General features: G+C 40.0%; 4 protein-coding genes and 2 long non-coding RNA genes across 13 annotated transcripts in view; 2 read left to right on the top strand and 4 right to left on the bottom strand.

Moving 5' to 3' along the window:
* Positions 1-32,326, top strand: part of slc5a6a (solute carrier family 5 member 6a) — a 33,337-nt gene extending 1,011 nt beyond the window's left edge. The window contains exons 1-18 of one of the 6 annotated variants that reach the window (XM_030405602.1): position 1; positions 8,382-8,481; positions 10,057-10,282; positions 10,445-10,666; positions 11,119-11,184; positions 13,051-13,102; positions 13,278-13,345; positions 13,677-13,831; positions 13,958-14,098; positions 14,787-14,916; positions 15,019-15,107; positions 17,485-17,597; positions 17,732-17,799; positions 17,999-18,085; positions 18,228-18,403; positions 18,533-18,636; positions 25,564-25,685; positions 26,917-32,326. The exon at position 1 is cut by the window's left edge and continues 646 nt beyond it. In XM_030405602.1, the coding sequence (XP_030261462.1) occupies positions 10,157-10,282; positions 10,445-10,666; positions 11,119-11,184; positions 13,051-13,102; positions 13,278-13,345; positions 13,677-13,831; positions 13,958-14,098; positions 14,787-14,916; positions 15,019-15,107; positions 17,485-17,597; positions 17,732-17,799; positions 17,999-18,085; positions 18,228-18,403; positions 18,533-18,636; positions 25,564-25,685; positions 26,917-27,111 (1,914 nt within the window). In that variant the 5' untranslated portion in view covers position 1; positions 8,382-8,481; positions 10,057-10,156 and the 3' untranslated portion in view covers positions 27,112-32,326. The remainder of the gene's footprint in view (positions 2-8,381; positions 8,482-10,056; positions 10,283-10,444; positions 10,667-11,118; positions 11,185-13,050; positions 13,103-13,277; positions 13,346-13,676; positions 13,832-13,957; positions 14,099-14,786; positions 14,917-15,018; positions 15,108-17,484; positions 17,598-17,731; positions 17,800-17,998; positions 18,086-18,227; positions 18,404-18,532; positions 18,637-25,563; positions 25,686-26,916) is intronic. The other 5 variants (XM_030405599.1, XM_030405598.1, XM_030405600.1 and 2 more) reach the window with 5 other exon arrangements.
* A 10,923-nt stretch (positions 32,327-43,249) lies between these two features.
* tcf23 (transcription factor 23) lies at positions 43,250-55,082 on the bottom strand. Its single transcript, XM_030405607.1, has 4 exons — positions 54,913-55,082; positions 52,745-52,888; positions 52,271-52,435; positions 43,250-45,290 (listed from the first exon to the last, which is right to left on the bottom strand). The coding sequence occupies exons 1-4, from the start codon at positions 55,060-55,062 to the stop codon at positions 45,153-45,155; spliced, it is 597 nt and encodes a 198-aa protein (XP_030261467.1). The 5' UTR covers positions 55,063-55,082; the 3' UTR covers positions 43,250-45,152.
* LOC115574222 (uncharacterized) lies at positions 48,964-57,459 on the top strand. 2 transcript variants are annotated; one of them, XR_003982448.1, is made up of 3 exons: positions 48,964-49,155; positions 49,765-50,349; positions 54,888-57,459. It is a non-coding gene; the product is annotated as an uncharacterized LOC115574222 (long non-coding RNA). The 2 variants fall into 2 exon arrangements; XR_003982447.1 differs by lacking the exon at positions 48,964-49,155 and having other exon boundaries at positions 49,430-50,349.
* Positions 56,856-108,757, bottom strand: ephx1 (epoxide hydrolase 1, microsomal (xenobiotic)). Of its 2 annotated transcripts, none has more exons than XM_030405605.1 (9): positions 108,475-108,755; positions 92,044-92,243; positions 91,722-91,902; positions 91,421-91,639; positions 85,824-85,953; positions 81,003-81,217; positions 80,599-80,707; positions 79,893-80,015; positions 56,856-58,581 (listed from the first exon to the last, which is right to left on the bottom strand). In XM_030405605.1, exons 2-9 carry the CDS (start codon positions 92,224-92,226, stop codon positions 58,374-58,376), a joined length of 1,368 nt encoding a protein of 455 aa, XP_030261465.1. In that variant the 5' UTR covers positions 92,227-92,243; positions 108,475-108,755; the 3' UTR covers positions 56,856-58,373. The 2 variants fall into 2 exon arrangements, with proteins under 2 accessions (XP_030261465.1, XP_030261466.1); XM_030405606.1 differs by lacking the exon at positions 56,856-58,581 and adding an exon at positions 78,397-78,800 and having other exon boundaries at positions 108,475-108,757.
* An 809-nt stretch (positions 108,758-109,566) lies between these two features.
* LOC115573764 (uncharacterized) lies at positions 109,567-112,303 on the bottom strand. The gene is made up of 2 exons (XR_003982348.1): positions 112,022-112,303; positions 109,567-110,830 (listed from the first exon to the last, which is right to left on the bottom strand). It is a non-coding gene; the product is annotated as an uncharacterized LOC115573764 (long non-coding RNA).
* Positions 112,304-113,980: 1,677 nt separating this feature from the next.
* On the bottom strand, positions 113,981-132,764 carry srp9 (signal recognition particle 9). The gene is made up of 3 exons (XM_030406297.1): positions 132,542-132,764; positions 132,334-132,402; positions 113,981-114,859 (listed from the first exon to the last, which is right to left on the bottom strand). The coding sequence occupies exons 1-3, from the start codon at positions 132,611-132,613 to the stop codon at positions 114,740-114,742; spliced, it is 261 nt and encodes an 86-aa protein (XP_030262157.1). The 5' UTR covers positions 132,614-132,764; the 3' UTR covers positions 113,981-114,739.
* Positions 132,765-144,179: the final 11,415 nt, after the last annotated feature.

The raw sequence follows: 144,179 nt of genomic DNA, 5'->3' as shown, positions 1-144,179 counted from the left end.
GGTAAGCCCTCAGCTAGGTACTCAATTCAAACGACAACAACGTGTAAGATGACGCTTTGTATGCGTGTCGTTGTCAGCTAGGGTGTAAGTTTGACATTGGTGCTCGCGGTAGCAGGATAAAGTTTTTTGTTACTGGTCAAACAGGACCATGTGGGTGCAGAGGGAAGTATCAGACTAGATTATGTGCCTGCCGGTTCTCTCAGGTTGCTGGTTCTTTAGGCTGTGATAAATAACGCCGATGCAGTGGTACAGAATAGTTGGCTAGTGTGTCGCCGTGTTGCGTTCACTGCAACAAGCTGTCCAGCCACATTAGCAAATGTAAGCCGGTTTGGCTAGCTCACTCAGCCGGCAGCTGACATTAATGACTCGTCGTAGCGCGTGAGAACTAATTGGCCGAATTGGTAGCACGTCTGTCTGTGTTCACTGCATGTTGGGACACAAGTTTGATTTGAAACTATACACAGTTATTTATCAGCGCACACAACTTGGGAGGACCGTGGTCGAGACTCATTTTGAGGCTGAACTAAGCAAATATTCGGTTTGGATGGACGAGCCCTCACCCTGTCCCGTGTCAACCAACACTTACAGCTATGAAACCTCCTGGCCCTGTGAAGGTGCACTGTGTTGTTTTGGGGGAGACAATTTCACCAGAAGAGAAAGATCAAAAGTGACATTTTATTTGTTTGTTTTTTTCAGGCATTTAAAAAAATAATAATAATGAAAGTCTCAGTACACAAGCTGAACATAAAGGACAACACAATTTGTACTGTGTTGCATTCTTTATATGTGGCGGACCCTGCCACCTTTCTAGCTTCAAACAGTGTTCTGGGACCTTATTTCAAATTTTAAGTGTACTTGTAGTTAAAGTGAGGAATCCATTTCAGGGAGCATGGTTTCATTTGAACCTTACTGGTGTGCATAAAAGTCAGTTCATTTTACACCATATTTAGATGAGCAAATGTACTGGTACTGACTTGGTATCCATTTCTCCTGGCCTCAATGTGGTTTGTGTTAATTTTCTCAGATTATCTTGAGATGTCTACAATGACCTTCCAGTTATCTGCTATGAGCAAGTATCAGATCCTCTGCAGGCTAATGATTACCCACAAGCTTTAAACAGATGCTGTTCCCTTAGTGTTATCAGATGTTGTGTTAACAATTGTTTCAAAAGACTAACCATGTTTGTCACATTTTGTTCAGCATTATTAGTCTCCAATGCAACAGCCCATGCATTCTTTTGTCAGTTAGCTCTGTATCTTTGCTGCATATGAAAACAAATTGTGATGCCAGATCTTATACCTCTTGTCTAACAGTCTGTGGTGTTGGTAGTTATTTCAAAGAGCAGGCCAGGGTTCAGCTGAAGGTTTAATGATTACTCAAATTATTGGCCTTTTGGTTGCTGAGCTACAAGCAGAGCTGGATCCCATGGGTGCACAACATCCAAAGATGGTGACCGTAAACAAGACAAGAGCTGTGCCTGTGAGGAAGCATGCAGGGTGCATTATGTATTGTTTTTTTTATTGTAATTGGTAAAATACATGGGGCTATAGGATTTGTTTCAATCTGACAAATCAGCTTCTTTTTTTTTTAAGCCAACAAGCTTCAGGTCAAAATGAAGTTTAAAGCAAAACCCCTTATTTCATATGTATCTTGGCTAAAAATATTATGGTACATTATCTTACTGTTATTGAATGCCTTTAACTGTAGGGGCCCTATAAAATCAGTTTTATATTTTCCCCAAGTTCCGTTTTATTTTTTCCCAAATTCCTTTTTTTCCATTTAAATTTTCGCAAATTCCGTTTTTTCAATTTTAATTTTTGGGAATCCGATTTTTTTTTTTTTACCTTTTACTCTTATTATACTACCAAAAACACTGTTTTTAATGTAAATGACTAAAATGTAAAAAAAAAAAGGAATAAAAATTACCATAAATGTATTGAGGCGACGAACTCATTTCCTCTGTACTGTACCGTACACTACATTGAATTGCATCAAAAACATTTTGACTTCATCATGTCTTCAAACAGTAGTATATTTTGTGTTTTTATGGGTTTCATTTGGGTTTCATTGAATAAAAACATGGTCAGCTCTCAGGCAGATCCAGTAAATGTTTGCATACCAAAATTGTTCTGAAAATTTAAGTTGTAAATATTAAAAAAAGATGACGACAAAATTAGAAATTATACTTGTGACGTTATGTCAACTTAGCATACTAACCAGCTAGCAGTGAAAACAACATACGTTCCTCTTCCGCACGAAAACAGCAATTCGGTGAAATTATGTCAAATTCCGCGATATTCTGCATTAAAAAATGGATTCCGTTTTAATCAGCCAATGCGTATGTCGTACATTCAAAAACCTTGTATCCCCAGATTCCCTGAATGGAGCTGAATCACTTTGCGAATGGCTACGCCCACTTCTGGTTAGAAAGTTTTTTAGCAAAATCGCAAAAACTGGAAAACCTACTTTTTTGAAGTCCTCCTTGGGATTTTGTCCGATCTGCGTGAAACTTGGCACATACACTCTTCAGCTCGATCTGATCTAAAGTTATCAAAAGAATTTTGCTCGGTCAAAAAATGTGCAAATTATTCATGAACAAATTTCTGTAGCTAGCTATACAAATGTAAACTGTTTGATATCTCGGTCAAACTAAATGCTGTGAACACAAAATTTGAGATCCTTGGTTGCCATGAGCCAGTCATCCTTTGGGGCCAACTTCCGTGGGCTCTGCGGTGCGTGGGGTCCGAGTCGTGCGCAGTTCTATTTATTATTATTATTATTATTATTATTATTATTATTATTATTATTATTATTATTATACAAGCCAACCTATTGTAAAATAAATAATTTTTTACAGTTGTCAGAGCTAACAATATTTATATATAATACAGTGATCTATGATCAACCGCATAGGTTTCCTAAGTTTGCTTTGATTGCCATTAGGTCTTAAAGAAGTCTTTCTACTGCAGAGACTGCACAGTTTTAACTTTCCAGTAGTGAAAGACGGTATTATATTTGAAATTGGTGAAGAGAAAGGGATGTTGTATTCTCTCTTGGTAAAAAAAGTATAAAACTTACAACACCCAAAATGTATTGAGCAGTATGAGACCAATAAACACTCCCACTGGTGGGTGTTTTTTGCTTACTCACACTGTGGTGTGACAGACCTGGTAATAAAATAAGCAAAAGTTTCTGTTGAAATGGTGGTGGACATTTGAAATGGGTAAACTTTATATTTGCCATTGGTTTGGTTTTTCATTGTCATGTAGACTATAGAGCAGCAATATTTTTTTCCTCATAAGTTGCCCAAGACATCTACAGTTACTACGTTACTTTTGTTTGGTCATGTAACGTTGCTTTGAGGGAAATTTCTCTGTTTTAAGTTGAGTGGAGGACCCGTGTAGTCCGATCGACAAACCCCCAATACGCAAAGCTGGCTTATCCGTTCACACTAGCCCCATTCACACTGGCTTTTGGGTGAGGCTTTAGTACGGCAATTCTCCGCCTCCGTCTCAGTGTGAATCTCTCAGAGGCGGCGAGGGGAGAAATTTTGCTCCGGCCCTGATCCGCCTCTGAAGGTAGTATCAGGGCCGTATTATTGGAGAACCAAACCAATGTGAACGGATAAGCCGGCTTTGCGCATCGGGGGGGGGGGGTCGATCGGACCGTCGTTAACTACGTGGGTCCTTCATTCATCTTACAGGGAAATGTCCCACAAGGCAATGTTACATGACTAAACAAAAGTAATGTAGTAACTTTAACTGTCTTTGGCAACTTGTATGAAGGAAAAAAATACCACAGATATACGTGGAGAGGCGTCTGTCCTCCTGTCTGTCCTCCCGCCTGTCTTACCAACTCTTCGTCACATTGCTGCACGTCTGTCATGTCAAACAGCGTCTGTCACCGGCAAAAAATTTTAACTCACAAAGTGTTGATGACAATAAATCACCGCGACGGTCAGCCCTCCCGATCGAGACTTCAGTAAACTTTCCCCCATTGAACAGCCCCGTCCCACGAGTGAGGGAGTCAGATTGACAGGGGGACACGGGGAAACACCTTGACCGTCAACGCCATGTTGGTACCGTCACGCCTCTCTAGGAGCCGCAGCACCGGCTTTCTGTGTGAATTCATGGTGGTTCATCTTTAAGGTGGAGCTGCTTTGCTCTGTGTGAATCACCATTGGGGGAGAATTGGCGAACTGTGGCTGCGGCTTTAATGCGTCTTCTGTGTGAATGGGGCTACTGTCATCATTCTGCAGTCTGTCCAGTGCAGCTGCAGATATTCCCGTGCACCACCTGGTCTGTCACCATCAAACAGCAGCTTTTTTTATTTTCCACCATTTACACACTAGACTGGGGTGTGGGAAAGACTGATGCCAGCAGCTCTGCTCAGACAACCTCATGTAATGTATAATTATTTTCCCTGTGTTGCCAGGCAACCGGGGCCCCCAACCCCCTTGTGTGTTTTGTGATGCTCATGTCACCACCACCATCAGGGGTCCTGGTTTTATTTATTTTTTTTTTATTTTTCCCTTTTTGTAGTTGGAGAGAAGACCAGAGTCAGAGATGAGTAACATAAATGAACATTAACCCACTTCAACTGATGAAGCATTGATTACATTTTCGAGTCGGGGACATTGTGATTAGGCCTGTCACGATTATATGTTTATCCACTTATCATATATACGTTATATATTAACTTTTGCTGACCTCAATATTGCAGATATTCGTGTTTGTTTACAGAAGAATCTCACCAATGTTTTAGCTAACATGGTGTCTGAATAACCAGCAGGGTTTTTCCACTCTGCTTATGATCTCAGTCATGCCTCCACCAGAGTTAAAGAATAATGTTTTAAACTGGTTTATAATGCCTAACTGAATGATTACACATGATATTACAATCCGTTGTGGTTTCAGTCATTCATGCTGTGAGTCTGACCACCAGCCGGGGCACAGCAATGTCAGGCTGTCCTTCTCCAAAATTTGAGTCAGTTCCAACTGAAAAAGTTGGCCAAATGCAATACCCTTATTAAAAAGTATGAGAAGACCTGTGTTTTTTACAGCACCACCTGAGTTGATCTGAATGTAGCCCAAGACTTTCATGCGACACCTTCTTTTTATGTATTGTTTCTTTGAGTTGCTGTTATTTTCATTTTGTCTATGTAAGATAATCTAAATATTTTTTCACATTCCAATTCCAATGTGTAAATATTAACAATTCAAAGTGAAATCCTCTTTGAAAAGATGTGCTTGCATTATTAAGCTGTTACATCATCATTACATCAGTGCCATTAAATGGTCTTTAAATTATCATTGATCGCAGTTATTCCCAGGACAATAGAATGTCCAACAAAAAAGTAATTTTCATGACAGTTCTACTTTTGATAACATTGGATGTGAGTAATAAATGTGTTGCCTGTTTTGTACACTGTTGCAATGGAAGTGCATAGCTCAAGTGAAATGGGCCTCGGCCAACTGGTGCAGAAGCAAATTGCTTGCTGTGAGTCATGTTTCTTACTGTTGAATATTCCTAAAGTATTGTCTATTGCAGCAGCAATAGTCTATTGTAGTAGCCTTTGGGTTTACTGTTGATCCTGTTAACATGGAGTGTTCTCACGCAGCATTACACCAGATGGCCAAGCTGAATACTTTTTTTAAATGTAAATGCAGTTTTGATTGTCCTTTACACTATACCTTGTCATGTAGTATGGGAATGGTCTATATTTTAGAAGACTGTCAGCCTGTTAAGGCTATACCATTACATTGTCCGTGCTGTGAAGGTCAGTTCAGTTGGGCTGAGTTGCTCTGAGGTCTGGTTGTGAGAGAGGGCAGCACATGGTTAAAGGGGGATATCCATTTTGCATTTCATAATGTAAATCTCATTCCTTTCAAACTGCTTTCCATGCCAGGATTTCTGTCAGTGGGGGACAGATTTGAAACTCTGAATTTTGAAACTAAAGGAGAAACATAACAACACAGCCCAAACCAACCTGGGCAGGAACAGTCAGCCAATTGCGTGCTCTGCCAAATACAACAGGTGGAGTTATTAAAGACCAGGCACAGATGGCAGTCTCTGATTTCACTGAGAAAGAATTATACAACTTATTATTATTATTATTATTATTATTATTATTATTATTTACAAGCCAACCTACTGTAAAATAATTTTTACAGTTGTCAGAGCTAACAATATTTATATATAGGCTAATACAGTGATTTATGTTCAACTGAATAGGTTTCCTAAGTTTGCTTTGATTGCCATTAGGTCTTAAATAGAATAGAATAGAATGACTTTAATGATCCCAGACTGGGAAATTATTTTTGTTACAGCAGTAGTGGGTCAGCAAATAAAACACTTAAAACACATAAATAGAATCCAATATATGCATAGTGTATATATACAGTGCACAGTGTGCTATAAACAATAAACAATAATAATATATACAACAAAGCAAAATATACTATAACAATAATAATATATACAACAAAACAGTAGAGAGACCAGAGTTCTCTGTCAGGCAGAGGTGAGAGAGAGGAGAAAGAAGTCTTTCTACTGCAGAGACTGCACAGTTTTATCCAAGGGCCATCTTTCCAGTATTTAAAGACAGTATTATATTTGAAATTGGTGAAGAGAAAGGGATGTGGTATTCTCTCTTGGTAAAAAAAGTATAAAACTTGCAACACCCAAAATGCATTGAGCAGTATGAGACCAATAAACACTACCACTGGTGGGTGGTTTTTGCTACATTACCAACACTGTGGTGTGACAGACCTGGTAATAAAATAAGCACAAGTTTCTGTTGAAATGGTGGTGGACATTTGAAATGGGTAAACTTTATATTTGCCATTGGTTTGGTTTTTCATTGTCATGTAGACTATAGAGCAGCTTTTAAAAACACTTTGCTGCATTCTCAAGGTGTACTGTAGTGACAGGGAGTGTCCCACACCTTAACTGCACAGGCAGAAGTCAGTATGGCATTTTAAGGAGATGTACCTTGAACATTTTCTGTGGACCATGCACTGTGAAACTGCCTCGCTTCTATTTATAAACCCTGGGGGGATATTATTCCAGTGCACTTATTTATTTAATTTAGTTGTCTTGCATTGATTCTGCCCATTTAAGAATGGCAAGAGTGGAGGTGTTATCATTGCTGCCAAGCAGTGCAACAAAGGGCTGTTGGCAAAAGTTTCTGTGAAACCGCAGACCAATGTAGGTAGACTTTAAATTTTGATTTAGTGATGGATATTTATAATGAATGAGTGAGCCTTCAAATTGAAACTCTGTATCCTAACTTCAGTAAGCACTGCTTTTGAATTGAACCAGTTGCTTCTGTTCACAACCAGTCATCCTCAGGTACATTAGAGGCAGTAATGAGTTGGATTTCATATGGTCATATGTCTCTGCAAGTCCTTGATCAAACCAACAGTAGTATCACAGAGACAGGCCTGTCTGTACAGAACACTGCTGAACACAAGAGCATAATCCCAGTCTCGCATATGAAAGTCCTAGCAGATTTGTTCTTTGGTTGCTACAGAGACAAAGTTTTCTGACACGTAGGTGTTGCTTAAATGAGAACTCCAAAAGCTGCACTCAGTGATGGTGCAGAGAACTTAGTACTTAGTGAAGAACAGCTCAACAATTATGCTTGTGTGAGAGCATAGCTTAATCAACAATGTTGCTACTCAGATTTTCTTGGCATTCCAACAAAAACCTCTAATCTCTCCTTGTTTAGGTTATGACACTGAGCACTGACTGCAAAGTCCCGGCTTGCATCTGTATTGGACCTTTTGTTGTGTTTATTTCCTGTCCATATAGCTATTGTTTGTAGTGTATGTATGTATTATGTATGTATGTATGTATGTATGTATAATTTGCTGATGCTACCTCATCAGCTGGAAAGGGAAAAAAAAGGGTTTTTTTTTTCTCATCATTCCATTTGCCCATCTTTTCATTTTAGCATTTATTTTATCATTTCACTCTCAGCTCACCTCTCTGCAGTCAGCTTCTCCTTTGCTCCTCCTACTCGTGAGTTGAGTTGGAGACTGCAGTGCAAACACACTGTGAAATAGAATATGGTCTTGTGTGTAGTAGAATGGGAGCATTTCATAAGAACACAGCAAGGAGCTGAAAACAAAAACCTGTGCCCTGAAGTGAAAAAGGCAAAGAACAGGCTTATGTATCTACTGTAAAAACATACCTTAGGATTGGGTGTTGTTTGGCGAAAATTATCTGAACCCAAAAGAAAAGAAACGGCAGTGTTTGGAAAAACATTGCATCGCAGGTATTGAATCATTTGTAACAATATTGTGATGGGTTATTTTTCTCAGGCATGTCATACATATGGTAAATGATGTTGCCAAATTTCTCCTTTGCCTCCACAGTGACTGTGATTGGAGGTTGTGATAGAGATACTCCTCTCCAGTGAGGCTTAAGTCTGAGTGGCCAGTATGTGTGAGCCAGCCAACAGCCTGATCTAAGTAGGTACAGTAAGTTCTTTACAGTTTTTTCTTTTTGTAGCTTTTTCTGTCATATTCAGTTGTGGGCAGTGTTGTTCAACTTAGAAATTGCATTGAGTAATTATGAGATTTTCTGTACAGTTATTCTGACACACATCTAAAGTGGTCCTTAATTATACCAGTTGAGAGTAGATTGTGATTGTAAAGTGTGTTTCTGTGAAGGAAGAGGTAAATGTGTACTTCTATTTCTCATTTAGATTGCTTCTCAAATTGAATCTCTTGAATACAGTAAAGAAACATGTTGTTCAGCTTCGGTTTTACTGTTAGTGGTGTCCAAAGTCCAAAATGGTACATTCAGTGACTTTTTTAAAAATCTTTGGCAAAAATGTTTCTGTTTAAAACAATTGTTGTAATGTTTTAAAGTTGATTTGGGGATTTATTTACATAGTAAACCAGTTTTGTTTTTTTTTAACTTGAGACTTTGGGGTCATTCTGCCCTGATACACATCTTTTCCTTGCACATGAATCAGCCCTGTACTGTGTGTGTACTTAGAATATTAAATGACATTTTATAGACAAGACAAATACCATGGTGGCTTTGTTACAGTTAAATCACTTGTTTCAGATAAGATTACCTTTGTACAAAGTGTTTTGTACAATGTCACTCTTTTACTTCCTCACAGTCTTTGAGCCTTTCATGAAGCTGTTCAGTCACACATACTGACATAGTTTCTTGTTGACGATTCCTGCTTGAACTCCTCAGTCTTTCTTGCTCTCTTTGTCTCATCTCTTATGCAACTTTGTTTTATCTGACTTAATGAGGGTTTTTCATGGTGTTTATAAAAGAAGACAGTTAAATAGTTTATAAGCTAGTGTGTGAGGCAGGGGTTTTCCACACGGTAATTATTGTAATCAAACGTGGTGATTTGTTCTATAGCATTCTGTTCAAAAAACAAGTTAGTCACATTTGTTGGTGTTAAGGGTACTTGGCACTCATTTGACAGGGGCTGTGGGGCAACATCAGAGCAATCCAACAACTGATGTTTTTAAATGGGGAAAAAGTCTCTGATAGCAATACCTTATGTAATTCATTACAAGAACCCATTTTAGTGATGTGATACTCATGTAGATCTTTGCATAAAATGTTCAATGAAAAATCGGAAGACTATTCTATTCATAATACCTTTTTTGTCCTTCTGTAGCTGTAGCCTAGACTGTTTGAAAGCTTAGCTAATCTTATAGTAATTAAATTCCCGTCTGTAAGATATCCAGCATATAATTCCCACGTTCCACCTAACCACCACCCTGGTGTAATCCTGCTATTGCAATTACAAGTGGAAGTCTTGCATTTAAAACAAAGCTCTTAAATTCGGTTTTATTTCTAAAAAAAAAAAAAAAAAGGTTTTTGTCTAGAGAAGAACATATTTCTTCTCTCCTACGTGGTGTTTTGAACATTTTTGTTACAAAATGGAAAGAAATATAGAAATATTTCTTTGTCTTTAGAATGAGATGGAGAGATTCTGCTGCGATTCCGTGTCATGGCACAGTCCTGCATTTCCCCCTCCTCACTTACTTTCTCTGCTTGTTCTTCTTCCTCCAGCTTTATGAGTCTCCCTATGGGTGAAGAACTTATTTTGACGTTGTGATCAGGCCCAGAGTCCGTGCTTCCAACAGCCTTTATCCCCCTGTCCAGTATTATAATGGGGGAGGTAGTCCAAATGCACTTCACCACGGTGGACTACATCATCTTTGCCTTGCTGTTGGTGGCCTCAGCTGGCATTGGCCTCTTTTATGCCTTCTCCGGTGGGCGCCAGCGCACAACACAGGTAGACTCTGGGGTTTAGACAAAATATAGATTTAATTTCAATATAATTCCTGAGAGTACTTATCTTGGATTCATTCTTAAGGGTCAATTTCAAACTCAATTTTTTTTTTAAAAAGAAAAGACTTCTGTCCCTCAAATGTTTGACACCAATTATATGTTATAGGAGTTCCTGATGGCCGACCGCTCCATGAGCTGCCTGCCAGTGTCCCTGTCGCTGCTGGCCACTTTCCAGTCGGCTGTTGCCATCCTGGGTGCTCCGTCTGAGGTGTACACCTTTGGGACTCAGTACTGGTTCTTGGGCTGCTCCTACTTTTTGGGCCTTCTCATCCCAGCTCATGTTTTCATACCAGTCTTCTACAGACTGCGGCTGTCTAGCGCGTATGAGGTACACACAGCATGCACACATAGTTTGATGTGACTGTACCATTACGGTGGATTGTTGATTTAACTCAACTGTAATATCCTTTTTTCTGTTTTTCACCCAGTCAACACTGTTGCCTTTCTCAAGTATGATCTCGGAGCTTAACGTTCTTATCTGTCCCCTTATCTGCGTGTCCTGTTAATGTTCAACAGAAATAAGTGTTCTTTTCTCAGGACTGGGCATCTTTAAAGGGTCTTAATCTGCAGTCAGACTAGTCATGAACCTCTATGACGGTGCTGTAGTACTGTACTGTTAACAAACAATGAGTTGAGTTAATAATGTGAACCTAGACTGCTCATGAGAATAAACATACTCAGCACTGTATATTTGAGATTGACTCTGAGACTATATTTTAATCAGCCTTTTGATTTTCTTTTTTCTTTTTCTTCCCCTTGGACATTCCCTCCCCTCAACAGTATTTGGAGCTGCGCTTCAACAAGACGGTTCGCATATGCGGAACAGTGACATTCATCTTTCAGATGGTATCTTTTATTATACTTTCTTTGTACATTAGTGTTTATTATTAGTTAACAGCTCAGCCAAGTCCTTAAGTGTTTACACACCTTGCTTTCAAGAGCATGGCTCCTCCTCCATGTGTAGATACACACTTCTTTCTGCGCAGTTAGCTGGTGTAGCTTGGTAGAAAGAAAGTGGTTCCTTTCTGAAACTGCTGCCAGCAAGTTCTATAGATGATCTTGAGTAACCAGGTCATAAATTATGTTTTTTAAGCACTTTGAAGAAGCCAAGAGCCATCTAGTTCCATTATATTGAAGAGAAGGCAGACATCTCTACAGCCAATATCTCCAAAGTTACTTCAATAACTCACACCAAACAATCTATATGGATAAATGGCACTACAAGTAGGAGGAAATACGTGTACTTCTGGGCTTCCTTTAATTGACAGAGAAATGCATCTTTATTGCAAGTAGTCTGCAACTCGAGTCACTGGTGAGACAGTAATGCATTAAGCAAGAAAGGTAATCATCTACAATTATTGCAATAACAAGCCAATGAAACAAGTTTATTGGAAAGCAGTGCTTATGAGGTTAACGCCTTCTATACTTTATCCAAAAAAGCAGTCTGTGTTAAGTAATGTCATCAACTCATTACTTCAATACAATAACAGATCAGTACAACAGTGAATTCTGAATGATGGTGGATACCTGAAAATGGCTGACACCCATACTGGAGTGTAAAAAAAAATCTGATAACTGATATATCAGATTGAATTTTGAATACAAAAAAAATTAAGTTTTACTAATATGTCTAAAGTTATATGGGGCATTTTGAAACTCTGACATTAAGTATTTTTGCAAGCCATGTCTACATGAATTTAGCTTATATTGTACAAATAAAGAATTTATTGTAATCTTTTATATTTAGGTAATTGCTAGGTGTTTAAGCAGCATTATAAGTAAATTCACTGGAAAAACATGATTTGAAATGCACCTCTCTGATGCCCTCTTAATGTTAACTCATAACATTATCAAAAAATGTTGCTTTCGTAATATTTTTTTTTTGTTTATAATGGGCACAAACAGTCAAAAGCTGACTAATGCATCTGCTATACTGAACGTAATGTAGGTAAATCCAATGAAAAAATGCCTGGTGTGCTGCTGTGAGTATAGCCTTCATTTACTTCAAGGTCAGCAATGCATTTCACTAAGCACTATTCCCTAATATCCCACACTTCAACCCACAAAGCAACATTACAGGACTAGACAACAGTAATGTGGTAACTTGTAGTGACTTTGGCAACTTTTCGTGAGGGAAAAAAACATTGAAAAGTGTCTGCTATCCTGTCTGTCCCGGTAGCAAAGCCAGGTGGCTCCAGCAGTTGAATAGCGGTGATGCAATTCAAAGCAGAAATCTTGAACTCACTCTGTGTTTGTCTCCTTCCACTATCATGTTGTTGGTCTTGAAAAAATAACCGCGGCAGTCAGCAGTCAGACCAAGAATTCAATGAACTTTCCCCCAGAAAACAGCATCCCTCCCCGCGAGTGACAGTCACACATCATTTCTATATAAAACCAAGTCATATTCCCTGCACTTTATTAGGAAAAATAAAAGTGTTAACATTAGCATCGATATGCCACATTTTTGCCAATAATGATTATTCTCAGAATGGCTGTAATCAGTCGATTATATCACTGGAAGATTAATTGGTCGGGTCCTAATACTAGGGTCAACCCTATTTTTCTGAAAACGTTGATGCTTCTGAAGTCACAGAAGGTTTTACAGGTGAGTATAATCTGACACGTGTTAGCCTGTTATCTCCAAACCGTGACCTGAGTTCAGTTATGCTTTGGTGAGTCAGCCTGTCCTGCAATATTTTTTCTCTTCTGCAGGTCATTTATATGGGGGTGGTCCTGTATGCTCCAGCCTTAGCACTCAATGCAGGTAAGAGTAGCATATTTTACAACAGGTCCCCATTACACCACATCTTACACCAACAGGACCCCATAGTTGATCATTGTATTGAATACAGGGCCAATTGTAGGTACATATAGTTGACCTGCGAAACTGAGTAACCTGTTTCATTGTTTATTAACCCTTTCGCTCCATTGACTTGCAGTGACAGGTTTTGACCTATGGGGAGCAGTGCTGGCCATGGGATTGGTGAGCACTTTATACACTGCTCTGGTGAGTCCCTTTTCTTCATCCAAACTAAATGATAATATCAGGAAATAAAAGGGGAACTTTACAGCACTCAGGAGGTTCTGTAAGTAGACAACAAAACATCAACCCTGGACAACAAAACTTCCACCTGAACTTGACTGGAAATATTCCCCAAAACCTTTTTATCACTTTTTTTTCTTTCATCCTCATCTCAGGTATTTGTAGGAACAATAAATGTTACTCATTTGATATGTTGTCAGTATGTGAAGGCACTTATTTATGCACAACTTTACAGAAATGTTTTAATGTTGAATACGATGAAACTGAAAATTAATCCCTTACACCTATGTTCCAGGGGGGTCTGAAGGCAGTGATCTGGACTGATGTGTTCCAGACGGTGGTGATGTTTGCAGGCCAGACCGCAGTCATCGTGGTTGGGGCCAGCCAGGCAGGAGGCATGGGAGCGGTGTGGAAGAAAGCAGTCAATGGCAGCCGCATTGCTGGTCTAGAGTAAGTAGTAGTAATAATTGACACTTTTACATGTTGTAATTGGTATTGGCAGAGAATGTTGCTAAGAATTCCTTTTTGAAATCAGTACTTAATTGTTCATATTGTTTTCATTTTTTGCCTGTGTAGCCTGAACCCCAACCCTCTGGAGCGTCACACCTTCTGGACGCTCGGTGTAGGGGGAGTCTTCCTGATGCTGGCTCTGTATGGGGTCAACCAGGCCCAGGTCCAGAGATACCTCAGTTCTCGTACAGAGAAAGAGGCCATCATGTGAGTACCACCGATGTCTCACAACATGCTTGGCTAAGCATAGCTGTTTTTAAAAGAACATGGTGCAGTGATTGTACTGTTAATGATGACCCTTATTAAAGGCCCCATGTTGTTGCAAGGGAGATTATCTTTGATTAAAGAGATGTTTTCTATACTATGGAAGTATCAAAATGCTCAGAAATGCAGAGAAATGCACACAGCCTGTATTCACCACTCTTAGCCATGACAGCAACATGGTTACAAAAAACCTTGAGCGCTGATGCAGAAACACAGTGGGCAGTGCCTGCTTGGGTCAGTGTGAGCTGACCAACCAGAGCACACTGAATGCTCCATTTTAGTTCCTGTGTCTTAAAACACCCTCCAGAAAAGACCAGACAGAGGGTGAATAGAAGCACTGAAGCAATGGACAGTTTAAAAAAACTATGTTTTTTTGAACATGAAGCGTGTGAAAATATTTCAGGTTAATCTGCAGTTGTAATCCTAAACACTTTTTAATAGGCTTTTAATTTTATTTACAAAAACTGTCATAGTTCTTCAGTATTCTACAACATTGATATTGTTTTCTTTGTTTGTTACTTGTCATTTTTTCCTTTTATAATGCTGGCCATCTTTGTGCCCATTGTTGACAGTGTTTGTAGCCGTGGAAACTTTATAACCATGTTTATCTTCACATCTCATGTCCCTACAGGTCCTGTTACGTAGTTTTCCCGTGCCAGCAGATAGTCTTGTGTTTGGGCTGTTTGATGGGTCTGGTCATGTTTGCTCGCTATGGAGAGGACAGCCCTTTGGACAAGGGCTACGTCCAAACTAATGATCAGGCAAACACTAATTTGCTTTCATGATTCTTCAGATTGTAGTAAATTTACAGTGTTTTGTTATTCTTTGGTCTGGAGGTGCAAACGTTTGGTTTGTTCGTGCAGATGGTGCTATACTTTGTGATGGATGTGTTTAGGGATCTGCCCGGGCTTCCAGGACTGTTTGTGGCCTGTCTCTTCAGTGGAGCTCTCAGGTAAAGAGCAGAGTTGGGAGTAAATACTGTTGAATACTTGCTTGTGGTTGGTTCACTGTCAGTCAATATGTAGTTGGTTACAACCCTGGATGATATAACAGTGAAGCTAATACAGAGCTTGTCCAACTTCTATGAGGTATTTCATAGGATATTGCTTGAGTATTTTATAATCCCTGGCTTCACCCAAGTAAATCCTAAAAGAATAAAACCTGACAATAACATACCTGGTTGACAGGCTAGATTATTTTATGTGGTACTGTTTAAACTTGTCAGGGTAGACAGCAAATTGTAATTTTGTACAGATATGTTGTAGTGATTTTGTTTTATGCATTTTAATTGATTATAAGTGATTATTTTACCTCAAAAATGATTTCCATAGAACCCACTCAATACTTCAGAAATGCAGGTAGTGCACTCTGCAATCTCACAAGCAAGTCTTTACTTGATATAGCCCTTTTACTTTAGCTTTCAAACAGTAATTGTGCTGAATCAGTCCCATAGCACACTGGTGACCAAACCAGGGTGTAATTACAACTAAAGTGCCAAAGTGTACTTGCTGTGTGTTACTTTGCAAATTTCACAACTGTTACAGAAATAAACACACCACAAAGACACCAGCCAGCTTGCTAACTATCTTTTACACTATGTGCCTGCATGAGAGGAAATGTTCATAACACAAGGTGGTGGCAGTTTTTATTTGTCATTTTAAAAAGAAACCAGAAGGCTCAGGAATGCGAATATAGAAACTGCTACGGTAAAGCGGCATTTTATGGCATCAGTCTTGCTAATATAGCCACTTATAAAGAGAACACAAGAACGCGTCTGATAAAAGTTGCAAATGGCACTGGTGAAGAGGTGGAGGCAAAAAATGAGGAAAAAACAAAAAAAACATTAGATGGGTGATGTTATGGGGCCAGTTGTTCAAAACATTTAATCTGGATCAAAATGATCCGTATTTGGAAATCCCATTTTTTGCTATCCAGGATCAGGTAATCTGTCTTACTTTTATGCCGGTTTTTCAAAGAAACATTGGATTGGATCACCTTGATCCAGATACACAGTTTCAAGATTACCAAATCCGGATTACCAGTGCTCTAAACCAACCGATCGGATGGCATAATATTAGGAGACAGTGCCTATCCACTCCTACCATGGCTGATGACTCCTTTTCTTGCAGCAAACACACCTGCGCGGGCACGCTTAAACACTGCTCATTGCAAAACAAGATGCGCAATTGAGCGTTTTTAAATTGAGTTCTGAAGAGATGCTTTGCATGCCTTAACTACTTGCGAGTGGAACCACAGGGAGCATGCAACATAATACTTGCGTGTATTGTCCTGCACAACATAGCTACCAGGTGCAATGTCCCTCTCTGTGATGGCGTTTATGATGCACCTGAGCCTGTTGAAGAAGCCAGACCAACCTCTGGCGTTCTGTCAGAATGAGAGATTGACTGGACGTGTAGTAAGGGATGCCATTGTTAGACATTATTTTTGACAGTTTCATCTCTGATGATTGTTTCTTTGAAATGTATATACAGTGATGAATGACAGAAAAATGTTATATATTATTTTTGTTATTAAAATCTGTTTGGGGGAATTGTTTTATGGGGACAAGATTATTTTGATTCTTACTTTACTATACTGAAAGACTTATTTGGTAGCCTATGTCTACTTTATCTACTTTATCACTGTAACGGTTAAACAAGTCAAGTGCAAAATATAAGTAAAAGTATTATACACTAAATGATTAAATTTATTATTTGACCAATTTTAAAGTTTTACTACATTTTCTTCCTGAACCTTAAAATCCTACCTCCAGTTGGGGTCAGGATAATCCAGTTTTTTTGGATCAAAGTTATCCAAATCCTACTGAAATGTTTTGAACAACACAAACTGAAGGTTTGATCCAGATTCAAACTAGGATTGGATTCCGTGATCTAATCCGATTTCAGAATCCTTCTTTCCCTTTTGAACAACCCATTTTCAAGATTTGATCCAATCCAATAACCAAAATCCGATCGGATTACCTTTGAACAACTGGCCCATGGATACAACATGGAACCGGGCTCAGGAGGCTTTCCATTTCCTTTCTCTATCTCTTAATAATCTTGGACTGATTTGCTTAGCTGAACAGCCAATAAGAAGGATTTCTCTCACTGTTGGACTCACTGCTGTAGATCCATCCAGCCTTGTCAACTGTAATGCCAACAACTTCTGGCCTACTAGTGCCAACAGTGCGGGAAACGCGTCAAGAACTAGGTCCACAGTTGCTCACTGCCGGCCCATTGTTAGCCACTGACTGACCATCAGCCTGGTGTGTCAGGGCCCCTACAGATCTGTTATTCACTCAATCCAGCTTTTCTGTCTTCATCCAGCACCATCTCCTCAGCCTTTAACTCCCTTGCAACAGTTACCATGGAAGACCTGATTAAACCATATTTTCCAAACATGACTGAAGCTAAAGCCACACTACTGTCCAAGGGACTTGGTAAGCCAACTGCTTTAATTGTTTTCCCTTTTCAATGCATTTTATATATTTGGGGGGTGTATGTAACAGTCAGTTGGCAGTAAGTTGTTCAGATGACCTCTAAATATTTCTTTGTCATCTGCTTGGTCACACAGCTTTGGTCTATGGCCTGGTGTGTCTGGCTATGGCCTACATCGCCTCTCGAATGGGATCTGTGCTGCAGGTAAGGAACTAGTTGCTCATGCTCAAAAAGTGTTTTTTTAATTGCAGCAGTGACACATAAAATATTCTTATGATGATCTGCATAGTAAAAAATGTCTATTTTACTTGTTACTTTAGAAAATCAATTTCATCAGTTCAGCACAGTTGACTAGCCCTCATGTTATAAGCACCTGAAGATCATGCTCTGTCTGTATCCTCAGGCAGCCTTCAGTATCTTTGGTATGGTGGGGGGTCCTCTGCTGGGCGTCTTCTGTCTTGGGATGTTCTTTCCCTGGGCAAACCCTACAGTGAGTCTTTTCAGTTTATTCTGTCTCCATATTCATTTTGGTTTTGTTTTTTTTGTTTTTTCAAAAGCATAGAGGACTACATATCTGTTGTGAGTTGAGGCTTAAACAAACCCGCCTGTTCTCTCTTCTGTCGCCTCCTCAGGGTGCAGTGGTTGGATTGGTAGCAGGCCTAGTCATGGCCTTCTGGATCGGCATTGGCAGCTTTGTGATGCGTATGCCTGGTCCCACCCCTTTGCCACCACTCAACACCACTGCTTCACCCTTGTTTGATAACATGACCACTAGTGTCATGACTACATTGGTCACAGCCAAGCCAAGGTAATACATGATCTGAAGAACAACTATCATAGATACTGTCTGTGTTGGCTCCATTACTTTAAGTGGACACTTTTGTCATCACATCAGCCCTAAGTCATCTTTGTCTTGAATCTACCCTCTTTTCTTCAGGCCAACGGGTGTGGAGGCGCTCTACTCGTTGTCCTACTTGTGGTACAGTGCTCACAACTCAACCACTGTAGTGGTGGTGGGACTGATAGTCAGCCTGCTAACAGGTACACACAATTATACTAGTCACAACAGCTTCTAAATCAACAATGTCACCCTTACAGTGACCTTTTTTTATTAATTTTTTTTAACTATCTTTTTTTAACTTTTATTTGTGACAACAGAACAAGTCATTCATCATTCATTAAGGAAACAAAATATGACCACAGCTTTCTGCTGTAACAAAGTGATAACATATATAACAAAATCGTATATAAAGAACAAAACAAACAAACAAGACACTAAGCATAAAGACAAACAAAAAACACTGAATATCTTAAAGAGAAAAAAAAGGGGGGGGGGTGTGTGTGGGGGGGGGGGGTTCGCTATATCAGTGATTGTTTATGCTTAGTCCTAATTTACTCCAATACTTATTATTGCTGGCCAGTCACTGCTAAAGAATCTGCTAAGGGGGGACCACTCTTTAACAAAATCCTCCGGGGTTGCTTGAAGTACATGAGATAACCATTCATATGGAAGAAATTATAGTAATTTATCATACCATATAGATATTGTAGGAGGATGTACATCAAGCCAAACCTGCAGGATCGAAAGACGTGCAGCATACAACATAATATTTAACAATTTTACATTTTGACCAGACAAGGAAAAAGGGCTGATGCCAAAAATACACTGTTTAGGATCCATTGCTATTCTGATGCCAAGGAGGTTCTCTATCTCTGTTTGAACAGTAGACCAGAATATTTTAATCGATGGGCATGACCATATTAAATGAAAGTAAGTGCCTGGTTGTTTTTGACACTTCCTGCATGTTGCAGAACATGAGTTGTCATATTTACTACATATTTCAGGAGTCACATGCAGTTTATTGATTATCTTAAATTGTGTTTCATGCGATTTGTCTGATCTAGTAATTCTTTTGGCATTATACACAACTTTACGCCAGGTCTGGTCATCTAGGTGAATACCCAAGTCTCTTTCCCAGCTATTTTTAATATTTATTGTAGTCTCATCATTCATAAGCAGCTGGTTATCTATCTATCTATCTATCTATCTATCTATCTATCTATCTATCTATCTATCTATCTATCTATCGTCACTTTCTTATTAATAGTTGCTGCTTTTGTGATAAGACTATCAAGAATATTCAGCTTTCTGCCACTTTTGTAATGTGGAATAGAGTTTAGATAACTCCTGATTTGTAAGTAACGATAAAAATGTATTTGAGAGAGATTGAACTCTTCCTGTAGTTGCTGAAACGACTTTAGTGCATCGCCCAGATACAGATAATCCATCCATATTTAGGCTGAATATCGATATACGATATATATCCCGATATTTTTATGCAAAGTGAGAGCAAATGTTCAGTCAAAGCCAAATATGACATGTGGGTGGGAATTTCGTCATTTCAGGGGCAAGTCCATTTGGCCTTCACTTTTTTTTTTGTCAGGGGCACCAAGGCCACATGACAGGGCACAAAGGCCACTGAGTAAAATGTGTTGATTTACCTTTCAGACTGATACCACAACATCCTAATTTATAATAAGACATGGAATATGTATTAAAACATTTTTTAAATACCAATATCAAGTTAATGTTACATTACAAAACAGTTTTTTTAAGTAGGGTTAGGGTGAGGTGAGTTTTGTGACACTACACTGAATATTAGTGTTATTGAATATTTCTCCCAAAATGGAAATTCCCCAAAATTATGGCAAAGCACATTTTTTCCAAACAAAACATTGTAGAATAACCAGCAGGAGACCACTGATGTGTGGAGTGATTTTGGTGACACTACACTCTGAATAATAGTGAAGTTACTGAATATTTTTTGTAGTTTCTCTTTTCAGTGTGGTACTTTGTAGACGGTCCCTGCGCCCTCGTCTCACAGCTGGCTGACCATACAGACCAGAGTTAATGTCCAGCCGCTCGTTTTGATTAACATACAGTTGTAGCTCGTTGTCTTCCTTACTACGGTAGAAAAGAGCCGTCAGTTGTGTTTTAACAAGGTTTCACTTATGAGTTATTGATCCGGGAAGTTCGAATCTGTGAATATATTTCCAACTTTACCGGACTAAATCCTACCACATAAGTCAGTTACGTATCATGTCAAAACCGGCTGAGCTCGCTCGCTGTGCTGTAAGTTTCGTTCTTCTGTTTTGAGACGCTGCTGCTGTTTGAGAGGCTTTCACGTGAGATCATCGTGATGATGAGACTCCACCTGCGTGAACCGCGGACTCACTGAAGTTACTGTGAGTGACCACTGTGCACTCGGGTGGCTGTAATTCAAGACAAGCCCGCTACGCTGTCCGATGGCCGTGCGATGATAATTTTCCACGGGGCATCACGGCCAAAGTGCGGGGCAACGGCGGCCACCAAAGTGTTTGTTGAAGAGTACCGGAGTGTCTGTTCCAGCCCCTCCCCTCTCTGTGCATCAAGGAGGAGGGGCGGGGGGAGCAGTGCAGAGAGCTCCGGGTCAGCGGCTTACCCGGAGCAAGGATCACAGCGCAAATTTGAACTATATTGATGTATGCGATATGGTCTAATTCCATATCACATTTAAAAAATATATCGATATAAGTTTTATATTGATATATCGCCCAGCCCTATACACAAGTATATTCAAAGTCGGGGTTTTTTGCAACGGGTGCTAAAAATGAATATTGACTTAGTCCAAAATGTTTACGTATACTGTTCAAAGACTTGCATATATTTGTAGCTATGAAATTATCCTTCATTTTAATTTGTAGGTTACTAAAACGAACAAAAGAAAGGTCTGACATTGAAACATTATCTAGACCTATACTTTCCAGATCTGTAAATGAAAACTCACTGTCTTTTACGGAGTCTGCGACAAATCTCAGTTGTTAGGCCCAGTGATAATAAATAAGATTAGGTAAGGCTAACCCACCCTTTTCTTATAGGAGATTGGAGCTTCTGCAATTTCATCCTGGGGCGCCTATTTTTCCAGACAAATCTACAAAATGCACTATGTATTAATTTGAATAGCTTTAATGGGATATAGGTAGGTAGCATCTGAATTGGATACAGTAGGCGTGGCAAAACATTCATTTTAATAATTGCAATCCTGCCTAATAAAGACACTGATAAATTAATCCATGTTTGAAGATCCAATCTGATTTTAGTAACTGTAGGTAAAACATTTTTGTTAAATCAGAGAGCTTGGCTGGGAAAAAAAATGCCAAGATATTTTAACCCATTGTAAGTCACCTTAAAAGGCAAGTATTCTGAAACATCCTCACTACTGATTTTCCCAGGGGAAAGGCCATGGACTTATCATAATTGATTTTGTATCCAGAAAAAGTACTAAAATCATCAATTAGGTTAATCAAAGCTGGAATGGATGTAGATGGTTCCTTCATAAATAAGAGAAGATCATCAGCGTATAATGAAATTTTATGTGTTCTGGCATTTGTTTGAATGCCCTTCACCTGGTCACTCACTCTTATAATTTCAGCTAAAGGCTCTATTATCAAAGCAAAAAGTAAAGGAGACAGGGGACAGCCTTGTTTTGTGCCCCTCTCTAAGGAAAATATCTGTGAAGTCGAACCATTAACCGATACAGCTGCTTTTGGAGATGCATACAGCAATTTAACCCAATCAATAAAAATATCACCAAAAGAAAATACATAAAGTGTTCTGAATAAATAATTCCATTCTACTCTATCAAATGCTTTTTCAGCGTTGAGTGAAACTATTACTGCATTATTCTTATTAAATCTTGCATATTGCATAATGCCCAGTAGTCGTCGGATATTTGAGTATGAATGGCGATTTCGAACAAACCCAGTTTGATCTGCGGTCGCTAACTTAGGCAACATTAAATTTAGACGTGTCGCCAAAATGTTGGCTAGTATTTTGGAATCTATATTTTGAATTGATAAAGGTCTATATGAGGATGGACTCTCCGGATCTTTCTGTTCTTTTGGTATTACCTTGATAGTGGCTAACTGCATTGTTTTAGGTAGTTGCCCAACCTGTAAAGAGTGTTGGAACATATTAGTTAATAATGGTACAAAAATTGATTTAAAAGTCTTGTATACTTCAGATGGAAAGCCATCTGGTCCACATGCCTTACCATTTTTTTAAATTAATGATAGCTATTTCAACCTCTTTGGATGTAATTTTGGCATCGAGAAGATTCCTATCAACATCATTGACCTTAGGTAACTTAAGTTTTTGAAAGAAAGTATTCATGCCATTCTCTTTTCCTAAATTTCCTGATTTATATAGTGAACAAAAAAAATCCTTAAACATTTGAAATTTCAGAGGAAGTATATACTGATTTACCATCTTTATCTTTCAGTGTTGTGATTGCATTGCTAGGTTTGTTGTTATGAATTAAATTGGCTAAATAATGTCCTGATTTATTTCCATATTCATACCTTTTATGTTTCTGTAGGAATAGAGCCTTTTCTGACTTTTGAGATTGCATTGTGTTAAGTGCTGATTGAGCGATTAATACTTTGTCCCAGCTTTCCTTAGACAAAGTTAGTTTATGCTCTGATTCAGCACCTTGCAGCTTTAATTCTAGTCTTCTCTGTTCTTTAATTATTTTCTTCTGTCTGGCAGCACAGTAGGATATCATCATACCCCTCAAATAGGCTTTTGTGGTTTCCCATAGGTTTGATGGATCAGTTCCCCGTTATCGTTTATTTCTAAGAATTCCACAAGTTTAATTTTTGCCATGCGATAAAATTCAGGGTCCGACAATATTGACCTATTACACTGCCACGAATGTTGATATTTATGTAGCTTCGTAATAGAAATCTCAATTGTAATCGGAGCATGATCCGATATATGAATGTTCCCAATACTGGTACTTGATACAAGCTCTGTAGATACTTTAGATATCAAGAAGAAATCGATTCTAGAATAGGTTTTATGTGGATTGGAGAAAAATTTGTAATCTTTATCTTGTGGGTGCATTATCCTCCATATATCTACAACATCAACCTCATCCAGCATTTGATACAGGGCTCGTTGTCTAGGATTCCTCTTAGTTATCTTCAGACCTGGGTTTCTATCAAATGTGTTGTCCAATACACAGTTCCAATCACCACCCAAAATCATAAATGAACAGCTATATTTAAGTAATAAATCAGTCATGTTTGTAAAAATGGATGGATGAATATCCGGAGCAGCGTATACATTAAAAATGGTAATTTTTTTCACCATATAAAAATCCATGAATCAACACATAGCATCCATTTGAATCAGCCTCAAAGTGATCAACGATGAGTGGTAATTTTTTATGTATTAGTATTGCCACTCCTCTACTTTTACCATTTAATGAATAAAAATACACTTTTCCTAGCCAATCTTTTTTAAGCTTTTTATGTTCCTCATCTATTAGGTGGGTCTCTTGTAACATTGCGACAGAAGCATTTTCTTTCTTAAAAAAGGATAATAACCTATTTCGCTTAACTGGATTTTTACAGCCCTTAATATTCAGGGAGCAGATTTTAATAGAAGATTGGGACATTATCATGGCACACTGAATGCCAAATATTCATTTGACCAACAGGCCTTTTGCAGACCATCTGGTACCAGTGATCCCAAAATGGATCCCCCCACAAGAAAAAAAAAAAAAAAAAAGAGTGTGTGACCTTTATTGCCACTGCAACCATCACACAGAAAATTGTGAAAATAACCACTAATTGATGCAGAGGAATGATCATTCACAAATCCCTTTGTAAGTCAGAATATCACAGTATCATTTTGATGTCTGTTATGTGTGTTGGCAGCTGGCCAGACTTGTTCATTGGACACGCAATATGGTCCATGGGTAAGAATGTTTTCACTTAAATGAAAGGGCCGTCCTGTTTGAACTACAGTTGTTCCAATTTTACAACACCCGAATTGGAAAAGCTGCCGAAAATGCAGGTATCAGCTTATGTGAGTCTGTGCACCCATCTGATGATACATAATCCTTGTACTTCCCAGCTAGCTGCATTAGCGCTGCTTAACGTTAGACACAGGAAATCAGTTCTTCTTTGCTGCGAACACAGGCCCAGGTTGTTTCGATAGTGGCCTTCAGCTCGTCTGTATTGTTGGATCTGGTGGTTCTCATCTTGTTCTTAACAATACCCCATAAATCGCCTATGGAAATGGAAATCAGCATCTCAAAACGTTCTGGAAATGCTGGTTTCGTTTTCCAGCAGGACTAACTAACAGGAGTAACTGGTTTGCTGATTAGGGTATTACTGTGACTGACAAGTCAGCCAAGTTGCCTGCCAAGTAAGATGAGAGACACCAGGCCCAACAATACAGACGAGCTGAATATCAAAGCAACCTGAGCTTCCATAACACCTCAGCATTGATATAGGCAGATGGCCTCCATGCCATGCCACACTGATGCAATTATTCATGAAAAAGGAGCCCCGACCAATTACTGAGTGCATAAATGAACATAATTTTCGGAAGGTCGACATTTCTGTATTATAAATCCTTTTTTTGATTGGTTCTATGTAATATTCTAATATTTTGAGATAGTAGATTTTGGGATTTTCATGGGGTGTAAGCTGTAAAAAAAGGCTTGAAATGTATACATTTATGTGTAATGAATCTAGAATATATAGTTTCACTTTTTTTTTCTGCAACAGCAATTTAATGAGGGGGGGGGGAGTCGAGGGCAAAACCTCTGTACATGGGAAGCCAGACTGGGCACCCCATGATAAACAACAAATTTGAACTTGGCTTTATCCAAAGTTCAGATTTATGTTCTGGAAGTCTATGCAAATAAGTACATTTTTAATTAGATAATGCTCATTTGCATAATTAAATATTTTAACATGGAAAATGTCTTAATGTAAGTCATCAACTAGAGAAATTTCATGGTGATATTTAATCGTTCAAAATGTTACCCTATTCACATGTAGTGTCTAGAAAGAAATTATCAGATGAAGATCACAAGAAGTGAAATACTATTCATGTATCTGTCAACATGTCAGGCCCTATGAAGGAGAAGGAGCTGACTCCCGGCACAGTGTTCCCAGTCCTGGGCACGCTACTCTTCTTTCTGCCTGAGCGCTACAGAGAGAAGCTCTGCTGCATCACTCCTCTGGGCCAGAAGGTAACCTCATATTTGGTTGTGAATGCAGGAGGCATTCACAACATATGTTCTTCGTTTCACGGAATTCTTTAATTTTCTTCAACTTATTATATCTTCCCGGTCAGAAAGTTTGGCCCTAAACTCCTTCAACATTCTTCAATGGATTCACTCCATTCAAACACAGAATATTCATCTCAATTGGGAATCGATCGCGTCCATTTCTCTAATTGGTGTCATTCATAATTTCAGAGATATTTTACGTTTTTCAGCCATTTTTTCCCATTCAAGCAGATGAACAGAATCTTCAAAAATTTTCAATTTTCACACTTTTCCAAGCATTTTCGAGGCTCATCTAGTCATTCACACTTCCAGATAGAAATTCCATTCAAACTGTCAAACGTTCACAAAGATTAGGACTTTCTCACCTGAATTCAACTACTTTTTCACAGCATTCATACTTTTTGCACAGTCGCAGATCAAACACTGGTAACTTTTCAGCCACTTTGAGATTTTTGCATTGGTGTGTATGGGGTGGAATGCTGACAGCCAGAGTGGAGGAGCTAACTGACAGAGTAGGGATGAGCTCAGAAAAATTCAGAAAACCTCGTCTTCAGCTTGCCCTCCCTTCCACAATTTTCACTCCAACAGAAATATAACGACATCAGCTTGTTGGTACACTCGTGCTGGTGTTGCAGTGAATTGCTGGAGGCAATCGGACAAAAGCTTTTGGCTCGGTGGGTGTTTTACTGACAGGAACACCGACCAACTGCTACATTGAGTCCCATTAAACTGAGAGGAAAAGTATCTGGAGGCAGGCAAACGCATCCACTTTTCTAAACTGCTCCACAAGACACATTTTTGACCATACACACACAAAAATTTCACAAAATGCTCAAAATACTCTTGTAGTTCTACCATATCATTATTTGGGTGATAGCAGTTACTGTTTTGCAGAGAGGAGCATGATAATGTGAGGTGAGCCTCAGCTAAAATCACTATTAAATGAACTCTCACAGTCCGTTACCAGGAGTTTTTCAACATATCCTACATTATTTCACAGTTCTTATATATTCTGGACATTATTCAAATTGTTCACAGCCAGCAATCCGCATTTGGCTTCAGCTGGTCAACAGGGAGCATTCACAACAGGAAGTTCTTCAGAACTTGCCTTCTCTAGTTATCCTCTGTACTCACTTGTTTTCCACTTTTGTTCACCATAACCTGAGCTCTCAATATTGTTCTTGTTGACCAGCCCAAAGAAAACACCCAGCCTTATCAGATGGCCACGAAAGACAGCAATGGAGCAGCTTTCTGCAAAGAGGACACAGTCACAGAGGACAAAGAGATGGAGAGTGACAGAGCACTAACAGAGGATGAAGACTTGGAAGCAAGGGTTGTTCCTTCATGCCAACTTAGAGCTCACACAGTCCAGGAGACGGCCATGTGATCCTTTTTTCTCCTACTCCTACTAACACACACAAGACCAACACATACACACTTTGACCCCCAGCTACTGTACTGTCCAGTTCTTTGTGGGGAGGGTTGTTAATGATTATAATGTCATAGTCAGTTGAATCTGATTATGGAGAAAGGCTTATGGCCTTGAGCATCTGTGTGGGAAAAATTGTGTTTTAGTGTTACCTGCTCACACTTTTCTCAAGACACCAAAAAATAACTGGAAGTTTTGCCAGGCTGGAACTGAGCACTGAGCACCCACATGGCAGCAATTGAAGAAGAAGCTAGTCAGTTTATCTTCATTGATAACACACAGGCCTTATGTCTGTTGAGATGTGTGCAGTTTGAAGATAATACAGTGGAGAATTCTCATGCACAATGAGCTATACCATACACAACTGGATCCAGTCCTGTTTGACAAAGAATCAGGTAAAGAGAAATAAGATGTAAATGTAATATTTTTATAGAGAAGACGGAACCTCAGAATCCTAGAATATGTATAAGAGAATATATTATAAAAGAAAAGAGACTGACTTGCAGTGGAGGGTATGACAGGTCTGTGGTATTGTAATAGTGTAGTGTCTTTACATTGCCTTGATCTAATACTTAATGTCTTCTAGCTGCTACAACAGATGTCTAAATACAGAGTCCACAAAAGCAAAGCGATGTGTTGAGATGAGAGCAGAGATGGCGTCTCACAGCGACAGTTAAATTAGTTGGAGCATATTAAAGTTAACTGCCATCACCATGTTTCTACCAATAGTGCAGAACTGCTGAGACCCCATGTGTGATCTAGTGTTTTCCTCAGGGAGTTAATATCATCCACTGGTTTCACGACAGCTCCCCCGCAAATAACCATCATTCTCTTCTCCCAATATAATACACACATTAGTTTACTTTATGGTGAGCAATGAATCATCAGATTTTGGACATGTAGTAATCGTCATTTCACATCATTACCGATGTGTTGTGACAAACAACTGTGTCCCAGGTATCGCACTGTGGGATTGTTGGCATGAAGTGCTTTTTTTTTGTTCTATTGATGTTTTTGAGTGAATTGAAAGGCACATTGATCCAGAAATCAATAAGAAATGAGTTCGAATTTTTGCACTTCCAGTTGCCTCTTCTCAAAGTCAGCGGGGTTTTTGTAAGACGCCTAAGATAAGGTCTGTGATTTACATAAGCTTAAGAGATTTTCACTTTTTTTTTCTCCAGTAAATACCCCTCAAGTGAACTTTAACTTTAACAACAACTTGTAGATTTAAGTGTGTATAATATAGTTTAGTGGTGGTGATGTTGAAGTTATTCGACTGCAGTGTAGTTTGTTTCCAAGTTATCGTTTAATTTTTTTTACTTCTAGCAATTTCATTTATTCTTCAAAAGTTGCAAATGTTGAGTTCATCTGTGAAGATTATCTTGATGAACAAAACGTGTATTATAAACTTGTGATTGCCACAGAGCTTTTCTGCAATGATGCCAGTTCCAATAGAAAAATTGCATTGGCTTTTGGGGAACCAGTGATGCTATCTTCATCCCTGCAGCACTCCATTTTACACTCAAGAACACTTCAGTATAATGGCAAAAAATAATTCTAGTGCACTCTACCGTAATGGGTTGTGATTTCTGAACGCATCCTCTGTGTTCTGTGCAACTGCACAATGGTACAAAGAGACTAAACTTGGTGTCCTCTCAGAGGCCCTGAAGAAGATGGTAACTAAAGTAAAGTTTCATTCCATTTAGGCTGTTATAGTTAGTTGTTCCTTCCTGGCCAGTATGAAGATAATGGTAACTCCTAATACACACAAGACCAACACATACACACTTTGACCCCCAGCTACTGTACTGTCCAGTTCTTTGGGGGAGGGCGCTTAATGATTATAATGTCATAGTCAGTTGAATCTGATTATGGAGAAAGGCTTATGGCCTTGAGCATCTGTGTGGGAAAACTGTGTTTTAGTGTTACCTGCACACACATTTTTCTCAAGACAACAAAAAATAACTGGAAGTTTTGCCAGGCTGGAACTGAACACTGAGCACCCAAATGGCAGCAATCGAAGAAGAAGCTAGTCAGTTGATCTTCATTAATAACAAACAGGCCTTATGTCTGTCGAGATGTGTGCAGTTTGAAGATAATACCGTGAAGAACTCTCATGCACAATGAGCTATACCATACACAACTGGATACAGTCCTTTTTGACAAAGAATCCGGTAAAGAGAAATGGGATGTAAATGTAATATTTTTATAGAGAAGACAGAACCTCAGAATCCTAGAATATGCATAAGAGAATATATTATAAAAGAAAAGAGACTGACTTACAGTCGAGGGTATGACGGGTCAAATAATTCTAGTGCACTCTACAGTAATGGGTTGTGATTTCTGAACGCGTCCTCTGTGTTCTGTGGAATTACAAAATGGTACAAAGAGACTAAACTTGGTGTCCTCTCAGAGGCCCTGAAGAAGATGGTTACATAAGAAAAGTTTCATTCCATTTAGGCCATTATAGTTGGTTGTTCCTTCCTGGCCAGTATGAAGATAATGATAACAGCGACCAAAGACTTTTTAAAGACAGATCTTAATTCAGTCCAGTGCTGTCATGTGCATTGAAGAAGGCATGATGGAAGTAAAACAATGAACCTGGGTGAGGGGAGTTTGTCTTTGGGCATTTAGTGTAATTGACAGTACTCTAAAAGATCAATATGCTGCATTTAAATGAAATGTCATAGACTAAGATTTTTCCTACGTACAATCTTTAAAAAATGGAATGTGTAGTTTTCCATCATGTGGCATGTTGGTCACACAAAGCCCATAAAGTTATAAAGTGCCTCACTGATGAATAGATCTTTTGCTTGCTGGTATCATGTGAAGTATGTTGCCACTGCTCAGACCTTTGTAAGGTGTCTGGTTTTCATTAGCTTTATGTTTTACAGCACAGGGTTTCGGTTGGTTCTATTACATCAACGTGGAAAGCCACATTTCTATGTGTGTGTACCCCTATTCCCATCTCATGACTGCCCTGAATAAAGCACAGTGTGGCTCTGAAGTAGATAGAGAAGCGCTGTTGGACCTTTGAGATGGACCCATGTGAGGTCCATTAGGGAGGAACTTGATATACATGAAAGTAAAGATGATCAGTCTCTAGTAATTTTGTACTTAAAACATCTCTGTAAGTGCCCATCTTATTTTATAATTGAGGTCATAATCTGTGCCAGTATGTGACTGATTTGCGTAATAGTGTGTTGTTTAAATATTATTGTCATTGTCATGATTTTTGGAATCACTGAATTCTTGATCATCACCATTTAAGCAATTTGAATGATTTCCCATTGTCATTGTGTAAGAAGAGAGGTGTTGTGTGTACAATGTCTGTGCTCTGGTCATATGTTGTCATGTGAATTGTTCAGCATTATTGAACTTGGAAAGGCCAAACCAGACTGACATGTTTCCCAGAAACAGAAGTTACTTGCATGTCTTTGTGACAGTCAGTAAATTTCCTTTTTTAGCAAAACAGACAGCTAGTTCTCAGATGCCTTACTGTTTAAATCAATTTGCTGGAGTTGTATTTTATGTACATGCCAGACATGACCCAGTTTGGCAGCAGAAAAGAAGCCACTTAGTATGTCTCATTTGTTTGAAAAGGATTATGGACCCTCGAGAACACTAGATCCCCTGTTTGATGGAATGTTGAGCTCTTTCAGACTCATGTAAGTCCGTAACAAAACCAGCATGTTTTTACCATCAACCTGATGCTCAAGAAATACCTCGATTTTATCCAAAGCATATAGAATATGAAATTCTTTCATATTTAGTTTTTTTTTTTTTTTTACCAACAGAAGACGTGTTTGAGATCATATTTGTATATTTTTGTAATTTCATGTCAAGTCTGGGCACATTTCAAGAGCTGAAATGTGGAATTCTATATGCAAGAACCATAAAATGGTTTTGTCAGGCAGAATTGGGAATGTAGCGGTCCACTCCTAAGATGTGATAGCATTTTTAGCATCCTATGCCTTTAGATAAACAGCTCCTGGTGAAGTGCTACATCCTATATACTGCCTCCACAGTTGCAAAATATTTTAATGGTTGCTAGAGTTTTTTAAACTACTATTAAATCACATGTGACATTGTTTATTTTATGTATGATTGCATAGTATTTGATCCTCCTCCTTCATACCTGAAATTACTTGAAGTGTGTGCCTGTTATGTTTCCTCATTGATGCACAGAAAAACCCCTTTAGCATTTGAGGTAATGTATAATCTAAGTGCAGAGACAGTATTGATGTTATTGCTGTCATAGTAACAGTTCACCTAAAAATGACTGAAAAAAGTGTCTAATTTTAAATTAACTACTTACCCAAGCCAGTCAGGTTTTTTAGTCCAGAACTGTTTTGTGGACTACAAGACTTCACCTGACTGTCCCTCGACATGGTGAGTAGATGATAACAAATGTGTATTTTTTTGGTGAACTGCTCCTTTTAAAGATGTTCTTTATAAATACAGACTGGGTGACCAGTGTGATGCTAAGGAGCACTAACACACTTAATAAAGCACAAAGATGTCAGTCCTCAGTTGTCCTTCTGTTGACAGAATCTGACTGAAGCCATAGTCGGTGTAGAGCTGCTCAGATACAGTTTTCATGAGTCATGTTGATTTTTATGTATGTATGTACACTCTAAAGTGTAATACATGCTAATGCTATTAAGTTGCCTGTAACAGTGAATCAGTTTGGACCGCACAATGTTACAGTTTGTGAAAGAAAAGCATGGCACTTAGTAATTTCCACCAACAATAAATATTGTTTTGAACAATATTTATTATCCTTGTTCTCCCATCCACAAGAATTCTTTCTAGTATGCATTCCAAAATAACCCAGAAGCACTGGAGTCGAGATGATTCCTCTGCTTTGGCTGTGCCTTCATTTTGTGATTTATTTATTTTATAAACTGTATCCTGATGTAGTGTTTTCATATATAGTCTAGGATATTGCCGTGAAGCTCAGCCCCAAACATCTGTCTACGAATGCACCAAACCAGAATATCTGAAGAAATGAATCCTGTGTGACATGATCTGATGGTGAGGCGCTGTCCTGCTGATGGATTGTGAAACAGACTTTTCAAAAAAAACACACTTCATTCAGTGAAAAGCTCAAGTGACTGCTAAGTTCAATGTACTTGATGGGAGATATTAAAAATGATGACAAATTCAGGAACATGTGCACTGTTTTGTGTATTTACTTTAGTGTAAAGAAAAAGATAAAGAATGTGGTCTGCTTTAGTGCCACCTAGTGGGAAAGATGTTCATGTCCCCTCCTACTGGTTAGGTTTTGAATAATACTTTATTGAATTAACTTACAGGGAGGTGTGGTAATGTACAGTATGTCATTGTTGTTTCTTATATTTATGAATGATGTAATAACTCCATTTATTTGATTCCAATTCGCTGACCGAGTTTAATTTACACATCTCTTCTCAAGATTCAAGATACATTTAATAGTCTATGCAATTTAAGAGTGTATGAAGAAAAATGATTGTTACATGCACACAAAAAGCTATACAGACTAATTAATAAATAACAATCAAGTCAGAAAATTAAATATTGGTGGTGGAATGTTGAAGATGAGTTCAGTCTCACAGCCTGATGAAAGAAGCTGCTCTGTTGACTGATGTCACTGATGCGCTGTAGATGGTACCTGTGATGTTCCGGTGGTTCTAGTCATCTGCTGTCGAGCCTACCCAAAGAAAATAGGGTGAGTTTTCATCATTGCAGTTGGAAAGTGTTGCCTGATTGGAGTTTTTCAGTTCCTGAAACTACAACTGTATTTCTCTAAATCTCTGAACATGAAACATAACATTTGACGATTTCGTCAAGATTCCTTCTTTTTCAAAACACTGTTTACATTTTTTGGCTCCATGAGGCCTACATATCCAATACAATCCAATCTAACTTTATTTGTTAAGCACTTTAAAAACAACCAGTTGACCAAAGTGCTGTACAGAAAAAAAATAAATAAGACATCACAAACAGAAAGACATAATTGCTCACATAAAGCGCAAAATACAACAATACATTAAAAGGCATAACATGAGTAAAAAAATGCAATATAGTCATTTTGCATTTGCATATAGTCAAAGTAATCAAAGGAATAAAATCAAGAAGATCAAGTAGACCTCTTACTAGGTGTCAAAAGCTATGGAGAAGAGATGGGTTTTAAGAAGTGATTTAAAAACCGACAAAGAAGAGGCCTGTTTAACGTGCAGAGGCAGATCATTCCATAATTTAGGAGCCGACACAGCAAAAGCACGGTCCCCTCTGAGCGTCCACTTAGATGTAGGCACACTCAGGAGCAGCTGATCATCTGACCTGAGAGAGCGGGCGGGTATATAAGGGTGTAGAAGCTCAGAGAGGTAGGGCGGGGCAAGACCATTCAGGGATTTAAAAGCAAATAAAATAATTTTAAAATGGATCCGAAATTGAATAGGCAGCCAATGCAGTGAGGCTAAAAAAAAATGGGGAAAATGTGCTCATATTTACGGGGGGGGGGGGAATGGGGGGCGGTGTCCCAGAGGCGCTACCAAAAACCATCACTTCTGTCTTTTTATCGTTAAAATTAAAAAAGTTCAGAGCCATCCAGGCCTTTATGTCGTCAAGACACGTAAATAACCGTCTGACAGAGTGTTCATCTTTCTTTTTAAGAGGCAGATAAATCTGACTGTTGTCTGCATAACAGTGGAATGAAACGCTGTGCTTCCTAAGTATGGAACCAAGTGGGATGATGCCTACCCACTGCTTCAAGTGTGTGATTAAAATTTCATGATCCACTGTGTCAAATGCAGCAGTTAAATCTAAAAGCACAAGGATCACACAGTCACCAGAGTCAGTAGTTAAAAATATATCATTAAAGAGCTGATTCGGTGCTGTGCAGGGTTTTAAAACCGGATTGGAAAACCTCTAGGATATTATGTTCCTCCAGAAAGGCCAGTAATTGACTGTGCACAACCTTCTCCAGGATTTTCGAAAGAAAAGGCAGTTTGGAGATAGGCCTGAAATTGGCAAGAACTGCAGGATCTAGAGCAGGTTTTTTAATCAGAGGTTGTACTACTGCATTTTTAAATTTTCAGGGAACACACCTGAGGACAGACTGCTATTAATTAGCGCAATAACAGATGGTCCCACAGTGGGGAAAACCTCTTTAAATAGTCGAGGTGGGACAGCATCATTTGGAGAACCTGATGGCTTCAAATGACCAACAATCTCCTGTAAAAAGGAAAGAGTCACAGGCTCAAACTGGTTGAAGACAGCAGAGCAGGGGACAGAGACTGAGGGGTCATAAGCAGAAGGTGAGATTTGAGCCCGAATTGAAGCAACCTTACCAATAAAAAAGTGAAGGAAGTTTTCACACACAGCAGGGGATGCCTCCATACAGGCAGTAGGCGGGCCATTAAGAAGAAAGTCAATAGTGTTAAACAAAACACAAGGCTTGTGATGGTTTGACAGAATAATATCAGAGAAATGTTTTCTTTTGGCATCTTTAACAGTTTTCTGATAATGACGCCAGCAGTCCCTTAACACTTGAAGAGACATCTTCAGTTTGTCCTTCCTCCACTTGCGCTCAGCTCTACGGCACTCACGTCTGACAGCATGAGTCGTGTCATTTAACTAGGGCTCAGATTTAGTTTTAGGCTGCCTGAATTTTAATGGAGCCACAGTGTCCAAAACAGTTTGGCAGGTGAAGTGAAACTATGAACCCAGCTCCTCTGTATTGCACACAGAATCAGGAAATACAGAGTTCTGATTGAAAGTGACCGAGAACTGAACCGCAGTGGAAGTGTTAATAATGCGACAGCGCCGAGCAGCAGCGCGAGGTTTAAATGTATCAGGGGCAAGAGCAGCCTCAAATAATACAGGCATATGGTCAGAAAAAACAGCGTCACAAGTCTCTAAATTAAAAACGGGACAACCATATGATAAAACAAGATCAAGTGTGTGTCCTTGTTCTTGTGTAGGTCCAGACACAGACTGTACAAGATTAAAAGAATCAATGAGGCTTAGAAAGCCCTTTGCCATTGGCTTATCAGGACAACACACATGAACATTAAAATCCCCAACAATAAGAACATGGTCATATTTAGGCATGATTTCAAATGTGTTGAAGTTCTTTCCCTTTCCCCCCCATTTCAGGGGTTTTATTTGTCCCATAATAGGTTGTAGTGTTATGGTACATACAGATTTCAAGCTGTTGCCGTATTTTGATACTTAACTTTGAATTTATCATATAAATATTGCACTGATGGTCATTGCATCAGAACATGCATGCACAGTTGGTCTAATTTATAATCCAGCTTCCTAGAGTCACAATGAAAATCATCCTCTGTGCTTTTGCTGCTTATTTGCTTTTCTTCAAATGTGAACTAGCATTTCTGACTTTTATCCATTTAAGTAAACTGAGCACAAATAAATGAACAGAGCTAAATCTCACAAGGGAAACAGCATTTTAGGGAAATCTTATAGTATAGTAGTAAAATCTTAACTCAGACTGATCCACTATGATTTATGTGGAACATTAGCTTTGTTCAGCAGTTGAGGTTGGACAAGAAAAATAAAATTCGTCACCATTATCCTTTTGTTGCCCTTCTTACCTTTGCTCTTCTGCTCCTTTCAACTTCATCTCCCCCTCTGTTGTTCTCCTTTCCTCCTTCTTCTTCCCTTCATCTTCTCCACCCCCCTCTCTTCATCTTCATCCTTCTCTCCAGTCTCTGTCCTCCCCCTCCTTGCTGTCATCTTCTCCCAGTTCCAGCAGAGGTCCGGCCAAAGCAGGGGGAGTGTGGCCTCAGAGCTCCATAAATCCAGCCTGTAATCAGCATGTTCTGGCCATAATGAGCAGGAGATAGTGAAAATATGTTGATTATCTCCCAACATGAGAGGATGAGGGGGGCTGCTTGGATACACGCTTTCTTGAAGCTGTCCCAGTGGCAGAAATGGCTGTCTCTACATGGATCATAGACACATGCACGCACACACGCAGGCACACAAACACACACACTTAGAGATGCTCCTTTGGATGCACCTGTGACTCGTAATGTGTTCTGATGTAATGTATGTATTAATGTAGGCACAGTCAAAAACATATACGCTTTTCTTACTATTCTGATCAACCAGAACAATTGTTAACATGCAGTATTCAATTCGAACCAACTTGAATTAAATTGTTTTGTGTTATCTAGCACTAAAAATAATACATTCACTATGTTGGCTTCTCTCGTATGGATTTGCAGGATTTAAGGAGACATATTATACTCATTTTCAGATACATTTTATTTTGTTTCTACTAGAACAGGTTGACATCAGTTTCCTCGTACTGTCTGGTGCTGCAGCTCTGTATTCCCCCTCTGTGTGAAACTCTGTTTCAGCTCCTGTCTCATGCCTGCCCCAGCACCAACAGGGTAGCTGTGCTAAATCAATTATTAGATGCCAAACCATCCACTAGACATAAATAATGCAAATGTGTGACTACATGATGTAGTGTGATGTCACAATGTCACAGAATTAAAGGACTGATGAGGCATTTCAGGAGCAGTGTTTTCTGTTTTTGACCCTTTGACCCTCTAAACTTTCAAGATTTTTCACATGCACAGGAATCTATAGTTTATAAAACTCAGAGGAAAAGGATAAAAACCAAAAAGCATGTTAAGTCAAAGTAGGTGTCAGGATAAGGTGCATGTAGTTAATTCTAGGTTTAAAAGACCCTGCGATATACTAAAACATGTCATGTCCCATATAATAAAATAAATGAACAAAAGTGATTTGTTGTTAATCAGCAAAATAATACAAAAGCATCATTTTCTGAATTAAATTTGAAAGTCAAATAGTTCAAATATTGAAAGTAATGGAAATGACAGTCATTTGAGTGTGAGCCCTGAATGAAGTGTCAGATTCAGTGCTGAGTGAAGATGACACTGTAACTGACACTAAAACTGTAAATAATCAATGAAGTTTTAAATGTATCCTGAAAGAAATTAGTTCCCCTTCAATGAATAACCCAAAATAATGTAACCATGGGGAAAGAAGCTGGATTAAACATTGTCGCAGTTAGAAGAGCTTATTTTTGTTGTTATTTTTTTCAGTGGAGACCTGAAATACAGAGGAGTATTGTTGCCACGACAGAGAAGGACAAATGGATGGTATCATTTTATAACATGAAAAGATGTTTCCACATGCTAACATGACATTTTTCTAGTTGTGATGAAATACAAACTAGTCACATTACAGCAACAAACCTTTCTTGTTTAAACTGTGTGCTATTGATAACCTGAGACGTTTTCAAGGGGTTTTTATAGTGTGATAACTTATTGCTAGATGAGATATTTTACTGCTCTAATATCACATTATAATATGAAACATTTCATGTGAGAACAATAGAAGTTAAAGACCTTTTTTACAGCAGACATTTTGACCAGTCAAAGCAAGTGACATTTCTAACATTAATGACGGCTGCATTCTATTTCGGTGAACTAGTTCCAGGCATAGACATATACATAGAAGCCTCATTGAGTGGGTTGGCCAGTTGCAGCAATACGTCGCCTTTGCCGCCATTTTGGATGTGGCAGCTTTGCCCCTTGAATCAGAATCAGAATCAGAATCAGAATACTAATACAAGTCAATAGAGTCAATGATACTAATAGTCAATAGAGTGAACTTTATTAAGCGCCCTTCTACAAAGTAAAAGTCTAATAACTACATCCTGACATGTAAATGTGACATCTGTGGGAATAAAAAGCACCAACGTTTACATGTAACTGATTTAGATCAATCGTTTTTATAAATACAGTGATTTTTCCATATATATATGTATATATATATATATATATATATATGTATATATATATGTATATATATATGTATATATATATATATATATATATATATATATATATATATATATATATATATATATATCTATATATATATATATATATATATATATATATGTATATATATGTATATATATATATATATATATATATATATATATATATATGTATATATATATATATATATATATACCTCTTGACTGAGGTTAGGACCTCCTACTTCATTAACATATGGACACAGAAATACAGAAATAAATAAATGTAGGTGAACAGAAATGTAGACATAAATAAACAGCATTTATTCTTGTATTTATACTTTTATTTATTTATACATTTATTTCAGCATTTATTTATTTATTCCTGTATTTATTTATATATTTATTAATGCATTTATTTATTCATTCATTTATTTCAGCATTTATTTATTTATTTATGTATTTATTTATGCATTTATTTATGCATTTATTTATACTTATGTCAGGTTTAGTCCTCCATAAGAGTAGGCCTGTATATAAGGAGGAATGTGATTATTTATACAGTTTAAACATGTAGCCAACAAATCTTTTGCAGCAAGTTTTGCAACCACTGCCATGGCAGATGAGGGAGATGAAGACAGGGAGGGACAGGGCAGTAGACCTGCCAAAAAGAAGAGGATCCATGTCAACAAAATAAAAAAAAAATTAAATAATATAGTAACCTTGGTTTGTTAACAGCATTTTCATGTTTTGAAAGTGTTTCTGTGTTCCACTGAAAGGCTGTCATGATAAGGACATAGCATTTTTTGGTTTTCTGTTTATGAGTGCAAAATGTCTATATTTTCTTTATTAAAAGTATTGTAATAAAAAATGTAGGTTTTATTGTTTTTTTATAACCGATTTTCAGACAGTGAATAGGGAAATTACTGCATGCAAAGCAATGGAGTTGCAAAAGTCTGCGAAAAAAAGCAGCACAACACAAGTGGTACTCAAAATATTTTGACAAGGTTGGCAGGTCTGGTGTATGTGTGTATGTGTGGGCTGAGGACCTTTTACAGCCCTGTCCAGCTCTCCTAGAGTAACTGCCTGTCTCCTGAAATCTCCTCCATGTTCTGGAGACACATTAAATCTCCTTGCTACAGCACGTGTAGATGTGCCATCCTGGAGGAGTTGGACAACCTGTGCAACTTCTGTAGGGTTAAGGAATCGCCTCATACTGCCAGTAGTGATAATGACTCTGGCTAAAATCAGCACTAGTGGAAAACCATCCAAAAACAGATCAAGAGGGAGAAACTTGAAATGACCTCCACCTGCAAAATCAGTCCTGTTTTGGGGGTTTTCTCATTGTTGCCACTCTAGTGTCCCTGATGTTAATTCCATCAACACCAATACAGCTGAAACTGATTTAACAACGCTCTCTGCTACTTAAACTACCAGATCATTATCAGACAGGTTCAATTGTCCTCATGCCATACCCAATAAAAAAAGCATTCCTTTAATTTTTTTGAGCATTGTAGAACGGAGCCATTATTAGCATTATTGGACAGACCTGTGTTTTTCCCACAGGTCAGAATCTCTGCTGTGAAAAGGGTGTATTACATTATCAGTGTTGGGGGTAACGCATTACAAAAGTAACGCGCTACAAAAGTAACTTATTACCATAATATATTACGTTTGGGCAGTAACGGAGTAATATAACGCGTTACTAACTATATTTTGGTAATGTTATTACAGTTACTTAGTCCGGTAACGCGTTACAATCTGAGCTGTCGCACAGGCGGAGGTTGCGAAAAAACAACCCAGGTGCAACAGCCGTAAATAAAGAGGGGAAGAAGACGGTTTTAAATCTACAGAAGAAGACGACGGTCTGATTTGGATTTGGCAAGATGGCAGCAACTGATAATTCAACGTTTTCTAAGTGGTTATACTCGCACTATTTTGAATTTGTCACAGAAATAGATAAGAACCACACAGTTCAGAACAGAGGTGAAGATGCTTGCCCCAGGAGAAGTGAGAAGGCTGGTGGCAGTGTATGTTGTGGAAGATGCGCTGCCTCAGTTGAGTCGCCGGCGTTTCAAAAGCTTGTCTGCAAAATCCCTGTTCGATCAAGTGACAAGGTGAAAACACATCTCTAATGATATAGTCCTATTGTCAAGGTATAAGATGGTGTGAGAGGTGATTCAATTATATGTATATATATATATATTTTTTTAATTTGTAGTAAAACAATAAATAATACACCTCCATGTTTTACAATACGCATAAATGAGACTATGGGGGTTAATGAACAAAGCCCTCACTAAGAAAAAATATGGATAGAAATATAGTTATAAGTCACTAGAGATTTGTGTCTCAGTGTCTGAGGAAAAATCATTCACCGAAGACAACCTTTAAAATTTAGCAAAGTAAATTGAAATTTATATGCTTATAGCAGATTAAAAGAATTTGAGTGAAAATATTAAAAAGAAAGAAAGAAATACAACAATAAATCATCAATCAATTTATGAGGAACTACAGTTAACTGAGGACTATTTGCTATGACAAAATATTGCGCCCCTTCATTTTGTAATGCCTTGTCCTAAATGTTTATTTTGGTGAAAGTAACTAAAAAGTAATGAGTAACTTATTACTCTACACAGAAGGTAATATTGTAAAGAAACTTATTACTTTCAATTAGAAGTAACTAGTAATGTGAAATACATTACATTTTGGAAATAACTTGCCCACCACTGTACATTATAACATGAAACGTTCATGTCATAACAAGATAAATTGTTTAAGTTTAGAAAAGGAACATTTCTTGATATAATATATGTTTATATTTCTTGATAACAATATATTGTTTTAAAGTGAATAACATCTTGTTATAACAATACACTTCTAACGTTATACCTTTTTTTATTTTTCTTCCGTGGCAGCTATACACTGCCATACTGAAAGGTTTTGAAGGGCAGGTTGAAGTTTAAGTATTGAGAGGAGTTGAGATTGGAGATTTGAGATCAGTTGGACTTTTCATATAAAAAAACAGATACACATAATGACATGTTTGTAATAGAGGAAATTTAATAAAACTGCAAAAAAAGCAACATTTTGTTTGAAAAAAGTGAAGTTGAATCATCTACAAGTTTCAAATAAAATTAGAATTGAAGTTCACACGCTAATAGAATTAAAATCATGGAAGGGTAAGTGATGAATTGAACTGAAAACAAAACTGAATAAATGCCTTATAACGTGATAAAATGTCAATGTTTCCCTCTATAAGGACATTAAAGAGTTTGCACAGCCTGACTGGTGCTGGCTCTCATTTGATATTCGTCTCTCGCAGTTGTCTGGCTTATCCTTCTGTAACCTCAGCCTTAGTGGTCTGACTCCAGCAGTTTGAAATTAGTCATCACTACTCACGGGAAACCGGGGGCAGTCGTCCCCCCGCTGGACAGATTTATAGAGCTCGCCTTGAACTCTTGGCTGTTGCTTGTGGAGCTGAGCCCATTTTGTTCCAAGGGGAAAGGATTTCAGTTAGTCTGGGCTCTCATCTGTTTGGTGCTTCTCTTATCCACCCTACAAACATATCTACATGACTTGTTAATTCATAGTCAATTATCAGTTGAGATAAAGAAACTACAAATACTACACTGGAAACTTTTTCTCTTTTTCATCTCAAGGTGTTTGCCAGTCAAAATGTTCTAATATTTAGCAACTTTTTGAAAAAATAATTATTGCTGTCGTATTTACTTATTCTATTTTAAACCTGCCTTACTTTTTACTGACAGAAAAACATGGAATATCAAGATGGGTTGACTTCATGTGTGCTGTGTGATTTCATGACAAAAGTGACAAATGTAAAGGGTTTGAAGTGGTGGATCCAGGCATATAAGACGTTCATGTAAGACAAAGTTAACAGTCTCATATCACAGTAAGAAATGCACACACACACTGATTAAAATTAAAGGTGCTTCCTCAGACAAAAAAAAAATATATAGCATTCCTAATGCTGGTTAAAATGATTATGTCTCCATTAGTGTAGAATCACCTGAAAATAAAATGTATTGCTTTATCATTCCCTTAAAAGAAGCCTTTTTCGATTTAAAGAGGGAGCTGGAATTAACAAACTAAACACCGGCTCTAGAGAAGGCCCCTCGTGTATTTCATGTTCTTAGCAGCAACTATAGGAGATAGGAAAATAGATATGTCTGATACAACCATCACTGCCCACATACCCTGCTTCCATGTGTCCTGGCATGGATGTTAAATAATACAACCACTGGAAGGCACCTTGTGCTGCTCAGAGGCCTCGAACAGACCTCCACTTTTTCTATGGCACCGTCCAACTCAAGTTTTGTTCCCATCAAATCTCCTCACAGCTGTACTGTGGTAACTGTTTGTCTCTGTGCCCCGGCGAATGACTGATTCCTCAAAAACCTCCACCATTTTAAAAACTTCTTCATCTTATCTTATGGTCCCGCTTAAACTATTGGCTTCAACTACACTGCCACCCACAACTACTAGAGGAACTGCTCAACTGCCACCCACAACTACTGGAGGAACTGCTCCACTGCCACCCACAACTACTGGAGAAGTGCTCCACTGCTCCATATCGATAAGCTTTCCCAAAATGTGCAGAAATACGGACATACAGACAGAACACACAGCCTGTATCTGTAAGTAATGTAGAGCCTCAAGATGAGCGTTGAGGATGGGGTTTGTTGTCTGCAATCTGCAACCTCACCGCCAGATGCCATTCTACACACTGGAGTTTGGGGAATAACATGTCTTCTGTCTGTCCATAATACATTCAGAGGTTTCTCTTACATCAAGTCACAGTAAACTTCTGTTGATAACCACAGACTCACTGTCAGACCCTTTAGGAATACTGCAGACTTTAAGAGAAACTGCTTGTTTGTTTAGAGCTGCACTAGACTGTTACCTGCTGATGCTATAATGTGGGAGACAATATCAGTTCTTTGTCTGCTAATTAAAGATCATTTCTTCATGGTACGCTGCTCAATTCGCAAGATCGTGTGATTCTGTGATTTTCAGAATCCATCTTGCCATGCTTCAAGTTATGTACTTGTAATGAAATCACAGGGATTCAACCAGTCAGTATCCTGTGAGTATTTTTTGAAAGTGCCTGCCCTTTTTCAGTCCTCAAGGATGACTTCCAAGATGGTTCTGTATCTCAAACCTTTTGGCCCGTTGGGTTAAATCATTTCCAAAATAAAATAAAATTTACCAACACAATGGAATCATTTGTGCTTCTGAGATGTGATCATAATAACAACACACACAAGCTGCTATTATAGACGGTGCTTTACTCAAAGTAGAAGGTTACATTCTGTGACAGAGCTGTAATGAGAACTAAGTGGTTATTACTGCAGAGACTGCAGCTGTGTTCCCACAACAATCCCTCCCGCACTGCTCATCTGTCTGTCCATCCTTACACTCCCACACACATACACATGCATCCAAGCAAACACATACACACTGATACCACAAACATCTAAATAAAAATCATCAAACAGGTGACTGAACTATCCCATACAGTGAAAGTAACAGCTGGAAAAACAAACCTAAAACACTGTAAAACCTTTAAATCAAGATAATAGGTTACATGCCATTCCTCCATATGGTGATTTGTGGTGTTATTAGTCAAGTTAAGCAGCCTTTCATTTCCTCTTATTAAAGCCATCCCTGACAACCTGCTGTCTATTTCTCAGATACTAATGGAATACTTCCAACAAAGACTGCAGTGTGTATCAACCTGTCTGTGTAACTTATCTGTGTCTTTGTGTTTTCTTAGTCTGATTCTGAATTTTTCCCTCCTCTAGTCCGAAACAACAAAACGCTGTTTTCTGTTTAATAAAGATATGTAAAGGCAGCTTGACTTGACTTTCCCAACAGCCAGAACTGAACATTGCCCCTGCCCTTCTATGTACAGGTCTATATAAGCCCTGTCCATCATGTGAGGGATGATGGCCAAAGAGGTCTCCATTATAAGGAATAATGGACATGTTGGGAATTCCGAATCCCGGACACCTGAAAGGGTATTATCCCGTTTATACCATTGTCACTTGCCAAAGAAAAAGAAAGGTTAAGACAATTTATGTGTGTTTTGCAATCAAAGTATGTTTTTCACAAGCAATAACCCGCCTCCCTGGCAACACCTGAGATTTTAACTGAAAGCTGAATTTTCCAGTTCTTACAACGGAACCTTTACTCACTACCCCAGTGAGTAGGACGGACGGTAAATACAACTTAGCCACAGGAGATAAACTAGTCCGCTCAGCTCATTCAAGCCTTCCGCTCAGGTGTTAGCTAGTTAGCTAATGTTATGCTGGAAAGATTCAAAGTAAATAACATTAAGTATGGTTGACAAACAGTAAATATATTTTCACAGCATGTTAATAAGACGAGTAAGCTAACCAGCCATGTCACTACGTACTGAAGCTTGTGTGTTAAAAGCAGCACACTGTGGTGTTCAGAGGATGATGCACTGAGGGACTACACTGTTGTAAATTAGATATTCAGATTTAAAAATATATATATATATGTATTAATTTATTTCAAGCGTCGAGGTGTCTGCAGCCAGCTGATGCAGATGGTGCTCATTTCAGATACAGGCTAAAGAGCATTAATGTGGAACAGTAAACAGGCAGTTTCACTGGAACTACTCTGAGAGTTGAAGAGCTGTCTTGTATCAAAATGTAAATGACATCCTCCAGCCAATCAGAACTATGGTATGCTATAAAATAAACTCAAAACTGCTAGAATGTGTTTTTAAAGTCAATCCAAATGATTAAACCACTGGACAATTTAAAGGAGACCCCACAACATTTCCAGTCATGTTTGTGGCGACAAAAACAGGTATTCTAAGCCAAAATGTGATCTTTTCCTTACCCTTACCAAGTGTTATTTTGTTGTGCCTAAACCTAACCAGACCATAAGCACAGCTGTGTCACAACATAACATAGAGAATTAAACCAAAAGTTACAACATAAAGAAATGTGAAGTTTCAACATATATGTTTTAAGAAGAAATGTCCAACATTTATTGTGATGCGTTGGACTTCACAGTGTCCAGATAAATCATTCACCATGCTCTGATGTGCACTTTGCTGTCAATATAAATGTAGCCACATGGCTGGTTAACATTGGAGATAAGAAACAGGGTGAAAGTTGTGTCTCGTTTCCTGTTATCACTCTTTGTCTGCCTCTAAGGTGGGGGTCAGTGGGTGTGTCCCATCCTGTCCAATTGAAGTCACCTGACTGGCCGCAACTCCTGATAGCAGCCCTCCCAGGCTGCCACAGTATAGCAGGGAACGCATTGGCCACTTCTGAGGAGAGAGACAGCACATTGGGTTAGCTCTTCATGTTAATATGATTATCAACAACTCATGTGGATAAATGTAACAATATGAAACCCTATGGTTTCACAGGTGCAAGGTGAGGTCACTTACACCTTCACACCTCACCTTTTCTGCTTTGATTTTTTTTACAGAAGTGACTCTTAACATTGTCCTCTGACTATCCAGCTGCCATGGTCCTGATGAGGCACTACCTGATCTGATAATCTGAGTATAAAAAAGTAGATTTTTGCGTCTCAGGCTACATACAGGCTGCCCAAGTTTAGGCCCAATCCCACTGTCTACGCTCACAACCTCAGAGTATTTTGAGACATTGAGGTGTCTGTTCAGCTCCACATTCTGAGCTATGATTAAACGGTGACACGATGCTTGTGTTTTGGTGAGTGTGGTACTGTGGTGATATTTGGGTTTACATGTCCAGGGTCCCCCGGAGCCATTAATCAGCTCTGTGTGTGCGTTAAAAGTTAGCTAGAGGACGAGGCACATACAGGGTTTTAAACTGAGTTCAGCTCTCACTCCAGAGTTTCAGAGCTGGCTTAATGTATACATTTCCATATAAGTACAGAGAGACCATCCGGTCATCAGCAGCGTTAGATAACGCACAGAAGATGAGTTATTCCATAGGGAGTGGAGGCAGACCAGCTCCTGTTCTCCCATTGGACAGATGGACACTTAATCCACCAAAGTGACCAATTAAAAGAAGTAGGTAGGTGCGGGCAAATGGATTTCTGATTGGGGTGGGTGGGGGGCAAAGAATTCGGAATAACTTTGCTATAGATTTGTGAACACCAGAGTGTGGCCAAACTGGTCCAGGCGCAGGCTTGAGGTCTGTTTCAATAAAGATTGCTCTATCATTCCACCCAGCCTTGCCTCCGCAGATTCTTTTATTAACAAAGTACACGCTGACACCTTTGATGAAGACGGCCCAGAAACACCATGTTCCTGTCTATGAGGGTTTAAGACCGTCCCACTGTCAAATTGTCAAGTGCATGAGGGCTCTGTTGTGGAAATGTTCAGCTCTTTATGGCCACTTTTGTAAATCAACATTTCTGCAGACTTTTCAGAGGGTATTACCCACCGTTCACAGTGCTGTAAAGTTAAACGGGGGTAAACATGGGTTAACAGTGGAAAATGTTTTAAAGAAGGGTTGTTAAACCAGATGATAGTGCTCTTGAATATGTTGATAACTGTATTAGTCTATGTGCAAAATGTTTTCTTCAAAAACATTTTCTCCATAAATTGATTCTCTACTTAAATCACAACTGATACGCTCTTGAAAACTTGAGACTTGAAAAATAAAAGTCCCAAACCCCCAGCAGGTGTTTCAGCTAACTATGTGAGGGTTCAGGGTTTAAGCCCTACTGTTTGTTTAACAAAGCAATCTTCTTTTTCTGTGAATATTTTTTTCACTTAAAATTCTCCTGACAGTTACTATATCTTTGTATTTTTCATCCCTTTTTATTTTTAAATTCATTTGTTATTTTATATTTTGAATATTGTATTTAAAATTCTTCTAAGCAAGAAATCAAAAAACAACAATCAAGAAACACACAAACAAAATACACAAGGGCAGATGGCAGCCAGAGTATCAATCACAATGCAAAATCAGAGTTTAGATCAGATGAGTGATTTACACTATTGCCAAAAGTATTCCCTCACCTGCCTTGACTCGCATATGAATATGAAAGTGACATCCCATTCTTAATCCATAGGGTTTAATATGACGTCAGTCTACCCTTTGCAGCTATAACAGCTTCAACTCTTCTGGGAAGGCTTTCCACAAAGTTTAGTAGTATGGAGTATGTTTATGGGAATTTTTTATCCTTCTTCTGGAAGCGCATTTGTGAGGGGAAGGCCTGGCTCTCAGTCTCCGCTCCAATTCATCCCAAAGGTGTTCTATCAGGTTGAGGTCAGGACTCTGTGCAGGCCAGTCATGTTCATCCGCACCAAACTCTCTCATCCATGTCTTTATGGACCTTGCTTTGTGCACTGGTGCACAGTCATGTTGGAACAGGAAAGGGCCATCCCCAAATTGTTCCCACAAAGTTGGGAGCAGGGAATTGTCCAACATCTCTTGGTATACTGGAACATTCAGAGTTCCTTTCACTGGAACTAAGGGGCCAAGCCCAGCTCCTGAAAAACAACCCTACACCATAATTCCCCCTCCACCAAACTTTACACTTGGCATAATGCAGTCAGACAAGTACCGTTCTCCTGGCAACCACAACCCCAGACTCGTCCATCAGATTGCCAGATGGAGAAGCGGGATTCGTCACTCCAGAGAACGCGTCTCCACTGCTCTAGAGTCCAGTGGCGGCGTGCTTTACACCACTGCATCTGACGCTTTTCATTTCACTAGCTGACGTATGGCTTGGATGCAGCTGCTCGGCCATGGAAACCCATTCCATGAAGCTCTCTACACACTGTTCTTGAGCTAATATGAAGACCACAAGAAGTTTGGAGTTCTGTAGCAATTGACTCTGCAGAAAGTTGGCGACCTCTGCACACTATGCTCCTCAGCATCCGCTGACCCCACTCTATCATTATCATTATCTATCACTCTACAACTTCGTGGCTGAGTTGCTGTCGTTCGCAATCGCTTCCACTTTGTTATAATACCACTGACAGTTGACTGTGGAATATTTAGGAGCGAGGAAATTTCACGACTGGAATAGGTGCTGACTCGTCATAGCACTAGCCGCAATGCTGCAGGCTCGCAAGCTACAGGCGTTTCCGGCATCGCGACTCACGATTTCCGAGTCTGCCAGAGCTCGAGCCAGAGCAGAATAGTGTAAAAAGCCGGCTACATTCTGGATAAGTAGCAGACGAGCAAGTGAAGTCTCTGGATTAGACTTCCATGAGTCAACGTGAAAGCACATCCCTGTCATAGTACAACAGAAGCCATTCTTGCATTATTGAAATAACTTACACAATGTTCTGCAGGTAGCCTAGGCTACCGTAGGTTTGGTGTATAGATGTAGCATAATGAAATGAAATTAGGTCGATCGATCTTTTCAAAATAAAACAATTTTTATATAAATATTAGGGGTGTAACGATACATAAAAATCACGGTTCGATACGTACCTCTTTTTTGAGGTCACAGTTCGGTTCATTTTCGGTACAGTATGGGAACAAAATGCAAAACATAAATTTGCTTGTTGTGTTTTCAGAACTTTTGTAAACCAACAATTTATTGTAACATTATACCAAATATGAAAATAAGCGGCCTGGTAATAAGTTAAATAAATTATTCTCAAATAAACAAAATATATATAAAACAAGCTTTCCAATTAATAAAATATTCTCAAACAAAAAATATATGAAATATTATAGAAATAAATTCCTCACAGCTTGTTAAAGGCTTTTAACAAAATTTTCCACAAGTGCAGCATTAACAGTTCCAGCATGTAGCCCTGTTCAGTTTTACTCAGCCTTCATATTTTTTGCCGGAAAGATTAACTTGTCCACATTGACTCCACCCATGAGTTATTTGTGAGTATAGGTTTTCATTACGAAGATATAAGGACGACAATATGCACTTATGGATGATTTATTGACAGTCACGTTTTTTTGGACAGGCATCGACACAGTCACCTACACTGTCACTGTGTGCTCTGTAGTGCTCGTCTAACAGTGGTTTGCAGATCGCAGACCCCGGCATCTCCGTGTGGAATAGTAGTGTTCAAGCCATGTCAATATGAATATACATATACATGACTTGGATCAATGAGCAGGGTGATCGGAATGTTTTTCCTGGTTAGCGGACTTGGCAGAGGACCCCTCTCCAGACGGGATTGTCAAACCATACCTCCAGTACATCTGGGACCCTCACCGGTAAAATGAACACCAGTTAAACTGTCACACCAGAAATATGTCTTTCTGCGTTGCAATATTTAACCAGGAAGCCGAAGTGTTCCCAAGCAGGAGACTTAAGCGACAAGGGGGGGTCTTCAAGCTCTGTTTTCTCTCTAGCGTTAGCCATGTAAACGGGCAGCACGTGTAGCTGCAGGCGGAAAATAAACACAAGCAACTTCCGTTCTGGGAACTCACCCATGCACAGCTCTGTATCGAACTGAACGTCCTGTACCGAAACGGTTCAATACAAATACATATTAAGTAGTATATTGTAAGTAGGCTATTTTTATCTCTCTTTTGCACCTTATCCATTTACACCGTTCCTACCTCAGTACTCTATTTTATTATTTTTGATTTAGTTTTATCTTATTTAGTTTTATTTCATTTTAGTATCTCTTTTAATTTTCCAATTATGTATATAATATTTTATTGCATTGTGTTCTTTACTACGTTAGTGGTTAAGAGACAATGGCCGAGGACTGAGTTTCCATGGTGATCCTCACACCACGGTGAGGGGTGTCTTGTCCTGGGTTTTTGTCTCGTGAACTTCCTGTTTTATTTTGAAAAGTAACTCTCCTCTCGTTTCAGGTCACTTGCCTTTCCTCATGTGTCACCGCCTTGATCACGCCAAGAATCCAAGTTTGTATTTCTAAGATCTTGATCCTCTTAAGTGAGTGACTTTCTGTTTGTACATTTTCTCAGTGAAATTTTCTAGTTAAGTTTATAGTCTTTTGTTTGCCTCTGGTGGAGTGCCTCTTTTGTTTCGTAAATTTTTATAGCTAGTCGATAGAGTAGTTTGTTTATAGCCATTTTTGTCTTCCTCTGTTCGGAGTGAATTTTTTGAAGTTCATTCATAGCCAAATGTGCCAGAGTAGTAAAGTTACTTGCTGGTTTTCTTTTACCTCCTTGTGAGTGATTTTCTGTTTCTTTAACTTTTTCTTTGAGGTCTTTTGCCTCAATTTGTTTTTTGTTCCTCGCCCTGCAGATTAGAGATTGTGATTCATCGCCTTTTTGTTTGTCACTTTGCTTAAGAGTTCAAAAGAAGAAATATATTTCACAATAAAAGCCTGATTTAATTGCCCTTATTCTGCATCTGAGTCCTATGTCTAGGCCATGCCTGACAGTGATTAGGCAATACTGACTGAAGTGACTCGCACAACCCGGTTCAATTTGGTGAGTGACTCATGACTTGAATCCTTAAAAGAAACCGTATTTACCAGCTCTAATGACGAGCCACTGGAACACTAATACTACTAATACTCCTTCTCTAAAACAAACTTGAAATTACAAATTTTTAAACAAATTTGCACTGCCATTGTAAACAGTGCACCTCCAAACTCGATGAAAGAAATAAAAGTGCATCCTTTTGAAAAGAATGTGTCCCTTTTTGATACAATGCTTTTGTTAACATAAATTCAACATATCAGATTGCTTGCTATTATTAAAAACAGATCAGTTTCCATATTGGTATTGATAAAGTGTGAACATACCTTTTATTAAATTATTTTGCAAAAGGTGTCTTGTTTACAAAAAGTATTTTATATCCCTGAAGATATGTAAACTAAACATGCAAACATCTGCATGCATTGCATAGCAAACATGACATGTTGGTAGATGTACAGGACATGATGTGTGTGCTTGCTGTCTTTTATTTTTTTATTATCCTTTTTTGGCCAGGAAGACAGACCTGTCTCCTACCTCTGGATTGAGACATGCCCCTTTGCGGCTCGAAAGTTTTCAGCATGTGGATGAACCTCCGGCTTATACGAGCACCATATCTTTAGCAATATGCAACGTGACTGCATCCGTAAAGGCTGTCCACCAGGCCCTTTTTTTCCTCATACAGAACACAATGATTAAATGATTCCGCTAATGTTGGCTGCCGTGGTCTTGCAGCCTACATCTCGTAGTGAACAAGTGTCCCACCCTGATAAATGTGTCTGAGATTCTGAAATAAATGGGTCAGTCCGCTGCCTTTAGTTGCAACAGCCCTTTGCAACAGACTGTGGTTTGTTCGAGGTTCGACGCCACAAAACCAAGCTACTTAATGTATTGAAGCAAATCTGTACCATAAGTCAAATTAAAATGGATTAACAGAAATGCTTTTTCAATTTCAGAATATAGCTGCATTTTTTGACTCATAAATAAAATGAATGATAAATCATCCAAATTGCATTTTAATTTTCTTCAAGACTGCTCATTTCATCACACAACCAAAGAGAAAACAAAGAAGACACTGTTTTTCTCGTTTTCATGCCCGCCCCCCGCAAAAAAGAGTCCAAAATTCAATTTGAATTCGCAATCCCAAGTGGCGCAGGAGAGTGACGTCAGTGGCCTCTCTTCTTCTTCAGCCTCAAGTCTGACCAACCTTGTTACGCATCTAATATGTTAGGGGGCGGTGTGCATATTTGACGCTGGAGCAGAGGAGAGACAAGAGGAGAGTGTGAAGACTGTGTTAGTAGCATAGACTGTAGTACGTGTTTTCAGAAACAGCGGGGCTGAAGAAGATGAGAGGCCACTGATGTTACTCTCCTGCGCCGCTTGGGATCGAGAATCAAATTGAATATTGGACTATTTTTGCGGGGGGTGGGCATGAAAAGGAAAAAGCAATGTCCTCTTTGTTTTCCATTTAGTTGTGTGACAAATGAGCAGTCTTGAAGAAGAAAATGAAAATGCAATTTGGATGATTTATTACTTATTTTATTTATGAGTCAAATAATGCAGCTATGACCTTGAAATGAAAAAGCCTTTCTGTTAATCCATTTTAATTTGAATTATGGTACAGATTTGCTTTCATACTAACAAGATTGTGCCTTTTTGTGAGTCTCTTGGCTTGCTGCCATGTTGTTGTGTTTGTTTCTCTGTGGAAAGTCAATGCAGGAGCCCATGGGGAGTGGCGGCGGAGCAAGTTGAAGAGAAAAACGATTTATTTATTTTTAAATCGCACTAAACCACAAAATCGAATTAATCGATTTTACCGATTTGTCACCCAGCCCTACCAGCTAGCTAATCTTATACACTGGTACTGTATTGTTTTAACTTTTGACATAAATTGTGTCCTGTGTATAAGCAGTATGTTGGCTCTTATCCTCACCTTAACAGGATGCAGGTATCCACATGGCCTGGAGGGCAGGGTGTGCTCAGCCAGCGTCCGTCCCTGGTCAAGGGTTTCTGTCAGATAAGCTATGTAGTTAGTAGCCAGAACCAGAACATCCAGCTTGGACAGCTTGGTGTCTGGTGGGACTGAGGGTAGCGCAGCCTGAGGACAGAAGCGGAGGAGGAAGGACACTCAGATCTCTTTTCAATTCTCTGATCTGAACTTTATTCATGATCTAATTCTAGCTCATTATGCACACACAAATATGCATGTAAGGATGGTCAACTCTGAAAGTAACATCTACACTGTTGTAGGCTTTAGTTGCCAACTGAATTGAATTGAATTGAATTGAAAATGAATGGATTCACATGGCCTGGTTGAGTTTTTCAGAATTGCTTGTCATGCAGATAAATCATAAGTTTGGTGTGAACTATCTGAAATGGAGGTAAGACTTAAGTGTATGTAGTTTACCTGCAGACTGTGGAAAGCCTGTCGCAGGTTCCGTACACGGCTCCTCTCTCGCGCTGCATTTTCTGGAGAGTTCTGACCCCTTAGAGTCCTGAACTGGTCTGCAGACCCAAAAGCAGGACCAGTGTTTGACCTGGAGCTACACGCCTGTGACAGAGGACATGTTTAAGGTCTGATTTATTCCGTCTTAATGTAAAATAAAATAGGCCCAACTGGCCTGGCAAATGGGGAAGTGCAAAAACATTGAAACGAATTGGTATTCAGGAACCTTTGGACAATTTCTTGCAGGGTTACTGTACAGAAATTAGACACAGAATGTTGGAGATCTTAAAAATTAACAGTTGATTTTATACTGGGCCTATGGTAAAAAATCTTTCTGCTTTATTAAAATATAATTATGGTAATTGTTTCATTTCAAATGTCTATAATAAAACTTGCTATTTCAGGGTGTATTATAAATTGTGCAGTGGTGCAAATATGAAAATCAATATTTACAAATCAAGATCAGCAGTTACTGTTTCAGCAGTCTTTTGTTTGAGTCGGATCTGCCCCAGAACTCATTGACAAGTCAAACATATTTGACAGAAGGATATGTACATTCAACAAATAATTAGCCAGAAACGCTGATGAAGTAATTTTTTGTATTACACAGTGTTGGGTGTAACGCGTTACAAAGTAACGTCGATAATGGAACAGTGATTGGTTGGCGTTTGGCACGAGGTATCTTTCACCATCACCGATTGGTTAGTCGCCACCCGCAATGGGAGATGGGATAACAATGGCAGCGTCAACAACACGAGCAGAACATGCTGCTGCATGCGACTTGCCTGAAGACCCCCCGCTGCGTAAAGCCACTTTTGACGGGTGGAGATAGAAACATTACTTTGAATTTGTTGAACGTAAGGAAAATAACTTGACTGTAAGGTGCACACTTTGTCCGTGTTGGAAACTTCTCTCCACCGCTGCTAACACTACCTCAAACTTAACGAAGCACCCGGTAGCACCTACAGAGACAGCACGCACACACACAAAGCTTGTTGCTAAGGAACCATGGAGCAACATGAATGTAACAAGTAATGTAACGAGTAATGTAACTAATTACTTTCTTCAGGGAGTAATCATGTAATGAAAGGCATTACTATTTTTGAGAGTAATGTGTAATGTGTAATATATTACTTTTTTGAGTAACGAGCCCCAACACTGGTATTACATGTAAAATATCCATATGATTAACTGATACAGTTAAATGTTCAAGGTAAAGGGTCACATTGAATGAAAAGTTTTCTGTCGTGCTGAGTTAATGTGAAGAAATTAAATAACCAGATATGTGTTTTGTTACAGGAGATAGAACAGTTACCTCAATGTATTACACTTGAATAATAAACACTTCCATACACTTCACACAATGTTTATGCAGAAGTTCCCCTTAACTAAAAGAATAAACACGTAAGGTTTCAGTATATGTTAGTTCATTATAGACATTACTCCAACATGAGAGCAAAACTCTGCATTAAATTTGACTCTTTGCAGTGAACTCATGTAATAACATTTTTGGAAAATATCTAAAAAATGATTAATCAAATGATAATTTGTGCTTTTACTTATAAGATACTTGCTGCTCTAAAATATTTTATGATGTATGAGATTACTAGAGGATAAAGCAGTTCCAGTCACGTATCATTCACAGGTCTTCTTTATTAGTTATCTGTTCAAGGTTCCTGAACTTTAGTTGGATTCTCTTAGTGTTTCCATTAAATCCTTTATGAAGAAAGGATGTGATACTTGTTGATCTATCTTCATATTTCCCCATCACACTAATAAGTTAGTGGCAGAGAGCTTTTCTGATTACTAAAAATGTAAATTTATTAAATCGCTAACCCATGAATGATAAAGGACAGATGCATCCTCCATCCATCCTCCACACACCCTTCAGCAAAACATCTCAAAGCTTCATTACAGTCTAACAATCTTTGGTAAATGGGGCAATATGTCCCAAAGTTCCTGTATTTACATGAGATTACAGTTACATTTAACTAGTTAAGTGAACAAAACACATTTTTAAGGTGGTTTCTGGAATGTCCAACTGTGATGAGGTCAAATATCCCACCAGTTCCTCAGAATTTGCCAAATATGTCTTTGTAACCAGGTTGATGCTTCAGTGTCAGACTCACCCACTTCCTTGCCTCGCGGCTGCTGCGTACGCTGTGCCTGTGTCCGTGCAGGGATGCTGGGCTGCCGGCTGCACACGGCTGCTCAGCTGTGGAGCTGGAGACCAGCTCATGGTTCACTGACATGAGCCCTTCCAGAGGATTCACCGCCATGGATGCTGTAGCAGACTCTCCTGAAGACTTTCGTTGAGTCTATTTTCATTGGCTGGATGGAAGTTTGCTTTGTTGGAGACTGTATCATCCACTTTGTACTTTGGTGAACATGCTACAGTCTGAGGTCATTGCTCCATCTTATCTGAAAGCATCTCAAAAGCCAAACCTAGAGAAAAAATACTGGCTGAAGACCTGCTGAAATCACTCATCTGATATCAAGAAAGTATAAACATTCTATTCTGAGATCATTTTGTCTGCAACTACTGAGCACCAGTCTGTTCAAGCATCTCCAACCAGGCCTCTGTGGGACCCCGAGATCCACCGACACCCCTAAGCAAATGGTGCAAACCCCACAGTCATCGGTCGGCTCTCTGTGCATCACTGTCCATCCAGAAAATTCCTCCCAGTCTGACCTTCTCTCTCTCTGCGTCTCTCTCGGCTTGTTTCCTTATCGGGTGAGGTAATGTGGGGAACTTCATGTGGTCCTTATCTCAGCTGCCCGGTCGTCCTGATCCTCCCCTGGCTGTTCAGCTGCCAAGAAGAGCAGGCAGGCAGGCAGTCAGGCCCGGGGGAGTGCAGCACTGGGAGGGTGTCCCAAGCCAGGGCACTGGGGGGCTTGGGAAACTCAAAGCTCTGCTTACAACTGGACAGCAGAGGGACTGGAAGCTTGGGGCAGTGCGACATTGAATGTTACCAAAGAGAGGCAGAAGTGCAGTTTGGTTTGCTGAAAACTTTCAGGGCATCCCAGCAAAAACAACAATAAAATCAGATTTTTTTGTGCGCAGCAGTTATGAATGTCATGAGCCACATTTTGACACAGATCCGAACACAACATGCCGAAAGTGGTTTGGGAACATGCTGTGTAACTGGAGGTATCCCAGACAGGAGGACTAATATATCAACCAGATCTGTATATCTAAATCTAGGGAAGTCACACTTACTTAGATACGTTCCAGAAAGCTGAATTAATGAAAGTCTATATCTATATCCAAATCTGAAATATAATTTTTTCCAGAGCTCTACAATGGGAGACCTTCCTTACCATATTTTATAGAAAAGCTGAAGGTAAAAAAAAAAATGGAAAAAAAGAAAGAAAAGGAAAAAGCCAGTCAGTTAGGAGAGAGTCAAGTTAGGAGCCAGATTACAGAGCCGATTATTGACCAAGTGAGAGCTGAGAGAATACTTTTTAATTTTAGGGACAAAAGAAGTAGATTTATCTTCACTCCTATTTTTCAACCTGACTGCAGCAGCAACCCGTGGATGTGACCTCTATTGTGAGATGTTTATGTTAATGTTGGCTGCCAACAGGAATGGAGGGAAGATGTTCTTGATGGACATAATGTTACAGAGAGAGGGGAAACAGAATAGAATAAACCAGAGTCTGTGGTGAGTGCTGAGTTCACTGAGAGGTTGACCTGAATTCAAACAAACACACCCTTGGTTGTTGCTTGCTGGTGTACAGCTAATGACCAATAAAGTTACCTGGTTGTTTGGATAAACACAAGTTAACAAAAATGATCCCATCAAACTTGCAGCAGTAATGTCTCGCTGGAGGTGAACACACAAGTTCAGGAAGCTATAGCAACAGTCGACTGAATGAAATGCAATTAAGATACAGATTTCTGGTTTGAACATTGTTGGAAGTAGTACACAACAAAACATAAAACAAAGTTCTAGTCATTTATGGACATTTTATATTGTACATATTATGACTTGAATTGTGAATGAAGCATAGTGACATGACATGTGGAGGTCTGTGGATGCCCCAGAAACAGTTTGAAAAAAGACAGTGCACTAGTCAATGTCAGTTTTATTCAGTGAAAATAGTACATTGCATCATGATCCGAGATACAATATGTCACTGTGGTCATCATGGAACTGTAGCATACACTGCCATTCGTTCTAAACTGCATAGTTCAAAAAGGGAAACATCAGATTTGAATTAAAACTATATTTCAGAAGATGACTGAACATATACATTTCCATTGCATAACCAAAGGTTTACATTCTGCGTGCTCGTAAAACAGCAGCACAGATTGTAATTAACCTCTCCAAAATCAAAATTATGAGCACTGATAACAATTCAGCTGTTCAGGTCTGTTAGTCATGTTAGGCTCTCGTACTTCTTGAAATATCAAAGTACTGATTATCAAAAACATTCTGCAGACATTCAACTTTAAGACCGGCAAAGATTTACATTAACTAACGTAATCTCTATTTGTAGCAAATCAAAGTTAAACAATAAGACAAAATGTAAAGCTGATATATGTTACAAATTAGCAAAAGAAATCAAAGGCAACTGTGGATGTAGCAGCAGTGTGCAGTTGTTAGCTGCAGAAATCTGACTTCATAGAAGCTTTAAACTTCTAAAATGAGTTTGGAATGAGTGAAAAAAAATAAAACCCAATTCCAGGGTTTAAGGCAGTGATGTGGCAGTGGCTGATATACTGAGGTTTCTTGCTATCAGTCGAAGGAATGCCTGGCACCTTGTGTAGGCTGTCTACACAATAACAACAAGTGCCCCCCTGATCTCCCATCTGCAGCTGCTCAGTAAGCAGCACTACAAGGCTGAGGGGAGCTCGGAGATAGGCAGCAGGAGACAGACTGAATGGATGCTGGTTCCTGACTTTAAACTGCACTGACGACTTTAGCTATGGATTTGTTAGGGACTACTGATGTGGTCTGTGATCAAGCCCACAGACAGCATCTCCAACCCTTTTCAGCTCTTCATCTGACAACACATTGTGATGCAACCTTCACACTTGAAGAGAGTTTTTTTTTTTGCAATTTACTATTGTACTTTTCTGTCACTTGGATAGGACTTGAACAAGTGCTCAATGCTGTAAACATACAAAATGTCCTTCATGTATAAGATTCATGTTAACTGAAAAGATGTTGTATATACAGTAGATCTTGGCATTATATAAATATCATATCGTTATTGTAATATGAGATTATTTATTGTCATTATGTGGTGATATGACACTTACATTTTCAACTTAACTGTCGCATAAAGAAATCATCGATTTACTGTTTGCTTCTTTGACTCCTTAAGTTTCAAACTGATCTACTTTAAGAATTAACATGGCAGAGGACTCAATCATGAAGTCTGATTAGGAATTATATTATCAAACTATATTATCGATTTGCATCTTTTAGAGAAACACAGTGCTTACTTCACTATATAGAATCAGTACATATCTACTTACTGCTCACCTCTGTGTTCCACTTCTCTCCATTCATCCACCTACTTATCAATATGTTCATACTAAACTTTTAGTTCAGTCACCTGTTCATCAGTCCACTTTCTACTATTTCTTCTTCTTCTCCACTATCTTAGTGAAGTTCTGGATGTCCTCGGCCATCAGCAGGGGCTCCTCCATGGCAGCAAAATGGCCACCTCGGGCCATCGTCGTGAAAGTCAGGAGTTTACGATATTTCTGTTTGACCCACAGTTTGGGTGTGTGTATGAGCTCATTGGGGAAGCAGGCAAAGCCAGTGGGGACATACACTGGTATCCTTTGAAGAGAAGATCGTGTGTTAGCTCATATTTAAAAATTGAACATTTTTAACATTAGACCGGTTATTAAGTTGATACATGAAGCTAGCAGGGATTAAAGCAAAAAAAAACAAACATCTGACTGAATTTATTAATTTTTTTTTACAAAATACAGGCAAAGACAAATTTTAAGTTGTAATGTGGGTTTAAATAGACTAAACCAAATTTTATTAAGCAACTATTGAATTATTATTTTTGCCAACACACAGGCTACTGTTGCCTAAGAGATCGAATGAAAGTTGATCGCTTTGCATTGGTTAAAAGGCACCGATAGGATAGGCTACCTCATAAATTCTAACAAGACAGGCCTCGCACATATGGCAAAGGGAGAGAGAGAGAGAGAGAGAGAGACAGAAAAGAGAAGATCAAGTCCTCTTGATTGATAAGTTAACTTTGTAAATATAATTCAAAACGTCTGCAACTTGTCTTTCTTTGGTTCTTTCTTGTATGCCTTAATTATTATTATCATCATTATTATTATTATTATTATTATTATTATTATTATTATTATTATTATTATTATTATTATTCTTATTATTATGCTATTAATATTATCACTGAACAGGCTGCATGAGATGCCTGTGCACCTTAGCCAATGCCTTAGTGTCTGGATCACAGGACTCCGCCAAACCCTTTTACTAATCTCAACTTCGTTTGAGACTGACTTTGCGTTCTAATCAGTTTAAATTAACTAACTAGCCTTTGAGACTGATGGGGCATTGACGCAGCAATGGAATACATTTCTGCTTATTGAGTTTTGCGTAGTTTAACAAGTGTTGGGAAATTGCATGGCGCCTGCAGCCGCCATATGTTTTAGCAAACTGCTCAAACCTTTCTGCAGAAATGTTCTTTTTTCCATGAAGTATCATTTTCTTAATCATGTCGGCTTAATGAAAACAGAGATTTTTGAGACGTCTGACTGTTGATTTAAGTCTGTCTGCCTGTCTGTCTGCCAACATTCCTGATGTGAACATTGGCCTATGTTCCAACAATTGAATCAGGAATGTTTAAGGATTTTTATATAGCCTAATGACCATTTCATCAGAAGGCTTATTCTTTGGATTTTTATTTTTATTATAACCTAGGCTATTTCATCAGTAAGCCCATTCTTATCACCATTCAGTCATTTTCATGGACTAGCTCAGGGGTGCCCACACTTTTTTAGCTTGTGGGCTATTTTTAAATTGACCAGGTCAAAATGATCTACCTACATAAAAAATACGAAACATCTTTTTATTCATACATATACTGAGTATACTTTATATAACACAATGCTTAACTGATATTGCATGCACATGGGTGACAAACAGCCATCAATATTGCACACAATTTACACACTGGGAGCTGGTGGTTTTCTCCATAAAGTATTTGAATGACTGAAAAATGAACTCTCCCCGTGTGTGTTCTTTCATGGGCAGTCATGTTAATAGCTACTCTTTTGCAGTCATATTTGTAAACACCATCCGAATAAAAATGCATGATGCTTCGGTTGCGGCCTTTGCTTGTGAATTCCACTGTGTGAAAAAATGTCCAATTAACTGTGATTTTAGTTCCCTCACCTTTCTCCTTCTCAGCTCGCTTTTCGGAGGGAAGTCAGTGTTGTACTTTTTATGAACAGTTTGAAAGTGCCTCTCAACATTCCCCTTCTTCGGAATAGCGATGGTAGTTTGACAAATCAGACAAATGTACTTAGAAAAAGACATAGGGAAAACAAAGTCCTCCTCCCATTCTGCACTGAAGTGGTATGTTTTTTACTTGGTCCAGCTGCCACACTAGTTTTTTATATCCCTTCTTTTGTTGATATCAATTGATGCCGCTAACCAAGGCCCTTAGCTCGCTTGTGTTTTGCAGTAGCCTACGCGTTTGCGCATGCATGATGACCTGTGACCCGTGACGCGTCACCTGTAAAAGAAGAGGTCCAAGACTGGCAGTCCTGTACTTTAATCAGGTGGCATAAGCCATTTTTAGACAGGGCACCAAGCCGCCAATTTCCCGTCCTTTTGGTGGCTCGGTCCACGGTTTTAGACAGAGGCCGGCAAATTGGGGGTCTGTTTTGGTCCGCCGATTTTCCACTTCGGAGGTTACACTTATTGCCGCCTCGCCTGCTATCTAAAAAGTGGGCGTGAGGTGGCCGGAGGTGTCAATGACCTGCACTGTTGTGCAACCCACAGAGTTTTTAAACCAAGCAACAGCTGATCACAGCAGTCAGTCCATCACTTCATCCGCGGTTTAAGATGAACAGATTTAACTCATTGGCCCTAGCCACACTGCCATCAGCTCCACTGCTAGTTGGTCTGAAGCCTGTGATGGTCCTCATACCACTCCAGACCTCCCTCATATTGTTCTGCTGGAGTTTCCTCTCCGGCTTCCTCCTGTAGCCGTCCTTAGCCTCCTTGGTCTTTGCATTCAGCTCCCTCTGAATGTCCCTCAGCTCCTCCATGTTGCCACCTCTGAAGGCCCTCTTCTTCCGGTTGAGAATGGCTTTGATGTCTTTAGTTACCCAAGGCTTGTTGTTTGGGTAACAACATACAGTACTGCTGGGACAATGCCGTCCACACAGAAATGTATGTAGTCTGTAATGCACTCAGTAAGCCCATCAATGTCCTCTCCATGCGGCTCACAGAGTGCATTCCAGTCAGTCACCTCAAAACAGCCCTGCAGTGCCTCATAGCAGTCCTCTGACCATGTCCTCAGTGTCTTTAGGGTCACAGGCAGCCTCTTCACTAGAAGCACATAGCAGAGGGTGAGAAGGACCAAGTTGTGATCTGATCTTCCCAGCGGGGGAAGGGACGTGGAGGTGTATGCGTCCTTTACATTAACATACAGCAGGTCCAGGGTCTTCTCCTCTCTGGTTGTACAGGTCACATACTGGGTGAATTTTGGGATTGTCTTTTTAATGGAGACATGGTTAAAGTCACCCGAGATTATAATGAGAGCACTCGGGTGTGCAGTCTGTAGTCCGGCTATTGTAGAGTGGATGACGTCACATGCCGATGTCGGGTTAGCAGACGGGGGAATATACACAACCACTGCAATAGCATGTGAGAATTCATGTGGTAAATAGTACGGACGGAGGCCCACAGCTAACAGTTCAATATCCGGGCTGCAGATGCGGTCTTTGACGGTAATGTGACCAGGATTGCACCACCTGTTGTTAACATAAACAGCAAGCCCCCCTCCTTTACGCTTACCGCTCGTAGTGCAGTCCCTGTCAGCCCAGACAGTGTGAAAACCCTCAGTGGAAACATTGTGGTCAGGAACATCCGTGTGTAGCCATGACTCCGGGAAAACATCATACTACACTCCCGGTATTCCTGATGACTCCGGGTTAGTGCTGTAAGCTCGTCCATCTTATTCCCGAGTGATCTCACGTTGCCCATGATGAGAGATGGGAGTCACGGCTTGAATGTCTCCCTCTCCAAAAGTCTCCGGTGTTTCGCTCCTTTCCTCCGGCGTAGCGATCCTTTCCCCCTGCATCCCCGGTGTGTTTTCCTCCAAAGTTCAGCAGGGATATCCTCCATCACCGTAGCCAAGCCGGCCGGCTTCAGCTCTATCAGCTGATCCCTGGAGTAAACAATGTGGTGTTGCTGAGCGACGGTCATGTGGCAGAGTAAAAAGAGCGATTCCACCACAAACACAACAACAAAAACTCTCCACACAAACATCTTTAGAGAGGAGTAGCTTGATAAATAACTACGTAAAAACTGAAAAAGTAAGATAAAGTAAAAAAGGAGAAAACTTGAAAACAATGTTGAAGTAGGCAGGAGCGACTGGAAAAGGCTGTTTAAGAAGGCCATTGCTGTCCTTACCTTGGAGCAAATGTGCTGCCTTTTTTATCTAAAAAGGGCTATAGATTCGACTTGGCCTTTCAGAGATTCATTATTTTTTTTACACGATACTTTATCTGGTCCATGTTCAAACAAAGGTTTTATTGCCACAACTCAACTTAATCCATAACATACATGGTCAGATACAGGTGAAACTCGAAAAATTTTCATTTATTTCAGTAATTCAACTTTAAAAGTGAAACTAATATATATAGACTCATTACATGCAAAGCGAGATATTTCAAGCCTTTGTTATATTTTTGATGATTATGGCTTATAGCTTATGAAAACCCCAAATTCTAAATCTCTTAAAATTAGAATATTCCATGAAATCAATAAAAAAAGGATTTTAAATACAGAAATATCGGCCCTCTGAAAAGTATAATCATGCATATGTACTCAATACACATGGTTTGGGCCCCTTTTGCGTGAATTACTGCCTCAATGTGGTGTGGCATAGATGCTATCAGCCTGTGGCAATGCTGAGGTGTTATAGAAGACCAGGATGCTTCAATAGTGGCCTTCAGTTCTTCTGCATTGTTCGGTCTCATGTCTCATCTTTCTCTTGGCAATGCCCCATAGATTCTCTATGAGTTCAGGTCAGGCGAGCTTGCTGGCCAATCAAGCATATTAATCCCATGGCCACTGAACCATGTTTTGGTACTTCTGGCAGTGTGGGTACATGCAGAGTCCTGATGGAAAATGAAGTCAGTATATCCATAAAGCTTGTCTGCTGAAGGAAGCATGACGTGCTCTAAAATGTCCTGATAGACGGCTGCGTTGACTCTAGACTTAATAAAGCACAGTGGACCAACACCAGCAGATGACATGGCTTCCCAAATCAATACAGGCTGTGAAAACTTCACATTGGACTTCAAGCATCTTGGATTGTGTGCCTTTCCATTCTTCCTCCAGACTCTGGAACCAAATGAGTTTCCAAATGAGATGCAAAATTTGCTCTCATCAGGTAAGAGGACTTTGGACCACTGAGCAACAGACCAGTTCTTTTTTTCTTTAGCCCAGGTAAGACGCTTTTGACGTTGTTTGTTGTTCAGGAGCGGCTTGACATGAGGAATACGACATTTGAAGCCCATGTCCAGGATCTGTCTGTGTGTGGTGGCTCTTGATGCAGTATCTCCAGCCTCACTCCACTCCTTGTGAAGCTCCCCCACACTTTTGAATGGACTTTTTCTGACAATCCTCTCCAGGCTGCGGTCATCCCTGCTGCTTGTGCACCTTCTTCTTCCACATTTTTCCCTTCCACTTAACTTTCTATTAATGTGTTTTGATATAGCACTTTGAGAACATCCAACTTCAATTAGTGGGGCGGCTTAGCTGAAAAAGGCAGTCTGAAAAAAATTGGATATCGGGCCATTGTGAATTATCAACATGGCGGCCGTGGTGGCCATTTAAAAAATGACCGACACTGACAACAGTATTCGGATCAATTTTCCTATTTACATGGTATAAAATATGATGTTGATAATCTGATTAAATGTATTTACCATACCTAGTTTAAGAATACATATAAATCAATAAAAATTCAAGATGTTTGCCACAATCAGCATGAACATTGTAATTGTAATAAAGTTTCGTATATTGCATATGATATGGTCGATCTCCAAAAATAATTATCCATTTTTTCATGCAGAAATAAAATCTGCAATGTGTAACAAGCCCAAAATCTTCCTTTGTTCTCACAATTCAAGATGGCCACCATTTACTTGCAGATATCACACAAGTAAATGGTGGCCATTTACTTGGCTATTACTGAACAGGACTCCGCCAAACCCTTTTGCTAATCTCGTCTTCGTTTGAGACTGACTTTGCGTTCTAATCAGTTTAAATTAACTAACTAGCCTTTGAGACTGATGGGGCATTGAACGCAGCAGTGGAATAATTTTCTGGTTATTGAGTTTTGCATAGTTTAGCGTCGGGAAATTGCATGGCGCCTGCAGCCACCATATGTTTTAGCAAACTGCTCAAACCTTTCTGCAGTTTTTTTCTGCAGGTTCTTTTTCCATGAAGAATCATATTCTTAATCGTGTCGGCTTAACGAAAACAGATTTTTGAGACGTCTGACTGTGGATTTAAGTCTGTCTGCCTATCTGTCTACCAATGTTCCTGATGCGAACATTGAAAATAATTTAAGTGACAAACGTCTTGACAACTTAACCTGGACAAGCTGGTATGTCGCATTTGTTGTAAAACAGTAGCAACTAAAAGCGGCAATACAACACCTAAAGCATAATCATCCGATGCAGTTTTACCAGCTGGGAAAAGAAACTACAACTAAAGCTACAGAGGGGCCGTCTCCATCTTCCCAACAGTCCACAATCACTGGGGCGTTTAGCCGACAAACAGGACAGTGCAAAATGGTGTGCACTCACAGACAGTGTAGTTCGCTACATCACTAAAGAGATGCAGCCCTTTAATACCGTTGAAAAGCCGGCAGTTCGATAAATGCTGCAAACATTTGACAGCCAGTACAAATTGCCTGGGAGAACATATGTGTCACAAACAGCAATTCCAGAACTGTACGGCGTGAAAGATGACATACTAAAGCAGGGGTTCCCAAACTTTTCCATGCCAAGGCCCCCCAAACAGAATTAGCTTTTGGCCGGGGACCCCCAAACCCACAGACAATGCTACAAAATATGTAAAGAAACATCAACTTTTAGAATGTATTTTCTTACTTTTATTCACTATTTAATAATAATTACATTTGTTTATCATAAGAAAATTATTAACGAACATCTAAACGCTAGTTTGAGAGGGCAATGGGCAATCATGGCCATTTATCTGTATGGTTGTAAAGCCACACTTAATGTATGCTGCCTCATATTTTTGGATTTTAGATGGCTTTGAGTTCTTAGGGGTTTTTTTGCCGCAGAGTCCTCCACGGCAGGGCAGTGGGTCTGCTCCTTCGGTCTATTTGTTGTCAAAAACCTGTCCATTTTGCACTAGCTAGCTACACACTAGCTTGAGGAGCAGAGCAGCTTGATAACAACCACCAGGTCTACACAGATTATGACGTCGTCATGCCAAACTTGCAGCTGAACCTGAGAATCCGACGATTACGGCAGTTTGCGTGTTGCATGGTTCAGGACAAATGGTTATTTGCATTTTTTTTTCTGATCTTCCCTCCAATTTCTGAGGCTCCTCTAGTGCCCCCTGGCGGCCCCCACTTTGAAAACCACTGTACTAAAGGGTTAGGGTCATTGTTTTTGGTTGTGTAATTCAAGTGCAATTTTTGCAAACAGAGCCTGAGAGTCCTTTTTATTTATTGTTTCTGGTTGTTTTGTTTATTTATTTTGGATATTTAAAATGTCGTCTTCACATTCCAATTCTAATGTTAAATATTCTTTAGAAATAAAAAGGGTTGTTAAAAAATGGTCTCAAAACGACAATATTATCGTTTATCGCAATAATTTCTGGGACAATTTATTGTCGAGCAAAATGGGTTATCGTGACAGGCCTAATTATGAACCATTTTGGACCATTCTGCACAGCTCTCTGTTACTGTGAAGGGGATTGCTGAGAGACTTCCGCGATTGACCCCATGTTTGGACAGTTACTATTGTCAGTTAGGCCTATCTTGCATTGTGAGCTTCCAAATAGGCTAAATACTGAAGTTGCCACCTGAATTCATAATCATAACAAAGTGTGATTTGGCCCCAATTTCATTCATATCACAGGAATCCATGCACCTTTGAAGCAGTAACGATCAAACCAGTCATGGCGGCCATCTTGAAATGTACTTGTATCATTCATGTACAAACTCCAAAGAGGTAAATACATTTAGTTAACTGTATGATCAATATCATATTATTTAGTTTTTTTTAAATTATCTTTTAATTTTTTTATTTAGTTGCCTAGCAACCAAGGATAGGAGAGGACACTGGCGCTGCCTGTTCGCCGCTTCTCCTTTCTCTTTTTCAGTTTGTTTAACTTACTGATTTAACTGAGAAAATAGTCTACAGTAGTGTACTTGATTGCTGTAACCGAATTTGACGCCTGTCAACCCATCTACTACCGGTGTGCTGCTGCACCAGCTAACAGCGGATTGACCTCCTGCTGTTGCCCCTCTTGGAGTCACAGAACTTGACAGAAAAAGCGGAGTGGATCTTAGGATGCTTCAGCCAATCCAGAGACTTACTATTTGTCCTAATGTCAAAATTAAACTGTTAAATGCACGATCTCTCACGAACAAATCTAGTCTCACACACGACCACACCCTGGACAAGCATCTGGATTTAATGTGCCTCACAGAAACCTGGCACAAACCAGATGTGTTTTCTGTTTTAAATTAGACCAGTCCTCCTGGCTACCACTACCTCAAGAAAGCCCGCAGCACAGGCCGTGGCGGTGATCTGTCTGTCATCTACCGTGATGAGCTGGATCTGTCCTCCCTGCCTTTACCTGAACTGTCCTCTTTTGAATGCCTTGCATTTAAATGTAAGCCTGCATTCCTCATGACTGTATTTCTCATCTACCGTCCACCCAAACCAAACCCAGCTTTCATTCAGGAGATGTACAACCTCCTTTCATCATTCTGTTCTACATCTGCCAATACAATTATACTGGGAGACATGAACATCCACTTGAAAACCCCCTCCTCCTGTCTTGCTGCTGAATTTCTTAAATTTTTAGACTGTTTTAATCTCACTCAACATGTTGATGTACCCACTCACACCAGGGGGCACACTCTGATCTGGTCATCACGGACTCTGCCCCCATCAGCAATCTACTGGTATATGACCTGGATGTGTCTGAGGTCATCTCCATGGAGTTACCATTTCCGTCCCCCCACATTAAAGAAAAACACCAACTCCGCTTTAGGAACCTGAAAAACATCAACCCAGATAATTTGACTGTGGACCTCCAGTGTCTTCTTTCTGCTCAGCTTTCATCAGCCAGTGATTCTGTAGACTTCTATAATAAAACCCTGTGTAACATCCTGGATCTCCATGCACCCATTAGGACCAGAACAGTCAGCTTCTCCCGTTCAACACCCTGGTTCACTAGCGAACTGCTGAAAATGAAGTCAGCTGGGCGTGCTTTGGAGCGGCGTTATAAAGCCTCGGAACTCACTGTACATAAACAAGCCTATCGGGAACATTGAAGGGCCTACTCAAAATCCCTCAGAGAGGCACGATCACAATTTTTCTCCAACATCATAAAAGAGAATCCTGGAAACTCTAAGCAGCTATTCTCCACCATTTACCATCTCCTCAAGCAACAATCAGCCCCGCACATAGAAACTACAGAAGAACACTGCAACAATTTCATGGCCTTTTTCAGCTCCAAAATTGACTCCATCCGTGCTGTCCTATCTGGCTGTCTCTCCACTCTACCTATCCTGACTGTCGACCTACAGTCTGCGATCTCCCAGCCTCTCCACTGCTTCCCTGAAGTCTCACAGCAAGAGGTTGAGGACATCATCAGGAGGATGAAACCCTCTACTTGTGCCCTCAACCCCTTTCCTACAGCCCTGGTGAAAACAAATATCTCTATTATAAGTCCTCTGATCACCACAGTGATAAACCAGTCCATCCAAGATGGCTATGTTCCACCTGCCCTAAAAAATGCCATAATATCAGACCTATCCTTAAAAAACCCTCCTTGGACCCTGAAACCTTTGCCAACTACAGGCCCATTTCCAACCTTCCATTTCTCTCCAAGGTACTAGAAAAAGCAGTTTCTGCCCGTCTACAGGATCACCTGAAACACAACAACCTTTTCGAAAGGTTTGAGTCCGGTTTCTGCTCCGTCCACAGCACTGAAACAGCTCTGATGAGGGTCACAAACGACCTGTTGATGACGGCGGATGCTGGCTCACCCTCTCTCCTCATCCTCCTTGACTTGTCTGCAGCATTCGACACTGTCCACCACTGTATACTTCTCAACCGGCTACATCGCACCATCGGACTCACTGACACCGCTCTCAACTGGTTCCACTCGTATCTTACCGACAGGACAGAGTTCATCTCCATTGGAGGTGCAAGATCAGGGACACACACTGTCACCTGTGGGGTCCCTCAAGGGTCGGTCCTTGGCCCCACCCTCTTCACACTCTACATCAGTGGTTCTCAAATGGTGGGGCGCGCCCCCCTGGGGGGGCGCAGTGAGGTGTCAGGGGGGGCCCCAGAGGCAGGGCAGGACGCGAAGGTGTATTTCCACTGGATACTTGTCCGCTGCATTACGTCTCCGTCACGACAGCAGAGCTGATAGACTAAAGTGAAAGTGAAATCTATGTGTTAACTTCCACCAGGTCCGCTGCACTGCGTGTCTGCTCTGTCCAGCTCCGGCTGTCCGGAGCCCTCCAGAACAGATATGCAGGACTTCTATATATCTGGCGGATGCTGGAGCACGACACAGCAATTCAACTGAATTTTGCACCGAGCAGACAGGAAATCAAGCATCGAAATAACAATATAACATCCGGTTACTTTTCAAAATAAAACACTCCGAGTTGACACCTCTAAAAAGAGACAAACACAAGCTCCTCTGCTAATCCCTCGGTCGGGAATTATGCAGCAAGAAATATGGCGATGCCTACATAGACCTTGGGTTTACCGTGAACATGGTCGGAAATGAGGAAAGACCTGTTTGTGTTTTATGCCTAAAAACTCTGGCAGCGGACAGCATGAAACCATTTTGATAATCAGGTGATTGTATGCAGAATGCTGCAACTCATACAGGGGTTTATTCAGATAAATAAATAAATATCATCAGGTTCTCAATAGTATTTAAATTTGGGGGGGGCGCGAAAAAATTTCTGTCCTCTAGGGGGGGCATGACAAATAATTAATAAGACCCACTGTTGTAATATTACAACGTTAACTTTAGCCACCCTAAAAAACAATCCGTTATATTTTATCTTGTTTTTTACCACATTTACATAGTCATTGTGTCCCATTGTTCAGTCTCACGATGCTATTGGATAGTACATTTGTTTATAAGTCCCGCCTCATGGCCATGAACTCACACAACCTCCCATGGTTTCCTTCGGACAACATTGCTTTGTTTCATTGGACTAAATTCATCAGATTCAAGTAAGTAAAATGTCTTTTTTTTTTTTTGTTGTTATTACAATGTCTAGAACATGTACATATGTAGTTTTTTTAGAATAGATTCATCAAATTTCATTTAGAGCTTGTTATATATTTGTTGCAATATTACAACGTTGGGTGAGTGTGGTAGTCAAAATAGCAGGCTTTTTGCAGTGGGAACAAACAGGTTGTATTCCCTCCACTACACCACTGCCTGAAACAGAGTGTTTTTTTTAAACATGGAAAGTATACATACTACCCTTGTGTTGTGTTCTGGTCAAATTTGACTGATTTAAAAGTTTTATCTCTAAAAAATGTAGTTAATTTGATCAGACTGACCTAAAATTCCACGACTTTGTCCACAAAGAGGATATCAACAGACAATTCAGTTCTGGGAAAGGTGAACATTTTCCTGAATGTGGATGTGTGGATGTAAGTGGGGGTATGCATGTTTTCCTTTTAGTATGATAATTAGAGGGCATTACATGCAGTATTGTCATGTCAAGGCAGTATTGTGTGACTTAATGGCTGGTGATTGGGATGCACATTTCTTTTAGCATGATAAGTAGAGAGCATAGGCTAAGCCATTTACATTTACATTTAGGGCATTTAGCAGATGCTTTTGTCCAAAGCGACTTACAATAAGCAGACAGTATTGTCTGCCTGGAAAACATTGGGGAATTCACTACATGGGAACAGACAGGCAGGTGCGCCTGCCCAACTGTGACCTTGAAGACGAGAAGAGCTTGAAGAAAAAGGGGAGAGGAAGCGATGATGTCAGAGTGGAGGGGAATCACAACATCTGTGCTGTCAAATGGTCTGACAACAGGGCCATCACACTTGTGTCATCTTTTGCTGGACCTGAACCTGTGCAGAAGATTCAACGCTGGGACAAAGCCAGCCGAACCTACACTGAAGTTGAGAGGCCTTACATTGTTGGTGCCAACAACAAGTACATGGGAGTTGTGGATTTGTTGAACTCATTTACAGCCAAATAGAGGTTCCCCATCAAGTTCTGTCGCTGGTACTTGTACATCTTCTGGCACACCATCATCCTCTCTCAAGATGTCTAGCAAAGAGACAATGAACAGGAGACAGTTTCAGGCACAGCTAGCATCCTCTCTCATCCTGGTGAACATGGCGCTCCAAACTCCAAAGAGAGGACGACCATCTTCAGGCAAAGGGAGCCCAGCAACAGTGACATCAGGAAGCCCTCTGACTCCTCAGAAGAGACCATCCAAGAGAAGTGCACACCTCCCATGGACCTAGTTACGCATTTCCCAGTGAAGGCAGGGAGAGGAAGCTGCAGACACTGCATTAAAGGATACACTAACATGCAATGCAGCAAGTGTGATGTTCACCTTTGCTTTTCAGAGGACAAGAACTGTTTTTGGGACTTTCACTATGAATGAAAGTCAGCCATGAAAAGAAAAAAAGGAATGAAGTCACTAGAGAAGGCTGTTTAATAAAAAAAAAAAAACAATTCTTCATAAAAATATGAATGTGTGATTATTATCAATGTTATATACCTTTATGGGGCTAGGTAAGCAATCAACTCTGCAAATGAACCCTTAGTTGTTCTGAATTGCTGTTCAGAGAACATGAGTACACATACAGAAATTCTGCTCCCACCTAAGCCCAACGTTGCAATATTACAACATTTCTCTAAAAACGTACGTAAACATTTTTAAAAAAAAAAAAGTCTTTCATTTCTGCACCAGAGGCCTCCTACAACAACATCTGAAGGGTCAAAATTTTTTTTTTTAGGTTTTTCTATATTTGGGTCTTACAGGGTTAAGAACCACTGCTCTACATGCTCCCCCCTTGGCCAGATCATCAGTCGCTTTGGAGTCTCATTTCACTGTTATGCAAATGACACACAACTGTACATAAAAATGGACACACGCCCCTCTGCAACTTTGCTTCCACCATCACCACTATTAACTATCACCACCTGTCTGGAGGAGATAAAGGCACGGATGAAGCACAACTTCCTGCAGTTAAACAGTTCCAAAACAGAAGTCATACTTTGTCATACGTTGGCACCCCTCACCAGATCCAGTCATCCTCCATAACCAGCATTATGTTTTATGGGCAGGTCATTCCCCTCTCCACGTCCGTCACTAACCTTGGTGTCATATTTGACCCTCACCTCACCTTTGAGGCTCACATCAAACGTCTCTGCAAAAACTCCTTCCATCATCAGAAACATTGCCAAACTCCGACCCTCACTCTCCTTTCCTAATGTTGAGAAGCTCATCCACGCCTTTGTCTGCTCCAGGCTGGATTACTGCAATGCACTACTCATTGGAACCCCTAGCAAGAGCATCCAAAGGCTCGAGTATGTGCAAAACAGCGCTGCTGGGATCCTGATGAGAGTGCGAAGTTCTGAACACATCACACCCATCCTCCATTCACTTCATTGGCTTCCCATCTCCGCCAGGATTAACTACAAGGTCTCCCTCCTCACTCACCAGTGCATCCATGGCAACGCCCCTCTGTTTGACCAACTCTCACCGTCTCCACCCCCCCGGACTAAGTTCCGCACCTTAGGGGACCAGGCATTCTGTTCTGCCGCCCCTCGTCTATGGAACAGCCTCCCTGATTACCTGAGGGCACCACAGACTGTTGAATGTTTTAAAAAAAGGACTTAAAACTTTCCTTTTTAGCAGATCCTATGACCTCTAAGTTGCTTTTGACTTTTAGGTGTTTTTTTTTTTACTAATGTTTTCTCTTTTATTGTTGCTTTTTCTTGAAGCACAGATTTGTTTAAATGTAAAGTGCTTTACAAATTAAATATATTATATTATTATTATTATTATCATTATTATTATTATTATTATTATTATTATTATTACTAGTGCAGTGCCCGTAAGAAAAGTGTATTCCTATAAAGAAGTGAGAGGTTAAGGAGCTTTTTCATGGATGGCCAAATGAGGCTGTGTTTGAAGGTGGGACGTCAGGGATATTTAGGATTGTTGTGAAATCCGATATTCCAGGGTATACTTGGCTGTTTTTGACTATTTAGGGTCCAGGCAGCTAAGCTGCCAGGACACTACTGTATTCCTAGGAATTCTTTCTTTCTTTCATTCTTCTTTCTTTCTTCCGAGGAAGTCATACTTCCCAAGGGGCGAAAACTGAAAACAGAAATGCCAGATTGACTTAATTCCAAGGACATGTCAATATTCCTCCTGGGGGGGACACAATGAGCGTTTACATTTAAAACATTTAAAAATACCTACAAAATCAACAGTACATGCTACAGTTTTGAAACTTTCACCAAACTGTAGCCCCAATACTGCTGAAACTTTAGTCCACTTAAACTCATTACAAATTATGAAGTCAATCACTCAGTTTTTTTCAAAACCTGTAAAACTTATAAAACCTATCTCCTCCCACAATTTTTGCTCAATTGTCACCAAACTTGCTAGAGAGCATCTTCAGACCGCCCTGCACAAAACTTGTTTCTCTGATTTTTGATTTATCAAAAATTAAGCCTACGGTGCATCAAAATGTTTGACCGTAAACAGTACTGTAAACATATACTATCAAATTCTTGCTAAATACATTTTCAATCTTCCTGAAAAAAAATGAGAATATTTTGGAGTCATGGTTGATGAAGTTTGGCAAATATCAGAATTTTATCTCAAAAACTGAATTTTTGAGAACATTTTGAATTCTGCTCTCATGGGAACAACTGGAGTCAATGTAAGACTGGCATTTTTAAACATCAGATTTTCTCTCATGAAGCAAAACACTTGGAGTTAAAAACAAATCGCCAACATTTCCATGCTGTCAAGATGCAATTTATGTATTATCAGATTTTTGTTTAGGTAACAGAATTTCTGACATTTTGACCATTTTTGAAATCTTCCTCGACAACAGCTGCCTGGACAGTGAGTCCCTGAGTCGACAAATGCAGCTACACAGCTGGTCTCACTTCCAGCCAATTAGCTCAGCGAGTTAGGAGCTGGTTCTCGGTGTCAAGGGTTGTGTGTTCGAGACCCAGCAAGGGTGATGATGGTAATGGTGATGATGAGGATGATGACAGATCAAAATGTCAGATGTCCTCAATATGAAACACAAGACAATTGTCCTGATGGTGGCATCACAGCAAGCCTCTAAATTAAATAAAAACAAATAGCTTGGACTGGACCATGGGTGAAAGCTAACCGTATTGTGCATAAAGGTCCAGTCTCATGCCAGAATACTTCAGCTGTAAACCCAAGCCAATAGTCCTGATGGTTGCGCTACAGCAAGTGTCTAAAGTTAAAACGTTGAAAATTCATAACAAATCAACCTGCTAGAACTTCACACTTTCATCAAACTGTAGCCCCAGTACTAAAGAAACTTTTGTACATTTAAACCTATTAAAATTATGAAGTCCATCACTCTGTTTTTTTTTTAACTGTAAAATGTATGAAGACCTCCCACAATTTTTGCCTACAGTGCATGAAAATGTTTGACTTTGAACACTACAGTAAACATATAGCCTACCTGCAAATAAATAGATAGATAAATAAATCTTTACATAAAACATTTTTTAGAGTCATGGTAGATGATGTTTGACAAATATCAGAATTTTACCTAAAAAACTGAATTTTTGAGAACATTTTGAATTCTGCTCTCATGTGAATAATTGCAGTCAATGCAAACAGCATTTTTAAACATTAGTTATTCACTTATGGAGCAAATCAATCATTTTTAAAAACAAATTACCAACATTTCCATGCTGCAATATGTGTATTTTCAGATTTTTGTCTTGATAACTGAATTTTTTACAGTGGTTTCAAATCTGCCTGCACAACAGTGAATGGCTTAATCAATTTGTCAAGCCACTGTCATAATGCCACTTGCCAATTAGCTCAGAGGGATAGATGACAGTCTTTGGTTCCAGAAGTTGTGAGTTCAAGCCTCAAGTCGTCCAAAGTGAACATTGTTGTCAACTGTCTTGTCTTCCTATTCTCCTGTTTGTTGCTCAGAATTGCCTAATTTTGCCAAAAAATAGCCCGGACCCGACCCATCGCTGCGCAGCAGCTATAATTTTGATTTTGCCATTATATTTCATCTTAAATGCTACTTAAATGTGTCATTATTTTCAGCACAACCTCACATGTGTGACTGTACAGTTATTTTTTTTATTTTGACATACTGTATTAACACAATGGACCTAAAATCACAAAAAAGAAAAACATGAAATCCGAGTAGAAAAAGTTAGATTTTTTTACTGTGAAAACCACAAATATGTTAAACCATTTTTTTTTTTTTTTTTTTACTTATAATGCAAATATAAATTGTTGTTTATCTAAATTTGTGCATACATTTAAAACATTTACAAAGTTATATGTAACTATTTACATTTAAATGCAGGCAACGCTCAGGTCTGCCTGTGCTCCTTCCAGCTGAATAAATAGCTGGACCGCCTGCTCCACATTCAGCTTCTCCTCATTATTCAAACTCATTAAACAAAAAAATGACTCCACTACACACTTAACACACTACACCAAACACTACATAACACACTAACTACACACTCCAAATACGCTAAATGTCAAAAATCTCTCAACTCTCACACACACCGACCGTCGTTGCATGTCAATCATCCGCCTAGGTCCCTCCCACAACTTCCTGTTCCTCAACAACCAAACTTGCTGCTTGGACACTTTCGTGACAAAAGCCCGTTTTTACCGTTTCTTCTTGCACCAGACACAAAGCAAACGTGACGGCAATGTTCGCGAAAAAGCGTGGCAGACATTATTTACCCTAGGTCCGGTTTTGGACGTGCCGATGCTTCCGGTCCGTCGCCTTGGGAGGGGGGCCGTGTAGCTAGCGGCTAGCTACACACGAACATCCACAGATTCCGATTCCACTTTGTTGTCCGCGCGTCTCCGGATCTCCTCAGACCCGAACAGACTCGGTCCGGACTCGTTTAGTCTCATTAATCCACAAAAGTTAGTTTAGATGCACAGAACAGAACAGAACGGGACCGAACCGCCGGCAAAATCCCGGTCCAGCTCGCGCCACTGCAGGTATAAATCTGCTTGTTTCTTAAGGTGGGGGGTCGCGGTGGGCTCTGCAGTGATTGGCTCTGGTGCGCGCGTGGCCACGGTGTGCAGTGATTGGCTCTGGTGCGCATGTGACTGTAGTGGCTCCGGTGGACAATGCTCGTGGAATTTGTAAAGCATTTCTGAAATAATTTATTAACGGTATTATTGCAGTCCAAACAAATGCGAAATAGCACACCCTTGAACCACGCAGCAGCCATGTTGAAACTCTCAGGTCAGACTGATCCTGATCCGCAGAGATATTTGAGGAACACACACATACACACAGAGATTCTTTGTATTTATAGATAGATTATTATTATTATTATCATCATCATCATCATCATCATCATCATCAACACACAAAAGAAAATTCACATGGAAATGGTAGTCAATGGCTGCCATGGCCGCCATAATGAAAATTCGCGATGGCCCGATATCACATTTTTTTTGGACTGTCTTTGGCTGTAATGGTACCAGATTTCACGCTTTTATCACAAAGTGCACAATTCTTTGGAATTATGCTGTTAAGCCGCCCCACTCAATGGCGATTCTGGGGGGTGGCCCCCCAGATAGGTAGTTGCCAAGTTCGTCAACACAAGAAACAAGAGAAATGCTGTCAATCAATGATGACAGCTGATCAGCTGATTTAGGGCCAGTTTTACATTTTGAACTAACAAAGTAATGGTCATACTGAGGCTGTGAGAGCTGATTTCTGGTCAGCAGATGTTTGGCCAATGGCCATGCAGGTCTGATAGGTTAGCCATGAGAGATGAGCATCTGCATCTGCTGCTGCTGGTTCGGTCTGGTCCAGTCCGGTCGTTAATTAAACAGGAGGACGGTCACAGTGACAATGTCAACTGCTGGATAAAAATGCTGAAATCTGTCTATTGAGAGGTAATTTAATGTTTAGTTATGTCGTAGTTCCCTCTGAATGTGTAGGAAAACTTTATCTAGCACTAAGTAGCAGCTAAAAGACGAACTACACTACTGACCAACCAGTGGGTGAAATATAGTGTGACAGTCTAGATTTAAGTAGCTATAACATAAGAACAAGCTGGGATTTATTTATTTGCTCTGTGATTTAAGGGCTGTTTTAAGACTTTTTGCTCTTGGAGATAAAGCACTTTTTGTTTAGATCAATTAGCTCATCTTCACAGTTCACATATTTAGACGTTTAAATAGGCAGAGGCAGAGCAAATTGCATTCAAATGCCACAAATGCTTGAGATGCAATATGTGTTAATTGTGTTATTAAAAGGGATCAAAGACGTCGGTAGTTATGTAAAAAAAAACCTTTGTAAATAGACATAATTGGGCACATTGTTGACACCTCCTTTCTTTTAGGCATTTTAATGGAGTCAAAGCTGTTATTTAAGGGGTTCCAGAGCCCCATGAACACTTGTATTTTGCACACTGATTCTAACCCAATTTGACAATGATCCTGCTTGATGTTTGTAGTTATAGCTATAACTTCAAAGTGAACTGACTGACTGATTGATTGATTGACTGATTGACCGAGTGATTGAATTACATTTCCCCCAGGGTTATTAAGAGAACAGCTATGAAGAGAAGCAGAGATATTCAGAGCTTCTTCAAAAAAAAGAAGAGCCAGAGCCAGCCACAGCTTCAACCAGCAGCAGTAAAGGCCCAGTCAATTCAGCAGCCTCGGAACAGCAGTAGTGACCAAGAGCAGTCAGCTCCCCCCCGCACAGGATGGTAGGTCATGCTTGGATATTTTGAATTTACAATTTACCATGTAGGCTCACATTCAAGTTGTTTGTCACTCCAGTCATACAATTACAACTGTCTGAAACATCACTACACAAGAACAATAGTTAAAAGTAAACAGTTGTGAAAGACAGAAGAACAATAATAAAATGTGCATAATACATAACTACACACACACACACGTATCTATGTATGGATGTACGTGTGTATGAATGTGTGAGTGTAAAACATTTTTTTCTCTGTGTGTGTGTGTGTGTGTGTGCGTGTGTGTGTGTGTGTGTGTGTGGCAGAACCTACAGCCGATTGATGTCTCAGCTTTCTCAGATATCTGCGTATTCCCACAGCTGACCAGCCACACCCAGAGGACCAGGAGATAGTGAGAGACGAGTGTGATCCAGCAGTGTCTGGAGCTCCACCTGCTCCAGCATGGTAAGTCAAGTTCTGTTTTGTCCAGATGTGTCATTCATGAACAGTTACCTGAAGTTGTGTACTCTCATACATGATTTAATTTAAAAAGGATTGTCCTTTTGCCCAAAGTGTATGCTATTTATTTGCTAATATACAGCAAACCCCACACTTAAACATTGACAATCTATTCTTTAAATTTCAACTGCGGTCAGCTGCGTACATGGCATTAAACTTCGCTATGCCATGGCCACCCCACACTAGCTTTGTGTCCCACCTTGGCTACCCCAGTAAAAATGTCCTGGATACGCCACTGGCCCCACTAAATTACCCTTTGAGGCTTTCCCTCCTTGTGGATGGTGTCAATGATGGTTTTCTGCACAACTGTGGGGTCAGCAGTCTTCCCCATGATAGTGAATTCTACTGAACCAGACTGAGAAATTATTTAAAGGCTCAGGAACCCTTTGCAGGTGTTTTGGATTAATTAGCTGTTTAGCTGTGTGACACTTTGAGCCTACAATAATAATAATAATAATAATAATAATAATAATATATTTAATTTGTAAAGCACTTTACATTTTAACAAATCTCAAAGTGCTAGTGGAAAAGACACAATAAAAGAGAAAACATTAGTAAAAAAAACCCACCTAAAAGTCAAAAGCAACTTAGAGGTCATAGGATCTGCTAAAAAGGAAAGTTTTAAGTCCTTTTTTTAAAACATTCAACAGTCTGTGGTGCCCTCAGGTAATCAGGGAGGCTGTTCCATAGATGAGGGGCGGCAGGACAGAATGCCCGGTCCCCTAAGGTGCGGAACTTAGTCCTGGGGGGGTGGAGACGGTGAGAGTTGGTCAAGCGGAGGGGTCAAGATGAGGTTTGTGGGGTTAGCAGTCCTAAGATAGGAGGGGGCGTTGCCATGGAAGCACTGGTGAGTGAAGAGGGAGACCTTATAGTCAATCCTGGTGGGGGTGGGAAGCCTCCGCCAGGTAGGTGTGATAGGTGTGATGTGTTCATACTTTCACACTCTCATCAGGTTCCTAGCAGCGCTGTTTAGGACATACTGGAGCCTTTGGATGCTCTTGCTAGGGGTTCCAATGATTAGTGCATTGCAGTAATCCAGCCTGGAGCAGACAAAGGCATGGATGAGCTTCTCGGCATCAGGAAAGGAGAGTGAGGGTCGAAGTTTGGCAATATTTCTGAGGTGATGGAAGGAGTTTTTGCAGAGACGTTTGATGTGAGCCTCAAAGGTGAGGTGAGGGTTAAATATGACCCCAAGGTTAGTGACTGACGTGGAGAGAGGAATGACCTTCCCGGAAAATGTAATGCTGGTTATGGAAGATGACTGGATCTGGTGAGGGGTGCCAACAACTATGACTTCTGTTTTAGAGCTTTTTAAATGCAGGACGTTAAAAAAGTTAAAAGGAAATATAGAACCTTTTCACAATATTCTAATTTTTGGAGATTTTGAATTTGGGATTTTCATAAGCTGTAAGCCATAATCGTCAAAATTATAACAAATAAAGGCCTGAAATATCTCGCTTTGCATGTAATGATTCTGAATAATAATTAAGTCTCACCTTTTAAGTTGAATTACTGAAATAAATTAACTTTTGCACGATATTCTAATTTTTCGAGTTTCACCTGTAAAAGCACACCAAGCAACGCTTTGTTTTGTTTTTCAATGCCGCGATAACTTAGGCTATCAGTTTAAACACGGTCAAGCCGGTATCCAAGCGCCTGTGCTCAGCCTAGGCTTAGTCCTGATTTATTTAATTTTTTTGGGGGTAGGGTGGCAGGTTCCAGGATCGGTCACCCAGGCCTCCCGGGTTGACGGAAATCCTGCATATGGAAAACTTTAATCCATGAGCTAGTTCTTCAATGTTTTGGCATCATAAAAATGCACTGTTTAAACTATCCCTTCAAAACTACATGTCAGTGAGATGTCGCTAGTGGAAAATCAAATGATTCTTTGCGTTCTAAAGATATCTGGTAATTAAACCAATGCTTGCTCATTGACAACCAGGTATCTAATAAATAAGCATTTAAGCACTACAAGCACTTATAAATAAGAATAAAAGAATTTTAGAGGCTGTGATTTAAAACGTTTGGTGTCATGTCAAGTTAATTGCTTCTTTTGGCAACATAACACTGGAAGTGTAACCATGAAGTCATGGTCATGGTTAAGACATTTAACTCTGACGTCTTTCACTTACTTAGAGTGGGGCTGGTTGAGGCCTTTTCCAAAGTTTTCCTTGTAGAACCTCATGGAGGAGATGATGCAGCCGGATGTCCAATAGATCATCACATTCGTCAGCAGATCATTCAGAGAGAACTTCCTGTGATACAGTGCACAGAAGGTTTCATATTACAGCATAAGCATAGGATTGGGTAGGGACGCTAATTAATTAATTAATTAATTAATTAATTCATTCATTCATTCATTCAGTAATAAATAAATACACAATTCCATAAAATCTAATAGAAAAATTAAGTAAGAATAATAAAGACCACATACACTCTAATGACCTCTTACATGCAGATACATGCATCACACATGGTGTGTAGTAATATACAAGAAAAAGTATTAAAAAAAAATTGCACAGGATATCTGCAAAGTGTAAATATGGAGGATATACTGCATGTATATACAGTATATTCTTTAAATAAGGATACGTATGGAGACCAAGCAGACTGATACAGACTGTGTTTAACATGACTAAAAAATGATATATAAAACAATACATTCAGTATGTAGGTATAATTACACAGTGTCAGTTTGAGTGTGTATGTGGATATAATGTAATATGTTTACATCACAGAATAAATGTGTATATAATGAGTATCTTAAGGTGCAGAAAAGGATGTGGTGATGGAAATATCACTATCAGCACACACTGCCTTCTGTTCCGTTCCATCTACCTGGTGAGTCCTCCGTCCTCCAGGCTCCTGAAGTCGCGACTTGTCCATGTGGAAAACTTCTCCAGGATGTATGTAGCCAGACCCACTGGAGAATCATTGAGTGCTCGACCTGAAGAGAATTTTTGTGTCTGAGCGATTTGATTTATGGATCCATTGTTCAAAATGTGTTCATTTGTGAAGCCAAAGGGTCAGTTCACCCAAATCACAAAACATATTGGTGGACTAGCCATTAAAGATTGGAAAAGTTGAAAAAGACCGGTCCCTCCTCCCGAGCACTGCTTACATGCAGATTACACAAAGTGCCAGCACCCTGCTTCTTCTGACATGTTAAAACATGTCGAAATTAACATGTTAGAAAATGATCTAATGTGCAGATTTGTTGAAGTGGGCCCCTTGCTTCTTACCCACGCTGTCAGGTTTGGTTGCCTGGATGTGCATGTAGCCAGACTCTTTGACAGACTCGACCACCAGTTTCTCCATGGCAGGGAAGAGACGCTGAATATCAAAGTCAGTGAAGTCAAACAGCTTTGGGAAGCGATGGCCGAGCATGATGGATAAAGCCATGGGCAACCCTGGCTTGGAGGGAGGGGCAAAGTTCACATGCAAGCCTTTGACTGTCCTGGCGTAGGTAGGAAAAAAACAGCAAAAGAAATATATAGGGCGGTAGTGGTGAGTTATTATAAAAAGTTACAAAAAAGTGTACAGAAATACATTTTTATGTTTCCAGGAAAGATGGTTGTTCATTGCAAAAGTTTAGGTGAACATATTGCATGCATAGGAGTTAGAGATGCTCAGATCGATCGGTAACCGATCGCAATCGGCCGATAATGCCCCTATCGGTTTTGATCGGAGTTCTCAAAATATATCAAAGCAGGCCGATCAGATGACGTTTCAATATAGAGTGCATTGACTGCATGCAGGGTGGGAATTTCACGGCTGCAACGGCGGCCACCCGCACTTTGGCCTTGATGCCGCGTAAAAACAATATCATCGTACGGCCACAGTGGCCTTTGTGCCCCTGGCCCGGTCAGCATAGTGGGCTTGCCTTGAATTACAGCCACCTGAGTGCACAGTAGTCACTCACAGTAACTTCAATGAGTTTGCGGTTCACGCAGGTGGAGTCTCATCATCACATCGCTGATCTCACGTGAAAGCATTTCAAACAGCAGCAGCATCTCAAAACAGAAGAACAAAACTTACAGCACAGCGAGCGAGCGCAGCCGGTTTTGACATGATACGTAACTGACTTATGTGGTAGGATTTAGTTTGGAAGTTGGAAATATATTCACAGATTCGAACTTAACGGATCGATAACTCATGAGTGAAACCTTGTTAAAACACAAACGACGGGTCTTTCCTACCGTAGTAAGGTAGACAACGAGCTACAACCGTATTTTTATCAAAACCAGCAGTCTACCGGGTCTGTATGGTCAGCCGTCTGTGAGACGAGGGCGCAGGGACCGTCTACAAAGTGCAACACCGCAAAAGAGAAACTACAAAAAAATATTCAATAACTTCACTATTATTCAGAGTGTAGTGCCACCAAAATCACTCCACACATCAGTGGTCTCCTGCTGGTTATTCTACAATTTTTTGTTCGGAAAATATGTGCTTTGCCATAATTTTGGGGAATTTCTATTGGGAGAAATATTCAATAACACTAATACAGACCTGCCAACCTTGTCAAAATATTTTGAGTACCACTTGTGTTGTGCGGCTTTTTTTCACAGACTTTTGCAACTCCATTGCTTTGCACGCAGTAATTTCCCAATTCACTGGCTGGAAATCGGTTATAAAAAAACAATAAAACCTCCATTTTTGATTACAATACTTTTAATAAAGAAAATATAGACATTTTGCACTCATCAACAGAAAACCAAAAAATGCTATGTCCTTATCATGACAGCCTTTCAATGGAACACAGAAACACTTTCAAAACATGAAAATGCTGTTAACAAACCAAGGTTACTATATTATTTAATTTTTTTTTATTTTGTTGACATGGATCCTCTTCTTTTTGGCAGGTCTACTGCCCTGTCCCTCCCTGTCTTCGTCTCCCTCATCTGCCATGGCAGTGGTTGCAAAACTTGCTGCAAAAGATTTGTTGGCTACATGTTTAAACTGTATAAATAATCACATTCCTCCTTATATACAGGCCTACTCTTATGGAGGCTAAACCTGACATAAGTATAAATAAATGCTGAAATAAATGAATGAATAAATAAATGCATGAATAAATAAATACAGGAATAAATAAATAAATGCTGAAATAAATGGATAACTAAATAAAAGTATAAATAAAAGAATAAATGCTTTTTATCTATTTCTACATTTCTGTTCACCTACATTTATTTATTTCTGTATTTCTGTGTCCATATGTTAATGAAGTAGGAGGTCCTAACCTCAGTCAAGAGCATGATTGGTAGCAGGAGTGTGCTCGATAAGGGTCTACTACTTCTGCCTTACTAGCAGCGCTGATTCCTGTACAGCAATGTTGCTGGCTACCAGCAAGCCTGCTCAGCTAACTGTTAGCTGCATTTGTTGACATTTGTTCATATAGCTCTGGTTTAGTTATGAATTTGACTGGCGTTCATTTTAACTTGCGAGGGTCCCAGGTGTGCTGGTGGTGTGGTTTGAGAATCCCGTCTGGAGAGAGAGGGGTCCTCGGCCATGTCCGCTAACCAGGAAAAACATTCTGCTCATCGCTCCAAGTCATGTATATGTGTATTCGTTTTGACGTGGCCTGAACACTTCTATCCACACGGAGATGCTGGGGCTGTGACCTGCACACCACTGCTAGACGAGAGCGTAGCGTCCAGGTTAACTGTTGACACCTGTTACCATCGAGAGTGAGATACATGTCTGGGCTTTCCTATGAACCATTGTCACTGCTGGTGTTTGTATCACAGGTTGATCTGGACGTCTCACGATTTGCCACAGCTGATTGACCTCACGCTGAGTTCGGGCTGGATGTCAATGTACTCTGCAGATTGTTTGACCAGCAGGCTGTATGACAGTGTACAGTTTTCACACTGACTTAGCTTCAGCTTAATAACGATGTATGCGGCTCAGAACGATGGCTTTAAGTAACCATTTGAACGCAGTGCGGAATGAAAAATACCCGATGGTAACCGGTGTCACAAGGTAACCTGGACGCTGCGCTACAGCGAGCAGCTAACAGCTAACATAAGAGCTAACAGGGGTCTCCATGCCGCTCTCAAGCCGCTTGGCGTGAACAAATGCCTCAGCTTGTTCCACTCATGAGTTATTTGAGAGTACAGACATTCACGACAAAGATATGAGACCGACAACATGCACTTTTGGACGATTTGTGCTCTGTAGCGCTCGTCTAGCAGTGGTTTGCAAGTCGCAGCCCCAGCATCTCCATGTGGATAGAAGTGTTCAAGCCGTGTCAAAATGAATACACATATACATGACTTGGAGCGATGAGCAGAATGTTTTTCCTGGTTAGCGGACATGGCTGAGGACCCCTCTCCAGACAGGATTCTCAAACCACACCACCAGCACATCTGGGACCCTCGCAAGTTAAAATGAACATCAGTTAACCTGTCACACCGATCAAGGCCATTAAGCTAACTGGAGCTGGTTTACAACGTTACAGAGAACGAGGCTTGGGATCAGGAATCGTTTGCTTTTGTCTGGCTCTCTGATTTGACCAATCATGCTCTTGACTGAGGTTAGGACCTCCTACCTCCTCATTAACATATGGACACATAAATACATAAATAAATAAATGTAGGTGAACAGAAATGTAGAAATAAATAAAAAGCATTTATTCTTTTATTTATACTTGTATTTATTTATACATTTATTTCAGCATTTATTTATTTATTCATTTATTTATTTCAGCATTTATTTATTTATTTATGCATTTATTTATTTATGCATTTATTTATTTATTCCTGTATTTATTTATATATGTATTCATGCATTTATTTCAGCATTTATTTATTTATTTATTTATACTTATGTCAGGTTTAGTCCTCCATATACTCTATCTGCAATGGATATATATAAAGGCTAAAGTACACACACACACACACACACACACACATGCACCGCTGCCTCTTCTTTCTCTTTTTTCTTTGACGATGCATTAGGGTCATTAGGGGAACATGACTGATAGATTTGCTAAGAAAAAACACTTCGCAAATCTTTATTTTTTCTTTTTTTCACTTAGACTTCGCCTCGAATGTTTCCACAGTGAAAGTAACGTTACACGTAACGGTTCACATTTACCAAAAGCTGGCAGGTCCTCTGACACACACATACACACACACACACACACAGTTTACCTTTTTAAGTGCCAACTGCTGCGAGTGGAGAACGGAGGACGGAGAGGGAGGCAGAGGGCAGGAGGAGGAAGGTAGGAGGGGGCGGGGATGTTACGCTGTAGGTTCGGTAGACTCGTTATTCTCCGCTTTTCTACAATGATTGGCTGAAACTGCTTCACCACGCTGCTGCATCGTGTTGACAGACATGAGTACCGCACGTGCACATTTGCCACAGAACTCACATGTCCGCAGCTTTTTGCGTAGTTTAGAGGGGCGAGTCGTACCAGCGTATTTAGATGACAAATTGCATACTTGCTATGCAAAATGCGTACAGGTTGGCAGGTCTGCTAATATTCAGTGTGGTGTCACAAAAATCACCTAACCCTAACCCTACTTAAAAAAAAAGTTTTCTAATGTAACATTAACTTGATATTGGTATTAAAAAATGTTTAATTCATAATCCATGTGAAGTGAAGGCCAAATGGACTTGCCCCTAAAATGAAGAAATTCCCACCCTGACTGCATGCATTCCCACTAGTAAGCTACAGTTACTCTATGTAAGATGAGTCCAAGTTGTCTCTAAGAGAGTCTCTAGAGTGTGAAATATTGCACATTGCCTCAGCCTGCAATAAAACGGTGGTCAATTCATGATACTTTCTCATCTCCTAATTTTTATACTTAATAATACAATGTCAATGTTGTGTAAGAAGAATCATTAATTAAATATATGAAAGTTACACAAGACAACAATATAGAAGAATTTATGGATTTGACGCTTTGATCGGTGATCAGCAATATTGGGATCCGCAGATACTGCTTTCAGTGATTGGTGATCGGCCTCAAAAATCCTGATCGGTGCATCTCTAATAGGAGTTAACTTTCTAAATGATGTGAAACATCACAAGTTGTTGAGGAAGTTGTGTGTCTTACTTGGGCTCAAGCTGAGCCATGTTGGTGGTGACCAGCCAGCCCCAGTCTCCTCCATGGGCATAGAACTGCTGGAAGCCCAGACGCTTCATCAGTTTGTGAAAGACACGTGCTGCACAAACTGAATCAAAACCTTGACACACACACACACACACACACACACACACACACACACACAGAACATTGTTTCTAGAGAAAAAGGATATGACTTACGTATTGTTGCTATCCCCTTTGCAGCTGTAGCACATTTCAAGGTATTTACATCCAGGGCTGTTAAAAAAAACTTAGAAAATAGCATAATTTGTTTGAACCCACCCATTTTTCAAGTAAGCAATATTATTGGAACATTGCCGCCTCATTTTTAGATAGCGGGCGAAGCGGAAATAAGTGGACCCTCCGAGGCGGAAAATCGGCGGACCAAAACAGACCCCCAATTTGCCGCTCTCTGTCTAAAACCGCGGACCGAGCCGCCAAAAGGACGGCCAAATTGGCGGCTTGGTGCTCTGTCTAAAAACGGCTAGAGACGACATTCTGCAAGTTTTACAATCTATTATTTGAACCTTACAAATTAAAATAAACATGGACACACAGGCATTACACAAAAGGTTGAAAACAAACACAAACACATAAAATCTGAATTTATTTAGGATGGTTTTCAAAATAAATAATGAGAATGTATAAATAAGAAGTGATAGAGCTCAACAGTGACCGCCCACTTTTTTAACGGCTCCGGTTCCGGAAGTGAATTTACCATTCATTTACTCCATTGACGTTTCATAAAATCCTTATATGAAGAGTTTTTGGCCTGGAACCAAGCCAATCAGCTAGGACATGAATCGTGACCATAAAACATTTAATTCGGCGCAAAAAAAATGTTGGAAAACAGAGAAAAAAGCAAAGGTACAAGACTGTGTACATAATTATTTTAAGAGTAAAGGAACTACTCATCCCATAAACCATTGCGAATGTCTCTGATTGGTGGAGCTCACTGTTACCATGTAAATGTTTACTGAACCCACAAATTTCATGTTCGGGTGAACCCTTAATAAACTCTTCTCCTCATCACTAAATAAACGCAGTAGGTCAGAAAGTGAAATCATGGTCGCTCTGTGGTAAACGATCGTAGAGATCAGTGTTAGCAGTAACTAGCTAACATGAAATTCGCGGGTTTGGTAAACATTTCCATGGTAACAGCGAGCTCCACCAATCAGAGATGTCGCTGTTACACTATAGGATTGTGGGTAGTGTAGTCCTTCTCCATGACATTGCGAATAAAACATGTTTTTCTCAAAACAAGATTGATATCATACGAACTTGTGACTTCTACAGGATCATATATCATCGTTTGACAATCTGATAACTCGTGGTAAGTCTACTTTGGATGGTTATGACATTATGGCCAATAATCAAATCTATATGCAGAATATGAATGGCATTTTCACTTCCGGAACCTCACTGTTGAGCTCTATTAGGAGAAATAATAGAAACTTTGCAACACTGCAGGTCAAGGCTTTTTGGTTCTACTGCAATCTTCCTGTAAACATACATTTTTGTTTATTGCACTGAAGACTGCGGTGATGCACTGTTGGACCTGATCTTCGAGAAGGTTTTCGAGGACCCTGCCCCATATGTGAACAAGGTGCTGTAACTCATTATCCCTGAAGACCTCTTGGACCACGCAGACAGGCAGCACAACTCTCCACCCCAGAGAGCCCCCTAATGTTCTTCCCTGCCTTCTGCGCACAGACGAACGAAATTCGGTACGCAGATTCATCATGAGCAGACACACAAAAAAGTCTGGGGGGCCCATACTCTCAGTCCAACAGGAAGTCAGCCATTTTGATGTGTGGCGGTAGTTTTGTCCAATTCATGCCTACTTTGAAAACTATCTTGTCCTAGAGCTTAAACACCGTCTTCACATTAACTCAATTAACATCTTCATGCCTTGAAGAACAAAAGTTATTAACATCTTTCAGCTGCGTCATACTCTAGTGGGCGGGACGGTGGAAACCATTTTTTCCCCTCGCCGTCAAGCATCAAGGATTTATAACTTCAACATAGAATTTCCTATCCACACCAAACTGCTCATAAATGTAGAGTTTGTCTCCCCAAATAAATCTCCACATCAATATTTAGTCGGCCATTTTGATTTTGGCCGCCATTTTAAATATTGCCAATCTTCGTACTTAAATTATCTCCTCCTACAGACGTGACACCAGTGACTTCACAGTCACTCAGTATCATCCTCTGACCCTGAAGATGAAAAGTTATGGAAATCTTTATCCTACGTCATACCTGCTGGCTGCGGTTGAGCGGTCAATTCAAATCCTTCGCCGTAAAGCATCAAGTCCTCATAACTTCTTCATACAATTTCCCATCTCGGCCAAATCTCTTAGGCATGCAGAAGGAGTCTCCCTGAAAAGATCTGTGTCATCATGTGTTGGGCGTGGTCGTGACCTGTGGGCTCTGTAGCACCCCCTATTGTGATGCCCCACCTCCTACTTGCACATACACGGACGAAATTTGGTAGGCACATTCATCATGACCAGACGCACAAAAAACCCATTTGGACCCATACTCTCAGTCCAACAGGAAGTCAGCCATTTTGATGTGTGGTTTCGTTTTTGACAAATTCATGCCTATTTTGAAAACTATCTTGTCCTACAGCTTATACACCACAGTCTTCATATTTACTCAGTATCATCTTCATGCCTTGAAGAACAAAAGTTATGGAAATCATTCAGCTGTGTCATACCTGGTGGACGTGATGGCAGACGCCATTTTTTTCCTTTGCTGTCAAGCATCAAGTCCTTATAACTTCAACATACAATGCCCCATCTCCACAAAATTCCTCATAAATGTTTGTTGCCCTGAATACATCTACACATTCATTCAAAGTCGGCCATTTTGAATTTGGCTGCCATTATGAAATATTGCTGTACATCATGCTTTTACTTCTTTCTCCTACAGATTGGACAGCACAGACTTCACAGTCAGTCAGTATACTCCTCGGACCATGCCAAAGACACGCTAGGAAAATCTTTGTCCTACGTCATACCTTCTGGCCGTGGCAATGCCCGCAATAAAAATCCTTCGTCATGAAGCATCGAGTCCTAATAACTTCTTCATACAATCTATCAGAAATCTAGAGGAGTCGCCATGAATAGATCTGTGCATCAATACTGTGTCATATCCATAGCGTCACCCACTGGACACAGGAAGTCAGACAAACATCATCCGATTGACATGACGTTCACTGCTTGTTTTCTCCCCGTCATGACATGCTTGTAACAGGTGAGTGCACAGTTCGACAACGCCGCAGCCCGACGTGCGCGAACTGCGAGGGCCCGTTCATCACTGCTTGCAGTTTTAATTTTCATATTGATATTGAAGTTAATATATAAAGTCAAACTGTTTCACTTCAGATATTTATTTTCTTCTTCTTGTTATTATCTTATTCACATCAACACATGTTTACAAATGTTTCTTACAATAAAACATCTTTCCTAATTGTTCTGTGTTTTCGTTGTTTGATATGTAATTTTCATGTTAATAAGTAAAGGATAATAAACTGTAAGCAATGTAAGATAGAGGAAGCAGCTATGTACTTTTCATCATAACACCTGCCATAAATGAATAGTATTTATGTGACTAAAAGCTTACTGCACTATTCCCCTCAGACGTAAAGGTCCATAGTCTGCATGATAAATGTTCAGTGCATTCTGCAGTGCAGATACATTCAGGCAGACAGGTTTCAGGCCAGGATGGTCCACCATGCATGATGGCAGCTCAGGAAGCTGCTGTAGTCTTCGTGTAACCTAGAAATTATGAAATGTAAGTGAGTGACAATAGATTAGAGAAAAGACAGACTGCAAAATGACAACCTTGTTTGCCCAGTGTTCACACTTAATTGTCGTATTTCCATACAGCAGATATTCTCAGGTTCTGTAGGCATTTGTTCACAATTGCCACAAGTACACCTGTTTTTATGCAGAATTTTTATTATTCACTGGAAACTATGATCACTAATCATGTCGCGTTGTTTCTTTGGTAATATATTTAAAGTTTATAAACCTTTGTAACTGGTTAAAAAACTATTCTGCTGGTAGAGAGGTGATGGGAGGCAACTGTGGCTTACTTAAAACTACAGTTGTTGAAAATTGCTGGCAGTAGCTAATTACAGGTCGTCACTGCAAATAAGACCAGGTTCTCAATTGACTTACCTGGCTCGTAAAGGTAAATAATAATATGTGGTTACGCTTTTCTCTTGTAACTGCTATTGCTAAATTGCATCCGCGTTACTGCAACTGAACACCACCACCAGTAAACGCAAGCCGAGGTTTGACTAAGCTTTATGATGTAAACACTGGAGGCAGGAGGGGCTGTTATCTGCAACAATGCGGGGCAGACGGCCAGTAAGCCCGTAAAACTTTCGTTAGTCTGCAGTAACATTAAAGTAATGTCGAGGTAACAAACTTAACTACTAACCACTGAGAAACATCCGTGTTCATTCTTGGCTGCTTACTTTCTTCTGGAGCCTCTTCTTGTTCTGGGTCGGACTCCGGCTTGAACATGTAAGTTACACCGCAGTTTGTTGTCCGGCAGTCATTTCTTCCAAAAAGTGGCCGTGGCCATGGTCACACGATGCTGTCCTCACGTATTCCGCAAAGCAGGAAGAGGTGGGTGGCTCACGCAGTAGCTCATTAGCATTTGAAGGGAAAGGCACTGAAACCGGCCACCTGGAGCAGGGCTGTGAAACTGGTGTTTCAAGAACCCTGCTGTGCTCAATCCTTCAGCTTTTTTCGACCAAAGCATGTTACTAACATTCCATTTAGACATCAAGGAACCATGTCAAGAAGCAGAAATGTCTATAATATGGAACGTTTAAGAACCACTATTTCACAGTTTTAGCCCCATTAATCATCGAACTGCCATCCTGGAATATGTGCGTGCCACCAGGGAAGAAAAAATGGAAAAACCTGATCATTCAGTAGATTCAGGTTGTCAGATGACCTCACTTTTTGTGCACTTAACGTTGCTGAACCGAGACCTGATCAACTGAATAAACCCCAGATCATAACACTGCCCCAAGTTCTCTGAGTTCTCTTCACATTGTGCCAGTGGAAATGCTCTTACTTTCACTATTAAACACAGCGTTGAGTTCTGCTGTTGATTCTTTACGATTTGATGTCACCAAAGATTAAGTGTTCTTCAATCACGATTCCAAATCATTTCGTTAAGATAATGGTCGACGACTCTCCTTCTAGGTTTTAATGATGCATTGGACAGTTCTTAACCCAATTTTAGTAGTTTCTTAGTTGTTTTCTTTGCTTGATGCAGGGCAATATTTTGACCTGTCTGAAACAGAGTAACAATCATGTTTCCTATTTTCCTAGCTAAATCCAGGTGGTGAAGTTTTTTTGGCCATGCAGTGAACTACTTCAAGAGAAAATGATTCTTAACAGTCGTTTTGCGATTTATGGTATTGTACTATGCATTCCTACCTAACTCTTAAAACCTATTGTTTGGAATTTTCAAAAATCCTACATCTTACATGAATATTTTCTAATGTCTGCAAGAACAGAACTTTTCGGACTCACCTTTCTTATGAGGTGCTTCAGAAAAACCGTACCCCGGTATGGAGGGACACACCACTTCAAACACAAGGTCACCTGGGTCTGATGGTTCTGTCAGCAGAGGGATCAACCCATAGAACTCATAGAAGGAGCCAGGCCAGCCGTGGACCATTATCAGAGGGATAGTAGTAGTCCCTTCTGGCACCTTTTTGGGCTTCACATGCAGGTAATGGATATCAATGCCTGGACAGAGGTTCAATAAATATGATTGGGTTAGAGGCTGGATATTCTGCTTTTTCTGAATGTGTCAGAGATTCTGCCTCACCTTCGATGTTGGTTTTGAAGTGAGGGTATAGGTTGAGTTTGTCCACCTGTCTGCTCCAGTCAAAGTCATTTCTCCAGTATGAGACCACCCTCTGCAGATAGTGTGAGTTGAAGCCATAATGAAACTGGCTGTCCTCCAGTGAAGGAACAGGTCGAGTCTGGTCTATCCTCCTGTACAGATCCTGACAGAACATGAGCAGAGGTATGAGGGAGCTATCACCATTCTTCTCAGCCTTCTTAGTGGTACATTTTGCATAATTACATTATGAGTTAATGTGACAAAGTGACCATCAGCAACGGCACACAAAAAGAGGGAAACTAACCTTAAGCTCATCATCACTGGTGGTGACTTTAAAGGCATGGATGGTGATGTCCTCCCCACCATTAGGCGGGGCTCCAGCCCCCCACCAGCCATCCTCTGTCTTCAGAACCTGGGTCCTGCTTCTCTGAACCAGGAAGAAGATCAACCCTCCAATCACCAGGGCTACCAGCACCTCAGTGAACATGGTGCTCAGTGTTGGAGCTTGAGCAGGGATGGGTGGATGCACATGGACAACACAAAGACATGTAACAGATGGACCAAGGAAAAGATTTAATTCGAATGACAAATATTTGTTAGCAGATATTTTACATGGCCACGGAACATTTTACATGATATTTCAGATTTGTTGTCTGAGCAAGCCAATTTTTTATGAAAGCAGCAATGATTAATCAATTGGTTGAGTGAAAATACATTGCCTTCCAACCACTTTAATATTAATCAATTCATCTTCAGTCATTTTTCAAGCAAAGTGTCAAACACTTGCTGAACAAGATGGTAAGCTTGAAAAACGTGGAGTGGGCAGCACAGTCTCCAGGCTTAAACCCCATTGAGCTGCTTTGAGATGAGCCGCACAGAAGAGTGAAAGCAAAGCAACCTACAAGTGCCACACATTTATATACATTTATGGGAACTTCTACAACAGAGTTGGGAAGAACTTTCTGAAGAATACTCTATTTCCTTTGTAGAGAGAATGCCACAAGTGTTTTCAGCTGTTAAATCTGCCAAAGGTAGCTACTTAGATGAGTAAAAAGTAGGGCTGTTACAATACACCAAACTCATGATTCGGTTTGTATCACGATTTTTGACCCACGGTTCGATACAAACCTCAGTTATTTTTTTTTTTAATTAAACATTTTATTTATGTAACATTTCAATAACTTCTGTATATGATACTCATCGTGATATCAGAGGTGCAGTTTCGGCAAACTGAACCAGTGTGAATGGATGAGCCGGCTGCGCGTATGGAGGGCGTGTCTCAACTTAATAAAGAGAAATGTCCCACAAAGCAACGTTCCAGAACCAAACTAAGGTAACATAGTAACTGTAACTATCTTTTGCAAGGAGGAAAAAATACACAGCAGATACACAGCGCACCAGACCTGGTGGAAATTAACGCATAACCCCCAATTTCCACTGGATACATATCCGCTGCGTTGCGTCTCCGCCACGCCAGCAGAGCAGATACGTTTCACTTTAGTCTATGTGTCAATCCCCGCCAGGTCCGCTGCGCTTCGTATCTGCTCCGTCCCAGCTCCGGCAGTCCGGAGCCCTCCGGTACAGATACGCAGGACTTCTATTTCTGGCGGATGCCGGAGCACGACGCAGCAATTCAACTGAGTTTAGCACCGAGCAGACAGGAAGTCAAGCGCCGAAATAACAAACAACATCCGGTTACTTTTCTCCTCCCCCAGACACTGCCCCACTATTTGAGAAGTACTGGGTTAAGGTCAGGTGACTGTGGAGGCCAGGTTATCTGGCGCAGCACTCCATCACTCTACTTCTTGGTCAGCCCTTACACAGCCTGTATGTTTGGGGTCATTGTCCTGTTGAGAAATAAATGATGGTCCAACTAAACGCAAACCGGATGGAATGGCATGTCGCTGTAGGATAGTGTGGTAGCCATGCTGATTCAGCGTGCCTTCAATTTTGAATAAATCCCCAACAGTGTCACCAGCAAAGCAGCCCCACACCATCACACCCCCTCCTCCATGATTCACCATGGGAACCATGCATGTAGAGACCATCCGTTCACCTTTTCTGTGTCACACAAAGACACGGCGGGTAGAACCAAAGATCTCAAATTTGGACTCATCAGACTAAAGCACAGATTTCCACTGGTCTAATGTCCATTCCTTGTGTTTCTTGGCTCAAACAAATCTCTTCTGCTTGTTGCTTTTCCTTAGTAGTGTTTTTTTAGCAGCTGTTTGATCATACAGCCCTGATTTGCGCAGTCTGTGATAAGAAGAGAGAATTTTTTTTCTTAAATTAAACATTTTATTTATGTAACATTTAAATAACTTGGAAGAGTAAAAGAATAGAACAGTTGCTCATGAGCAACATACATAAATAGCCAAAGCTATAAAATTACAAATAATGTGGAAAAATAAACAGAATTACACTCCATTTTGGAGATGATGAAAATTATAAATATATACCTATGAAATATAAAAATACAAAGTAAATGAAATAGCTTTCACACTGAGGTAACAGACTTTCTGTCCGTGCTGTATATCACAAATCTTGTAAAAAGTACACTTGTACGTTGTAACTTGTAAGTAAACAAATGAACAACTTCTTACTCTTAAGAAAACCAAACTTGTTGCGTAGTTGAGTGATTCAAATGAGTTTCAAATTCTTCTTCAGGAACACCATCATGTCCACATTGTCTGGTGAGAGGCTTGCTCTCTGTGCTGTGACAATGTCCCTTGCAGTGGAAAACACTCTTTCACTGGGGACAGATGTGGCTGGGATTCCAAGGTAACGTTTAGCTAACTTGGCTAAATTAGGAAACTGATTCTGATTGTCCCTCCACCACACAAGTGGATTTGAGTCCACTGAGAGGCTCTGCACTGCTCTGTAATGCTGCACCTCCTCATCCACCACTTGAGACAAAGGCTTTGATGATGCCTGTACCACTGGAAATAAGTCTCCAAACAGTTCAGCAATTGGTGCTCTTTTGGCTGGAGTAGGACAGTCACTGCTGCTGGAGGCCATCTCTGATTGCTCCTCTGTCTCCTCCCTGAAAGTCTGGGCCTATCAAACAGTGCATTTACATGACAATCAAGAAAACCGAATTACTGCGTTAGTCCGACTATGATCGGATCTTTAAGATGCATGTATACACCTAGTCGAATTAAAGCACCCAGATTATTTGATTGATAGTCGCATTACTCCTGCATGTTTACGTTCCAGCGGATAGGATTTTGCGTTCTGCGCAGGCGCAAGATTTTTTCCCCGGGGCCGTGAGCTGGAAGTAGACGGATGGCGGCGGCGTCTTTCCTCCAAAATCACCGTAAGAAAGAGCGCCATTGTGCACCTAGTTTATGTAATTATTGTGTACGTCATATACGAAATGTACAAAGATGTAGCTTCGTCTTGCTATTCGTACGCCATCTTTCTTGAATGCCGAGGCAGCTGGTGACGTAAAGAGGTCAGCCGGAGGTGGCTCTGTTACCACTAGTTGAAATGGGTACAGCGCCACCTAGCATACCGGGGTATGACATGCTGCGGCCAATAATCCGATTTTCTCACCGGCATGTATACTCGGATAATTGCAGTTGTCTGGTTGAGTAGCATAGTCGAACTATGGCTGTAATTCAACTAAGCTGTGCATGTAAATGCACTGAAAGATAAAACACATAACAACATAATGTTAGACAAAATTAAGGTTCAAAAATATGAAATACAGTAAAGCTAAAGTTAAGCCTTTATGATCTAAAATCCTGACTTTAATTAAATAGGCCTAACTGATTTACACAGAACTTTATTGAAATTAACTATCAATATTAAAACAGTGAAATACCTGAACAGTCTGTGAATAGTCTTCCAGAACACTCTCGGTCAGGCTCTTGAAGATTGCATCATGGGTGGTCCCATCCAGGAAAGGTAACGATTTGAAACGGGGGTCAAGTGCAGTGCTCACATGAAGAAACTGAATTAGTGCCCTATCTGTATCAGGGTATCTGTCTTCGAAGTCATGTGCAATGGTAGCTTTGATGTCTTTCTCTACTTTTGAGTCAGAGCTACTGTGCTTCATGGAGGCCAGGATTCTTTGTTTCATTGGCATGATCATAGAAAATGGTTGGCATTAGGGCCGCAACGATTCCTCGAGTACCTCGAGTAACTCGATTAAAAAAAAAATGATAGAGGAATTTCCTCTGCCTCGAAGCCTCGTTTAATTAAATTTAAAGCTCACGTTTCGCACGGATTCTTTTTAGTGTGATACAACGTGTTTACGTCACAGGCTATGCGTCCCCTACAACGCGGAAGAAGACGTAACGTGTGTGGACAGTTTTGCTGTACAGAATCAGAATGGCAGATGCCAGAACCTAAAACAATGAAAACAGCGAAAATGAGCAAACTCAGCAAAGCGAAAGTAATAAGGGGAAGAGACAGAAGATGTCGAAGGTGTGGGATCATTTTAAATTAAAAATTAAGGACAAAATTGTGGTGTGTTTACATTGCAAGATGAAGCTGGCGTACCATAACAGCACGACTTTAATGCTGCAGTAAATCCAACATAAAATCCATGATGTGATAAACCTTAACGTTACTAACGTCGCGTTAGTCCAAGGAACATTGTTGTTATTAATTATGACTCACATTGAGCAGTGGTGGAAAGTAACTAAGTACACTTACTCACGTACTGAAGTACAATTTTAGGTATTTTTCACTTCACTTGAGTATTTCCAATTTTTAATACTTTTACTTCTACTCCACTACATCTCAGAGGCAAATATTCTACTTTTACTCCACTACAATTAGGCTAATTGACAACTTACCAGTTACTTTGTAGATTGACATTATTATTACAAAACATACAGTAACCACTCTAGCACTATATATACTTCTGCTATTTGAAAATAGCCGATCTACAAGCTCACAATGCGCAATATGATACTTTGTAAGCGTGTAGATCTGCTATTAACAGATTAACCATACCACATGTCTATTAATATTAGTTTGCAGTATATTGGGTCAGAAAGGCTTATTTTAGGATTAAGACATTTAGCCTTCAAAATATCTATTAAGTAATCATTCTTTTCACCTCTTTTTCAGTAAACCATCACAGCCTCTTATGGACAAGTTTCTGAAAAAAGCACCAGCCTGCACCTCTGCACAAGCAGCTGTACTGACAGACAGCATTCTAAATATGCTGGTCACAGACATGCGCCCGCTGAGCATGGTAGAGGATGGCAGCTTTAAGGCGATGATTTCCACTTTCCATCCCAATTATGAACTTCCATCAAGAACCTTCTTCACAAAACAGCTGGAAAAAAAAGTATGAAGACATCAAAGACAAGATGAAGAAAACCCTGCAAGATACTGATAGCGTGGCACTCACAACTGATATCTGGACAAGCGTTGCAACAGAGGCTTATATGGGGGTGACGTGCAACTATCTGAAGAATTGGAAAATGGTGTCCCACTGCCTGATAACGAAGCCCCTGGAAGAGAGACACACAGCTGCAAATATTGCAGAATGGATTGAGGAGGTAAATGCCAAATTTAACATTCCACCACAGAAAATCAAGGCCGTCGTTCATGATAATGGTGCTAATGTCGTAGCAGCAGTGAAGATTTTGCATGAAAAGCATGGATGGGCATCGGTGAAATGTGCAGGACACACCCTCAACTTGGTCGTGCAAAACTCTCTGAAAAGCCAACAGGCTATCTCCAAGTGTGTGGCTGCTGCAAGAAGCCTTGTTGAAAATTTTAAGAAGAGTGAACTGGCATGCACAAAGTTGAGGGTCAAGTAGAAGCAAATGGTTACCAAGGAGAATATGCTGGTGCAAGATGTCTGCACACGCTGGAACAGCACCTATGCCATGTTGTCCAGGCTGCAAGAACAGAGATGGCCAGTGACTGCTACACTGTCTGACCCAGAGAGGGAAACACTACCTGGATCTCAAGACTGACCAGTGGAGCCTGATTGAGGAGCTGAACAAGGTCCTTGAGCCCTTTAACTCAGCCACAGTGTTTATGAGTGGACAACAATATGTCACACTGTCTGCACTTCCACATATTGTACACAAAATTAAGAAGAAACTACAGAATCCAGATCTTGAGTTGCCACCTGTGAAGTCATTCCAGGCTCATGTGACAGAACAGGTCACAGAAAGATGGAAAGACTTAACGGAGTTCAAGCCTGAATCTCCAAACATCACCCTGCTTGCTGCTGCTCTGGATCCCAGGAATCGAAAACTGAAGTTCTTGCCTGCTGACCAAGCATTAAGTGTGAAAAGCACAGTACAAACCATGGCGGCACTTGCAAGTGGAAATGGAGCATCCAGCAGATCAGAGGACTCCCCACCAGCAGCACGTGGTGGCAAGATGACCACATCGTACCTTGACTGGGACTCCACCACCAGTTATGAAGAACAAGATAAGGAGCAGCTGTCAAATGAAGCTGTACAGAAGGAGGTAAGTACAAATAATGTTTTATTTTGGTTTTCTTTAACGTTTTGCCTAATAAGGCAGTACACATAATTTAAAGTGTATTACTAAAACAGAAAATACAAATTACAAAATATAAATAAACAAAACACATTTTTTATAGTATATTTGTTGTACCATACCACAGGTCTTGATGTATTTTGGTGAACAGCCCCTGCCCAAGAAGAAAAATCGGCTGAGATGGTAGAAAGCAAATGCACCACGCTATCCAACACTGGCTAGGCTGGCAAAGTCCCTGCTGTGTATTCTGGCCACATCCACACCATCAGAGCGTTTGTTTTCAGCAGCAGGTAACACTGCTTCAAAGAAGAGGACAAGCCTTAGCCCTGAGCATGTAGATATGCTCACCTTCCTTCACTGCAACCACGTGCTTCTAATGGCTTGCACAGACAAGTCAAGAGAGACTGTAAAGGGAGTGTAAGACTCTTGTTCCAAGTCCTGATCCATACACAGTGTGTAAGACTCTTGTTTCAAGTCCCGGTCCACAGCCAAGCATTTCTGTTGAAACGTATTGGTTCTGATTCTGAATGTGAAGTTGCACAATTTAAAGGCAGTGTTTAAGAATCTGTATTTTTTATTTTATTTTTTTTTTTTTTAAACCATATTTTTTATTCAAGAAAGGTAATACTGTACAGGATGCATTAAAATACAATACAATATCTTGAATTAGTTTAACATTGTTTTGTCAATCGAATCCCACCCACAACACCCACTTACTGCCATCAAACAAGTTGAAATGAGTTACAATAGTGAAAATGAAAATAAGTATATAATGATAATAATGATGATAATGATAACTGTAACATGATTAATGTGAAATAATGATTGATAAAAAATAAATTAATTAAATAAAATAAATAAATAAAAATAAGAAAAATATGCTATTTAAAAAAAAAAAAAAAAAAAAAAAAACACGGAGGGGGGGCATTTCACATTCTTACATTTTACATGCCTTCAGTTACACATAGTTGAAACACACATCAGGGCCCTATTGTCTTATGGGAGAGTGTTGAGCTTATCAAAATACAGAATCAACGGGTCCCATATTTTATGAAATTTTCTTGTTGATCCTCTGGTAAAGTACTTAATTTTTTCTAATTTCAAGAAAAACATTAGGTCGCTGAGCCAGACAGACCCTTTAGGTGGGTCAGGAGATTTCCACTGTAAAGCTATTCTTCTACGGGCTAGCAAAGAGGCAAACGAAAAAACATTCTTCTTATCTGTGGGCAGCAAGATCTCGTTAATCAAGACTCCAAAGATGGCCATGTCAGCAGAGGGTTTCACATTAGTACCAAAAGCATCGTTTAAAGTGTTGCAAACCGAAGACCAAAAATCTCTTAGTTTAGCACAGGTCCAAAACATATGAGACATATCTGCCGGTGTAGAATTACAACGCTCACACCTATCTTGAATGTCAGAATAAATTCTAGCCAGTTTGGATTTTGTGTAGTAAATTCTGTGAAAAACCTTGAACTGTATCAAGCTGAGACAGGCACAGGATGATGTGCCATTAACTCTAGCCTGAGCGCGGTCCCAGACTGCATCAGAGATTTCCATCCCAAGTTCTTCAGCCCATTCGGTTCTAAGCCGCTCTAGTGACGTATCATGGAGGGAGGTTATTATATTTGAAATGTTTGAGATCAGTCTCCTGTGCTGAATAGGAGTCCGCAAAATTTTCTCAAGTCCTGAGTCTGTTGGTAAAGCAGGAAATGATGGACTCTGGCTTTGAATAAAATGGCGGACCTGGAAGTATCTAAATAAGTCTGACCGCTGTAAATGAAATTTCTCAGAAAGATCAGTAAAAGTGGCAAAATGGCCATCTATATAAAAGTGGTAGCATAGAGTTAGACCATTCCTACGCCACAGAGTGAAGGTATGGTCAATTCTGGATGCAGGGAATAGATGGTTGTCACAAATTGGACTATACACAGAGAATTCTTTCAGCTTAAATTTCCGTCTGAATTGTGCTAGTATTTTAAGAGTGGAGATTACCACAGGGCTGGATGAGAACTTGGATGGTGAGAACGGTAGTTTTGCTGTAATTAAAGCAGAGAGTGAAGTAGAAAAGCAAGAGTTTGCCTCAATTTTGCACCAATCTAGCTCTGGGGCCTGATACCAGTATGTCACTTTTTGTATATTGGACGCCCAGTAGTATTTTTCCATATTGGGAAGTGCTAGGCCACCCTGGTCTCTGGGTCTTTCCAAAAGTTCTCTACGTATTCTAGGATTTTTGCCAGCCCACAAAAAAGAGGAGATTAACTTATTCAGAGACTGGAAGAAAGATTTAGACAAAAAGACTGGAAGACATTGAAATAGGTACAAAAACCTAGGTAGGACGTTCATCTTTATACAGTTAACTCTACCTACAAGAGATAAATAAAGGACAGACCATCGCTTTAAATCTGATTCCAATTTGAGTAAGAGAGGTTTAAAATTCTTAACATATAGATCAGAGAAAACTCGGGTGATCTGTATCCCTAAGTATTTAAAACCGGTCCTTGACATACGGAAAGGGAGTGTATTGTCTGGTATATGAAGGGCAAGATTATTGACAGGAAAGCATTCACTTTTGGAAAGGTTTAATTTGTAACCTGAGAACCGCCCAAAGTCATTTAGGATATTAATAATATTAGGAACACACGACACTGGATCTGAAATATAAAGAAGCAGATCGTCTGCATATAAAGAAACTCTGTGCTCAGTGTCTAACCTCTGAATTCCAAGAATGTCGGGGGCTGTTCTGAACTTAATTGACAGCGGTTCAATAGCTAATGCAAATAACAAAGGGCTGAGGGGACATCCCTGACATGTACCCCTTGACAGAGAGAACAGATGGGAAGATAATTTATTTGTAAGTACTGATGCTTTAGGAGCAGTATATAATAAGCGGATCCAAGAAATGAAATTTGATCCAAAACCAAACTTCCCCAAGACAGCAAATAAATAACACCATTCAACCCTGTCAAATGCTTTTTCAGCATCCAGGGAGACAACAACCTCAGGTGTCTCCCCGGATGCTGGTGAATGAATAACATTTAGGAGTTTGCGTATATTTGTGAAGGAGTGACGGCCTCTCATGAATCCAGATTGTTCCATTGAAATGATTTGGGATACTACACTATCCAATCTTGAGGAAAGAAGTTTAGCCAAAATTTTGACATCTGAATTTAGCAAGGATATAGGTCGGTAGGACCCACAATCAAGTGGGTCTTTGCCTGGCTTTAAAAGAAGTGAGATGGATGCTTCAGTCAAAGTCTGTGGTAAGTAATTCTGATTAAAAGAGTAATTAAACATTTCAAGTAAGATGGGAGCAAGTTGAGAAGAAAACTTTTTTTAAAATTCCACAGGATAGCCATCAAGCCCCGGTGATTTGCCGCTTTGCATTTTATTAATGGCATCAACAATCTCCTGCAGTTGTATGGGTTTATCAAGATTGTCTTTAGCAGTTACATCTATGGTTGGTATGTCTATACTATCCAAGAAAGTGGTCATGTTTGAGTTATCCTGTGGGAATGTAGAAGTATATAGTTCTGAGTAGAATTCTTTAAAAGTATTATTAATTTCTACTGGATCTGTGGTCAATGATTGTGAAGTATTGCGAATCTGTGGGATTAAGCGAGAAGCGGACCTACATTTCAGTTGATAGGCCAAAAGACGGCCTGCTTTCTCCCCATGTTCGTAATAATGACCTTTTGACCACAGATGATGTCTCTCAGTCCTTTCTGTTGATAATAAATCATATTGGGTTTTCAGTGCAATCCTCTCTTTGTATAACTCTGGAGTAGGGGTGATGGAATATTGCCGGTCTATGCTTCTAATTGACGAAATGAGGTCTTGTTCCTTCTGCTTTCTCTCTTTATTGCGTGAAATAGTGTATGATATAATCTCTCCTCTTACAACTACTTTAAGCGTTTCCCATAAAGTAGATGGCGATATAGAGTCTGACTTGTTAAATAGCATAAAGTCATCTATTGCCTTAGATATGAGATTGCAAAAGTGACTATCTGTCAGTAGGGCTGTGTTCAATCTCCATGTGCTACGCTGTGTCAGGTTTTGAGCAAACAAAAGATCAAGAGACACTGGAGCATGATCTGACTCAACTATAGCAGTGTATTCCACCTTCTTTAAAGCAGGAAGGAGTGTTTTGTCAATTAGGAAAAAATCTATCCTACTATATGTATGATGAACATGTGAAAAATAGGAGAATTCCTTTTTATGTGGATAGAGGAACCTCCACGGATCAACACTACCAATCTGATCTGCAAATTCACTAAGAGCTAGAGACATCTTTGAGCGTACTAAAGTCTTAGGGTTGGAGCGATCTATGGCTGGGTCCATGACGGTGTTAAAATCACCTGCAAGAATTAGTTTATGTGAGTTCAAATTCGGAATAAGAGAGATAAGTTTATTTATGAAGCTGACATCGTCCCAGTTTGGGGCGTATATGCTTGCTAGTACTACTGGAGTATTAAAGAGTGATCCTGATACTATTACAAATCGTCCTTGGGGGTCTGAGATTGTCTGAGATGGAGTAAATACTACTTTTTTATGAATTAAGATCGCTGTCCCCCGTGCTCTAGTGTTGAAGTTAGAATGAAAACTTTGCCCAACCCAGTTCTTCCTAAGCCTGACTTGGTCTGCTACTTTCAAATGCGTTTCTTGCAAAAATATTATTTCTGCTTTTAATTTCTTTAAGTGGGAGAAAATCTTTGATCTCTTATTCGGCCCATTCATTCCTTTGACATTCCAAGTAATAAAATGAGTTGATGTTGCACCTACTTCAGCCCTGACATTTGTTATGTCATCTGACATGTTCTGTTAAAAGGAAAAAGAAAAGAAGAAAATGCGCCCCATACTTGCCAAAAACCTCCAAAAACATAAGCATCAAACAAAATAACACTAGCAGTTGCCTTGGTGGGCCCCCCCCTAACCCTCAACACTCCTATGTCTGCCACTAGAACAGGGGCAGACTGCAGGCTCCCTCTTAACTCTCGAACCTTCCAATACATCCTATCCTACAGTGAGGAGCCTTTGACCATTTAGCAATAACATTGTGAAACAGAATAGCATAATACAAAGCTCTCATATACCTTAACCACACAGTACAAGTAAACAAATAACCAAAATCCTTCGTCAGTCACGTACATAGCGCACGTTAAACAAAAACAAGATCAAAAACAAAAAGATCGGCTAGGTTAGCACTGTAGCAGTTCAAAGTATAACGTTAGTTGACCAAATCCAACAGGTGGCAGCCGGTGACCATTATCAGTTGAAATAAACAGAAAATAATAAGAGTGACACTTACCAAAAAGAAAACGATTCAACAATCGACCTGATAGCTCCCGCAGTCCAGTGGGTTAGCTGCTAGGTAAAACAACAGTTTACCTCGAAAAATTCAGGTTCTCAGTCTGTGTGGGAAAGTTCTTCAGACGTGTTAGCAACAAGCTAACTGCAGCCAAAATCAGTCCGAAGTCCAGTTAGTCCTAATCGTCTTCGCCCATCACCTTTCGGTTGTAAAAGCTTTTGCCTCCTCTGGCGTGTTAAATTTGAAAGTGTTCCCGTCAAGCGTGACTCGCAAGACAGCAGGGTAGAGTAGCTGGAACTTTATCCCCTTCTGGTATAAGGCTTGCTTGACGTCGTTGAATTCAGCCCGTCTCCTGGATAAACTGACGCTGTAGTCTGGGTATATCCTCAGGGTGGCATTTTGGTATGTAGCTGTGTGCTGCCTAGCCCATTGCAGCATTCGTTCTTTTTCTTGAAACCGGTGAAAACATACCACAAAAGGACGTGGGGGTACACCAGACTTTTCAGGCTTTTTGCCGATTCTGTGCGCTCTCTCCAGAGCTGGGGCAGATTCAAACAGCGCGTTGCCTGTAACCTCCATCAACATGCCCGACACAAATTTGACAGTGTCCTCAACACCCTCACTGTCCTCTGGAACATTTACAATCCTCAAATTGGCTCTGCGTGACCGATTTTCTAAGTCTTCAAGACGGTCCATCAGTGTAGCATTCTGGGCTCGTAGAGTCTTGATAGCTGCTTCGGTTTCGAAAATCTTGTCGAAGTTCTCACCAGCCAGGGATTCCGTTGCAGTGAGACGTTGTTGAAAGCTGTCCACGGTCTCTCTCAGTGCATTCACCGAAGTGTGTAACGGTCCAAGAGATTCTTGAATGAGTGTTGAAATATCTTCTTTCAAACTAGCACGTTGTTTGGTCAGTTCTTCCACCAGTTGTGTCCTGGTTATTCCATCGCCGTTGGAAGAGCGGTCACTAGCAGGAGAATTAGCCATTGCTGTTAGCTTGTCAGCAATAGTGTTTCCTGCGGTCGCCGAAGCAGTCTGTTTATGCTTTTTAGAAGCCATTAGTTGCGTGTGGCCATATAACACAAAATAATTCTTATGTAACTTCAGTCCTGAGACCCTAATATTAAATTCGATAAAGTAACGTGAAAGTTAGGTCGGAGCTCCTCACATGTGCTGCCTACTCCACCATGGCCGAAACCGGAAACCCCTTTTTATTTTATTTTTGATACAATAAGTGGGAAACAATTTTATTTATTTCTATTTAATTTTATGTCTCAGGAAATGTTATGTTTGAAGTAATTTTATTTATTTTTATTGGAAATTTTGACTGAAACGGTTTACTACTTTGCATAATGTATAATAAATAAATGTCAATTTTTCTTAAAAAGGAAACAATTTGGTTGTTATTATTCACTGATCTGTCTTGTTTTCTATTGTATATTTATAATTGGGCTTTAATTAAGCAAAAGTGTGTTTTATCCAATTACTCGATTAATCGATGGAATATTCGATAGTAGAGCTGTCCCAAACGATTATTTTTCAAACGATTAATCTAGCGATTATTTTTCAGATTAGTCGACTAATCTAATGATTAATTTAACTTTACATGACAAAACAAAAGTAACGTAGTAACCGTAACTGTCGTTGGTAACTTATCCACCTTATTCCTGACTTCGTGAGTTTACCCATGGTTCATAGCGGTATTCGGTTATGCTCTTCTGGTTGAACTGGCTGACCTCGGTGTTTACGTTAACGTAGCTGTCATGCTCGCTCTAAAACCGGCTTTTAACACAAAGAAAGCGACAGAATGGATAAAAATCGGCGGTGGATACACAGTACAGATGTTTTAATAAGTCGTGAGGACAGTTCTCACAGTGCCTCACCCGTCAGTTCTCACAGAGTAGGCAGATGACATGAAGCATTAGCACGGCATTAGCCTGACGTTAGCGATGTAGCTAACGTCGGGCTAATGCTTATCTTATATTTTCTGAAGATGTTGACGGGTGGAGAATTACGCAGTTACAAAAGCACAGAAGCATACAACTACCTGCACAGTAACAAAATAGGGAAAGTACTGTTGAAGAAACACAGCGAGTTTATATTTCTGAAGGCAGCAGTAGCGCCCAGCCAGAGTGTCAATCAAGCTAAACATACAGCGTGGACAATGCTGAAGGAAAATGAAGCTGTGGAGAAAGGCGGCTGCTCGGACGTTGCCGGGTTAGGAAAGTCATGCAGCAGCTATTCTGTGGAAGATATTCATAAACCCAAATATTTATTTTAGTGTCAAAGCCGCGAGCCGCGCTAGTCTCCGTTCCTCCTTCCTCAGCATGGCGTGTAGGGCGCAGGGCAGGACAAGTTTGTCTCAGTGGTTGATGTACTACACGAGACGTTTCTGAAAAAAACTTCAATTTTCATGAATTGTTGTAGCAACCAACAACGGCACATGTTGTACCTGAGCTCATTTTAAAAACAATTTAGCTCTTATGACCTAACGCTAGTTGTTTAGGGCTAGCTTAGCGGCAGCGGCCATCATGCAGTTGCAAGGCAACCAGAAACAGAAAACCGCCGGCGGAAGTAGTTATCTGTCATGGCAGCCCCCATAGGCTCCCGAGGAAACAGGTGGATATGAGGAAAAAAATACCGAAGTTGTGGGCGGAGCAGCGTCTGTCCTCCCAACTCTTCCTCACATTTCTGCCCGAAAAACAGCTGCTGTCACCAGCAAAAACCTTTAAGGGCTGACCATCGCGGTGATCAAGCGGTTGTGTTGATAGAAATCACCGCGATGGTCAGCCCTCCCTACCGAGACTTCAGTGAACTTTCCCCCAGAAAACAGCCTCCGTCCCCGCAAGTGTCAGAGTCACGCAGCGACCTGTTTACTGATGGCGATTATGTAATAATGTGATTAGCGCGAAAAACGTAACTCTTTCACCTTGCAGGATGTTTAGGGGGCCGGGTTCTCAATCACTACACATTATAAATGGTCCGTGGGTTTAGATCAGTGGTGTCAAACTGATCCAGTAAAGGACCGTGTGGCCTCAGGTTTTCATTCCAACCAAGCAAGAGGTTCTTGCTTGGTTGGAATGAAACACACCTGATTTGGATCAACTTCTTCACACATGTTGCTGAACTAGCTTAGCAGCTGCTCGCAAAAGGTTAAGCGTCTCATGATTGGAGGGTAGTCACATGACACGCCGTTGGGGATGCTTACAGGTAAAATTGAATAATATCCTCAACTAATTTTGTGGATAGGTCTACGTATTTGTTTAATGTTAAATCCAAATAATAATCATAATAATAGTCATTTGAAAAGTTTGGTAGCATTCATAGCTCACAGGGTTGGATCTGGACCGGAAGTTGTGTCGTGAATCTGCCTTCTCACACCGCGTGACGGGTTCATGGACCTGAGTGTCGCGATTTTTAGTTTAAATACGTGTATCGTCACAGCCTTATTGGGGACACGTTCAAAGTTTTTGAGATTTTCTGGACTGATAATGATGGACTGTCGTTTCTCTTTACTTAGAATTCATATTATGGCAAAAACCAATCAGCTAACAAATAGAGCGGTCAGCTGTGTACCAACCTGACTTCTGCACAACACAACTGATGGTGCCAACCCCATTAAGAAGGCAAGAAATTCCACAAATGAACCCTGACAAGGCACACCTGTGAAGTGAAAACCATTTCAGCTGACTACATCATGAAGCTCATTGAGAGAAGGCCAAGGATTTGCAGCGCTGTCAACAAAGCAAAGGGTGACTACTTTGAGGAATTAAAAATATGAAACATATTTAGAGTTATTTCACACTTTTTAGTTCACTACATAATTCCATATGTGTTCATTCATAGATTTGATGCCTTCCGTGAGAATCTACAATGCAAATAGTCATAAAAATAAAGAAAAACCATTAAATGAGAAGGTGTGTCCAAACTTTTGACTAGTAGTGTGTGTGTGAGCACCATTAACAGTATATATATATATATATATATATATATATATATATATATATATATATATATATATATATATATATATATATATATAGAGAGAGAGAGAGAGAGAGAGAGAGAGAGAGAGAGAGAGAGAGAGAGAGAGAGAGAGTGAGAGAGAGAGAGAGAGAGAGTGAGAGAGAGAGAGATAGAGAGAGAGAGAGAGAGAGAATGCAAGGGCCCATTCATCACTGCTTGCAGCTTTAATATTAGTCATGAGTTTGTAGAAAAATGTTGTTGCCAGTTGACTGGATTAGGTAAAAGCAGGGTTGATCAGGCCAGAGTCCAGCATAGCAAAGCTTTTCTCATTCAGCCCCACTGGACTGTGTCCATGAGATTACTGACCAGCAAAATCTACTGCGCCATAACAAACAGCCACTAGAAGACGAGTGACACTTATCATACTATTGCTTCACGATGGGGAAGGCTTCAAAATACCACTGTTAATGGGAATGAGGTTGAAGGTCCTGTCGACAGTACCACAGACTACACAGGCCTGTTTCTGGAAAAGCCCGGTGTCTGCCCCCAACAAAACTCTCACAATGAACAGTGACAGCAGTGAAAGCTAACTGATCTGTGACCTGTTAACATGCCTGTGTGCCATAGTCATTCGTCTAGCATAACACTGGCTGTTCTAGGTGATGAATATGAATAACTTCACTTTATATTTTGACAGCAAATGTATGCAGCTATACAACGACACGTTTATGTAAGCAAAACACGATAAAGTTATATACGGAGCGTGTTGATGTAGACCGTCTTGGCCTGCGCAAGGTAACATGTTAAATTCACTCACTTAATGTGAATTTGCGTTGAAATGAAACCCATCTCCAATCTTTTCGTTATCTCTGACGAAACAAGTGAAATTGTAAAGTTTCCGTATTTTACTGCATTAACCAAGAACACAGAATTCAGCAGTCATTTTACCTAATTATCACCAGAACTTAAAAGTTTCAGCTGCTTTACCTGTTGCCAGATGCGAGCTGAGGACCGCTTCTTGGTCCTTGGTTCTTGCTCTTCGGATCCTCTCTCTGTCCCAGCGGATTCTACTTTCAGTCTTATCACACTTAACTTTTACGTTTGAAGTTAAACTGGATGTAGAAGAGCAGCCAAACTATCACACACGTTAATTGCTTCTGCCGGGAGAACGTATGTGTGTATTAGAGTTTGTCCTGCGTAGATGGCCATAAGACTTTAGTCCTGGGAACGAGATGTGAGCAGGGACATCACAAGTGCATGATGGGACATGTAGGAATATGCGGAGGAGACTACCCCAGTTATTTCTACACAATGGCATTAAAAAAAAAAAAATGGGCCACGAGGGCCAATATAAGAGTTGTGAAAACTGGTGAAAGCTACGGAAGCCCTAAACGGCCATGCATTCATACATTTTATTTCCTCCGTTTTTCCGTGATAACAAGATAATTTCCTCCGTTTTACCGAGATAACTTTCTCGAGATCTCGAGATAACGAAACTTTGTTTTCTCGTGATAACGAGATAATTTTCTCCGTTTTCCCGAGATAATAAGGTGTGTGTGTGTGTGAATGAGTCAGTCAGTTAGTGTAACGACTGTAAATGACCTTTAATGTGAATTGTTAATAAGAACATCTTGTTTTCATTTAGTTAACTGATATTCTTTGAAGCCAGGCTATTATGTCATTAATTATATTATAATATAATTAATGACATAATAACCTTAACCTGAAGAAATATTAGTTCTATATTGAACCTTTAAGGGTTCTATAGCTTGGTACGTATTTGGCACCCTCAAATGGTTCTACATAGAACCATTTCAGAGGGTTCATTTAAAAGAACAAAATGGTTCAATATAGAACCTTATAAAGGTTCAATAAATATCCCAAACCTTTTATTCCCTTACTGCTTTGGTTGGCCACATTTTTGTTAAATGCAGAATTATCACAATATGAAGTTAATTGACTACTACTACTACTGATTTAAATAAAATAATCAATAACCTTTAATATTTAAAACCTAAATAACATACAGTCAGCCCTTTGCCACTACCAACCTATTGCAGATTGAAGAAAAGAAAGAGATGGTTTCAAATTGACTGTATTGAACATCAAAAAGTAGTTGCATCATATAAAAACAATACAATACACAACATAAATTGTAGGCTTTACAATATCTTACTTTACAAGATATAAAAATATTACAGTGATAAACCAGGCAAAATCACATAACAGCTGCTGAAATAGATAGTTCTAACATGAGAGTCAATGAGTGCATCATTTTGTCTTTTACACAACTTTCTTGGTGAGAACTGCTCCACTTTAAACTGACTCTGTGTTCCCCAAAATAAAGATTTTTTACTGTAAGGAAAAACATCCAACCAAAACTGATTCTGCAAAAAAGTTGTATAATTTAATATGGGATTTTAACAAGGCACAATACCATGCACACAGTAATGAAAATATATTAGCACCACATATAAAATAAAAATACAATTTCAATTTCAGTTAAAATAGATAAGATAGATAGATTTAAATATTAAAATATCCCTGGGTAATCCTCAACATTTGGAATTACCAATAAATGTTACTGAATAATAGTGAAGGGTTAAATTCAAGCAGCAAAAACAAAAGAACATTCGGCTAAAGATTTTAATCTCGGCAAAAACTGTGTTGAAAACAACTATTTACATTAATTTCATCATTCACTGTGAAAGCTGATGAACATTTTGAGAACTGGAATAGACACTCTTTTCTTACCATTTCTTAGTTTGAACAAATAATGTTCTGAAAATGACAGTGTATGTTTCATCTGTTCAGCTGAGTCGCTCTCTCTCAGGTCTGTGATTCTCAGAGTGCAGTCGTTATACTGCACACAACTTGAATACCTCGGTTCATTTTTCAGATCCACATAGTTCTCATTCTGCACTGTCCTGAACCAAAATCTATTCTCAACTCTCTTTACAGAGGATGGGTATCTGTAGGTGCCGCTAATGTCCACTGTTGATCCTTTTAAGGTACAGATCTCAGTAGAGCTGTAAGTCACTCCCCAGTCATCCTGACCCTGTATCACTGTAACATAGAGCACAAAAGAAAACACAATGAATAACTGAATAACTTCAGTTATCAATCAGTTAATAATACAAAGGTAATCAAACTACCACTATTATGTGGGGGAAAGGTAACATGGACGTGCTTATGGACTGTGGATCTTTACTGAGAGGATGACGGTCTACATTTCCATTGCTCTTGTACCAGGTATAAGTAGCTGCTGGGTTAGCATCACTGCTACAGGTCAGAGTCACTGAACTGCCCTCCACTATCTCAACAGAGGGAAGCTTTGGAGCATCTGGAGGAGATATGAACACATTTTACATTTAATTTTAAAATCGCAGATGAATTTCAGATGAATAACAGACGAAACACAATGAGGAAATATTAGTTACTAAGTAGGTGATGCAGTTTGATTCAACCCTCTGAACATCTATTAAATAAAACTACTGGCTGTGTTGGCATTAGGGATCCACATAAGGCACACATCAGAAAAAACTAAAGCTAGTTCATCTCACTTTTGATTCAAATTGAAAAAACAAAGCACACAAATACTCAAAATGTCTCATAGTTCATCAGTGCTGAAGGAAGCAGATATGTAAGGAGTACTGCATGAAGCAGTGTCCCACTTTACATGAAAACACTGCCCCTGAACACCTTCAGTGAAAGTGTGGAGAGAGTCAAGGAAATACAGTTTCCAGGGAAAAACAGACACTATGTGTTTTCCTCATTTGATGAGATCACACCATTAATAAATATAATGTCTAATGTAGCTGAGAAATTATTATTTTAATAAATCTCTAAATGTTTTTAAAGGTCAAATACACATATCCAAAATAATGCTGTCACAGCAGCAGTGGTGGTTCATCAACACTGCGAGTTGATGGAAGAATTCAGGATTAAATAGGCTACTTTTAAACGTGTTAGTTCAATCAGTCTAACAGTAAAACACTTTATTTCTTCTGTTTGTCATTATTGTTAGTTTCTGTCACTCTATTTTTATCATATATAACGTTGCATTACACTGCACTTTGTGTATTGTGATACTACATGAAGCTGGTGATAGCTGTGTACTTCTACAGTGCTGATTTAACCACTTCAACCACTAACGGTCATTGTACCTCGCACAACACGTACGGGAGTTGCTCCTGTGCTAACAAAAATGTCACAATGACAATGACTTTGGTGTTTCACATGGTTAGCTAGTCACACAATATCACAAACAAACTCACGGATCGACGCAACTCCTGTATTCTGAGAGGTTAAATTACTGTTTCGGTCAATGGAATATGGTGGCTGGCTACTAACATTAGGTTAGCTAGGTTAGCTAACTGTTATGGTAACGTTAGTTCACAACAAGCCACTGTAACGTAACATGTAACCTTATCCGCACTTGCCACTTACCCGGTTTAAACACCATGATGAAAACAGATAGCATTTATAAACAAAGATTATATATTTATATAAGTCTGTCGGACTTTGTACCCACCTTTTAGTACGCTGGAAACTGTAACAGCAGAAAACGAACGCTCAGTCTCCAGACAGCCGTTGGCACTGAGCTGTTGTCGCTCGTGCACATTCAGTGAAGACGGTGCTGCCAGCCACAGTCAAAAGACCGCGAGACTGTGTGATCCTCCGTGATTACAGCTGCTGGCTGAAGAGCCGGTGGCTGCTAGATACACTGTATGTTTCTGTGGGCTCCACCTCCTTCCACTTTGCCATAAATATACTGAATGAATGATACCGTATTACGGAAGAGGATTAGGGCCGCATGTGAATATTTTTTTTAGTTCTGACTTTAAAGTCAGAATTCAAGAAGTCAGAAAAAAGTCAGAATTCTGAGATTAAAGTCAGAATTCTGACTTTTTTCTCAGAATTCTGAGAATAAAGTCAGAAGTCTGCACATGTAAATTTTTTTTGAGTTCTGACTTTAATCTCAGAATTCTGACTTTTTTCTCAGAATTCTGAGATTAAAGTCAGAATTCTGACAGAACTAAAAAAAAATTCATGTGGCCCTAATCCTCTTCAGTCTCATATCGGATTTACCGTTAATATGAAATGCCAACTAGGAGATTGTAGTTGCAGAGAATCAGCAAATGATGAAAATGATTTTGTAATTAAAAAATAAAAGATATAAAGTGGGCAGGTGATTAATTCAGTAGTCTATAGGCTTGCACGTTTAGCATACATAACATAGTTTATATATAGGCCTATATATAACACACACACACACACATAATATTTTTTTATATACTTTTCGATTATGGACAGACTGTGCACACAGCTTTTCAAGAGATCACAAAAAGCCCATACTTTAGTTAAATTGTAGGGGTAAAAACAAACAAAATAACACAATGAAAGCACATAGGCTATGTATATGTAGCCTATAGGCTACTTATAGCCTATATGTAGCAGTTATAGTAAATACATTGCTGTATATATTATATATATAGCATATTGTTACTTATTTGCAGGGCTTTATTATTTTTGTATTAATTCTTTATTTATTGTCTGAAACAAGATCTCAATTATTCCATTGCCAGTCTCTTGTTTTTCATTAAGCACATGAATTTAAGCACCCGCCCCCCCCCCACTTTTTTTTTTTTTTACAGAAATGTGATAGAACCTTTTTAGACAGATGGTCCTTTGGTAGAGGATATAGGACCCTTTTAGACAGATGGTCCTTTGGTAGAGGATATAGAACCCTTTTAGACAGATGGTTCTTTGGTAGAGGATATAGAACCTTAGGGTTCTTTATAGAACCCTAATGAACCTTTTTTTCTAAGAGTGACACTAAATGCGGGACTTTTATTTTGAAAGCGTCTCACTGTGAACCGAGAACATCTGTGTTCCTGTGAATCGTGTGTGTGCGTGTTTGTAGTGTGCCTGCATGATTTTTGCTGAACGTGATGAAATGATTTACTGTGCACCTGGCTGATAAAGGGTACAAGCTCTTGCGGTGTGTCCGAAGGTGTGTTATCTCGGGGAAACAATGTTTCGTTATTACGAAATCTCGAGAAAATTATCCCGTTATCTCGGGAAAAGGGAGGAAATTAACTCGTTATCTCGGGAAAACGGAGGAAATAAAATATATGAATGCATGGCAGTTTAGGGCTTCCGTAGAAGCGATACCTGACATTCACTTTCAAATTAACTACTGTGTACCCAGAAGAAACGTTTCCCCATCCTGCAATAAGTTCAACTGTCTTTACCTGGAAAGCTTTATGCTACAAAGCCATTTTAAATTGCACCCAAAATACATCTTGTTGAATTATGCTGCTTTACAGACAATTCGGAACTCCAAACCTACCGAGTTGGATGTCAACTAGGCACTTCCGACCTCTGTTACTGACTGGAACATGGTATTATTTGTGTTGTCACTGATGGATCTTGCCACATTGCATACAACACCAAAACCTGATGAATACAGGAGAAATTGTGGCTATACTGGGGTATTAAACATTTATTGAACACGTAACATAATTATTCTCGGACAATGAAATGGCATTGGGATGTGTGGGGTGCCTCTGTAGAAATCATGGGTTTCTCCACACTGCTGTTAGGAAATCGGAAGGTCCTGCTTCATTCATGTAGCACAGGTCCATGAGGACAAACAGAATGAAACCGATTGCCGTGCTGGAATTTAATCCAGCATAGCTACAAAGATGTAAATGCAAAAAAAAAAAAAGAAAAAAAAATAGACGTCTTTGCTGCCACTCGTAATTATCCCCTTTATAACTGAAAATAATTTCAAGCTCCTCTTAAAAAATGAAGGTGCCAAAGCTGCTCACACAGCAGCAGAGGATATGTACTTTTTACTTTCTGTACATTTTGTCCCAGATTCCTCTAAAGCCCTCACATTTTCCATCTCTACATTTCCTAAAATTTACCAGCAGCCTAAACTGACCTTACTTTATATATATACTATCAGGGATGTGATCAAAATGCCTCACAAGGAAAAAGCCAGATAATGTAATGTTTAATGACCAAGTAAGAATTAAAAAAAAAAAACAATCCTGAGAGAATAAAATATATACAGTACATATATGCTCACATCTCTCTGTATTAAATAAGTGTAGGCAGTCAGATCAATCTCATCACACTTTACAACTGCCTTTCTCTCAGCCTCCACATCACACTCCGATGTTACTGTGCTCTTAACAACCACTGTGTCCACTGAACTCAGTCCAGGTGCTTCTAGAGCATTTTAGTCCGTCTCCATGGCACCACTGTGCGTCTCCTTGGATACCATGAGTCTCATCAGTTTTCCGTGGAGCTTCTCTATCTTCTTTACATCCTGGGCCTGGTCTGTCTTGTACTGTAAACACTGTGGGGATAGACAGAAGAATACATGAGGGGAATGACAGCTGCCATTACTTTTTTTCTTTTTTTTCCCTGACCCATTAAGTTGACCTTTCTTTTTTTTTTTTTAATTGGTGAAATTAGGGTGACAAGGGGGACAAGTACATCACACCACGAGGATCAACAAATACAGATAGTGGACATACAGTACAGATAACAACAAAAAAACAACAGAGTTATTATGATATGTATAGAGGTAATAAAGGTGTGTGTGTGTGTGCGTGTCTGTGTGTGTGTGTGTGGGTGTCTGTGTGTGAGTGAGTGTGCGTGCAAGTGGCTGAGAGGCAGACAGTATGGTATTATAAACATATGTAGGTATAGATAGATGATACAATAAAAATAAGTAAATAAAGTATAATTTAGAAAAGAGAAGGAGGAGGAAAGTAAAACTGAAGGAACAAAAAAAATAGATAAATAAGTAGTAATAGTATGCAACATGATATGAGATATACTGACATAGTACAGTGTTATATAATTTAACCTTATATAATGTACTTAGATAATTGAGATAAGATAAGACAGTATAATGTAATATGAGATATTATAATAAGAAATGCAGTATATTATAACCTAATATAGTTTGAAGAGATAATGTGAGGTATGATAATGTAATACAGGGCAAATTTGTAATGTAATATATCATGCTGTAATACAGGATAATAACATAATATATATGTAAACATAACATACGTGAACACAACCTAATGCAAGCAATATATCATGACAATGACTATCATAAGATTAATTGTTGGGATTATAATAAATAAATTATATTATGTCGATGATTATATATTGCAGTGAGGGGTGAAGTTGGACCGGGGTATCAGGAAGGCAGGGGCCCCCTAGCCGGCTCCCAGTAGCCCAGTTGGTAGCCCCAGCGGGAGACAGGCGAGGGGGTAGGGCTGGGCGATTAATTGAATTTTGATCACGATTTCGATTTTGGCTTCTCACGATCATGAAAACACTGTAATCGAAGAAAAACGATTAACGTGCCACCGCACGTCGTGTATGCAAATTACTGCGCTGTAAATGCACAGTAAACGCACCTGTGTGGCCTGCAGCTGCAGCAGTGAGTGTGTGGATCAATTGTGGAACGAGCGATTGACAACATGGCAGAAAAGCAGCCTGAGCCTTTAGTTGAAAAGAAAGGAAGGACAACTTTGGTCATTTGGAGACATTTTGGCTTCAAATCGTCGGACGTGGAGCAGAAGGAGATTGTTTGCAAAGTCTGTCACGCCGTCGTGTCTGCACCCCAGGGCAACACGACACATTTATTTAACCATAAAGTGGTCTATGACAAAGTACTGAAGGAGCAAAAGACCCAAAACAGTGCAAGAGCGCCAGCTTCAGCTACAGCCACCACCACCGCAACACAGTCCTCCATTGACGACACTCTTTACAATGCCGCTCCATATCCCACCGGCTCCCGGCGACAGCGAGAGATAACGGAGGCTGTGACATTCATGCTAGCTGAGGACATGTGCCCTATCAGTACAGTTAGCAACCCAGGCTTCAAGAGACTGGACAAGATTTTGGACAAGCGGTACGTGTTGCCATCACGCAAACATACACATATTATCATTTACTTGTTACTAATCTATCTGGTTGTTTTTCTAACAGTTATTTTTAAAGTTGCGTTTTGGTGGCTCAATAAATACTTTTTTTTTAATCAGTGAATAATCCTGTTTATTAATCGTGATTTCAATATCAATCAAAATAATCGTGATTATTATTTTTAGCATAATCGCCCAGCCGTACGAGGGGGTAGTGAAAAGGCCCCCCCACCCCCTTTTTTGTATCGTCTTATCTGTTTTTGTTGTTGCTGTTCTTTTTGTTTATTGATTGATTGATTTATTTGTTTAGATTGTACCTTGGGCCGCTGCCGAACCCAAAGGTAGCTGCTGACCCGTTGCAAATCTAAACTCCTTTGCCAATTCCTGGTCTGGGCAACTTCCAGACCCTTGGGAGGAAGTCTGCCCGCTGACGAGTGGGTTGTTTGTTTTGTTTGATTATTTGTTTTGAAAGAGAGGGGATGTAAGGTAGTCTAGTGCCCATGTGTGATAGTGAAGAGGATTGTTGAGGAGTTGAAAATCAGGGTTGTGCCATATTGGTGTGTACTTACATGGTGCTGTAGTGGATTTGAAGATCTTGATGACTTTCCACCAGGCTGTCAGAGTTGTGGAGATTACTGTGTTTTTGAAGCAGGGGTGTCGTTTGATGGTTGTATTTAGAAATGGTAGATCTGAGAGTGCGATGTTTTGGCAATAGTGCTGTTCTAGGTCTGACCATGAGGTATTGTGGTTGGTTTGGTGGATCCATTTTGCAATATATTGTGTTTGATTTTCGAGGTAGTAAAAGTAAAAGTTTGGTGCATCTAGTCCGCCTTGGGATCTGTTTTTTTGTAAAGTGGATAGTTTAGTTTTTGCTTTTTTATTTTTCCAGTAGAAATGAGTGGTGATAGAGTCGATAGATTTGAACCATTTGTCTGTTGGTATGATGGGTAGCATTGAGAAGAAGTAATTGATGTGGGGGAGGATTTTCATTTTGACTGTGGCTAATTGTCCTAATAGAGATAGTGGTAGATTTATCCAGCGCTGGAGATCATCTTCTATTGTTTTTAATAATGGATTGTAGTTGAGATGAAACAACTCTGACAGCCTGGGGGAAATGTCAATACCTAGATATCTAATATTCCCAGTGTGAAGAGGAAGTGATAAGTTTGGTCCTGCAGAATCCCCAAGCATCTTCTGATAGTGGTAGTATAGTGGATTTGTTCCAGTTTATTGTGTAGTTGGAGATTTTTGAAAATATGTTAAGATTAAAGGTTTCTGTTAGTGATGGTAATGGCTCCTGTAAGTACAATAAAACATCATCTGCATAAAGGCTTATTTTGAGGTGGTGGTTTGTGGTGTTAACTGCTTTGATTATATTGTTTTGACGTATAGTGGCAGCAAGTGGTTCGATGAAGATAGCGAATAAAGATGGAGAGAGCGGGCATCCTTGTCTGGTGCCCTGGTGGAGTGTGAATCTGTGTGATGTGATCCCGTTTGTGGTGACAGTGGCTTTGGGTGAGGTGTATAGTGTTTCGATCCAATGGATGAACGACTCCCCAAAACCAAAGCTATGTAATGTATGTAATAAAAAAGTCCAGTTTACCTGATCAAATGCTTTTTCTGCGTCTAGTGAAACGATTATTGTTTTGGTTTGAGTTTGTTGTGCAAGATTGATGACGTTGAATAATCTTCGTAAATTGTCGGAGCCATGTCTTTTTTTGATAAATCCTGTCTGGTCAGGGTGTATTAGGGTGGAAATAACTGTTTCTAACCTGATAGCTAGAGCTTTGGTGATAATTTTTAAGTCTGTGTTTATAAGCGATAATGGGCGGTAGCTGGAAGGTTGTGTTGGGTCTTTATTGGGTTTGAGTAGAACTGATATTACAGATGTGTTCATATGTGGAGGAATTTGTGATGTTTTTTGAATTTCTAATGTTAGTTTGTAAAAAAGGAGGGATAACATATGCCAAAAGTGTTTATAAAATTTTGGGGGAAATCGTCGGGTCCGGGTGATTTATTGTTGGGCATCTGAAGTAGGGCTTTGTGAAGTTCGTCTAAAGTTAATGGCTTTCAAGTGTTTCTGCATCTTGTTGGGGTAATTTGGGTAAGTCCAGGTTATTAAAGAAGGACTGTATCTCTAATGGGTCGGGGTCTGGGTAGTTTCACCTGCTGGGTTTTTTTATAGTTGAGATTATTGCTTTCTCTTTTTTACGTTGTAGTTGGCGAGCTAAATATTTGCTTGGTTTATTGTTATTTTCGAAGTTGTCCTATTTGAGTTGTTGTATCAGAAATTGTTTTTGTTCGTTTATAATTTCGTCTAATTGAAATTTAGTATTATGTAGCTCCTTTTTTATTTGTTCGTTGGGGTTGTTTGAATTGGTATCTGTAAGTTGTTTAATTTTTTGTTCCAGATGTTTTTCTAGTTCCTGTTTTCTTTTTTTTGTTTGTTGAGTATGATATTATTTGTCCTCTAATTACTGCCTTACCGGTTTCCCATAGTATTGAAGATGAGATTTCTGGGGAGTCGTTCAGTTCCAAGAAGGATGCCCACTCTCTCTGTATAAGAGCAGTGAAATCGGAGTCTTTGAGTAGTGCTGTGTTAAAGCGCCAGCGGGAAGAGTATTTTACATTTGATTCAATTTTTATGGATAGAGATACTGGAGCGTGGTCGCTAATTATGATTGGATGTATGGTGGTCTTGGGTACTATACTTAGAAATTCATTACTGATCAGAAAGAAGTCTAGACGAGAGAATGATTGATGTAGTGGAGAAAAATAGGTGTATTCTCTTGATGATGGGTTGCTCAATCTCCAACTGTCGCCAAGACCAAAATCTGTCATGTATTGTTTTAGTAGTTCAGTAGAGTACCAGGATCGTAGATTGCCTGCAGTGCTTGATCGGTCTATTGTGGGGTTGATTACTGTATTGAAATCGCCACCAATTATGATATCTGTAGATTCTTGTAATGTGGAAAAAAAATGTGTTGAAGAAGGATGGATTGTCAGAATTGGGACCATATATGTTGGCAATTGTAATTTTTTTGTTGTAGATGGATGCAGTAATTATGATATATCGTCCTTCTAGGTCAGTTATTGTGGAATGGTGTATTAGAGGGATTCTTTTATTTACTAAAATACAAACGCCTCTTTGTCTGCTGTTGTAAGTGGCTGAAAAAATTTGATTAAATTGACGAGATTGGAGCATATGTGATTCAGAGTTAGATAGATGGGTTTCTTGTAGTAAACATATATCTTCCTTTAGTTTGGTAAGATGGTATATGATTGCTATCCTCTTGGGCCGGGCATGGATACTAGGGGTGTCAACGTCTACACGTGTAAACGGGTACACGGATAACAAATCATAACCGTTTAGAAAAATCAATAAACGTTTACACGTCTTTTTTTCTTCCTCCTCCTCCTCCTCGTTCATTTCTCATCAATATATATAGTATTCAGGGTTTCCCCTACATGTTATTGACTGTGGCGCACCGCCACGGCAAAATAAAAGCCGCCACACCTTAAAAATTCAGGCATAAATAAATCCAGTGGAAATATTTTACCGTCGTCTTCCACCGCAGTCTTTGACGTTAACTAGCATGTTGGATATTTAGCTTGATAATTGGCTAGAGGATTAAAATGTTCACTTAGAGCAGAGTCCTGCACGGGTCATCGCATCCGACCCGTTTTCCGACAGTAGCACAGATTACATTCTGTACCAGAGCCGACCCGCTATAAATTGATACCGACGCCCGAAGGAAAATTGGACGGACGCAATTTTTTAAAGTGAAAGTAAGATAATGTTGCCTGAAAGCTTCAGATAATAACATTAACTAACTGTACACTTAAATGTTCCCACTAGCGCAGTTATCCGCATACATAATAGATGAATGGGGCACAATGTTACGTTGATATAAAAAAAATTAATAAAAAAATTCCCGCAGCCACAGCCAGTGTCGCGTCACGTCACTTCAAGTTGACTGTGGGACACAATGGCGGCGGTCAACAAGCGGAGCACTGTATGTTTTTTGAACAAACTGCCAGTGGAAATCAAGTTAAGTGGAGGCTATGTCAGGCAAAGTTGGCTTACAACAACAGCACGGGATCCATGCTTAACCACCTGTGATGGAAACACCCGAACAAGTTGGAGGGAGAGACTGCTGCTGGCATCGGTGCTACCACAACTGCGATAGAAAGAAATCATAAATCTCCGACGTGTAACCGGGTACACGTTGGTTAGAAGCCCCGTTTACACGTGTAGAAAAAATTGTAAACGTTGACACCCCTAATGGATACCGCGCACATTCCATGTTATTAAGTTAAGTGTCTGAGTTATGTTGATGTAGGTGGGATTCTGTCATGATTGGGTCTGTGAGTATGGCTGGTGTGTGTGTGTGTGTGTGTGTGTACACATTATGTAGTATAGACAAATACAGTAAATGCAATGACAAAGACAGACTTGACATAGAGGTGAAATGTGAAGACATATAGTGAAGGAGTGAGCAAAGGTAAGGAAAATATAAATATATATATACACACATACACACACACATATATATATGCATATATATGTGTACATACATATATAGAGAGATACAGAGATTAGTCAAGGTTAAGCAAGAGAGGCGAAGTTCGTTTGTTATTTAGAGGGTGGGGGTGACTTGGAGTGAGATTTTTATGTATGCATCTTCAGAGAGGTGATTTTGAATAATAATGCTTAAGTCCGTTTGTTAAATGAGCCAGGGTGACAGCTGCCATTACTATACACTGACTAACTGGAATGACACAATTTATGTCACAGAATAAGCCATCGCATCAAACATAGTATTATAAAAGTGCAAATTCCTTTGCTTTACCTGTTTCCTTCCTGTTTACCCCTTATATATTATATATTATATGTTATATATTATATTATTATATTATACATTATATATAACTGTGCACTGTATATATACACTATGTATATATTGGATTCTATTTATGTTATGTATGAAATGTTTTATTTGCGGACCCACTACTGCTGTAACAAATAATTTCCCAGTCTGGGATCATTAAAGTTATTCTATATATGTTCATGTGGAAAGTAAAGCCTGTTGTTGTCAGCATACAATTATTATTATAATTAAGCCCCTTTCACACAGCCTTTCTAAGAGGTGGAATGGGAGGACAGTTTTGTTCAACCTCTGATCTGCCAGAGGAAGTAGTAACAGAGTAGCAACAGAGGTGAATTGACATCTGTGTGAAAGTGTAAGCCAGCAGGGTGGGACAGGTTTGCGACTCGTTTAGGATTAAAAAGTGGATATATCTTAACTCCTGTTTATCAACCTGACTGTAGCAGTGACCCATGAAGATGACCCCCATTGTTGTGTGTTTATGTAATGTAACGGCAACTGATGACTGTAGCCGGAGGGGAAATGTACTTTACTTCATGAACGGACCATTACAGAATAAACACAAATGATCCCACAGTCAAAATTGGCCCAAAATGTAGGGCGAAAATACACTTCTAGGGATGATATACAGAATTTCTTGATATGGGGCTAAAAAAAAAAAAAAAACCCTGCAGAGAAATGACCTGATCCTCCCCCAAGCTATGACAGAGCTGAGGAAGACTGTGACCAGACTAGAAGGACTTAGGTCTAGGGCAAAGTCAGGGGGCATGCTGGAGAAGATCCAGACCATGCTTGCTCAGCATGGAGATGATGATTGCAGATTCCAGGTGTGTTAGAATGAGTTTGTTAGGATCTAAGGGAAACAAATGTTTAGAGCAGAAGTGTGAAAATCAGTCACTATATGAGAATTAGTGTAGGTCTATTCAATTTAAAGATTTGGAGAAATGCAGTCTTTAAAACAGTTTTGTGTGTGATTGTGTCTCTCTCCCTCTCTCTCTCTCTCAAAGGGAATACCACTGAAGGGGAATCTGACAGGTCTCACAGACCTCATCCATCCCCAGCTGAAGAAGCACATAGAGGCGGCCATCAACATCGGTGTGACTGAGCTAAAAGCCAGGTTTGGTGGGCTCCTGAATGATGAGGCTGAAGTCAAGCCCCCGGTGCAGGCCTTCAGAGTCTTCAACCATGACACATGGCCAGATGACCAGGGCAGCCTTCTGACCTTTGGTGATGATGGTGTGGCAGACTTTATGAGGCATTTCAGAGAGCCTCTTGAGAGGTAAGGATGTATTTTGCACTGCTGTGCCATGTGATGCGAACAATGATGTTTGGGTATTTGCTAACTCCCTCTGTTAAATCTCTACAGATCAGGGTGAGACCTGGTGGCTGTTTAGGACGAGTGGCAGGGACTGAAAATCTTGGTGAGTCATAACTTCAAGGACAAGTCCTACAGTGGCCTGTGGAAGACCATGCTGACTAAGGAGCCATACAGGGAGGATTACAAGGTAAGCAAACACTGCTGAGTGTTTCTATGCTGCAGTGCCCTACTATTATTGGTGGTTATAGATTAGATAAGTAAGGCCTATCTTGATCCCCTAGAACATACTGGAGTTGGTGCAGCTGATGCTGGTGCTGCCCATTTCAGCTGCCCAGTGCGAGAGGGGCTTCTCTGTACAGAACCCCATAAAAAGCTCCAAAAGAAGCACCACCGAAGACCTCATGAGGATCACCCTGGAGGGGCCAAGTCTTGAGGACTATGATCCAAGTACTGCTGTGGACCGCTGGATAAACTCAGCCAAGCGTGCCAGGCAACCTGACTACAAAAAGATGTGGGACAGGGATGTTCTCTGTGTTTAATTGAGGGTTGCAGTAGGCCTTATGATGGCACTGTGTTTATATGTTTGAGTGCACATGGGTGTTACTGTGTACGTGATTTAAATGTTAATAATAAAATTGTGTTATTTAAGAAATTTCATAGTTCACCTGTGCTCCTAGTGAAAAAGCTAAGCATACAGCCCTGATACGGAAGCACCGAAGGGTATTGCTGCCATACCAGAAAACAAAACAAAAAAATCAGCCAGTGCGTTTACATGCACAGCTTAGAGCCGGTGAGAAAATCGTATTACTGGCCAGAGCATGTCATACAGAGCAGTACGCTAGGTGGCGCTGTACCCATTTCAACTAGTGGTAACAGACACACCTCCGGCTGACCTCTTTACGTCACCAGCAACAACAAACTGCCTCAGCATTCAAGAAAGATGGCGTACGAAGAGCGAAACAAAGCTACATCTTTGTACATTTCGTATATGGTGTACATGATAATTACACAAACTAATTGCACAATGGCACCCTTTCTTGCGGTGACTTTGGAGGAAAGACAATGCTGCCGCTGTCCGTCTACTTCCGGTTCACGGCCCCGGGAAAAAATCTCGCGCCTGCGCAGATCGCAAAATCCGATCCAATCTGATAGAACATCTACATGCAGGAGTAATGCGACTATCAATCGAATAATCTGGGTGCTTTAATTCGACTATGAGAAATCCGATCCGGTCCGATTTTAGTCAGACTAAGGTGTAAACATGCATCTTAAAGATCCAATCATAGTCGGACTAACACAGTAATTCGGTTTTCTTGAGTGTCATGTAAACGCACTGAGTGTCACGTTGTAAAGTGATAAGTTGGTCTCGGGTGGAGGGGGCAGAAGTGTGTATTCAGAGTGTGTATTCATTGATTCAGACTGGATCAGGTGGTGGGGGCCGAGGTGGGTGGGGGGGCTGTGTCTACATGTGCTGAATGTAACCATCAGAATATAACTTTTTATTCATCTGATTAACCGGCTTTATCAAGACCGGCGCTCGCTCACTATCTATAGCCGTTTTTATACTGGGCAGCAAGCCGCCAACTTGGCCGTCTTTTTTTGCGGTAAATTTGGGGTCTGTTTTGGTCCGTCTCGGAGGGTACACTTATTTCTGCCTCCATTGCTATGTAAGTCCGAGGCGTCAATGTGCCGGTAATTGCGTGAGATGGGCGGAGGTGTCGATGACCTGCATTGACTGACCCACAGCCGGGTAGTTTTAAAACCAGGAAACAGCTGATCACAGCAGTCAGTCCTTCACTTCATCCACGGACGTCAAGATGAGCAACTGGAAAGCCGCTGAGGTCTCTGTAGCTGTCTTCGTTGTCCGCTTGTTGTTGTAACGACAACAGTGTTTCCCCCAGTATCTTTTGACACTGTGGTGCCGGGGGAGGGGGGGGGGCAGTTTTATGTCATCATACTGTAATATTCATACTTATGTCATAGGCTCTTTAGGGTATTTCATTTTTTTCCTCTGGTTATAATGCTCTCACACAGCCATCATGAACTCCAATATTGTAAAGAAATAGTATTTTTATTAGCTGCTTTAAGTGACCATTTTAATCCTCTAGCTAATTATCAAGCTAAATATCCATCATGCTAGTTAACGTCAAAGACTGCGGTGAAAGACGACGGTAACAGATTTTCTTTCTCCAACACTGGATTTATTTATGCCTGAATTTTTAAGGTGTGGCGGCTTTTATTTTGCCATGGCGGTGGGCCACAGTCAATTACATGTAGGGGAAACCCTGGACAAGCTGCTAACGGTCGCTACTTTCAATTTAATGGCCGTGAGCCGGCCATATCATGTGACGGATTCAGGTTTGCGGTTTTGGCGTGCGATTCGAAAAATGAGGGGCAACGAAACGCAATGGAGGTCCCCCGTCACCTCAAATCCTGACAAAAAAAGAAACCGCCTGAAGCCCAGCAGAGTGGAGAAGTTGTTGCTTTTAAATAAAAATGAATACAATATCCCCATTGTTTAGAGGTAGGTGCAATTCATCAATGTGGAGATGCATCGCGATGCGTCATGTGACGATTTGGCATCGATTAATCAACGCCGATGCTTTGCCACAAGACCGGAACAAAAAACACGTAACCGGAACCTTAGCGCGTATGGAGGACCAAACCTGACATAAGTATAAATAAATAAATAAATGCATAAATAAATACATAAATAAATATATAAATACTGAAATAAATGCTGAAATAAATAAATAAATGTATAAATAAATAAATACTGAAATAAATAAATGCATAAATAAATGCTAAATTAAATGTAAACATGAATAAATAAAAGTATAAATAAAAGAATAAATGCTTTTTATTTATTTCTACATTTCTGTTCACCTACATTTATTTATTTCTGTATTTCTGTTCACCTACATTTATTTATTTCTGTATTTCTGTTCACCTACATATATTTATTTCTGTATTTCTGTGTCCATATGTAAATGAGGAGGTAGGAGGTCCTAACCTCAGTCAAGAGCATGATTGGTCAAATCGGAGAGCCAGACAAAAGCAAACGATTCCTGATCTCAAGCCTCGCTCTCTGTAACATTGTAAAACAGCTCCAGTTAGCTTAAGGGCCTCGACCAGTGTGACAGGTTAACTGGCGTTCATTTTAACTTGCGTGCTGTGGTGTGGTTTGAGAATCCTGTCTGGAGAGCCATGTCCGCTAACCAGGAAAAACATTCTGCTCATCGCTCCAAGTCATGTATATGTGTATTCGTTTTGACGTGGCTTGAACACTTCTATCCACACGGCTGCGACTTGCAAACCACTGCTAGACGAGCGCTACAGAGCACAAATCGTCCAAAAGTGCATGTTGTCGGTCTCATATCTTTGTAGTGAATCTCTGTACTCTCAAACAACTCATGTGTGGAGCAGTATTAAGCATATTTGTTCATGCCGAGCGGCTCGAGAGTGGCGTGGACACCGCTGTTAGCAGTTAGCTGCTAGTTAGCTTTTAGCTCCTCGCTGTAGCGCTTTGAGTGTAGCGTCCAGGTTAACTGTTGACACATGTTACCACCGAGAGTGAGATATATGTCTGGGCTTTCCTATGAACCATTGTCGCTACTGGTGTTTGTATCACAGGTTGATTTGGACGTCTCACGATTTGCCACAGCTGATTGACCTCACGCTGAGCTCGGGCTGGATGTCAACGTACTCTGCAGACTGTTTGACCAGCAGGCTGTATGACAGTGTACAGTTTTCACACTGACTTAGCCTCAGCTTAATAACGATGTATGCGGCTCGGAACGATGGCTTTAAGCGACCATTTGAACAGTGCGGAATGAAAAATACCCGACGGTAACCGGTGCTGCGCTACAGCGAGCAGCTAACAGCTAACATAAGAGCTAAAAGGGGTCTCCACTCTGCTCTCGAGCCGCTCTGCATGAACAAATGCCTCAGCCTGTTCTACCCATGAGTTATTTGAGAGTACAGACATTCACGACAAAGATATGAGACCGACAACATGCACTTTTGGACGATTTGTGCTCTGTAGCGCTCGTCTTGAATACACATATACATGACTTGGAGCGATGAGCAGAATGTTTTTCCTGGTTAGCGGACATGGCTGAGGACCCCTCTCTCTCAAGACGGGATTCTCAAACCACACCACCAGCACACCTGGGACCCTCGCAAGTTAAAATGAACGCCAGTCAAATTCATCAGCGCCAGTGTTGCCAGATCGGATTGACAGTTTCCAGCCCAATCAGATCCTAGAACCCGCCCAATCCACTAAAAACCAGCCCAAATCACGAAGTTGCCAGACACTCTGTTTTCACAATATTAAAAACTCGCCAAATGTGGACAAAAGCAGCCCAAATTTTATTCACCCGCCCAATGTATTTTTTCGCCGCATGGCGTCAACAAAAGTAGCCCAATTGGGCGGAAAACTGCCCAATCTGGCAACACTGATCAGCGCTGCTAGTAAGGCAGAAGTAGTAGACCCTCATCGAGCACACTCCTGTAACCAATCATGCTCTTGACTGAGGTTAGGACCTCCTACCTCCTCATTTACATATGGACACAGAAATACAGACATAAATATATGTAGGTGAACAGAAATACAGAAATACAGAAATAAATAAATGTAGGTTTATTTATGTATTTATTTATGTATTTATTTATGCATTTATTTATTTATACTTATGTCAGGTTTGGTCCTCCATAAGCACGCGCCCCGCCTGGACTGTTTAGTGAGTGGGACCACAACAAACGGAGCAGTAACGTTAGTTTTGGTTAGTGGTGCGCACCATGGAGCCGCGCTACAAACTCCCTAACCGATGAGTGTGAGTGCCACTCTGCTCTACTGTGTTTATGTTGATCTCACTGTACTGAAGCTCTAGACTGAATAAATATTCGCATGGATTATAGTTCTCCGTCGCTACGACGGATTTCTGTCATTCAAACTTCACAGAGGCGACTTATGAGATCGATGTAGATTTTAGTCCCCACAACATCCCATTATGGAATTGCAGATACATTTATCGAGAAATAAATCTTTTTTTAATAAAAATTGGCTAGAGAAAGGAATTTGGTCAGTGATGCACCTCTTGGATAATACCGGAAACATTGTACCCTTTGAGATTCTCTGCTCTAAATGTAACCTGAATGACAGAAGGCAGTATAATCATCTAGTCAAAGCAATCCCTCAATCTATTGTTGTGATGTCTTATAATCTGTATAAAAGTAATTTGAACTCAACACTTGCTTCGCTTTTGATAAATGGCCACAATATCACTGATCTTAAAATACCTGATATCACAATCCGACATACCTTGGTTAAAGAACTGTATCCATTCTAATCAAACAGAATATCAATTCTACAATTTTTCTCTAAAAAGTTGAAAGTTTGAGATCCAAATTCTTTAAGTTTCCCATTGCTCCCAAAGCGAAGGAAGTGCACTTTAAAATTCTCAATAGAGTATACCCCTCCTCTGAATTTCTAAGGAATCGTTTTAATTTTGACCACAATAACTGCTAATTTTGTGATGAAGACAGTGAAACAACTGAACACTTATTTTATGACTGTAAATTTCTAAATACCTTCTGAGAAGATTTGTGCGACTGGTTATTCCCTAAAATGTCCAATTTCTCTATTCTAACAAAAGAAAATGTTTTATATGGTGTATCTATGAAAGAGGCGTCCCATGACCTTGCTGTTAACACTTTCATCATTCTTGGTAAATTTTTCATTCATAAAAATAGATGCATGAAATCCAAACCTAATTTCTATGATTTTCATAAAGAACTATGTCATTATTTTGCATCCCTGAAGTGTATGGAGAAGAAAAATGCATTGAAACTTTGTAGGTTAGTAGAGGAGCTTAATCTTACCCAATTTCTTTTCTGAGATTTCTTCCTTTCTTTCGTCTTACACAGTTGATGATATTCTGAGGCTTGTCCATGTGCCTTGTTTATTCTGTACTGCAATGTACTATGCCAATATGTTGTGTACAGTTATCATTCAATAAAAAAAAAAAAAAAAAAGAGATCGATGTAGATGGGAGGAGAACTGTTGGCTGATCTTTATTGACAGATTGTCACACTCTACAACCAATGGTATCTCTGTGCACCTGACCAATGACAGTGTAGTTACCCACACAGGGCGGGATCTAAACACGGAGCGGCGCTAAAGTTTAGCTGCTTAGCTAGCAAGGACTCGTCGTGCTGCTACATTACCAATTGAGTTTAGTCAACATGTGAGAACTCGTCTGACACGGAGAGTCTCCTGTTGTGTGCTACATGTGTGAAATAACAACTGTCTGGACTCTGCCTGCAGTGTATCTGTGTAAACGGCTTTATTCAGTGTCTCCCCCTCCCCTCTGGCACCATGAGTTACCATGGTTACAGGAACACCCTGAAACTTTATAATAATCAATAAGAAGTTTTTGGTTAGTTTGACTGTACACAATCATGAATGTAGCCAGATTGTAGTTCAATGCTGAAATGTTGTATTATAACATATAGAACAAATGTAAAGCCTCAGAGCTTCTTTGATTATTAACAGTATGTTAGTGATGACAGAAAAGTGATAACTCGCCATCAGACTGACAAGGATGCAAAAGTTGCTGTTTGTATGATGTATTTTTCTGTTAAACGATAAGAGGCTCACTAACAATATTATATATGATAATAATAATAATGATAATGATGATGAGAAGAAGTAGAAAAATAGCATACTAAAAAGTTCTGTAGATTGTTGATTATTTGAAAGAGTAAAACTTAAGAGAAGCTTGGCAAAAAAAAGGCACAGTTTGATTTCATAGATTGAAAATTACATTGAAAAGTTTCATTCACGTAACATTTAGTCCCAAACGCTGACTTCCTTCCCATTCTCTGATTCTCTGAATTGACACTTGACCAAATGAAACGCACCGTTGCTGTTAGTTATCTTGTGGATTTCTCTGGGTTTAAAGATTGTTGAAAACATTTGGGATAATGGAAGTACACATCTCAACACAATATATAACAAAGGTCTTACACATTGACTCATTTAGGATGAATGGTAGTGACATTCAGTGTGTTTACATGCACAGCTTAGTAGGATTACAGCCATAGTTCGACTATGCTACTCAACCAGACAACTGCAATTATCCGAGTACTAGTGCAGTGCCCGTAGAAAGCATGTATTCCCATAGAAAAGTGGGAGGTTAAGTAGCTTTTTTAATGGATGAGGTTGTGTTTGAAGGTGGGATGTCAGGGATATAATTGGCTGTTTTTGACTACTTCTGATTATACCATTATATTTCACCTTAAAAACTATTTATCTTGCCTTGTTTGACTACTTTTGATTATACCATTATATTTCAATCTAAAAACTATTTACCTTGCCTTGCTTGGTGTCATTATTTTCAGCACAACCTCACATGTGTGACTGTACAGTTATTTTTTCATTTTAACATACTATATTAACACTATGGACCTAAAATCACAAAATAACATAAAATCACAGTAGGAAAAAGTTGGATTTTTTGCTGTGAAAACCACAAATATGTTTAATGAACCAACTGCATTAGTTATAATGCAAATATAAATTGTTGTTTGCTAAATTGGTGCATAAGTTTTTGAAATTTACAAAGTTATGTGTAACTATTTACATTTAAATGCAGGCAATGCCTCAGGCTCCTCAGCTCATTCCTGCCTGTTCCACATTCAGCAGTCTCCTCCTTGTTTAGACTCACAACACAAAAAAACGACTCCACTACTCACTAAACACACTACACCAAACACTATATAACACACTAACTATACACTCCAAACACGCTATATGTCACAAATCTCTCAACTCTCAGTCGCTGTCTCCAACACGTCACTGCTGCTGTCACTCATCCGCCGACGTCCCTCCCACATCTTCCTGTTCCTCAACAACCAAACTTGCTGCTTGGACACTTTCTTGACAAAAGCCAGTTTTTACCATTTCTTCCTGCACCAGACACAAAGCAAACGTGACGGCAATGTTCACGAAAAAGCATGTTGGACATTATTTACCCTAAGTCTGGTTTTGGACGTGCTGGTGCGTCCGGTCCGTCGACTTGGTAGGTGGGCCGTGTGGGTTGGCTAGCGGCTAGCAGCTAGCTACACACGAACATCCACAGATTCCGATTCCACTTTGTTGTCCGCACGTCTCCGGATCTCCTCAGTCCCGAACAGACTCAGTCCGGACTCGTTTAATCTCATTAATCCACAACAGTCAGTTTGGATGCACAGAACAGAACAGAACGGAACCGAACCGCCGGCAAAATCCCGGTCCAGCTCGCACCGCTGCAGGTATAAATCCGCTTGTTTCTTAAGGTATGTTGTGGGCTTGTGCTCTGTAGTGATTGGCTCTGGTGCGCACGTGGCCACGGTGTGCAGTGATTGGCTCTGGTGCGCACGTGACTGTGGTGGCTCCGGTGGACAATACTCGCGGAATTTGTAAAGCATTTATTAAATAATTTATTCACGGTATCATTGCAGTCCAAGCAAATGCTTAGTTGCACACCACTGAACCAAGCAGCAGCCATGTTGAAACTCTCAGGTCAGTCTGATCCTGATCCGCAGAGATATTTGAGGCACACACACACACAGACACACACACACACACACACACACAGAGAGATTCCTTGCTTTTATAGAGAGATACATGCCGGTGAGGAAAATCGAATTATTGGCCGCAGAATGTCATACCCCGGTACACTAGGTGGCGCTGTACCCATTTCAACTAGTGGTAACAGAGACACCTCCGGCTGACCTCTTTACGTCACCAGCAACAACAAACTGCCTCGGCATTCAAGAAAGATGGCGTACGAAGAGCGAGACGAAGCTACATCTTTGTACATTTCGTATATAGTGTACATGATAATTACACAAACTAGATGCACAATGGCGCCCTTTCTTGCGGTGACTTCGGAGGAAAGATGCTGTCGCCGCCGTCCATCTATTTCCGGCTCACGGCCCGGGGAAAAAATCTCGCGCCTGCGCAGAATGCAAAATCCGATCCAATCTGATAGAATGTATACGTGCAGGAGTAATGCGACTATCAATCGAACAATCTGAGTGCTTTAATTCGACTATGAGAAATCCGATCCGGTCCCATCTTACTCAGACTAAGGTGTATACATGCATCTTAAAAATCCGATCATAGTCGGACTAACCCAGTAATTCGGTTTTCTTGAGTGTCATGTAAATGCACTGATTGTTGTTCCCCTAGCATTCAATCTAGTGCCAACATCAGCTCAAAACTTTAACTTGTCCAGTTCTTTGAATCATTCATCAATCACTCTGGTTTTCTTCACAATCAGTGTTGCAGCCTCACACAGCTGTTAGTGCTGGTGCATTGTGAGGACAAGTGCGGATACGATTAGCTGTTGAATCAATCAGCAGCTGAGGATCTTTAAGAACAGAGCAATCCAACTTACTTTAGTATTCTTTTGAGCACGTCATTATATTTTCATACTGGTGTCCTACCGTAGCTTTTACACGCTACCTTTACCCGACCAAACAAATACTCATTGACAGGTACAGAAAGCACCCTGGTCATCAACCTGTGGGGGATTTTAGAGGTCTCCGATATACACATGGTCACAAGTCATTTTCATCTACTCTCCGTCATTTGATTCAATTTTAACTACTACTTCCGCACGTCACTTACCACGGCATTGTCGGTTACTTTAATGCAAAGGTTGCCGTCGCAGTGTCTGTACTTCAGGACCACTCTGACCTGCAAACAGAACAGCTTGTGAATATGAGAAAACAAAAATCAGACCAGCAGCTGCTGCAGTCACGTCGCTAGTGAGCTATTTGGCTAATTGTCTATCACTCTAGCATGCTAATGTATTCGTAAAATAAAGTGTTCCCACCTTCATGGGATCTGTCAGATACAGTTTTTCTGCTGCACGGGCGAACTCCTCCCAAGTCTGATAGTAAGGCATTATTTCAACCAAGCGATATTACTATTATACCAAATAATATGTCTGCAACGGTGGGCCAGGATTGCTAACTTCGGAACACCACATCAGCAGCAGCGTGAACACAACCAATCATGGTGAAGGGAACGTGTTACCGAAACTACTTCCGGATTATAGTTTAAAAACAAAAGCCACCAAGCGTAACATAATAATGCCTATTCATATTCGTATACAGTATATACTTGACAGTCCAATTATTTAATTGTATGCATAAACCTCTCAAACCTAGTTCAAAATTTATCGCAACAAATGCATGTTTCACAGACTAAGAGGGAATAAAGTTCCTTTTCATCAGCTCCAAATTAATATTACTGACCACTTTGGTATTCTCAAACAACCACGTTCTTCTGTAAAAAAAAAAAAAAGTATTGCTGCTGTCTGTTGTTCATGGTACCTTGGGTTGAATCAATTACCAATCAGCAAAGTCAGTAATATGCAAGCAATTTAGCAAATGCATTTCAGAATAGTACCTCTGGTGGATTTTGTTTTGAAATTATCCCTCGCCCCCGGAACGAAAATATTCCTGTGGTGAACGGTGTAAGGAATTCTACATACCGCCCCCTGGTGGTGGCTCAATGCTCCAGCTGACAGAAAGACCCTGTCCTGTCAACACAACGCGAGCGCTACATACAGCTGCAAATGTGATGGATGCATTGTAGCATTCCATTATTTGTCCTTGTTTTATCAAAGTTTTTAATTTCGTAGACAACCAGAATTTGATGTGTAGTGCTCATTTATAGGTATATTTTACAATTGTGTAAAGAGTTTTACAATGTTCAATATAAAATCGTTTTTAAAACTACTGTATCAAAAATAGTAAATGATTATTATACATTTAAAACGTTATGTATTTACTGGTATATTCAGTAAACTGGTATTTTACTGCTAGATGTGGATGGAGGGGGAGCTAATGCCGAATCTTTAGCTAGCTTAAGTGTTTGCTCTGGGAAATGGCTAAAATATATCACATGTGAATGCCATCAGACTGATTGACTGAAGTGACATCTACTGAATCATAGCAGGTCCAGTTCGTTGGCATCATATTTGGGAGGGAGGGAGTGTTGTTAGGCAGAAGTCTGTCAAGTCTGCTGTATCCTCGTCCAGTGGAGCTGCTGGTCCACCATAGACCTCCTCTGATGTTCAATATTTGCAATGTAACATTACTTTAGGATTATTTTTATGATTAATTTATCAATTTTTGTGTTCACAGTTTATAGGTCTCTAATGTGAAGTGTGCTAAACACAGTGTTGGGGAGTAACGAATTACATGTAACGACATTACGTAATTTAATTACAAAATTTACGTAATTGTAATCCGTTACATTACTGGGAGAAAATATGTAATTAAATTACAGTTGCTTTTGGAAATTTCAATGATTACAACTTAAGTTACATTTGAAAAATCGCCGCAAAAGCTCGGATTTATCAAATAGTTTTTCGCCCTCCTGGATTCATGTTTGTTTTTAGTTTTTTTTCATATCAACATCCTCCTTCCAAAACTGACGCTTGTGATTGGCTCTCTCTGGTCATGTGCCATTCGACTCAACCGACAAACCGTACGGCGGCAGTCAGACTCAGCAGCAACAGTGTCGGCGGCGCACAAGATGTTCCTGGGCTGGAAATACAAAAACACTTCATACAGACAGAAGCCAGGCTTCCCTGTATTACAAAGGTGGCTCTCTTTTAACCCGGCTAGATCACCATGGTAACTTATGCCTATCTCATAACCTGGTCCCGACCAGGTTCTGTTCAGAGTAATCATAAAATCGGCTATAAAAGCGCCGCTGTTTCACTATTTAACTCATTTACAGCTGGCGTCACCTTTACTTTGACAGTCCAGTGGAGCTGGATCAGAACATTTGTGCGGAGGGAGAGATCGTGCTGATCCGCTGCTGTTTACTTTCTCTCTGAGCGTCTCAGGAGGTCATTTATTTACTTTTATATACAGTCAGTCACCACTGAAAGAAGTTGTGCGATCGCAGCAGGACAGATAATTTAACTTAATGTGGCCATGAATAAATGAATTGTTTCGCCTGTTATGTGTTGCCCAAACGCAAATCTTGAGTAGTCTATTCTGTTTTCTCACATTTAAAAAGGTCTTTGTACAGAGACAACATGAGATTTGCTTGTAGCTACAGCACCTAAAAAACCCACTGTAACCTATTTTCATACGCACACCAGCCTCGCTTTCAATAAAACACACACTGGCATTTTATTATTGTGATCAGTGAAATATTTGAAAACAATATAAAACACAGTTTAAAACAACAGTTGTTGTTGCTCTAAAGCTTCATATTTAAAAGCAGCTCAATGTAGAGCTGTCAGAAATTAAAATCAGCCTCCTCTTGTCATATTTGCAGCACCACTGTTGCTTCAGGCTGTGATCAGGCTTTTTTGTATCACTCATACTCTCTCCATTAAAACAACCTGCTCCTCTTGGCTGAAATCAGCCCGTTGTTGCTCCATTTAGTGAGGAAGTGAGCCTCCTTCGCAGTACAGGCCTAAGATCAGACTCATAATATATGGTTAAACCTTTGAACTGAAAGGTTTATCACACTATAGGTCTTAAAATGTGAAAATGGTTAGCAGTTAAGAGATTTCATTCAAAATTAAGAAAAGTAATCATAATGTAATCAAATGTAATTAGTTACATTACTTTGAGAAAGTAATTGAAATAGTTACACTACTATTACATTTTCAAGAGGGTAACTTGTAATTGTAACCAACTACATTTCCAAAGTAATCTTCCCAACACTGGCTAAACAACACTAATACACATTAGGCCTATTGTGGATTATTATGGACTACTGTGGCAGTGGATTATTGCTCTGAATGGATTATTGTTAACTCCACTGAGTAAGTTGTGTCTTTCTTTACCACATTTATTAGAATATTTATTGTAACAGTATAATTTGACACATTTGCCTACATTCCTACAGTTTAGTTATGTTTTTGTTGTATTCCTTAATAACACAAATTAAGGTCAATACCATTAGCTCTGCCCACAGAATATAGGTTAAGACCATATCATCAGTTCAGCACAGGTAGTCCACTTTGTAATATTCTGTGAAAGATAGACCAAAATATTCCTTCAGTATCACAAAGTGCTCATCACTCATTTATCTTGGTTTATTACTCTAACAAGTACAATGTGTTGAAAACTGCATGCTTTAAAGGGACACTGTGCTGTATATTGCAAAGTTTAAAATAAAAACACATCATGAATTTCTGCATTAGTGTAACATAACTCAATTATATAGTATGAATATTTGCTTAGGATCTATTTTGCTTGGTAACCTGAGGAGTTTTGTCTTTGCAGGAGCAATTCTGAAAGATGGCCCAATTGTTGAAAAACGCGTGCTATGGTGCCCTCTTGGGAGCCAAAACACGTGCTGAAGTGCCCTCTTGGGAGCCAAAACGTTCGCTAAAGTGCCCTCTTGGGAGCAGAAAGGCGAACTAAAGTGCCCTCTTTAGTGGTGAGAACACGCTGTATGTGCCCTTTTTTTTCTTTTAGCCCCTGCCCTTCAAAAAGTCTGTGCACGCCACTGGTTGGCAGGTTTGTTGTAGTGGCATACTCTTTCCATTTTCTAATAATGGATTTAATGGTGCTAAATAGGATGTTCAAAGTTTGGGATATTTTTTTACACCCAACCCTGATCTGTTCTTCTCAACAACTTTGTGTCTAACCTATTTGGAGTGCTCCTTGGTCTTTATGGTGTCACTTGCTTAGTGGTGTTGCACTGGTGTTGACTCTGAGGCCCGTCAGAACAGGGGTATATATGCTGAGATCATGTGACACTTAGATTGCCTACAGCTGGATTTAACTAAAATAATTATGTGGCTTATGAAGGTAATGGATGGGCCTTCAATGCAAAGGAGGAGAATACATATGCCATATGCACACACCACTTTTCACTTTTTTTTTTTTTTTAGAATTATTGAAAACAAGTGTATTTTTTAATTTCACATCAACAATTTGGAGTATTTTGTGTAGGTCCCCTACATGAAATCAACATCAAAATCCACTTAAATTCTGGGTTTTAAGGCAACAAAATAAAGAGAATGACAAGGGGGGTTGCATACTTTTCACAAGGCACTGTAGACCCCCCAAAAAATGCAGTGACTAAAGTTTGTCAGTTCAGGAGGCTGCTCCCAACCTGAGCAAACCTAACTAGCCAAGAGGTAGCCCGCATCAGTGAGGGAGCCACCACCACCTGCGAAAAAGAGGATGATGTCAATATTAGCAAAAACACTGTATGTGTTTGGGTAGGAGAGAGAGCATACAGATGTGTCAATTTGGGTAAAGATGATTAAGGGAGGGCCAATTCACTGGACATTTCCAGGGGCCCAGACATTTCTTCTGGGGGCCTACACTGTTGTGACACTTTGCTTCAGGTGGTATTATACCAATAGTTTGAGTACAACACTAGTTGTTGGAATAATATGTGGACTGCTAGATTGCTCTTATAAATTTGAATTTGATTGCTCTGTGTAATTTATCTGGACTTATTTCTGTCATTGTTGTGCTGTAAGACCTGTGTTTCTCCTCCAGGTGATCAATCAAGGATTATCTTAAATGTAATTGAGAATAAAGTATGACATACCCCACTGAAATGTAATGTTAAATATCATAAAATAAAAAAGCTCCGATAGAGCATCAGTAACTCAAAGTCAAAAGAGGAAGTATGTATATTTCATTGCTTGTACACTAGATGGCAGACGAAGTTCAGTTATATTTATGGATAGGGCTATTAGATGCACTCAGAGGACTGAACAAATAGGTTCACGTCAACATTTGACTGCTGCTCTTTATTTTTCCTGAGCAATTTCTAATGAGTGCAGCAGGAGAGTAAGCTTAATTTCCTTCACATCAAATGACATTTACTGGTTCACTGTGTCAGATGTCACTATAACAGAGCTGGTAAAGAAGTGGGTGGTGTGCTAATGGCTCATTCATCATCAGCTAAGTCAGTGTCAGCTCAGTCACCTGGGTGTCTGACTTTAAGTCCAATTTTAGAATCAAAATAGATGAAAGTAAAGGAGTCAGTTATAGTTACCCTCCACAGCCACCCATATGTAAAAGTATACAGGGAAAAATACAGTGACATGTCATTGGTATAACTAATGTTCCTGAGAAGTGATGCTGATGGGTCTTCATCTATCATTTTAGAGGTTCACTGTGTAGGAAATTTAGGAATAGTGGGATTCAGACCAGAAATGGAATATAGTCTGCAGAACTATGTTTTCATTAGTGTATAATCACCTGAAACTAAGAATAGCTTCTACAGTAGCAGAGAATGGATAACGCTTACTCAACCTAAAAGAAAACAGAAAACCTGTAACCTGCATTCTAAAATAAAAAATACCCCCCTTTACTGAAATAAAGTTTAGGTAGACAAGCACATAACATGACCTTTGCACTCCTCGACCTTTTTTGTTTTGTTTTTGGAAACTGTCTTGTAATCCTCTTTTAGAGCATCAGACAAGCTGCTGTTAGTTTGTACAGCAGCTTAAGGGTTCACTCATAATATCCATTGCATGGTCATAAAAAGTCAGGTAAAGTCTGAGGCTACATTTCAAGCATGCCAGGACCCTTCCTTCTGCTGTATTTAAATTGCCAGAAAAGACTGATTTGAGCTATTCAGGTCATTCTCTGTAATCAACATTTTTCTGATGCATGTTGATTTGGACTCAGATCAAGATAATATAATGGAACGGTGGAAAACAGTGCCCCCCTGAGCTAAATGAAGAAATTGTGTTTTACTTTTGGCTGTAAAAACAGTTTGGGTTGGTGTCAGCTCTGGTAAGCCTCTTTTGGCCCCTCAGTGGATAAGTGGCTTAGTAGCGGCTTCACTCCCTCTGATGCTATTATGATAATGGTGATGTATAATGTTACATGATGGACACATAACACATACTGACATAGGCATGTATGCAATACGTACACTTGAAGTAGAAACACGTGATGACTGCCAGTTATAGTCCTGTTTCCTGCTGACACTCAGATTCAGTCCTGAGGGATCACTGTCAAAGTTCCACATTTTATCCCCAGCAAGACAAACTCCACCTCCACCCAGTCACACATCGACACAAAATGTTAATCAAAGGACTGGTTACAGGAGCTACCTGTGGCGCAACATCAGCTCCTTTCTATGTGTCTGACCTCAGCTGTAGTTTGATTGTTGCTTGTGTGAAAAGGTCCTTACTTGAAAATTATACATTTTTGGTTTCATTTATAATTACATTTCATCATCTTTTGCACTTGGAATTAATTGCCAGTGTCAATTGCCATCTAATTAATAAGGTGTCTCTTACTGGGTTTGAGTTAGATTGGCTGAGATGCAAAGTTTCACACAAAGCAAACTAAGCAAACTACAGGAACAAACTCTTTGTTTTCATGATTGCGTAATGTGAATAAATTAACTGACCTTGACGGACAACACAATTTATACTGTTTTACTTAAGCAATATTAATATTGCGATTATACAACTAATACCAACAAAAATATGATGTATAATCAAAATATATCCATGTTGATGGACAATTTGCTCTCAAATTTTGAAGGTTTTTGCGAGTGTGCGTTGCGTTTCCATGGAAAGACATGGGGTCTGACTAATAACTGAAACAAAATCAGTCACGTCAGTATGTGTAATGGAACGTATACCACTACAGCAAATAATCCAACCCTTAGTAACGACCTAGCAACAGAAAGGATTTTCAGGTCCCAGATGAGTGAAGTCTGAGCTTATCACGAAGTCTGAACTTATCACGGTCTTGGAATTTCCCGAACTAAATCAATACTGCACAGATGAACAGAAAATGCTTATTTTTATGTGATGTTGATTTTTCTCTTATATATTTTTTTATAAAACGTCTTCACCGCGGTCACAATAGTGTCTCTCACAACAAAGGGAATACCGTAAAATACCAAATAATAGTTGGGCGTTTAATTGTTTCAATCACTTAACAGACCAGGCGTTTATTTGGGACCAGGCTGCAATTTGGGACAGACGTTTAATTCCTTCCTCTCAAAAATCCGGGATGAAAATGTCAAAAACTTCTCCAGCTTCTCGGTGAATTCTCTGGCATCCTTCTGAGCAATAGTTGTCTTCTGCAAGTGAAGTTGTTGCGGCGGAGGAAACGGTTTAGCCAACCAGCACTCACGGAAAACTCATCATCTCTGCTGTCACTCACGGTGGCGCACATTTGTTTCGCCAACACCCTGATCATTTTACGGAACACTCTCTCGTGGCGTGCCCGTTTGCTGATAACTCATTCCCACATGTTTGTCTCAAGCTCCTGGCTCGCTCCCAGCCTGGCCCTTTTGCAGTCCTCCTCGGACAGACGCTGAAGCTCTTTTTTATTTTTCCACCAATCACTCTCTTGGGGTCGACAGAGAAACATTGTTTAAATTATTACACGGTGAAAGTGTCTTCTGTGCACAGTAAAATCACTTAACATGATGCTACACGGATGTTAGCAACACAGCGCTAATTTTAGCAGTACGGTTACTGAACGTGAATCAACTCCTCTGCCCTGCCCTCTGAGTGAGTGAGTGAGTGAGTGACACAGCGCCACTTTCAGCACAGTACGTGAACGAGAATCACGTCCTCAGCGACAGTTCTCTATGTGCAGTAGGTTTGCGAATCATGAATGAATCACAGCGCGAACGTGAATCACGTCCTCACAGTTCTCTGTGTGAGACGCGAAAGTTCCACTCCTCAGACCGAGCTCATGCTGTCCTGTCAACAGAAAGAACCGTTACTGATCCATTTTCCAGTCACCCAGGTACGATACAAGCTACTAGTGCAGTGGAAATTTGTGACATGCAGATGAGAAGCTAAGATGCTGAATTTATTTGTTGCTGCTTTGTTTTGTTGTATGAAGTTAATTCATACTGTATGTAAAATGGGTAACTGTCCAGAGCCGGGGCGCCGAAAAGGGGGGGATAAGGGGAAGGATTCTAGGGGCCCATCATTGACAGGGGCCCAGAAAGGCCCCTAATAAAATTATAATACTTACAAAAATAATAGGACACTAATTTGTTAGTTTATAATCATAAATATACATCACTTAATGCACTGACAATAACACTAAGTTTATTATGGAAACATTTCTCAAGGCCCCCCCCCCCTTACGTAAAATGGTTCGGTCCTCCCATCGAATCAACTGAACTGCTGCGCGGTGTGGTGTATTCAGTCAGTAAGGAGACCGAGAGAAGGCAAAATGCCCCGGAAGTCGGGTAGCCAAAAAAGGAAAGACAAAAAGATTAGGCAGGAGAGAGAAGCAAAGGGGCGTCAGTATGTCACCCAGTTTTTCCAGAAACAAGGTGGGTTTGGTTCATGTGGTGGAAAGTTCTGGAACACATTAGTCTGTTGTTTATCTTAACCTTGTGGTTTTTAAGCTAGCTCACTTTTCTCCCCATATTAGCTCATATTTTGGAAGAAAACTCTGGATTTTTAGATTTCACTGTTCACGTTTAGCAAGCTGCCCATATTTCATCAGTTGCCCACCCCTCCTGTCAAAAATGATGCATGTTTGAACAGACACATCAAGTGCAGCAGCAGCAGCTGCAGCTGTCTGTGAGCCCTGTGAGCCCCCTACCCCTGAACCAGCCCCAGTACCCCCACCTACCCCTGAACCAGCCCCAGTAGGCCTACCCACAACTGAGGGAGGAGGTGAGCAGCTCTGTGTTGAATTAATCTATTATTATGGAAAAAAGGATAAATTGAAATTAATGAATAAAGAGCATTCTGAAATAAAAACACATAGTCTGTATTTATTTCAGAATGATTTTAATGGTTTAAAAAGCATATAGCCTATAACTTTATTTTGTTTTGTTGAAATTTAGCTATCACTGAAACTGAACTATAAACTCACTGAAATACTATGTTTGGTCAGTAGTTTGGGACTCTCACCCCTTGCTTTGCAGTAGGAAAAGAGGAGAAATTTTCTGGTGCTTGCAGACTAAGTGACTGCTCTCAATTCAATCAGAGAAACGTTAACAATATTAAATCGCAACGACCATAGAGCCTCATTTATGTATTTTTTTCCACCCCAACTCTAATTCCACCACGTACAGTTTTGGAGATATATTATTATTATTATTATTTTTATAATAGATGTTTTTAACAAAATATAAACGTATATAACAAACTTAATAAAAAAAAACAACAAAAACATAATGTAAGACAGCATACAGTTTTTACATTGAGTGCAGTGGCTGGTCTAAGTGTGTGTGTGGGGGGTGATGTGCATGTTTGAAAGAGAAATTGTGTGGTATTGCTATAATAGTAATTTTGGAGATAAATTAGACCTAAATGCAGGGCTACAAGAGGGAGACAGTGAGCAGTGGGGTACTGGTTGTGAAAATCACATTTGCTTTAGTTATTTTTGAAGATTTTTCATATTAAGTCATTTTCAGGACTTTCGCCCCGGGTAGAGATTTTGGCACACATCCAGGCATGGACTGGCCATCTGGCATACCGGGCAATGCCCGGTGGGCCGATGCACATTTATGGGCCGGGCTTTCATAATTTAATCCAAAAGTTTTATTATAAATCATTTTTATCGACCGCGATGGCCCATTGGTTGATTTTCTTGGAGGACATTGGGCTAATCCAATCTCTCTCAGCCCTCCTCTTTTTTTTCCTCTAAGTGCACAATTTAGAGGGGGCGGTCCATTGGTCCGTCTTCAATATAGACAGTGAACTGAGCCAATCAGGTTATAGTACGAAGGCGGCCCCACCCCTCCCTGCGCTGTCGCCTGTAACTTCTGCTAGTGTTGAGCGCGAGGACTGACAACATGGAGCAACCAAAGAGAAAGAAATTGTGCGCAGAGAAGTTGCGTGCTAAGAGAAGAATCTCACTGTAGATGCTGCAAAATGTGCTAAAATCACAGACGTGTTCGCTGGAGGGGCTGCTGTAGCCTCCACGTCCTCTGAGACAGCAATGATCCAGTAACAGCAGGTCGAAGGTGAAGACAGCAGCAGCGGGCAGGAGAGGAGCAGCCAGAGATGATGCTGACTGACAGGGACAGTGTAGTACAGCCGGTAAGCAGGTAGTAACGTTAATACAGGGACTGTGAGGTGATGGAGGGAACGTTAGCTCTATTACATGAAGAGCTCTCAACGGGTCGGGCCAGAAAACGACTGCTTGCCAAAAAACGACTGGTCTCTCCACAGCAAATGACTGCTCCCGATGGGAACGCCCACTCCTGAGTTACAGGGGCAGTCATTTTTCGGTAAGGCCTTGCCAAAAAGTGACTGCCCCCTGTAACTCAGGAGTGCAAAGGGTGACACTGACCAAATTCAGTGTACATACACCTGTTACCCTCTATTATCACTCCAGAAAATTCTGTGAATATTGCCCTTTGCACTTCTGAGTTACAGGGGGCAGTCACTTTTTGGCAAGGCTTTGCCAAAAAGTGACTGCCCCCTGTAACCTTGTCAGGCAGCCTCATGCTTCCTTATCTTACAACAGCAGCAGCAGCATAAACAACAACGACAATAAAAGTATACCACCAAAACTCATCTCATGATTGTTAATTTAAAGACAAGTTGTAGCGTATGACAGAATGACAGCCTACTTCTCAATACAACATATCCTCGCAGTTATGCTGTGGACTGCAGTAACACCCCCGATGGGCGTTCCCGTTGGGGTCAGTCGTTTTTTGCCAGCAGTCGTTTTCTGGCACAACACCTGTCCGACAAACCCGACCGAACCCGCGGGCTCTGGCCGAGTTAACGTGGGGGGCGGCAGACAATTCATGCGGGTTTGTAGCGCTGTGTCGGGTTTGGACTGTAATTTTCCGGCCCGTTGAGAACTCTAATTACATGATAATGATGAGCAATGGCGATTGATTAGTATCGATATTAATTGGTGTTGCATACTTCTCAAATTTGGCAGCCACGGCACCTTATTCTGATAAAACACCAAACGGTCAATGCTGAGAAGTGTCGGATGAGCATTAAGTGTCTGTTTTAGGCTCCATCATAGCATTTTAGATATTTAGGTTAAAGGTGTGTTGAAAGGCTGCATAGTAATTTGAATGTGTAGCAACCCTCTATGCTGTGGTTAAACATGTTTTAAAAAAACAGATTTTAAAACTGCTAAATGATTAGTAAAAGCTTTGCAATTTAAGCATGACTAAAGTAAGTGTAAAAAAAAGTATTAGGCCTATTAGCAAAAGGTTTGCCCATTGAACAAGAGTAGATCTGTCAAATGCTTTTAAGACAAGTTGCTTTGCATGAGTTCATAAAGCAGCCCTGTTTTTAGCCTGATAATTGTATAGCTTTTTAAAGGGAGCACCTTTTAACCTGAAGAACTAAAATTGAGCTACAATATCAGGGAAATTCAGAAAATACATATTAGAGATAATTTCGATAAAAAGGATAAAATAATCAATTGAACTACACAGAGCAGACAAAAGTGGTAGAGTTAACAATAGATGCTAAACTTCTGAGATCTAGGATGCCGATGATACATTGTGCTTGAAATAGAATATACCTTTACTCAACTATGTGTTGA

This window comes from Sparus aurata, chromosome 22, assembly GCF_900880675.1.
Source record: "Sparus aurata chromosome 22, fSpaAur1.1, whole genome shotgun sequence".
Taxonomy (NCBI): domain Eukaryota; kingdom Metazoa; phylum Chordata; class Actinopteri; order Spariformes; family Sparidae; genus Sparus; species Sparus aurata.
This window is presented reverse-complemented; position numbering and strand designations above follow the sequence as displayed.

What these genes read in the sequence shown, in the direction of transcription:
- tcf23 (XM_030405607.1), bottom strand. Translation starts at nt 55,062, where the DNA reads ATGGCGGTGAATCCTCTGGAAGGGCTCATGTCAGTGAACCATGAGCTG. An exon ending in GCCGCGAGGCAAGGAAGTGG is followed by an intron (nt 52,889 to 54,912) that starts GTGAGTCTGACA and finishes CCTCTGTCACAG; the next exon opens with GCGTGTAGCTCCAGGTCAAA. An exon ending in AGGCTTTCCACAGTCTGCAG is followed by an intron (nt 52,436 to 52,744) that starts GTAAACTACATA and finishes TTCTGTCCTCAG; the next exon opens with GCTGCGCTACCCTCAGTCCC.
- ephx1 (XM_030405605.1), bottom strand. Translation starts at nt 92,226, where the DNA reads ATGTTCACTGAGGTGCTGGTAGCCCTGGTGATTGGAGGGTTGATCTTC. An exon ending in CCAGTGATGATGAGCTTAAG is followed by an intron (nt 91,903 to 92,043) that starts GTTAGTTTCCCT and finishes ATGTTCTGTCAG; the next exon opens with GATCTGTACAGGAGGATAGA. An exon ending in TGAAGCACCTCATAAGAAAG is followed by an intron (nt 85,954 to 91,420) that starts GTGAGTCCGAAA and finishes GTGTGTGTCAAG; the next exon opens with GTTTTGATTCAGTTTGTGCA.
- srp9 (XM_030406297.1), bottom strand. Translation starts at nt 132,613, where the DNA reads ATGCCTTACTATCAGACTTGGGAGGAGTTCGCCCGTGCAGCAGAAAAA. An exon ending in ATCTGACAGATCCCATGAAG is followed by an intron (nt 132,403 to 132,541) that starts GTGGGAACACTT and finishes TTCTGTTTGCAG; the next exon opens with GTCAGAGTGGTCCTGAAGTA. An exon ending in AAGTAACCGACAATGCCGTG is followed by an intron (nt 114,860 to 132,333) that starts GTAAGTGACGTG and finishes CTATCCCCACAG; the next exon opens with TGTTTACAGTACAAGACAGA.